At 38.6% G+C, this 144,179-nt stretch overlaps 4 protein-coding genes and 1 long non-coding RNA gene across 13 annotated transcripts; 1 reads left to right on the top strand and 4 right to left on the bottom strand.

The window, feature by feature from the left end:
* Positions 1–19,257: 19,257 nt before the first annotated feature.
* On the bottom strand, positions 19,258–56,412 carry LOC136687222 (uncharacterized). 7 transcript variants are annotated; one of them, XM_066661530.1, is made up of 18 exons: positions 56,020–56,412; positions 54,187–54,262; positions 53,742–53,996; positions 53,498–53,604; positions 53,169–53,355; positions 52,721–52,859; positions 44,157–44,323; positions 40,887–41,081; positions 34,372–34,468; positions 34,151–34,283; positions 32,711–32,869; positions 30,357–30,515; positions 29,659–29,866; positions 28,539–28,614; positions 28,115–28,369; positions 26,966–27,022; positions 25,436–25,629; positions 19,258–19,384 (listed from the first exon to the last, which is right to left on the bottom strand). In XM_066661530.1, the coding sequence occupies exons 8-12, from the start codon at positions 41,077–41,079 to the stop codon at positions 30,459–30,461; spliced, it is 639 nt and encodes a 212-aa protein (XP_066517627.1). In that variant the 5' UTR covers positions 41,080–41,081; positions 44,157–44,323; positions 52,721–52,859; positions 53,169–53,355; positions 53,498–53,604; positions 53,742–53,996; positions 54,187–54,262; positions 56,020–56,412; the 3' UTR covers positions 19,258–19,384; positions 25,436–25,629; positions 26,966–27,022; positions 28,115–28,369; positions 28,539–28,614; positions 29,659–29,866; positions 30,357–30,458. The 7 variants fall into 7 exon arrangements, with proteins under 7 accessions (XP_066517627.1, XP_066517628.1, XP_066517621.1 ...); XM_066661531.1 differs by lacking the exons at positions 53,742–53,996; positions 54,187–54,262; positions 56,020–56,412 and having other exon boundaries at positions 53,498–53,613; XM_066661524.1 differs by lacking the exons at positions 44,157–44,323; positions 52,721–52,859; positions 53,169–53,355; ... (2 more) ...; positions 54,187–54,262; positions 56,020–56,412 and adding an exon at positions 41,203–41,312.
* Positions 47,970–50,636, top strand: zgc:174680 (uncharacterized protein LOC100136843 homolog). Of its 2 annotated transcripts, none has more exons than XR_010800420.1 (4): positions 47,970–48,329; positions 48,509–48,600; positions 48,768–48,853; positions 50,278–50,636. XR_010800420.1 is itself a non-coding variant. In XM_066661532.1 (4 exons), exons 1-4 carry the CDS (start codon positions 48,242–48,244, stop codon positions 50,421–50,423), a joined length of 363 nt encoding a protein of 120 aa, XP_066517629.1. In that variant the 5' UTR covers positions 47,970–48,241; the 3' UTR covers positions 50,424–50,636. The 2 variants fall into 2 exon arrangements, 1 of the variants encoding a protein (XP_066517629.1); XM_066661532.1 differs by having other exon boundaries at positions 47,970–48,280.
* Positions 56,413–61,401: 4,989 nt separating the features above from the next.
* On the bottom strand, positions 61,402–72,624 carry LOC136687436 (uncharacterized). The gene is made up of 3 exons (XR_010800471.1): positions 72,355–72,624; positions 61,779–61,875; positions 61,402–61,690 (listed from the first exon to the last, which is right to left on the bottom strand). It is a non-coding gene; the product is annotated as an uncharacterized lncRNA (long non-coding RNA).
* Positions 72,625–76,226: 3,602 nt separating this feature from the next.
* On the bottom strand, positions 76,227–101,042 carry brat1 (BRCA1-associated ATM activator 1). Of its 2 annotated transcripts, XM_066662375.1 has the most exons (14): positions 100,828–101,042; positions 97,160–97,333; positions 94,910–95,064; positions 94,537–94,684; positions 90,443–90,827; positions 88,199–88,318; positions 88,011–88,099; positions 86,870–86,964; positions 86,375–86,555; positions 81,945–82,018; positions 81,757–81,841; positions 79,791–79,889; positions 78,189–78,346; positions 76,227–77,601 (listed from the first exon to the last, which is right to left on the bottom strand). In XM_066662375.1, the coding sequence occupies exons 2-14, from the start codon at positions 97,284–97,286 to the stop codon at positions 76,864–76,866; spliced, it is 2,454 nt and encodes an 817-aa protein (XP_066518472.1). In that variant the 5' UTR covers positions 97,287–97,333; positions 100,828–101,042; the 3' UTR covers positions 76,227–76,863. The 2 variants fall into 2 exon arrangements, with proteins under 2 accessions (XP_066518472.1, XP_066518473.1); XM_066662376.1 differs by lacking the exons at positions 97,160–97,333; positions 100,828–101,042 and adding an exon at positions 95,458–95,567.
* A 7,016-nt stretch (positions 101,043–108,058) lies between these two features.
* On the bottom strand, positions 108,059–142,878 carry kpnb3 (karyopherin (importin) beta 3). Its single transcript, XM_066661506.1, has 26 exons — positions 142,740–142,878; positions 133,874–133,954; positions 132,421–132,613; positions 132,076–132,178; positions 130,426–130,522; positions 129,549–129,653; positions 127,367–127,489; positions 125,944–126,064; positions 122,032–122,119; positions 121,396–121,502; positions 121,111–121,235; positions 120,327–120,416; positions 119,967–120,140; positions 118,785–119,003; positions 118,037–118,120; positions 115,780–115,912; positions 112,430–112,551; positions 112,045–112,141; positions 111,273–111,445; positions 110,982–111,093; positions 110,842–110,897; positions 110,593–110,715; positions 109,459–109,678; positions 109,025–109,253; positions 108,798–108,939; positions 108,059–108,718 (listed from the first exon to the last, which is right to left on the bottom strand). The coding sequence occupies exons 1-26, from the start codon at positions 142,815–142,817 to the stop codon at positions 108,632–108,634; spliced, it is 3,282 nt and encodes a 1,093-aa protein (XP_066517603.1). The 5' UTR covers positions 142,818–142,878; the 3' UTR covers positions 108,059–108,631.
* Between the last annotated feature and the right edge of the window lie 1,301 nt (positions 142,879–144,179).

The following is a 144,179-nucleotide window of genomic DNA, read 5'->3' as shown; positions in this document are numbered from 1 at the left end:
TGGCTGAATGCAGTGCACAGGTATGACATGTTTCCCTAATGGTGTCTGATTTTAGAAGTGCCATCTGACCATTTGAAACTGTGATATGTACTTCAGTCTCAGTCTTTACATAACTGTTGTTATACAACCATTAAAAATATGCTGTAAAATGAGCTCTCATCAAATGATTGTAACTACCGTCCTTGAGAAACCATCAATTCCTCCGAATATCACCATAGTGTACCTTAATTGAGACAGGAATAATCATTCATAGCTTTACATTTTTTTGGTATTGACCCACCACCACCCACTCTCTCTGGAGGGCTGTTATAACTTTAGCTTTAAATGTTCAGTGAAAACATCCTGAAAAATTGACAAACGATTCCGATATCACGTGAAGAATTCCACTCAGACGATCTACTGTCACGTTAAGACGTTTTAAACATTCCTCTGCTGTCACGCGAAGAATTCCTCTCATACACACTGCCGTCACGCGAAGATTCCCACTATTTTATTCAAAACATTTGCCCTTATTTTGAGACATTCCTTCTCGCTGCACCGGCAGTCCCCCCCCCCCCCCTCATCTGCTAAACACTGCTTTATAACTTAATAATGCAGCCACCTTCTTTTATAAACTTGGTTCGACTGATTGGCTGAGCACACATAAGCCCCGCCCTCTTCTACATCATTCTTAAAATTTCTAGAATTCTGGAATCAAAACAGAATCAAAATGCAGTACTGACTCAATCAAAACACAGGGATCAAAATACGTTTTAAACTTTTTATTTGAAATTGACCCACCACCAACCCCTCGCTCTGGAGGACTGTTATCCATCCACGCGAGGAACTCCGCTCAGACGTTCGGACACTTTTTAAGTCGCCAATCCACCTACCAACTTGTGTTTTTGGACTGTGGGAGGAAACCGGAGCACCCGGAGAAAACCCACGCAGACACGGGGAGAACACACCAAACTCCTCACAGACAATCACCCGGAGCGGGAATCGAACCCACGACCTCCAGGTTCCTGGAGCTGCGTGACTGCAACACTACCTGCTGCGCCACCGTGCCGCCCAAATCAGTAACCACTACTTACCAAAAGCCAACACCAACCTACAGGACCACTCAGACGCTCTGCCGTCACGTGAGGAACTCCGATCAGACGCTCCACCGTCACACGAGGAACTCTGGTCAGACGCCCCGCTGTAACGCGAGGATCTCCGCTCAGACGCTCCGCCGTCACGCGAAAAACTGCTCAGACGCTCCGCCGTAACGCAAGGAATTCCACTCACATGGTCCGAGGCCACGAGAGGAACTGGGCTCAGACGCTGCGCCTTCACGCCAGTATCTCCACTCAGGCACTCCGCCAAGTCGTTCCGTCGGTCGTTCCGTGAGGGACTCCTTACACGGTCCGAGGTCACGCGAGGAACAGTTTGGTATTGACCCACCACCACCCCCTCTCTCTGGAGGACTGTAATAACTTAAAAACTCAACAGCTAGAGAAAATTAGTAAACACTTACAAGAAGACAACGCCTATAGGACCACCAAACAAGCGAAGAATTCCACTCACACACTCCGCCATCACGCAAAGAATTTCACTCACACACTCCGCAGTCATGCGAAGAATTCCACTCACACACTCCGCCTTTTAAACATTAAGTTTGGTGCTGACCCACCACCACCCCCTCTCTCTGGAGGACTGTAATAACTTCAACACCAAACAGTTATAGAAAATTAGTAAACACTTACAAGAAGACAACACCTATAGGACCACCAACCACTCAGACGCTACGCTGTCACGTTAAGACGTTTTAAACATTCTGTTCGGTATTGACCCACCACCACCCCCTCTCTCTGGAGGACTGTAATTACTTCAACACCAAACAGTTACAGAAAATTAGTAAACACTTACAAGAAGACAACACCTATAGGACCACCAACCACTCAGACGCTACGCTGTCACGTTAAGACGTTTTAAACATTCTGTTCGGTATTGACCCACCACCACCCACTCTCTCTGGAGGACTGTTATATCTTTAGCTTTAAATGTTCAGTGAAAACATCCTGAAAAACTGACAAACGATTCCGCCGTCACGCGAAGAATTCCACTCAGACGATGTGCTGTCACGCGAGGAACTCCGATCAGACGCTCCGCCCTAACGTGAGGATCTCCGCTCAGACGCTCCGCCGTCACGCGAGCTATTCCGATCAGACGATCCGCAGTAACGCCAGGAGCTCCGTTCAGACGCTCCGCCGTCACGCGAGGAACACCGATCAGACGCTCTGCCGTCACGCAAGGGACTCCACTCACACGGTCCGAGGTCACGCGAGGAACTCCGCTCAGACGGTCCGCCGTCACGCGAAGAACTCCGCACAGACGCTCCGCCGTCACGCGAGAGGCTCCACTTACACGGTCCGAGGTCAAGGGAGGAACTCCGCTCAGACGCTCCACGCGAGGAACAGCACTCAGACGCTCCGCCGTCACGTGAAGAACTCCGCTCAGACGCTCCGCCGTCATGCAAGGAACTCCACTCACACGGTCCGAGGCAAGGCGAGGAACTCCGCTCAGACGGTCCGCCGTCACGCGAAGAACTCCTCTCATATGCTCCGCCGTAACGCGAGGGACTCCACTTACACGGTCCGAGGTCAAGCGAGGAACTACGCTCAGACGGTCCGCCGTCACGGGAGGAACTCCGCGCAGACGCCCCGCCGAAGAACTACAGCTAGAGAAAATTAGTAAACACTAATTACCAAACAACAAAACCTACTGGACCAATCAGTCGCTCGTCCGTCACTACTTCATAACTTACTACAGCCACTTTCTTTTATAACCTCGATTCGACTCTGATTGGCTGAGGACACAAACCCCTCCCACTTCTACTTCTACTACTACTACTACTACTACTCCTACTCACGCTCCGCCGTCACGCGAAGTATTCCACTTACACGGTCCGCCGTCACGCGAGGAATCCCACTCATACACACTGCCGCCGCGCGAGGAATCCCACTTTATCTTATGCTAAACGTTTGGCCCTATTTTGAAACATTCCCTCCCTTTGCACCGGCAGCTCTTATCTCTCATCTGCAAAACATTGCTTTATAACTTTATGATGCAGTCACATTCTTTTATAACCGTGGTTCGACTCTGATTGGCTGAGCACACATAAGCCCCGCCCACTTCTACATCATTCCAGAAGGTTTTAGAATTTTACAGACCAACAGAAGACGCTAGAAGATTCTAGTAAACTAATGCACACTAGTGACGGGCACTAGTGATGGGGATTTTTTTGGCTCGGCTCTTCATAAAGAGTCGGCTCTTTCGGCTCTTAAATGGCTCTTTGTTTTACCGCTTATTTCCACTGGTACAGAACAATATTACCTACATTTTACATGACTATATGGACAAAATATTATTGTTCAATATTAAAAATAATAAATAGTGTTGTAATGGCCAATTGTTTTTATGGTTGTCTTGTAATAACTCACTGATTGCACTCACACATTAAATTGTATAAATAACTGGATTTTTTATTTAAACACCTTAATACCTTAATAATAAATCGCTTGTAAACTCTGAAATATAGCCAATGGAACCCAAAAGGTAGGTATTACAAAATAGCTTATTAAATTAAACAATCATCCATTTCTGGGTAATAAAATAAACAAATACTCTGCAAAGTGCAAAACAGCAGCATTCAACGGTAGTGATTAAAACAACCACAACTGTCAACAAACATTGAACTGATTTAACATTTTCTTCAACTATTTTTTGGAAGGCAGATTGGCATTCAGGAAAACCAAGTGTCTCAGCTTGGAGGGGTTGATTCGGTATTTTTCTCTTTGTTAATATCTGCCCAGTTTTTGAAAAGATCTTTTCAGAGGTAACTGATGTCGCTACAATACACAGTCGCCCTGCCATCACCTTGACTAGCCGTGGGTGACTGAGGCCTTTGAACGTCCTTCTTTTGCTTGTTGTTCTCTGATTGGTTGAATGACAAGCCTTAGAAAAAAAATGGCTCGGTCTTAGACGGGAACCGGCTCTCACTTAAAAGAGCCGGCTATTTGAACCGGTTCGTTCGCGACCGACACATCACTATGCGGCACAGACCCAATCAGAACACAGGGATCAGTGTTTCCCTAATTTTAAGTTTTCTTATATACCTTTTATTTTTAAAAATAAGATGTAAAACCGTTTGCTTAATAAGATTTTCTTTTATTAATATAACCGGAAGAAATGTGTTTCAAATGTTGATGTGAGAGATGATCTTCCAGATTTCATAAAGTATTGAAAATGGAAGTGAGTGTGTGCGGGCCGCGGCTCCCCGCTCTACCACAGCTGAAGAGCCGCTGAGAGGGAGGAGCTGCGCTCGCGCTGCTGCTGCTCGGCTCTTCTGAGGGGAAGCTTTTTAACCGTCTGCGGGTAACAGCACAGAAACACGGTAAGAAAAACAGCGTTTAACTGGCTAATTAGCTCATTTATGTACAGCACACGGTTCTGTTTAGTGTCTTAGTGGGAAAGAATTATAATGAATGGGGATGATATTTGTGGGTTGTGTAACATTCAGTTTAAGGCTAAGCTAACGTTAGCTAGTTGCTAAAGTCCGTTAAAGTTTAAGGCAGGCTGGAGTATATGTAATGTTGGCTGTTCTCTGCGTTACTTACATGAACGTCACACATTAAGGTACATTTACAAACAGTTCAACACTTACTAAATGTATATTTTTGTCAAAGTGCTCATAGTTTTAAAATGCTCGCTAGGCACGTTAGCTAAGTAAGCTTTGAAGTTAGTTTGAACAGTTGATGTAGCAGCAGCACTGTCGTTGTAAGACTGTAGTAGCCAAAGGGCAAATTCATTTTAAAGGGGCATTTCACCGATTTTCAAAATGTCTGCATAGTTCCATGGCTTAGATATCTAATAAGTCTTTCAGAGTGGTTTAACGCGAATTGGCTCATTGTAGAGAGACTTAGCTAGCGATAACTAGTCAGACACTTTCTACAATGCAATGTATTTTACAGCCGTTTTTATTTACTTTCCAAAACCTCCAGTTTCCAAGGCAGTTCCACATGCCTTCTGATATTTTTTTGGAGTATCGATGATGGTAAAATGTTAGAACATCTTACGTTTTCTGGGCGAAGTTAATACATTATGTGTAAGGACGTCCCATGAGGGAGATTTCAAAGGCATTGTATGCTTCAGACATAGGGTTCCTGTCACCACAGATCCTGTTCAGTTTTGAACCGGACAACTTTGAATAACTTTGTTAAAACTGATTTTATTTACACATTTTCTTGGATAAAATATTTTTATGGTTATTTTAAAATTGGTCTTTTACTTAAAGACTTTTACAAAGTTTACAGTGTGATTTGGATGGCAATTAATGCATTTGGATAAAAGTGAAGGATAAATCTATGAGGATTTATACAGTAATTTTGTAGGATATACTTTTATTTTAAGATTATGTCAACATTCGTATGTAAATTCTCAATTTTTAAACCGAAAATGCACATGAGCAATTCTTAAGAGAACTGTTCTGATGAAAAATAAAATCAGAGCCTCTTGTGTAAATGTGACCTGATATGCATTCTAAGGCATTAAATTATGTGTTTTGTTTTTATTTTTTCAGTTGAACTTTAACTTGAATCAGCCTAAGGTAAATTTTAAAATGACTGTAGCTTATGTGTTATAGTCTATGAATGGAAATTTCAAAAGAACAAAAATATGCAGGAGAATTCACTGTGGAATAGCTCAAGACAAAAACTAGGATCGTCATCTTCAGAGACAGAGGAAGAGAATATAAGAACATATAGGACATGTTTGACACATGAGCTTGAATGTTCTTATCAAGCACAGGAGGGAAGAGAGACATCTTTACCTAAGGCACAAGAAGAGGATATTCTGGAGAATGAGGGGACAGCAGTTGAAATATACAGATAAAACTAATGAGGAACAGGAAAAAGAAAGTTATACAGAAAGCAGTGAAGAAGAAACTCATGAAGCTTTCTCAGGTGAAAGCACAGAAGAAGTAGATGATTTACAGGATCAGCTATTTGACTGATTTTACAGTTTTCACAAGTGCCAGCAAAAAGGGGCTGTACATCAAGGCAGACTGACATTTCCAGAGTGATGCACCTGTCAGATCTGGTAATGAAATGTTTCAAGGGTTTGGTGATCATCAGCGTTTCAATGGATTCAGCCCTTTTTCTCTTTCATCTGTTGGTATGGTGACACCCCCTGGTGTGCTTAGGAGTAATGTGCAGACTCCTGTATGTCTGGCTGAAGGAACCCTTGCACACTCGATTAGGCCCAGCTGTCAGAATATAATTATCTGCAGAACTGTTGAGAATTCAGACATATGTACCTTCTGAGTTTAACCGTAAACCCATCGCTCTCATTGATTTTGAGAAGTGGAAAGCTACAGAGCTCGGTTTATTTTTATTGTATACAGGGCCAGCAAGCCTAAAAACCAGAATACCAATGTCCATTGATGACAATTTCATGTTGTTGTCTGTAGCCATGACCATCATACTCAGTGTAGGTTTGGTTGAAGAACATGCTGACTACGCCCACAGTCTGCTTGCGTTGTTTGTGGACCACTGCAGTAAACTTTATGGAAAGGAATACATTGGTTATAACATGCATGGATTGCTTCGCCTTAGCAAAGAAACAAAAATGTATGGCGTTTTGGATAACACGTCCTGCTTTCATTTTGAGAATTTTCTGGGGCAGCTTCTTAAAAACATGGTCCACAAACCTGACAAGCCTTTGGAGCAAGTGATGCGCCCTCTCTGAGAGAGAGAGAGAGAGAGAGGCTAAAGCCAAGAGGGCACTCTGCTTTACCTCTAATCTGAAGACGGAGCACAGAAATGGCCCGGCACCACATAATATTAATGCACTCAAGCAGTTCAAAAAATTGCACATGGAAAAATTTAATTTACAGGTGTCAGCTGCTGACAGTTGTGTGGAACTTGTAAATAAACAGATGGTGATTATTCAAAACATTACAGTTGACACTTGTGGAGTGAGACACACAGTTTTCAAATCATTTAAGAAAAGGATCTGACTTCTTGAATGTGTGTGTGTGTGTGTGTTGCCCTGTGAAGGACTGGCGCCCTCTCCAGGGTGTATTCCCGCCTTGTGCTCAATGATTCCAGGTAGGCTCTGGACCCACCGCGACCCTGAACTGGATAAGCACTTACAGATAATGAATGAATGAATCTGACTTCTTCACTTATCCTCTGCCATCCTCTGAACTTGACATCTACCACCTGTCTGAATTGACTCCTCAACTGCACAGCACACCAGCAGCAAATATAAAAAGAAAGTATGTCCTCCTTCCACGCAAAGAGGGCTTTGCTGGAGTGCCACTATTACATCTATAGAATTACTGCAGGTAGAAGGTATTTTTAGCTTGATAACAAATCCAAACATGCACAGAGACGCAAACTTTAATGTTCTTATTTCTTCTGGTTTGCATTAACCATTTACCAGTGTTTTCTCCTCTTTTACTACAGGAATGTATCTTGTTGTTTCATTCCCAGAAGAAAATAATCTGTCAGCAATTGTGCCTGACACCTGGTACCATGAGGGCCAATGCTACTGGCCACCGTACAATACACTTGAGAGGGTCAAAAAAGCAGCAGTGAATAGTGAGTCCCCAGACCCTGAATCCTGGACTGTTCACCCAGCAAGTGTGCTAAAAGCTAAAGGTTAGTTTACAGCAGTTCAGTTTTTACATTTACACATTGATTTGAGTTTATTTTTAGATCAGTAATATTTATGTTAATATTTATGGTCTTTTTATATAGATAACATGATGTTATGCTATTATGGAAGCAAATCTGTCTCATCAGACTTGAAATATTACCACCTTTGAATTTTTTTTGCACTGAAATTATGCATCTGAATTTTGCTGCTTTTGAATTTAAGTCTTCAGATTTACACCTTTGAATATTTTGCACTGAAATTATTCATCTGAATATAATTGCTCTTGAATAGAACTCATGAATTTTCAAGAACACGTTTTTACTGTTATCATTCAAGGTTAATAAATTCAGATAAAAAAATTAAAGCTCAAAAAAAATTCAAACAATAAATTTTGAAGTTGCTCAAATTCAGAAGACGAAATTCAGATAAGAAAATACGAGTTACAAAAGATTCAGATACACATTCGGGATACAAAGGAAGAGCAATCAATTCATTAGGATTTTCCAACTACATATCTCTGCCCGCAAGTGGGAGGGGTGTATGTAGCAAATGGGCAGAAACCAGCAAGTGGGCAATCTATGTGTTGTGGGAAGGCGAATGTAGGAAAAGCAGCCTTTGTGATCTGAAAAAAGGGCCTAGTTTCTCTCCAACAGAACTAGATACCCTCTACTAGATATATAGTTCAAAATGAGGTTTCAGTGAAAACGAAATACATAGAACGTCTGATATTTTAATGATATATTTTTGGTAATCTGATTATGGGGTGAACTGCAAACTTGTGAAATCCGTTAGGTCTCTCATGACTACAATCATTATTTTAATTTGATTACAGAATTATACGACTGTATTATTTGTTTTGTACTCAGTGCAGTATTGGATTATAATCAGTTTAAATTTGTAAATCCTTAAGTAACACTGTAGAAAATGGCCCACTATTCAAATAAATATTTAAAGCAGCTCCTTTCCATTAGGAGAAATGGTGCTAATAATTTGCAAATAATCATAATATTCAGCAAACCTACCATGAGCACTCATAGTGGGTGTATATGACAGTATAGTCCATGCATGTACAAGGTGAACTTAATAAGACGGAAATTCACTGTAATGTAGTTATGGTTTAATGAATTCCAAGACAGTGGTGCAACCTTGGCTCAACTTAAAACTAAGAATATAAACAGACATTCAGAGAAGTTCACTGTACTTCATCTAGTTCCTTTACATGGTTTTAAATGATTCTTTATAGAAGTATGTCCTTGTTGTAGAGTATTATGTATTATTCTTTGCGTTCAGATGATCACATATGCTTTGATTTGGTATCAGAACCAGGTCCTGGAACACCCTCCCCACAAAATTAGCTGAATCAAGTTTGTTTGAACGGGTAGAATAGGATCAGAATTGGATAATACTGGCTTAGACTGTCAGAAAGCCTCCCATTCCTACATGGATTGTGCATGTGAATTTGTAGAAGGGCTATCATTCATTCATTGACTGAAACTCCTTATGCAATTCAGGGTAGCGGTGGGTCCAGTCCGGAGCCTAACCGGAATCACTGGGTGCAAGGCAGGAACACACCAGTCCCTCACAGGGACACACACACATTCACTCACACTGAGTCGCCAATCCACCTACCAACTCCTCACAGACATTCACATGGAGTGTGGCTCAAACGCACAACCTCCAGGTCCCTGGAGCTGTGTGACTACAACTCTACCTGCCACACCATCGTGCCACCCGAAGGGCTATCAATTTATTTTAATATAGTTCATTTATTCAGTTTAATTTATTTCAGAAATACACCACATGTACAAATATTTGAGGACTAGTTTGTAATGAATGTATTCTACATTAAGTTGCACCCATTACTAACACAGATGTGCAAACGTGCACACACTGCCTCTCTAATCCCTGTAGCGCAATACTGACAATAGAATTGGATTCTCTGGAATAGAGAAACATGAACCTAATGCTAGATAGCACCCCAGCACTGAGCTGTGCTGATGAACCCATATTTACTGTCATCTCTCTTGTTAGGAAGTGAGTAGTAGCCTATATGTGAGCAAACATTATTATTCTCAGTACATGTGGTCTCAGTTAAATGGTTATTCTCTTTTTATTTGCGAGAATTTCACATATTAAGCCAACCACACACAAGTCTGTAAATCACATGATGCTGAAAATGTACTCCACATAATGTACTCAGTGTTTACAAGGTACAGTATTAACACTGAAAACAAAACAGTTATTACACGGTCACCAGGCATACAGCTGTACTACAAAATACACAATAATTTAACACAACGTCCCAAAGAACTCACTGACATTCTCTTAAACTTCCAAACAATGCTCAAACAGAGCAATTTGGGCTGCATTAGTTATAGAAATCTGTTAGAAGAAAGAAAATAACTAGGATACCTATTTTGTGCACGGCATTTTACACAAAGCAGGACATCACAGTGAACCAGACAGCCTAGGTTTCTAAAAGTATCAAACTATACACACTGTCTAAACTGTGGTGTATAAGGTGCCCTGCAGTCTAGTATCTGTGCCTTAAGAATTGAGGTGAGGGGCCAGTTACAGTCCAGTTTCCATGTCTTAAAATTTCTGGGGTGAGGGTCATGGTGTAAGCACAAACATTGCATTGACCCTGAAACCCTGCTCATCAACACAAGCTCCATATCAGCCCTGTTTTCAAAAACAAATAAAAAGGGTTCTTTAGCCTCTGGGTCGTGCTTAAAATGTTGTTCCGCGCTCACTTGGAGCTGTACCGCCCACTTGGAGCTGCCTCCGGCCTGCAGAGATATACTTCTCGGATTTTCTGTTTCATCTTAAATGCTGCACTAGTTGCATTCTGTCACCGCTAGAGGGCGAAATTCTAACACAAGTTCCTTCCTATTTTACAGAGAGTGTAATATAAATATAATATGCCACAGTGCAGAGTTTAATTCATAAAGTTGTGTTTGTTTAAACACTGAATGTCAGTATGTGTACATTCACAATGTCTGGTTATTTCTTATATTATTATAAATATTTATATAGAAATTTGTGTTTGTAGATCATTTATTTGTTGTAACAATGCTTCTTGGCAGTGAATCTTATACCGTTGAGAAGCCTTTTCAATGGTCCCACATTTGTAAGGAACATGCATTTGTGGGAGGAGCAGTAGAGCTGAGTGTGTGGGTTACACCCATGAAATATTGGCCAAATCCTCTCTGCCAAAGACAATTGCACTGTACAACTAATGTTTATAAGCAATTTCTTCAGTTTTATTTGTATAAGCTCCATTTCTTAGTGCTGTTCAAATGAAAGTCAAATGCCCATACGTTTAAATATGTTTAAAAAGACAAAGACTGTCATGGGATGTTCTTATTTTCACAGACTGTATCCCCACAGTTCATGTTTCAACATTCTGTCATATCACATGCTCTGTTCACAGGGCCGTTACACAACATCTCCACAGTAAAATATCTTCATCTTCAGGATATCAATAGTCTGTTATATTGTGTCTTTAGTGAGACTTTTATATTTTTGAGACACTTTGAAAATAAAGAGATAATATCCACGGAAGGAAGGTAAACGTGTAGTTTTTCCACGGTATGGAAGTTGTGTTCGTATTTCACCATCTAGCGGCGACAGAATGCAACTAGTGCAGCATTTAAGGTGAAAGAGAAAATCCAAATGAATCGATTGCTCATCCTTCGTGTCCCGGATGTGTACTCTGACTTTTTTGTAACTCGTATTTTGGTTTCTGAATTTCGTCTACCGAGTATGATCAACTTCGAAATTTGTTTAAATTATTTTGAGCTCAAATTTTTTTTTTATCTGAATTTATTAACCTTGAATAATAACAGTGAAAACATGTTCTTGAAAATTCACGAGTTCAGTTCAAGAGCAATTATATTCAGATGAACAATTTCAAAGCAAAATATTCAGAGGTGTAAATCTGAAGACTTAAATTCAAAAGCAGCAAAATTCAGATGCATAATTTCAGTGCAAAAAAAATTCAGTGCTACAAATTCAAAGGTGGTAATATTTCAAAGTCTGATGAGACAGATTTGCTTCCATAGCTATGTTCTGCTAGAAGTGTTTTGTATTTTTTTAATTGTATGTGTTTTTTTCACCCTCAGATAACTATGAAAAAGCTCATGAATATTACTTACGAGTCAAAAGAGGTGAAAGTATTGATACAGAACCAGAGGATGTATTTACAAAACGAAAAAGAAAGTAAGCAGACATTTTAAGTAATTCTGTGTTATTATGGTAATGTTTTTCTCATATTTTAAATGCATACATTTATTTATTTAACACTTAGGTCCACACTAAAATGTACTGCAAGTACTTTGCTAAACGTGGATAGTGAAGATGAGGACAGTTATCTACCTCCTGCTCCAAAGGCCCCACGACCAAAACAATTCACCAAAAAGGAACTTATGAACTCATTCAAAGTTAGTAACATCAATGGCATGAAACACAACAGGCTAATATGATGAATTTGGTACTTTCTAATCTTTAATATTTTTTAAGGGCCCTCTAGTCGGGCTGTTGGACCCTCAATTTCTTTTGAAGGTAAAGGAGGAGCTTTTACACCTCAGACTAGGATTTCAGCAGAACATTTCTATATCAACAATAACAAGAACAGCAATATCACCTTTTGGATTATTATAACATAAGAGTGATTTTATTTTTTTTAGACCGTGCTTATCCAAACATTAAGCTATTACATGGGAGGTGATATATACAACAAAACAACAACTGCATTCATTAAAGCATTGTTAACCTTTGTTTGAACGTGTGATTGGGCACTGCATTTTTTACTAATCTGAAATTAAGCATTTGCTCCTTTACATCTATAATTATTTTACTTTATTTTATTTATTTACTTTTTTTTTTTTTTATTAACAGGACGCAGTATCCCTGAAGACCCAGGTCTCTCTCACCAACATCCATGTGTTCCCACCTCCTGGAGGTAAAACTGTCTATAGCTTACACTAATGTTTCCTTACCTTACACGGATGCTCTCCCTTATACTGATTCCCACTTATAGCTAACACCAGTGCCCACCCTTATCTAACACTGATGGCCTCCTTTAGGTAACACGGTATCCCTTATCTACACCGATGCTCTGTTACTTAGCTAACACAGAACTGCTCCCTTCTTTTCTCAAGCTTGAAACCTGAGAAACTTGGGGCCATGCTACTTTTTGTCCATGAACGTTTCAGCTCAGGCTACCTGGTCATATCTGTAGCAGTCATATTAACAGACTAAAAACCCAGCAGTACAAAGAAAACTTTACAAGCACATAGGGGTTAAACGATGCAACACTTTTACTTGACAGTGAAACAGTGGATTTTCAGGTCTGATGAAGAGAACTTTTTAATAAATAATTGTAGCTAGTATTTCCTTTGGCTTTAAGATTTCTACAGACTTTGGTGAAAAATTATGACAGAAATAAGAAGTCTCTGAGATGGCATCAAATGAGAGAACATTTTATTTGGAGAGAATGCTATGTGTAGCACCGTTTCCTCTCTCCCCGACCCGATTAACAAACTGCATCTTTATACCTGTGGCTCTCTACCTCTATTTACCATAGCTCTCATCTCTTTACCTTATATGGCTACGAGCCAAGTTGCCATCTGCTCGCTCTTTTTTACATCTCAGTATGAGTCCGAGCATAGTGCGTAGTCTCAGGGCCAGGACCAGCACACTGAGGGAAAGCTCCATCCATCAGGCTGTGAGAATGCTGAACTCTCTCCCTCCTCTGCCCCCCCTCTCACTTCTGCCCCCCACACACACTACTCAGCAACCTCATCAATTACCACCAATACCCAGCTGTGACTTTGAAAATCAGGCAGGCACTCAACCACTTTAACCAGCCTCCAGGCTTCATTTCCCTATATTAGCACTACTGTTAACACCGGTACTGTTTATATTGGTACTTGTCACTTAAGCTTCTCATCAGAACCTAACTGTCACTCTTCAATAGAACCGGTATGCACGTGTTCACTTTATTTAATTGTTATACGATTATTTGCGCTATTGTCTACTCTGCCTTGTACATCCATTATCCTACTATGGAGGTATATTTGGTGCAAAACCCCTGAGCACCTGTGACAGTGAGATTTGTAGTTGTAGAAAATAGTCACACGTGTATCAGTACATTTGAAGTCACAGAGAAAATCACTTCAGTAGTTACAAACCTGTAGATCTTTTACCTCTCCCACAAGTACAGCTTAACACTTACACCTTCACAAACTCTTCACTGCAGCTGCAGAAATCCAGTTCTACACACAAGTACAAAAATATCATACACTCACAGTTTTGCTCCATTTGTAGCTGTATATATGGTACATAACACATTCACACACTTGTATAACACTTGCACATTCGTAAATCAACATGTGAATCTGTGCAGTGGAAGTTACACACCTGTAGAAAGTCTCCTCAGGAATATATATATATTTTGTAGTTTTTTGGGGGGTGATATTTCTCTTGCACAGACACAAGTCAGTAACTGCACCTGCTCGAATCTGCAGCTACGAGTCTCCAATGCTGTCTTCTTCGCTCACACGTGAATACTTCCGCGCGCTCTCACATTTAAACCAAATATATCAGATGGAGCGTGGTGCAGAACTAATCTGTACCTGTAGAACTGGGAGGCGGACACTGTTCGGGGAATAACTCTTCTGACCAATCAGAGGAGATCGTTTGTGCGCATTTCCCTTGGCGCCAATTGAAGAGGGGAAAATATCATTCGGCACTGCTGCTGACACCTGATATTTGAGGTAGGTGTGATTACAAGGTACTGTAACTTGACAATACATTGACAATAAGTTGTACTGTTTTAATGAGAAATCAAGAGTGTTGGTTGTCTACTCAATTCTTTCTGGCTTTTTTTTTTAATTGAAAGAACAATATTTTAATATTATATTGACCATCTAGTGCACAAGTCATAATCTAGACAATCTATTGCATTTTGACCACTGATTGTCATATTAATGGTATACATGTAAAACGGCACCTGTATGGTTAAGATACTTACATTTGAAGATAAGACTTTGGCACCATTTCAGTATGCTGCCATGTATTATTTTGTATGCCTTAATGGTGGAGAACATAGGAGAAAATAATCATTACTTTTTTGTACAGTATAATAGCGTAGACGACGGAGTGTCGTTTAAGCACGTGTGACAAATAAATCTTGAAATTCTGTGTTTAGAACGTCATTTTTAAAGCTTTATGAAGATGGAAAATCAGACAGGAAGGAAGATGAATGCAATAACCTGTACAGTGCACTCACTGAGGGTCACAGGGCAGCTATAAATCAGTTAGCACTAGCATGGGACCTCCCTGTTTTAACAGAAACCAACAGAGCCTGGCTTCTTCACAACCTTCTTCAGCATGCTGTAAGTCCAAAGGTCCAGCACTCCATCCATAAAGGATTTGATCAGCTGGATGCTGAAAGTATTTTCTTGTTGCTTTTGTATAACTGAGAAAGTCTTAAATCTTTTTACACTCTCCAATGCAGTAATTTTGAGTAAACTTGAATACTCTCAAGCTCTATCATAAATACCACAATAATGGACCATTATTATGTGACAAATTATAAAAATGTACAGTTCAGAAAAATTGCACAGAGAATGACTGTTTCAAACAGGAGTAAACAAAACATGGTTTTACAGAAGACAACATGTTGTATTTTGGATGTTTTAAGGTGCTTCCTTAACGCCAACTAAAGCAGCTCAAGCAGGGGTTGAAGGGTGGAATCGATGATTTGTCCACTGTTGGAACTGTGACCTGACGCAGTGGCATCAGTTTTTCCCGGTCAGTCCATGGCTGAATGCAGTGCGCAGGTATGACATGTTTCCCTAATGGTGTCTGATTTTAGAAGTGCCATCTGACCATTTGAAACTGTGATATGTACTTCAGTCTCGGTGAAGTATGTTTTTTCATTCATGTTGCAGTTTGTGAAGTACAAATAATGTGTTCTTAATGATCTGCGGTTATACTCTGTCAGATCAAGAGTAAAACAGATGCGCAGTCAATCAGTCATAATTTACTAATTTCACGTCTCTCCACTGTTGGCCTTTCTGGGTCTATTATCCCGGTCTGGTTCTTATAAAGATAGGTCTCAGTTTGTTAGTATACAGAAGCACAAATCAGTTACTGCCCCGGTAACTCAGGGAGTACCCCCGGGTTCCTCTTAAGTTACTTTCTCTTCTTAATATTAATATTAATAACCTCACTGTTATTCTGTATTCAGGAGTTAACATACGGTTAAAAACTAACTTCCTCAAGATTAACCCTAAAAAAAAAAATGTAATTCTGTCTGTTGGTACCAATCAACCATTTCTGCCTATTCAGATTGCCCCCTCATTATTGATAATACCCGTCTGCCCATCATCCTCTGTACGAAATCTGTGTCCTGTTCCGATTCTTCTCTCAGCTGTGTCCCACATATCAGACCTCTATGTCGGCATTTTTCCATCTGCATGGTACAGCTAGACTCCGCCCTCTACTTTCCTGTAAAGGTGCTGAGGTACTGGCGCGTGCATTCATTTTCACCGTTAGATTACTGTCATTCTCAGTTCTATGGCTAGCCTTGTAATACAATCCGCCCTCTTCAGTACGTTCAAAACTCAGCCACCAAATCTTAACACACTATAAATTCTTTTTTCACAACACTTTCTCTCTCTCTCTGATTTATCTATTTTTCTCCCGTCGCAAAAAACCCTTCTCACTGTAAAGCGTCCTTGGGTTTGTGAAAGGCGCTATATAAGTGTAACTTATTATTATTAAATGATTCAAGACATGACAATGAAGCCTGCAAATGGAGATATAACTCGTGTATAGATATCATGAACATCCTTTATTCTTACTTAGGTTGTAAGCTGCAACATACACAACACTAATATTTGTCAGTGTCTCAAGAGCAGCTGAAACAGCTTGTTAAATTCTGGGTTGGATGGGAGATACCCATGCCTGACATGAAAGTGGAGGTGGTGCGAGCGGAACATCCCACATCGTCTACATGCTTCCGCCTCCTTCGCTTGCCTGGTAACTACAACATTCATTCATTCATTATCTGTAACCGCTTATTCAATTCAGGGTCGCGGTGGGTCCAGGAATACACCCTGGAGGGGCGCCAGTCCTTCACAGGGCAGCACAGACACACACATTCACTCACACCTACGGACACTTTTGAGTCGCCAATCCACCTACCAACGGGTGTTTTTCAGGTCATGAATGCTGTTATATTTACCTAAACTGAACGTGTATTTGTATGTGTGTGTGTTTGAAATTACCTCTGACTCCTCGAGATCGAGTAATCTATATCCTCGGAAAGAGAACATCAGGTGGACCACATCATCATTTTCCACCCCATGGTCACCTTGAACCCTTGAAAAGTGAATGTAACACAAATAAAGACTGCACGTTTTGGTATTTTACACTTAACAACTTAAAGCTAACTGAGCTAAGGTTCAAGCTCAGGTTATTAATATGAAGGACAGTCAGTGTGGTATATTTTAACCAGAGGCAATTGCTTTAAGACTGCAAGGGAAGCTCAGCTTCCCCTAAAATGTCAAAAAATAATTGATCAAATATATACTGTTGTGTGTACATGTCATTGAATAAATACGCACTACAACGCGCTCAACTTTTGTTCCGAATCAGCTTCTTATTCATATTCACAGTGAGTTAAACAGTGATAAAAGAGATAAAAAGAGAAAGAGAGCTGAATCAATTGAAATGCCATATTTTAAGCCTGAATTAAAGTAAATGCCTCCAGAGCCATGTTTTATTTTAAGATTTGTTTTTATTTTAAGAAATGTTCTGAATCCTTTGGTAATTCTGGGATTATTTGAGAAAGAATTATCAATAAATCTGACACCGCTGCCTGAGTAATTTGTCGTTTGACTGCCCAGTCAAATAGCTGATCCTGTAAATCTTCTACTTCTTCTGTGCTTTCACCTGAGAAAGCTTCATGAGTTTCTTCTTCACTGCTTTCTGTATAACTTTCTTTTTCCTGTTCCTCATTAGTTGTATCTGTATATTTCAACTGCTGTCCCCTCATTCTCCAGAATATCCTCTTCTTGTGCCTTAGGTAAAGATGTCTCTCTTCCCTCCTGTGCTTGATAAGAACATTCAAGCTCATGCATCAAACATGTCCTATATGTTCTTACATTCTCTTCCTCTGTCTCTGAAGATGACGATCCTAGTTTTTGTCTTGAGCTATTCCACAGTGAATTCTCCTGCATATTTTTGTTCTTTTGAAATTTCCATTCATAGACTATAACACATAAGCTACAGTCATTTTGAAATTTACCTTAGGCTGATTCAAGTTAAAGTTCAACTGAAAAAATAAAAAACAAAACACATAATTTAATGCCTTAGAATGCATATCAGGTCACATTTACACAAGAGGCTCTGATTTTATTTTTCATCAGAACAGTTCTCTTAAGAATTGCTCATGTGCATTTTCGGTTTAGAAATTGAGAATTTACATACGAATGTTGACATAATCTTAAAATAAAAGTATATCCTACAAAATTACTGTATGAATCCTCATAGATTTATCCTTCACTTTTATCCAAATGCATTAATTGCCATCCAAATCACACTGTAAACTTTGTAAAAGTCTTTAAGTAAAAGACCAATTTTAAAATAACCATAAAAATATTTTATCCAAGAAAATGTGTAAATAAAATCAGTTTTAACAAAGTTATTCAAAGTTGTCCGGTTCAAAACTGAACAGGATCTGTGGTGACAGGAACCCTATGTCTGAAGCATACAATGCCTTTGAAATCTCCCTCATGGGACGTCCTTACACATAATGTATTAACTTCGCCCAGAAAACGTAAGATGTTCTAACATTTTACCATCATCGATACTCCAAAAAAATATCAGAAGGCATGTGGAACTGCCTTGGAAACTGGAGGTTTTGGAAAGTAAATAAAAACGGCTGTAAAATACATTGCATTGTAGAAAGTGTCTGACTAGTTATCGCTAGCTAAGTCTCTCTACAATGAGCCAATTCGCGTTAAACCACTCTGAAAGACTTATTAGATATCTAAGCCATGGAACTATGCAGACATTTTGAAAATCGGTGAAATGCCCCTTTAAAATGAATTTGCCCTTTGGCTACTACAGTCTTACAACGACAGTGCTGCTGCTACATCAACTGTTCAAACTAACTTCAAAGCTTACTTAGCTAACGTGCCTAGCGAGCATTTTAAAACTATGAGCACTTTGACAAAAATATACATTTAGTAAGTGTTGAACTGTTTGTAAATGTACCTTAATGTGTGACGTTCATGTAAGTAACGCAGAGAACAGCCAACATTACATATACTCCAGCCTGCCTTAAACTTTAACGGACTTTAGCAACTAGCTAACGTTAGCTTAGCCTTAAACTGAATGTTACACAACCCACAAATATCATCCCCATTCATTATAATTCTTTCCCACTAAGACACTAAACAGAACCGTGTGCTGTACATAAATGAGCTAATTAGCCAGTTAAACGCTGTTTTTCTTACCGTGTTTCTGTGCTGTTACCCGCAGACGGTTAAAAAGCTTCCCCTCAGAAGAGCCGAGCAGCAGCAGCGCGAGCGCAGCTCCTCCCTCTCAGCGGCTCTTCAGCTGTGGTAGAGCGGGGAGCCGCGGCCCGCACACACTCACTTCCATTTTCAATACTTTATGAAATCTGGAAGATCATCTCTCACATCAACATTTGAAACACATTTCTTCCGGTTATATTAATAAAAGAAAATCTTATTAAGCAAACGGTTTTACATCTTATTTTTAAAAATAAAAGGTATATAAGAAACACCTTGATCCCTGTGTTCTGATTGGGTCGGTGCCGCATTAGTTTACTAGAATCTTCTAGCGTCTTCTGTTCTGTAAAATTCTAAAACCTTCAGGAATTATGTAGAAGTGGGCGGGGCTTATGTGCTCAGCCAATCAGAGTCGAACCACGGTTATAAAAGAAAGTGACTGCATCATAAAGTTACAAAGCAGTGACAGCGGAGCGTCTGAGTGGAGTTCCTCGCATTACGGCGGAGCGTCTGAGTGGTAATGTATGTGTTGTCTTTTATTATTAAGTGTTAACTAATTTTCTCTAGTTGTAGTTCTGCGGCGGACCGTCTGAGCGGATTTCCTCGCATGACCTCGGACCGTGTGAGTGGAGTTCCTTGCCTGACGGCGGAGCGTCTGAGCGGAGTTTCTCTCGTGACGGCGGAGCGTCTGATTGGTGTTTTTTGTTTTGTTTACTAATTTGGGCGGCACGGTGGCGCAGCAGGTAGTGTTGCAGTCACGCAGCTCCAGGGACCTGGAGGTCGTGGGTTCGATTCACGCTCCAGGTGACTGTCTGTGAGGAGTTTGATGTGTTCTCCCCGTGTCTGCGTGGGTTTTCTCCGGGTGCTCCGGTTTCCTCCCACAATCCAAAAACACACCTTGTGACCTCGGACCGTGTAAGGAGTCCCCCACTTAAAAAAAAAAAAAAGAAGATTGGCGGAGAGCCTGAGTGGAGATCCTGGCGTGGAGATCCTCTCGTGGCCTCGGACCATGTGAGTGGAGTTCCTTGCGTTACGGCGGAGTGTCTGAGTGGAGTTCCTCGCGTGGATGGATAACAGTCCATCCAGAGCGAGGGGTTGGTGGCGGGTCAATGTCAAATAAAAAGTAAAAGTTTTAATAAAAAAGCAAAAGTAAATAAAAAGTTTAAAACGTATTTTGATCCCTGTGTTTTGATTGAGTCAGTACTGCATTTTGATTCTAGAATTCTAGAAATGTTAATGATGTAGAAGTGGGCGGGGCTTGTGTGCTCAGCCAATCAGAGTCGAACCAAGGTTATAAAAGGTGGCTGCATTATTAAGTTATAAAGCAGTGTTTTGCAGATGAGAGAGAGGAACTGCCGGTGCAACTAGAAGGAATGTCTCAAAATAACACTAGAACTACCAGGATTTTCATATAACCCCTTTTTCTACCAGAGGCTTCCAAATGGCAGTGCTGGGGTAATTTGCAACCCATTAGGCCATCTTTTGTTATGTACATCATCACCCATCCCCACGTTTAGCACCTACTAGTGGCTTAGTGTGAGCTATGTTGACTGATAAAGCTCTGAGAGTCACAGAACTCAGGAGTTTAGTTCAGGGCAACAATCTCAACAAATAAAAAATATTCTGGTACTTTGGCAGTTTTCTCAGCTGCTGATAATAATAACAATAATTGTTATCTTTTAAAAATATGATGAAATAATACTTATATAGAATACACACAAAGAATTATTTAAGCTTTTTAGTTTATATTTGATGATCTAATGCAGTGTTATTTGAGGTGAAACCTACAAAAAACCTTGAGAAATATAAATAAAAAAAAATCAGTTAAGTAATAATTGCTCAAAAATAGTATTTTATCTTAATTTGAGTCATATTTACTTGTCAAGAAAAAAAAAAATTGCCAATGGGGTGAGATATTTTGACTTAAACTTTTTAAAACCCAAAGTAAAAGAATCTTATCAGGACATTTTCTCTTGTTTTAAGTAAAAATGTCTTATTTACAAGTAGCTGAGGATTGTTTTTTGTATAAACGTATGTAAAATATCTTTACCTATTGGCAGTTTTTCAAAAGACAAAAACTACTTAAAATAAGGTTACAACATATCAGAGCTATTTTGACTAATCAATATGCCACTTTTTGCACTGTGAACACAATCCTACATTAGTACAAAGGAGGCAGTTTTTCAAAAGACAAAACTACTTAAAATAATGGTTAAAAAATCAGAACTTTAGCTATTTTGACCAATCATCAGTGAGAAAACAATCCAAAATTAGTACAAAGGAGGCAGACTTGAGGTGTTTTGGAATTATAGTTCAAATAATGTCTTTGTGACAGGTTTAGAATAAAGAGAAAGATGACTGCAGACACAGGAAAACTTGTTAATAAAGTGCGTAAACTTTATATAATAAACTGCACCAAAGTAAATAGCCTATCTGGCTACATTCTGAGTGAAATAAAATAGAATAAACATTTCTCACTATAGTTCAATATTACAAATATACATGATGGAGGTAACTGAGGTGGGTTCTATATTTATTTAAAAAAATGTTGTTGCTCATGGAATGCTTATGGAACCATTTATGGACAAAGGAAGAACCGTTACCACAGACAATTTTTTCACCTTATTGCCACTAGCAAGAAGATTGCTCGGCCGGAAGACCATGCTCCTTGGCACAGTAAACAAGATTCGCTGTGAGCTTCCAGACTCCAGACTTTGAACCGTGAGGAATTCAGTACACAGGTGTTTTCAACCTCTGGTGCCACACTGACCGTTTACGCGCCCAAAAGGAGAAAGACTGTCTGCATGCACAGTATGGTGGAGACTGGGGATACCCGAAAAAAAAAAAAGCCTAACACAGTCACTGACTACAACAGCCTAAAATGTGGTGTGGATGTCATGGACCAGATGGTGCGAAAGTACATTGTACGTTCAGGAACACGGCGTTGGCCAGTCGCTGTGTTTTATAACATGATTGACATTTCAGCACCGAATGCACATGTGCTTTTTCAGGCATGCACTGGGGTCACAGAGAGACGGTCGGACTTCTCATATGGCAGCCAAGGAAAACTTTCAGCAGCAACCACCCACACCTGACACAGGGAAAAGGGCATTGTGCCCTTAAGTGTGGCTGCAAGAATAACCATGCCACTAAGCATTGTGTTTCATGTAATAGGTTCACATGTGGCAAATGCAGAAAGGAGATGTTGTGGCAGTGCCAGGTGTGTTCAGACATTTTACAAGTCTGACAACAAGCAATGTAGCGCACTACAGCACAATGACTGTATGTAAATAGGATTATTAGCATATAGTTTACATTTCTATTTATGAATACTTTTGTTATCATATTGTTGCATGCTTATTTTATCTTTTATTACTTCCTTTATTACTATTTCATTGTACAGGGAAACCAAGCAAAACATTTCTTTCCTGTGCATATACCAATAAAACTACCTTGAATCTAAATTTCTGGTAATGTTGACTTTTTTTGGGGGGTGGGGGTTCACCAACTTGTTTCTAGTGATAAGGGCAAACGTTTTGAATAAAATAGAGTGGGATTCTTTGCTTGAAGGCAGAGTGTGTGAGTGGGATTCTTTGCTTGAAGGTGGAGTGTGTGAGTGGAGTTCCTTGCATGGATGAATAACAGTTCTCCAGAGTGAGGGGGTGGTGGTGGGTCAATACCAAATTAAAAGTTTAAAACGTATTTTGATACCTGTTTTGATTGGGTCAGTACCTGATTAGTTTACTAGAATCTTCTGTTGGTCTGTAAAATTCTAGAACTTGTAGGAATGATGTAGAAGTGGGCAGGGCTTATGTGTTCTCAGCCAATCAGAGTCGAGCCATGGCTATGAAAGAAAGTGACTGCATCAAAGTTATAAAGCAGTATTTTGCAGTTGAGAGAGAGGAGCTGCCGGTGCATCACGTGAAGAATTCCACTCAAACGCTCCGCCGTCACGCGAAGTATTCCACTTATATGATCGGCTGTCACACGGAGAATTCCACTCGCGCTCCGCCGTCATGTTAAGACGTTTTAAACATTCAGTATGGTTTTGACCCACCACCATCCCCTCTCTCTGGAGTACTTATAATTTAAGCTTTAAATGTTCAGTGAAAACATCCAAACGACGGCGCCGTCACGCGTATTTCACTTAGACGCTCCACCGTCACGCGAAGAATTCCACTGAGACGCTCTGCCGTCACGCAGAACATTCCACTTACATGCTCCGCCATTATGAAGAAGTCCACTCACGCTCCGTCATCACGTTAAGACGTTTTAAAAATTCTGTTTGGTATTGACCCACCACCACCCATTCTCTCTGGAGGACTGTAATAACTTTAGCTTTAAATGTTCAGTGAAAATATCCTGAAAACTGACAAACGATTCCGCCGTCACGCAAAGTATTCCACTCACGCTCTGCCATCACGTTAAGATGTTTTAAACATTCTGTTTGGTATTGACACACCACCCCCTCCTCTCTCTTGAGGACTGTTAAAATTTCAGTTTTAAATGTTCAGTGAAAAAATCCCCCCCAGAGAGAGGGGGTGGTGGTGGGTCAATAACAAACTGTTCCTCGCGTGACCTCGAACTTTGTAAGGAGTCCCTCACGTAATGACCGATTGGCGGAGCGCCTGAGTGGAGATCCTGTCGTGAAGGCACGGCGTCTGAACGCAGTTCCTCTCGTGGCCTCGGATCATGCGAGTCAAGATCCTTGCGTGACGGCGGAGCGTCTGAGCGGAGTTCCTCGCGTGGATGAGTAACAGTCCTGCAGAGCAAGGGGGTGGTGGTGGGTCAATACCAAACCAAATTTTAAAACGTCTTTTGATCCCTGTGTTTTGACTGAGTCAGTACTGCATTGGTTTACTAGAATCTTCTGTTGGTCTGTAGAATTCTTATGTGGCTTATGTGCGCTCAGCCAATCAGAGTTTTGCAGATGAAAGTGAGGAACTGCCGGTGTAACGAGGAGGAATGTCTCAAAATAAGGGCAAATGTTTTGAATAAAATAGAGTGGGATTCTTCGCGTGACGGCGGAATCATTTTTCAGGATGTTTTCACTGAAAATTCAAAGCTAAAGTTAAAACGTGACGGCGGAGCGTCTGAGTGTAACTCTTCGCGTGACGGCGGAATCATTTATCAGTTGTTCAGGATGTTTTCACTGAACGTTTAAAGCTAAAGTTATAACAGTCCTCCAGAGAGAGTGGGTGGTGGTGGGTCAATACCGAACAGAATGTTTAAAACGTCTTAACGTTACGGCGGAGCGTCTGAGTGGAATTCTTCGCGTGACGGCGGAATCGTTAGACAGTTATTCAGGATGTTTTCACTGAACATTTAAAGCTAAAGTTATAGCAGTCCTCCAGAGAGAGTGGGTGGTGGTGGGTCAATACCAAACATTCATTCATATCATTCATTTATTATCTGTAACCACTTATCCTGTTCAGGGTTGCGGTGGGTCCAGAGCCTACCTGGAATCATTGGGCGCAAGGCGGGAGTACACCCTGAAGGACTTTCACAGGGACACACAGACACACATTCACTCACACCTAGGGACACTTTTGAGTCGCCAATCCACCTACCAACGTGTTTTTGGAATTTGGGAGGAAACCGGAGCACCCGGAGGAAACCCACACAGACACAGGGAGAACACACCACACTCCTCACAGACAGTCACCCGGAGGAAACCCACGCAGACACAGGGACAACACACCACACTCCTCACAGACCGTCACCCGGAGCGGGAATCAAACACACAACCTCCAGGTCCCTGGACCTGTGTGATTGCGACACTACCTGCTGCACCACCGTGCCGCCTTTCAAAACCAAACAATGTTTAAAACGTCTTAACATGACGGCGGAGCGTCTAGGTGGAATATTTCGCGTAACGGCGGAATTGTTTTGTCAGTTTTTCAGGATGTTTCATGTTTTAAGTCATACTGAAATGGTGCCAAAGTCTTATCTTCAAATGTAAGTATCTTAACCATACAGGTGCCGTTTTACATGTATACCATTAATATGACAATCAGTGGTCAAAATGCAATAGATTGTCTAGATTATGACTTGTGCACTAGATGGTCAATATAATATTAAAATATTGTTCTTTCAATTAAAAAAAACAAATCCAGAAAGAATTGAGTAGACAACCAACACTCTTGATTTCTCATTAAAACAGTACAACTTATTGTCAATGTATTATCAAGTTACAGTACCTTGTAGCTTGGCTTGGAATGGTCTGGCCCAATCAATGTTGTGAGCCTTATAAAAGTTGAGAATTCTGCCCTCTTGTTCCTCTATATCTTCTCCAATGTCTATTTTAATTTCCAGGGTTGGCTCATCTTCTTTGTGCAACAGCATTTGTCTTCTGTATTCATCTGCTGACAGTTGAGGATCAACTATGCTTAGGCTGGAACAAGATGTGTACATATCAACATGGTCCACAACCCATTCAAATGTAGACCTCATATTAAATAACATACCGCCTATGAGTCTCCGTGGTCCACACTTGCCCATGTAGACCATGTGCACTCAACTACTGTAAGGCTGACTATTCTGCGATGTCTGCACTTAATGTAAAAAGTTATGACTTAAGATTCATTCATTAATTCTTTCATTCTCTTTAACCCTTATACAGTTCAGGGTTGCGGTGGGTTTGGAGCCTACCTGAAATCACGGGGTACACAGCAGGAACACACCCTGGAGGGGGTGCCAGTCCTTCACAGGGCGACACACACTCACACATTCACTCACACTTATGGACACATTTGAGTCTCCAATCCACCTACCAACGTGTGTTTTTGGACCGTGGGAGGAAACCCACACGTACACAGGGTGAACACATGCATTTTGTTTGTATGCATTTATTTATTATGAGGATGCCTGAGATTATCTCTACTTCAAAACCTTCTGTACATATCAAACTCCTCACAGTCAGTCAGAGTAGGACTCAAACCCCCAACCCCTGGAGCTGTGTGACTATGACACTACCTGCTTCGCCACCATGCCTTATTCTAAATAAATAAACTTATATCACCTATTTGTATAGGTCTGAATTCCAGCGGAATATCCTCCAGTGGCAGGGCAGATGATGTGCTAGGTGTTGCCTCAGATGTTGAGTTGACAAAGTCCAATGAAGCACCATTGCTGCTTCCAGTGACCACACACACACACACACACACACACACACACACACACACACACACACACACACACACACACACACACACACACACACACACACACACACACACACACACACACACACACACACACACACACACACACACACACACACACACACACACACACACACACACACACACACACACACACACACACTCCTTGACTCAGAGGGTGTGGAAATAGAGATAATCTCAGGCATCCTTTTAATAAATAAATGCATACAAACAAAATGCATGTACATTCTTCATTTATATACTCTATAACACTTAAACCCTAACACAAAGACCTCTGCAGGACTCACATTTTGCATGACATTGAGCACATGACTGCAGTCTGGATTGAACAGACCCATCAGCTGTTCCACAAGCATTTATTACATAGTATTTCAAAGATTAGCTTTCCTTTATTTCCTTTCTGTGTAGATGAGTGACATGAGGGGATTGGGCCAAGTTTTAGCAGCTGTATATTCCTGCATTATAACATCTGAATTAATTTCTCAATTCTACGTGATTCTATGATTCTGTGCACTACTGTTACTTCTGAAATCATGTATGCAATACCTTTCCCCACATGAGCTTGCGTGGTAGGCAACAATCTTTGCAGCAAACTGCTTCTCCCTATGGGTCAAATGGTTATAAAGAGTTATATAAATAAACAAACCTGACAAACCTACAAAAGTGGACCACAGAATATGAATCAAAAAATAAAATAAACTGATGTCTGTGACATCAATGTGTGTAATTTGTCTGGAATGTAGCAATAACATGAAACTGAAGCAGATGGTGTACCACACAAATGACATTTGAAATCTTGTTTTGCGGTTTTGTCTGCATCCTCTTCAGAATCATCTTTCTTTTAAAGGCAGTATAAATCAGAATATAAAAATGAACAAAATGTTTAAAATACACTTGTTATTTCAACATCAATGCTGTGATCGAATGATGATGGACTAGGGCTGGACAATAATTCAATATCAATATATATCACAATATATCGCATGTAAAAGGTTTCAATAACAAAGATATGATTTTTATACACATTTTCAATAAACATTATTTACAACATTTGTCACCGACTGACGTTCATTACAGGGCACTGTCATCAGTTCAGCTCTCAATTTAAAATTTTGTTTAAAAAATATTAACATTGACAAAGCCAGTGGGATTATGTTTGATTGTGATGTCATGTTCCTAGTTTTTAGTTGATGTCGTACTGTTCATATCGGAATTATATTGTACCGATTAAAATCAAGAAATATATCGTGATAAACATTTTGGCCACATCGCCAAGCCCAATGATGGACTAGTAAACATGACTAAACTATTCCAAAATGTTCACATCACAGTGAAAAAAGGCGTGGAGATCTGGAGAATACAATACAATCCTGCACAGATACAGGTACAGAAGTACCTCAGATACTGTATATACTTTTCCACATTGACTACTTTAGTGTTTATCAGTCAGTAAGATGTTAAAGTATGTGTTTATACATCAAATCTGGTAAACTAATGTATCGTTCATAATTGCAAGTTTACCATTTGTAAATACTACTTACACACAAATTCCAAGTGGGAAAATTGATATTTACCAGTTTCCAACACCACTCAAACTCAGTGTAAGCTACACTACAAAGACTGTACATCTAATCATAGCTGAGAAAATAAGAGGTGTACTTTTTATAGTTATTAAACATTTATAAGATAACTTACATTATCTCCGCAGGCCTGAATGTGGAACTGGATGAGGGGCAGAGGACTCAATTGGCCACAGGTCATAAAAAAGTTTTTTGGCAATGTTTCAAGCTCTGCTGCATCATATGGAAGTGGGGTGGTATCTATTGTTTTCTGAAGGGGGACAATGTATGATACATTTTTCCCCACTGTTAGATGAAGACCTAAGAATTTTTGCAGTGTACCTTTGGGACCCCTGGGGCAAAGGAGTGGTTTTTCTTTGTCCACTGCCCCCTTTAGAAAGCATAAAAACATTTTATTAGCTCATACTAAGGGCTCATCAAATCATAAAAAGCTTAAATATAAATGTTTAGAACCTATGGTGTGATAAACCTTTTGTGCTCATCCGATACATAGAAAACAGATGTAGATATGCTACATAACAAATAAGATAAAATCTTACCTGAAGCGTTTTTAAGCAGCCAACCACCACGCAACTCCCACATCTTGGGAAATTCTTCCAGCAGTATTCTGCTTATCTGGAATAAATGAGCACTGCTGTCATTGAGGACATACTTTTTAAACAATGTCCTCAGGTGCAGAAAACATCTTGCTGGTCAACTGTGCCACTAAGTAGAGCAGTCAGTATTTAATATCTTTATGACTGGTGGTTGTGTTAGATGGCAGAGATGATGATAAAGGGTGTGTCTGTTCTAGGTAACATAACTTCATAGCAGAAGTCCTGCAGTCGCTTTCTTCTATTTTTACCATGGGTTTAGTCATTCCCAAAGGGTGATAAAGTTATTAGTGGAATCTATTAGTTATGAATTCATATTTAAGCTGCTAGCCTCTCAGCAAAATCATCTGAGGATTGTGAAATAAGTCAACTAGAACTTCCTAGGTGGACAAAGTCTGGAGGTTCTAGATCACGTGTCAAACTCAAGGCCAAATATGGCCTGCAAGAGCTTAAACGATCTGAGTGACTGCAATCTAGTGGCTTAATGCCGTTGCTTCACGGGTAACATAATCGGCATGAACTGTGGGAAATGGAGTTTATGGTCAATGCACTCTTTTAGACTTAATTATTAATTATTCCATCACTAATTGTAAAGCGTGCGCTGACCTTAAACTACATTTTCCACAATGCATGTCGATTATGCTGCCCGCCAAGTGATGGCATTCCACCACTAGATTACAGTGCATCCTCTTTGTAGCTATTTCTTAATTCCACTTGTTGAAAAAAATCACATCAAATATTGATCCCAAAATGTCCTGGAAAAGAAACATTGATGCCAATGGAAGGCGAATACATGTTTGTGCTTCAAGGAAAAAAATCTGTATGTCCTTGGTGTTATGAGGCGGTGGATGTTGTCGAGTACAATTTACGTCGGCACGTTGATACCAAACACGGAGCTAAGTATGGCAAAGTTAGCCAGTAGGGCAGTGACAAGCAGAGCTGCAAGCAAACCTTACAGAGCAAAAGGCAACTGCTATGGATCACACTGATAATGATCCATTTTACAAAGCTGCAAAACCTAAATAACATCTTCTGAGTTGACTGTTTGCTTATCTTTAAGACTCACCTCTGTTTGATCTGCATCATTAGCCACATTTACAGTCCTTCTTCCAAGACCTGCCTGCAGAAGTACTGCCTCCTCGTTGGGTGTTCGATCTGTATTTTCAGGTTGCAGGCAGAACTGTACTTCCATAAACCTTACCACTGACATGCGTGGTGGATCTGCAGAGTTCCTTTTGCGTTTTTGGCCTCCAGAATACAATGATGGGAAACATCTTAAATGAAACATGGACAGTTATTTATCAATAAAAATCTAAATATCGAATGACAAATTTTTGTAAGTTGTCTTCTTTAACAAATTTAAATATATAGACATTGGAATAGTAAAGAGAGTTGGAGCTAATATAACTGAACAAATTGAACTGAAGAAATCATTTTACACTTAAGCTGGGAGCTGATATTTCCCCATTTGTCTGAAATAACTTCAATTAGACATTTCCTTTAACCATCTACCAGTCTTTGACTTTGACTTGGAGAAAGATTTTACCACCCCTCCATGCAGAAATCTTTAAGCTGAGTTAGTCACCAAGCTAGGTTTTTAAATGTAGCTCACAGTGAACAGTGTCCTGTAAAATGATTTAAGTCATGTTTAGTAATTATGATAATTAAAAGGTCTTGAGCTGCTGGAGAATAAACAGTGCACTGTAACTGATACGATTTTAATATAACATTACCTATTGTAGTGTTACTGTAACAATCACTTACCTCTGCATCTCCTGGGCTACTGTCGCTGGTTTTGCAGTTCTGCAAGTGGTAGGCCCAGCAGCAGTAGAATGAGCAGCAGTTTGTTGAGGTGTTCTGTCCCTTTCACTTGTTTATGTAGTTCAGTAGCATACAGACTGCTGACTCTATGTTTGATGCCTTCTAATAATTTTGAGAGATTTGTACATTATAAGTAATTCAAAGTGTCTGGAAACTGGAAGTACAGTATGTGAAATTTGAGAGAATATGTTTACAAATAACACACCATGCTGGCATTTGAATGACGAATAAATACTGAATTGTGTGCTGACTTTCAAAGGTGAATCAACATTGATATTTCAATATTGTTTGAATGTCTGCTTCGCAACCTTAAATTTTTAAAGGGAGGGGGGCAACTTTTTTCCAAACTTTGTCACACTCTGAAATCCTTGGCCTAAACAAGCATGTCAATTTTACTTCAGTATGTTTTTTTTCATACAAACTAGCTAGTAAAATCAGAAAAAAAAAACACAACAAAAAAAAAACCCAACTGTGAAGACCCACTCTGGTCTGTCATTCCTCTACAATGCAAAACAAGACTGAATATGAGCAATACATGCACATAATAGACCTTTCTATTCAAGCACTGATTGATTATGATTAAATGCATCTACACTGCGGTTTACCAACTCCATCTACTAAATTTAATTCTTATAAATCAAACTACATAACGTTTAAACGGTTTGTTTACATGTTCGTGCAATCCGCCATCACCTCAGGGTTGCCAGATTCACTTTTCACCCCACCAGTCACAAGTTTTAAAACAAAATGTTTGTCCCGCATTATATTTACTTTCTAATTATATTACAGTAGGACCCATATTTACTTTTTATCCTTTAGTTTCTTTCTTTGCATTTTTGTTAACAACCATTCCAGATGAAACACCAGTACAATTATTATTACTGGGTTGATGGTTCATTGTACGAACTCGTAAACAAACTAATTAATAGTTGTGTTTAATTTTGTTTATAAGAATGAAATTCAGTAAACAGATGTAGATGGTAAACTGCAGTGTGGATACACTTAATCATAACAAATTTTTTATGTGGAGGAGAGAGGTTGAGAGGCTAGCTAGCTGAGTTTGCAAGCTTACCCTTCGGGAAGCAAGTAGAGCTAATTTCACTAAATTTGAACTATAATCAAAAAGGTGAAGATCTCAGAAATCATACCTCCCTTAAATATCAAGTGTCAGCAGCAGTGCCGAATGATATTTCCCCTCTCTATTTGGCGCCAAGGGACATGCGCACAAACAATCTCCTCTGATTGGTCAGAGGGGTTATTCCCCGAAAAGTGTCCGCCTCCCAGTTCTACAGGTACAGATTAGTTCTGCACCACGCTCCATCTGATATATTTGGTGTAAATGTGAGAGCGCGCTGAAATATTCACGTGTGAGCGAAGAAGACAACATTAGAGACTCGTAGCCGCAGATTCGAGCAGGTGCAGTTACTGACTTGTGTCTGTGCAAGAGAAATATCACCCCCCAAAAAACTAAAAAAATATATATATTCCTGAGGAGATTTTCTACAGGTGTGTAACTCCCACTGCACAGATTCACATGTTGGTTTACAAATGTGCAAGTGTTATACAAGTGTGCGAATGTGTTATGCACCATATATACAGCTACAAATGGAGCAAAACTGAGCGGATGATATTTTTGTACTTGTGTGTGTAGAACTGGATTTGTGCAGCTGCAGTGAAGAGTTTGTGAAGGTATAAGTGTTAAGCTGTACTTGTGGGAGAGGTAAAAGATCTACAGGAACTGCTGTAACTATTGAATTGATTTTCTCTGTGACTTCAAATGTACTGATACACACGTGTGACTATTTTCTACAACTACAAATCTCACTGTCACAGGTGCTCAGGGGTTTTGCACCAAATATACCTCCCATAGTAGGATAATGGATGTACAAGGCAGAGTAGACAATAGTGCAAGATAATCGTATAACAATTAAATAAAGTCAACAAGTGCATACCGGTTCTATTGAAGAGTCACAGTAAGGTTCTGATGAGGAGCTTAAGTGACAAGTACCAATATAAACAGTACCGGTGTTAACAGTAGTGCTAATATAGGGAAACAAAGCCTGGAGGCTGGTTAAAGTGGTTGAGTGCCTGCCTGATTTTCAAAGTCACAGTTGGGTATTGGTGGTAATTGATGCGGTTGCTGAGTAGTGTGTGTGTGTGTGTGGGTGTGTGTGTGTGTGTGTGTGTGGGTGTGTGTGTGTGTGGGTGTGTGTGTGTGTGTGTGTGTGTGTGTGTGTGTGGGTGGGTGGGCAGAAGTGAGAGGGGGGCAGAGGAGGTAGAGAGTTCAGCATTCTCACAGCCTGATGGATGGAGCTTTCCCTCAGTGTGCTGGTCCTAGCCCTGAGACTACGCAGTCTCCACCCTGATTGCAGCAGGCCGAAGAAGCTGTGTAGCGTGTGGGTGGGATCACCTGCCAAGCAGAGGGCTTTTCGTAGGAGGCGGGAGCTGTATAAGTCCTGAAGACAGGGGAGAGAGGTACCAATGATACAGAATACAACAATGATAACAGAATACATGGGAGTGTGATTGATAAAGAAATGGTAAAGTGGCTCAGAGTCATACTGAGATGTAAAAAAGAGCGAGCAGATGGCAACTTGGCTCGTAGCCATATAAGGTAAAGAGATGAGAGCTATGGTAAATAGAGGTAGAGTGCCACAGGTATAAAGATGCAGTTTGTTAATCGGGTCGGGGAGAGAGGAAAAGGTGCTATACGTAGCATTCTCTCCAAATAAAATGTTCTCTCATTTGATGCCATCTCAGAGACTTCTTATTTCTGTCATAATTTTTCACCAAAGTCTGTAGAAATCTTAAAGCCAAAGAACATACTAGCTACAATTATTGATTAAAAAGTTCTCTTCATCAGACCTGAAAATCCACTGTTTCACTGTCAAGTAAAAGTGTTGCATCATTTAACCTCTATGTGCTTGTAAAGTTTTCTTTGTACTGCTGGGTTTTTAGTCTGTTAATATGACTGCTACAGATATGACCAGGTAGCCTGAGCTGAAACGTTCATGGACATAAAGTAGCATGGCTCCAAGTTTCTCAGGTTTCAGGGAGCAGTTCTGTGTTAGCTAATTAACAGGGCATCGGTGTTATATATAGATAAGGGATACTATGTTACCTAAAGGAGGGCATTGGTGTTAGCTATAAGTGGGAATCAGTATAAGGGAGAGCATCCGTGTAAGGTAAGGTGGGGAGGAAACATTAGTGTAAGCTATAGACAGTTTTACGTCCAGGAGGTGGGAACACATGGATGCTGGTGAGAGAGACCTGGGTCTTCAGGGATACTGCGTCCTGTTAATAAAAAAAAAAAGTAAATAAATAAAATAAGTAAAATAAATATAGATGTAAAGGAACAAATGCTTAATTTCAGATTAGTAAAAAATGCAGTGCCCAATCACACGTTCAAACAAAGGTTAACAATGCTTTAATGAATGCAGTTGTTGTATATATCACCTCCCATGTAATAGCTTAATGTTTGGATAAGCACTGTGTAAAAAATAAAATCACTCTTATGTTATAATAATCCAAAAGGTGATATTGCTGTTCTTGTTATTGTTGATATAGAAATGTTCTGCTGAAATCCTAGTCTGAGGTGTAAAAGCTCCTCCTTTACCTTCAAAAGAAATTGAGGGTCCAACAGCCCGACTAGAGGGCCCTTAAAAAATATTAAAGATTAGAAAGTACCAAATTCATCATATTAGCCTGTTGTGTTTCATGCCATTGATGTTACTAACTTTGAATGAGTTTATAAGTTCCTTTTTGGTGAATTGTTTTGGTCGTGGGGCCTTTGGAGCAGGAGGAAGATAACTGTCCTCATCTTCACTATCCACGTTTAGCAAAGTACTTGCAGTACATTTTAGTGTGGACCTAAGTGTTAAATAAATAAATGTATGCATTTAAAATATGAGTAAAACATTACCATAATAACACAGAATTACTTAAAATGTCTGCTTACTTTCTTTTTCGTTTTGTAAATACATCCTCTGGTTCTGTATCAATACTTTCACCTTTTTTGACTCGTAAGTAATATTCATGAGCTTTTTCATAGTTATCTGAGGGAAAAAAAAACACTTCCAGCAGAACATAGCTATGGAAGCAAATCTGTCTCATCAGACTTTGAAATATTACCACCTTTGAATTTGTAGCACTGAATTTTTTTTGCACTGAAATTATGCATCTGAATTTTGCTGCTTTTGAATTTAAGTCTTCAGATTTACACCTCTGAATATTTTGCTTTGAAATTGTTCATCTGAATATAATTGCTCTTGAATTGAACTCGTGAATTTTCAAGAACATGTTTTCACTGTTATTATTCAAGGTTAATAAATTCAGATAAAAAAATTCAAGCTCAAAAAAAATTTCAAACAATAAATTTCAAAGTTGATCATACTCGGTAGACGAAATTCAGAAACCAAAATATGAGTTACAAAAAAGTCAGAGTACACATCCGGGACACGAAGGATGAGCAATCGATTCATTTGGATTTTCTCTTTCGCCTTAAATGCTGCACTAGTTAATTTGGCTTGTCAAAGCCAAATTACTGTTCTTCGAAATCTTATTATTATTAATTTGGCTTGTCAAAGCCAAATTACTGTTCTTCGAAATCTTATTATTATTATTATTATTCTTATTATTATTATTCTATTCGCAAAATGTAAAATACTACTCCTCCTAGGGTTTTCATGCTACAACCGTGAAACTTCACACGGTCATAGATCCTATGCCAACTCGGGTTGCTTGTGCTTTTTGGAGCGATCTGACTTATGGATTCCGGAATACGAGCTTCCAAAGTGGGAATTTTTCCCATAGGAATGCATTGGCCAAAATTTCAACCTGCTCTAACTCGGTCAATTTTGAAGCTACGGACACGGGATTTCACACGGTCGGACCCAGGCCCACCGAGACCCACCACGTCGAACATCACACCTCTCGCACTCATCCGTTTCATTTAATCACTCCTTCAATATCCCTCCATTCACTTGAATGGGAGATGGTTAGAGTGCGTGACATCATCGTCACTCTGACTCTGGCCAGGAAAGCCTTTTTTTTCAGTTTTCAGCCGAACATTTCCCCATAACTTCCTTATACTTTCACCTAGAGACTTCATTTAAATTTTAAATGGTAGGGAAATTTCCACTTTCTAGACCCTGTTAATATGACAACATTTGAAAATACGGTTTTTGAGTTATGAATTTTTGTTCGGCACTAGGGAGGGTTTTGGCTCCCATAGAGTTCAATGTATTTTTAGAGCGGCTCAGAGTGCCGTTTCTAAATTTTTCTCCTGTTTTTAACTCGTCATAACATGCTCAATTCTTACTTAATCTGCATATTTTTTATACCATATTGATCCCCAGACTCTCCTTGTCGCAACGGTATATACGGTTAAGTGATGTGGGGAAATATTTCCGAGCTATAAGCATTTGTTCGGAGGGTGGGTACGCTCCCATAGGAACCCATTCAAATTATTTTTTTTCTTTTTCAATTTTCTGCCGAACATTTCACCATAACTTCCTTATACCTTCACCTACAGACTTCATTTAAATTTTAAATGCTAGAGAAATTTCCCCTTTCTCAAACTTGTAAGTATCAGACCATTTGAGAATACCGTTTTTGAGTTATTAATTTTTGTTTGACACTTGGGAGGGTTTTCCTCCCATAGAGCTCAATGTATTTTAAGAGCGGGTCGGCACGCAGATTTTCAAAACTTTGACCGTTTTTAACTCGTAATTACACCATCAATTCTCGCTCAAAGTGCAAAAATTTTTACACCATCTCGAGCACCAGACTCTCCTTGTCGCTACGGTATGCTTCGTTCATTTTTGGACCTGGAAAAGTTTTTGAGATATTTGAGGTTTTTTGGAGGGTGCCCCACCGGTCGAAATTCATTGAATCCCGAGTCTGTCAGTTGTGTTCTGTGAGCGTGCGTGTGAGAGACAGACAGAGGGGGGAGGGGCAGAGGCAGAGACTGAGGTGGAGAGCTGTGAAGGACACAGCCAGTCTCTAACACTTTAAAGGTCATTTTTAAGGGAGACGTCTTAATTATCCAGGGTTTCTTAAGGTGGAATTTTTTAAGGTGGTAATCAAAATGTATTGGTGGTCTTTTTAAGGTTTTAAGAGTTATTTGAAGTGGTCATTTATTTAATGTGGAGGTCTAATTTAAATAGGAATTTTTTTAAGGTGGATTTTTTTAAATTTCACCTTTCTAACACCTATAAATATGAAATCATTTCACGGTACAGATTTTGAGTTCTGAGTGTTTGTTCCGCAGTAGAGTGTGTCCCAGGCCCCCATAGACATCAGTATATTTCTTGACTGGGTACCCACACTTTTCTTTAAAATGTTTGTGTGTTTTTACACTGCCATAACACCAACAATTCTTGCTCAATCTACACAGTTCCTGCACCAAATCAATTTCTACATGGTTATTTTTCATACAGGAATAACAGCATATCTCACTGACTTAAGGAAGTCACAGATAAATGTGGATTGATTCTTAAGGTGGAATTTAAAATTCCAGCAGCAGTTTATTGAACAAAGTAGTCTAATGAAAGTCTCTTTAAGATGGTAGGGTCTTTTTAAGGTGACCATTTATTTGCCAAAGTCATCTACTTAATGTGGAAGTCTAAATATAAAGGCTGTTTTTTTAAGGTGGAATTTTTCAAGGTGTTCTGCAAAATGTAATGGGAATCTTTTTTAATGTGGTATTTATTCTTATGTGACAGTTTCTATAAATTTTAACGTCATAGCCATTAACCAGCATATAAGATAATGTGGCAACGATATTAGTAATACGTGACAAGCCAAATTCAAAGTTCGTTCACGAACTTTCCCCCTCTAGTTGCATTCTAGTCCCCTCGCCGCTAGATGGCGAAATACGAACAACTTCCATACCGTGGAAAAACTACACGTTTACCTTCCTTCCGCGGATATTATCTCTTTATTTTCAAAGTGTCTCAAAAATATAAAAGTCTCACTAAAGACACAATATAACAGACTATTGATATCCTGAAGATGAAGATATTTTACTGTGGAGATGTTGTGTAACGGCCCTGTGAACAGAGCATGTGATATGACAGAATGTTGAAACATGAACTGTGGGGATACAGTCTGTGAAAATAAGAACATCCCATGACAGCCTTTGTCTTTTTAAACATATTTAAACGTATGGGCATTTGACTTTCATTTGAACAGCACTAAGAAATGGAGCTTATACAAATAAAACTGAAGAAATTGCTTATAAACATTAGTTGTACAGTGCAATTGTCTTTGGCAGAGAGGATTTGGCCAATATTTCATGGGTGTAACCCACACACTCAGCTCTACTGCTCCTCCCACAAATGCATGTTCCTTACAAATGTGGGACCATTGAAAAGGCTTCTCAACGGTATAAGATTCACTGCCAAGAAGCATTGTTACAACAAATAAATGATCTACAAACACAAATTTCTATATAAATATTTATAATAATATAAGAAATAACCAGACATTGTGAATGTACACATACTGACATTCAGTGTTTAAACAAACACAACTTTATGAATTAAACTCTGCACTGTGGCATATTATATTTATATTACACTCTCTGTAAAATAGGAAGGAACTTGTGTTCGAATTTCGCCCTCTAGCGGTGACAGAATGCAACTAGTGCAGCATTTAAGATGAAACAGAAAATCCGAGAAGTATATCTCTGCAGGCCGGAGGCAGCTCCAAGTGGGCGGTACAGCTCCAAGTGAGCGCGGAACAACATTTTAAGCACGACCCAGAGGCTAAAGAACCCTTTTTATTTGTTTTTGAAAACAGGGCTGATATGGAGCTTGTGTTGATGAGCAGGGTTTCAGGGTCAATGCAATGTTTGTGCTTACACCATGACCCTCACCCCAGAAATTTTAAGACATGGAAACTGGACTGTAACTGGCCCCTCACCTCAATTCTTAAGGCACAGATACTAGACTGCAGGGCACCTTATACACCACAGTTTAGACAGTGTGTATAGTTTGATACTTTTAGAAACCTAGGCTGTCTGGTTCACTGTGATGTCCTGCTTTGTGTAAAATTCCCTGCACAAAATAGGTATCCTAGTTATTTTCTTTCTTCTAACAGATTTCTATAACTAATGCAGCCCAAATTGCTCTGTTTGAGCATTGTTTGGAAGTTTAAGAGAATGTCAGTGAGTTCTTTGGGACGTTGTGTTAAATTATTGTGTATTTTGTAGTACAGCTGTATGCCTGGTGACCGTGTAATAACTGTTTTGTTTTCAGTGTTAATACTGTACCTTGTAAACACTGAGTACATTATGTGGAGTACATTTTCAGCATCATGTGATTTACAGACTTGTGTGTGGTTGGCTTAATATGTGAAATTCTCGCAAATAAAAAGAGAATAACCATTTAACTGAGACCACATGTACTGAGAATAATAATGTTTGCTCACATATAGGCTACTACTCACTTCCTAACAAGAGAGATGACAGTAAATATGGGTTCATCAGCACAGCTCAGTGCTGGGGTGCTATCTAGCATTAGGTTCATGTTTCTCTATTCCAGAGAATCCAATTCTATTGTCAGTATTGCGCTACAGGGATTAGAGAGGCAGTGTGTGCACGTTTGCACATCTGTGTTAGTAATGGGTGCAACTTAATGTAGAATACATTCATTACAAACTAGTCCTCAAATATTTGTACATGTGGTGTATTTCTGAAATAAATTAAACTGAATAAATGAACTATATTAAAATAAATTGATAGCCTTTCGGGTGGCACGATGGTGTGGCAGGTAGAGTTGTAGTCACACAGCTCCAGGGACCTGGAGGTTGTGCGTTTGAGCCACACTCCATGTGAATGTCTGTGAGGAGTTGGTAGGTGGATTGGCGACTCAGTGTGAGTGAATGTGTGTGTGTGTCCCTGTGAGGGACTGGTGTGTTCCTGCCTTGCACCCAGTGATTCCGGTTAGGCTCCGGACTGGACCCACCGCTACCCTGAATTGCATAAGGAGTTTCAGTCAATGAATGAATGATAGCCCTTCTACAAATTCACATGCACAATCCATGTAGGAATGGGAGGCTTTCTGACAGTCTAAGCCAGTATTATCCAATTCTGATCCTATTCTACCCGTTCAAACAAACTTGATTCAGCTAATTTTGTGGGGAGGGTGTTCCAGGACCTGGTTCTGATACCAAATCAAAGCATATGTGATCATCTGAACGCAAAGAGCAATACATAATACTCTACAACAAGGACATACTTCTATAAAGAATCATTTAAAACCATGTAAAGGAACTAGATGAAGTACAGTGAACTTCTCTGAATGTCTGTTTATATTCTTAGTTTTAAGTTGAGCCAAGGTTGCACCACTGTCTTGGAATTCATTAAACCATAACTACATTACAGTGAATTTCCGTCTTATTAAGTTCACCTTGTACATGCATGGACTATACTGTCATATACACCCACTATGAGTGCTCATGGTAGGTTTGCTGAATATTATGATTATTTGCAAATTATTAGCACCATTTCTCCTAATGGAAAGGAGCTGCTTTAAATATTTATTTGAATAGTGGGCCATTTTCTACAGTGTTACTTAAGGATTTACAAATTTAAACTGATTATAATCCAATACTGCACTGAGTACAAAACAAATAATACAGTCGTATAATTCTGTAATCAAATTAAAATAATGATTGTAGTCATGAGAGACCTAACGGATTTCACAAGTTTGCAGTTCACCCCATAATCAGATTACCAAAAATATATCATTAAAATATCAGACGTTCTATGTATTTCGTTTTCACTGAAACCTCATTTTGAACTATATATCTAGTAGAGGGTATCTAGTTCTGTTGGAGAGAAACTAGGCCCTTTTTTCAGATCACAAAGGCTGCTTTTCCTACATTCGCCTTCCCACAACACATAGATTGCCCACTTGCTGGTTTCTGCCCATTTGCTACATACACCCCTCCCACTTGCGGGCAGAGATATGTAGTTGGAAAATCCTAATGAATTGATTGCTCTTCCTTTGTATCCCGAATGTGTATCTGAATCTTTTGTAACTCGTATTTTCTTATCTGAATTTCGTCTTCTGAATTTGAGCAACTTCAAAATTTATTGTTTGAATTTTTTTTGAGCTTTAATTTTTTTATCTGAATTTATTAACCTTGAATGATAACAGTAAAAACGTGTTCTTGAAAATTCATGAGTTCTATTCAAGAGCAATTATATTCAGATGAATAATTTCAGTGCAAAATATTCAAAGGTGTAAATCTGAAGACTTAAATTCAAAAGCAGCAAAATTCAGATGCATAATTTCAGTGCAAAAAAAATTCAAAGGTGGTAATATTTCAAGTCTGATGAGACAGATTTGCTTCCATAATAGCATAACATCATGTTATCTATATAAAAAGACCATAAATATTACTGATCTAACCATAAACTCAAATCAATGTGTAAATGTAAAAACTGAACTGCTGTAAACTAACCTTTAGCTTTTAGCACACTTGCTGGGTGAACAGTCCAGGATTCAGGGTCTGGGGACTCACTATTCACTGCTGCTTTTTTGACCCTCTCAAGTGTATTGTACGGTGGCCAGTAGCATTGGCCCTCATGGTACCAGGTGTCAGGCACAATTGCTGACAGATTATTTTCTTCTGGGAATGAAACAACAAGATACATTCCTGTAGTAAAAGAGGAGAAAACACTGGTAAATGGTTAATGCAAACCAGAAGAAATAAGAACATTAAAGTTTGCGTCTCTGTGCATGTTTGGATTTGTTATCAAGCTAAAAATACCTTCTACCTGCAGTAATTCTATAGATGTAATAGTGGCACTCCAGCAAAGCCCTCTTTGCGTGGAAGGAGGACATACTTTCTTTTTATATTTGCTGCTGGTGTGCTGTGCAGTTGAGGAATCAATTCAGACAGGTGGTAGATGTCAAGTTCAGAGGATGGCAGAGGATAAGTGAAGAAGTCAGATTCATTCATTCATTATCTGTAAGTGCTTATCCAGTTCAGGGTCGCGGTGGGTCCAGAGCCTACCTGGAATCATTGAGCGCAAGGCGGGAATACACCCTGGAGAGGGCGCCAGTCCTTCACAGGGCAACACACACACACACACACACATTCAAGAAGTCAGATCCTTTTCTTAAATGATTTGAAAACTGTGTGTCTCACTCCACAAGTGTCAACTGTAATGTTTTGAATAATCACCATCTGTTTATTTACAAGTTCCACACAACTGTCAGCAGCTGACACCTGTAAATTAAATTTTTCCATGTGCAATTTTTTGAACTGCTTGAGTGCATTAATATTATGTGGTGCCGGGCCATTTCTGTGCTCCGTCTTCAGATTAGAGGTAAAGCAGAGTGCCCTCTTGGCTTTAGCCTCTCTCTCTCTCTCTCTCTCAGAGAGGGCGCATCACTTGCTCCAAAGGCTTGTCAGGTTTGTGGACCATGTTTTTAAGAAGCTGCCCCAGAAAATTCTCAAAATGAAAGCAGGACGTGTTATCCAAAACGCCATACATTTTTGTTTCTTTGCTAAGGCGAAGCAATCCATGCATGTTATAACCAATGTATTCCTTTCCATAAAGTTTACTGCAGTGGTCCACAAACAACGCAAGCAGACTGTGGGCGTAGTCAGCATGTTCTTCAACCAAACCTACACTGAGTATGATGGTCATGGCTACAGACAACAACATGAAATTGTCATCAATGGACATTGGTATTCTGGTTTTTAGGCTTGCTGGCCCTGTATACAATAAAAATAAACCGAGCTCTGTAGCTTTCCACTTCTCAAAATCAATGAGAGCGATGGGTTTACGGTTAAACTCAGAAGGTACATATGTCTGAATTCTCAACAGTTCTGCAGATAATTATATTCTGACAGCTGGGCCTAATCGAGTGTGCAAGGGTTCCTTCAGCCAGACATACAGGAGTCTGCACATTACTCCTAAGCACACCAGGGGGTGTCACCATACCAACAGATGAAAGAGAAAAAGGGCTGAATCCATTGAAACGCTGATGATCACCAAACCCTTGAAACATTTCATTACCAGATCTGACAGGTGCATCACTCTGGAAATGTCAGTCTGCCTTGATGTACAGCCCCTTTTTGCTGGCACTTGTGAAAACTGTAAAATCAGTCAAATAGCTGATCCTGTAAATCTTCTACTTCTTCTGTGCTTTCACCTGAGAAAGCTTCATGAGTTTCTTCTTCACTGCTTTCTGTATAACTTTCTTTTTCCTGTTCCTCATTAGTTTTATCTGTATATTTCAACTGCTGTCCCCTCATTCTCCAGAATATCCTCTTCTTGTGCCTTAGGTAAAGATGTCTCTCTTCCCTCCTGTGCTTGATAAGAACATTCAAGCTCATGTGTCAAACATGTCCTATATGTTCTTATATTCTCTTCCTCTGTCTCTGAAGATGACGATCCTAGTTTTTGTCTTGAGCTATTCCACAGTGAATTCTCCTGCATATTTTTGTTCTTTTGAAATTTCCATTCATAGACTATAACACATAAGCTACAGTCATTTTAAAATTTACCTTAGGCTGATTCAAGTTAAAGTTCAACTGAAAAAATAAAAACAAAACACATAATTTAATGCCTTAGAATGCATATCAGGTCACATTTACACAAGAGGCTCTGATTTTATTTTTCATCAGAACAGTTCTCTTAAGAATTGCTCATGTGCATTTTCGGTTTAAAAATTGAGAATTTACATACGAATGTTGACATAATCTTAAAATAAAAGTATATCCTACAAAATTACTGTATGAATCCTCATAGATTTATCCTTCACTTTTATCCAAATGCATTAATTGCCATCCAAATCACACTGTAAACTTTGTAAAAGTCTTTAAGTAAAAGACCAATTTTAAAATAACCATAAAAATATTTTATCCAAGAAAATGTGTAAATAAAATCAGTTTTAACAAAGTTATTCAAAGTTGTCCGGTTCAAAACTGAACAGGATCTGTGGTGACAGGAACCCTATGTCTGAAGCATACAATGCCTTTGAAATCTCCCTCATGGGACGTCCTTACACATAATGTATTAACTTCGCCCAGAAAACGTAAGATGTTCTAACATTTTACCATCATCGATACTCCAAAAAAATATCAGAAGGCATGTGGAACTGCCTTGGAAACTGGAGGTTTTGGAAAGTAAATAAAAACGGCTGTAAAATACATTGCATTGTAGAAAGTGTCTGACTAGTTATCGCTAGCTAAGTCTCTCTACAATGAGCCAATTCGCGTTAAACCACTCTGAAAGACTTATTAGATATCTAAGCCATGGAACTATGCAGACATTTTGAAAATCGGTGAAATGCCCCTTTAAAATGAATTTGCCCTTTGGCTACTACAGTCTTACAACGACAGTGCTGCTGCTACATCAACTGTTCAAACTAACTTCAAAGCTTACTTAGCTAACGTGCCTAGCGAGCATTTTAAAACTATGAGCACTTTGACAAAAATATACATTTAGTAAGTGTTGAACTGTTTGTAAATGTACCTTAATGTGTGACGTTCATGTAAGTAACGCAGAGAACAGCCAACATTACATATACTCCAGCCTGCCTTAAACTTTAACGGACTTTAGCAACTAGCTAACGTTAGCTTAGCCTTAAACTGAATGTTACACAACCCACAAATATCATCCCCATTCATTATAATTCTTTCCCACTAAGACACTAAACAGAACCGTGTGCTGTACATAAATGAGCTAATTAGCCAGTTAAACGCTGTTTTTCTTACCGTGTTTCTGTGCTGTTACCCGCAGACGGTTAAAAAGCTTCCCCTCAGAAGAGCCGAGCAGCAGCAGCGCGAGCGCAGCTCCTCCCTCTCAGCGGCTCTTCAGCTGTGGTAGAGCGGGGAGCCGCGGCCCGCACACACTCACTTCCATTTTCAATACTTTATGAAATCTGGAAGATCATCTCTCACATCAACATTTGAAACACATTTCTTCCGTTTATATTAATAAAAGAAAATCTTATTAAGCAAACGGTTTTACATCTTATTTTTAAAAATAAAAGGTATATAAGAAAACTTAAAATTAGGGAAACACTGATCCCTGTGTTCTGATTGGGTCTGTGCCGCATAGTGATGTGTCGGTCGCGAACGAACCGGTTCAAATAGCCGGCTCTTTTAAGTGAGAGCCGGTTCCCGTCTAAGACCGAGCCATTTTTTTTCTAAGGCTTGTCATTCAACCAATCAGAGAACAACAAGCAAAAGAAGGACGTTCAAAGGCCTCAGTCACCCACGGCTAGTCAAGGTGATGGCAGGGCGACTGTGTATTGTAGCGACATCAGTTACCTCTGAAAAGATCTTTTCAAAAACTGGGCAGATATTAACAAAGAGAAAAATACCGAATCAACCCCTCCAAGCTGAGACACTTGGTTTTCCTGAATGCCAATCTGCCTTCCAAAAAATAGTTGAAGAAAATGTTAAATCAGTTCAATGTTTGTTGACAGTTGTGGTTGTTTTAATCACTACCGTTGGATGCTGCTGTTTTGCACTTTGCAGAGTATTTGTTTATTTTATTACCCAGAAATGGATGATTGTTTAATTTAATAAGCTATTTTGTAATACCTACCTTTTGGGTTCCATTGGCTATATTTCAGAGTTTACAAGCGATTTATTATTAAGGTATTAAGGTGTTTAAATAAAAAATCCAGTTATTTATACAATTTAATGTGTGAGTGCAATCAGTGAGTTATTACAAGACAACCATAAAAACAATTGGCCATTACAACACTATTTATTATTTTTAATATTGAACAATAATATTTTGTCCATATAGTCATGTAAAATGTAGGTAATATTGTTCTGTACCAGTGGAAATAAGCGGTAAAACAAAGAGCCATTTAAGAGCCGAAAGAGCCGACTCTTTATGAAGAGCCGAGCCAAATAAATCCCCATCACTAGTGCCCGTCACTAGTGTGCATTAGTTTACTAGAATCTTCTAGCGTCTTCTGTTGGTCTGTAAAATTCTAAAACCTTCTGGAATGATGTAGAAGTGGGCGGGGCTTATGTGTGCTCAGCCAATCAGAGTCGAACCACGGTTATAAAAGAATGTGACTGCATCATAAAGTTATAAAGTAGTGTTTTGCAGATGAGAGATAAGAGCTGCCGGTGCAAAGGGAGGGAATGTTTCAAAATAGGGCCAAACGTTTAGCATAAGATGAAGTGGGATTCCTCGCGCGGCGGCAGTGTGTGTGAGTGTGATTCTTCGCGTGACGGCGGACCGTGTGAGGGGAATTCTTGTCGTGGCGGCGGAGCGTGAGTGTAATTCTTAGCGACGGCCGGGCGTGTAAGTGGAATACTTCGCGTGACGGCGGAGCGTGAGTAGGAGTAGTAGTAGTAGTAGAAGTAGAAGTGGGAGGGGTTTATGTGTCCTCAGCCAATCAGAGTCGAATCGAGGTTATAAAAGAAAGTGGCTGTATTAAGTTATGAAGCAGTGACGGACGAGCGACTGAGTGGTCCAGTAGGTTTTGTTGTTTGGTAATTAGTATTTACTAATTTTCTCTAGCTGTAGTTCTTCGGCGGGGCGTCTGCGCGGAGTTCCTCCCGTGACGGCGGACCGTCTGAGCGTAGTTCCTCGCTTGACCTCGGACCGTGTAAGTGGAGTCCCTCGCGTTACGGCGGAGCATATGAGAGGAGTTCTTCGCGTGACGGCGGAGCGTCTGAGTGCTGTTCCTCGCGTGGAGCGTCTGAGCGGAGTTCCTCCCTTGACCTCGGACCGTGTAAGTGGAGCCTCTCGCGTGACGGCGGAGCGTCTGTGCGGAGTTCTTCGCGTGACGGCGGACCGTCTGAGCGGAGTTCCTCGCGTGACCTCGGACCGTGTGAGTGGAGTCCCTTGCGTGACGGCAGAGCGTCTGATCGGTGTTCCTCGCGTGACGGCGGAGCGTCTGAACGGAGCTCCTGGCGTTACTGCGGATCGTCTGATCGGAATAGCTCGCGTGACGGCGGAGCGTCTGAGCGGAGATCCTCACGTTAGGGCGGAGCGTCTGATCGGAGTTCCTCGCGTGACAGCACATCGTCTGAGTGGAATTCTTCGCGTGACGGCGGAATCGTTTGTCAGTTTTTCAGGATGTTTTCACTGAACATTTAAAGCTAAAGTTATAACAGTCCTCCAGAGAGAGTGGGTGGTGGTGGGTCAATACCGAACAGAATGTTTAAAACGTCTTAACGTGACAGCGTAGCGTCTGAGTGGTTGGTGGTCCTATAGGTGTTGTCTTCTTGTAAGTGTTTACTAATTTTCTGTAACTGTTTGGTGTTAAAGTTATTACAGTCCTCCAGAGAGAGGGGGTGGTGGTGGGTCAGCACCAAACTTAATGTTTAAAAGGCGGAGTGTGTGAGTGGAATTCTTCGCATGACTGCGGAGTGTGTGAGTGGAATTCTTCGCGTGATGGCGGAGTGTGTGAGTGGAATTCTTCGCTTGTTTGGTGGTCCTATAGGTGTTGTCTTCTTGTAAGTGTTTACTAATTTTCTCTAGCTGTTGAGTTTTTAAGTTATTACAGTCCTCCAGAGAGAGGGGGTGGTGGTGGGTCAATACCAAACTGTTCCTCGCGTGACCTCGGACCGTGTAAGGAGTCCCTCACGGAACGACCGACGGAACGACTTGGCGGAGTGCCTGAGTGGAGATACTGGCGTGAAGGCGCAGCGTCTGAGCGCAGTTCCTCTCGTGGCCTCGGACCATGTGAGTGGAATTCCTTGCGTTACGGCGGAGCGTCTGAGCAGAGTTTTTCGCGTGACGGTGGAGATCCTCGCGTTACTGCGGGGCGTCTGATCGGAGTTCGTGTGACGGCGGAGCGTCTGACCGGAGTTCCTCGCGTTACAGCGGGGCGTCTGACCAGAGTTCCTCGCGTGACGGTGGAGCGTCTGATCGGAGTTCCTCGCGTGACGGTGGAGCGTCTGATCGGAGTTCCTCACGTGACGGCAGAGCGTCTGAGTGGTCCTGTAGGTTGGTGTTTTCTTTTGGTAAGTAGTGTTTACTGATTTGGGCGGCACGGTGGCGCAGCAGGTAGTGTTGCAGTCACGCAGCTCCAGGGACCTGGAGGTCGTGGGTTCGATTCCCGCTCCGGGTGACTGTCTGTGAGGAGTTTGGTGTGTTCTCCCCGTGTCTGCGTGGGTTTTCTCCGGGTGCTCCGGTTTCCTCCCACAGTCCAAAAACACAAGTTGGTAGGTGGATTGGAGAATCAAAAAGTGTCCGAACGTCTGAGCGGAGTTCCTCGCGTGGATGGATAACAGTCCTCCAGAGCGAGGGGTTGGTGGTGGGTCAATTTCAAATAAAAAGTTTAAAACGTATTTTGATCCCTGTGTTTTGATTGAGTCAGTACTGCATTTTGATTCTGTTTTGATTCTAGAATTCTAGAAATTTTAAGAATGATGTAGAAGAGGGCGGGGCTTATGTGTGCTCAGCCAATCAGTCGAACCAAGGTTATAAAAGAAGGTGGCTGCATTATTAAGTTATAAAGCAGTGTTTAGCAGATGAGGGGGGAGGGGGGGGGGACTGCCGGTGCAGCGAGAAGGAATGTCTCAAAATAAGGGCAAATGTTTTGAATAAAATAGTGGGAATCTTCGCGTGAAGGCAGTGTGTATGAGAGGAATTCTTCGCGTGACAGCAGAGGAATGTTTAAAACGTCTTAACGTGACAGTAGATCGTCTGAGTGGAATTCTTCACGTGATATCGGAATCGTTTGTCAATTTTTCAGGATGTTTTCACTGAACATTTAAAGCTAAATTTATAACAGCCCTCCAGAGAGAGTGGGTGGTGGTGGGTCAATACCAAAAAAAATTAAAGCTATGAATGATTATTCCTGTCTCAATTAAGGTACACTATGGTGATATTCGGAGGAATTGATGGTTTCTCAAGGACGGTAGTTACAATCATTTGATGAGAGCTCATTTTACAGCATATTTTTAATGGTAGTATAACAACAGTTATGTAAAGACTTATTTGTTAATGCTGAACATGAGTATTTTCATGTAGAAAAACAAGCAATGTTGTTAAAACTTAATGTCATATTATCATACTTAAATAAATCAAACTCAGAAATGAGAAATATATGTGGTTTAGGGTATGATGAGGTACATTATTTCCATAGATGATGTATCTCGGTGTTGCCAATAATAACAAGGCCTCCACTACTCTTGCCTTCTTCAGTGAAGCTGTTGAGAAACATGGCTTACCACAAAGGTAGATCTTGTACATTTACATTCATATACCCTATGGTAAAATATACCACACTGACTGTCCTTCATATTAATAACCTGAGCTTGAACCTTAGCTCAGTTAGCTTTAAGTTGTTAAGTGTAAAATACCAAAACGTGCAGTCTTTATTTGTGTTACATTCACTTTTCAAGGGTTCAAGGTGACCATGGGGTGGAAAATGATGATGTGGTCCACCTGATGTTCTCTTTTCTCTTTACTCGATCTCGAGGAGTCAGAGGTAATTTCAAACACACACACATACAAATACACGTTCAGTTTAGGTAAATATAACAGCATTCATGACCTGAACTTTAAAATGCATTTCTTGGGTGTCTATGAAAATATTGAATTACAGCATTAACAAATAATTGTTATACTCTTTTATTAAATGACAAGACATTGTGATTATCACTACCTTCCTGGAGAAGCAATCAGTTGCTCCAAATATTACCACGTTGTGACACCAGCATATTATCCTGTTGTTCAAATTAACACCTACAGTTCTGTAATTGTGCAGTCTATAATGTGGTGTTAAAACACATGATGCTCTGCTGTCCCTAATGAATTTTTAACCTCTTTTATGTTCACCCATATATAAAAGACTTGATGAATATTATCACTACTCTTAATCATATATTACAATACATGGGGTGCATAAAAACCTGACACATGCCTATCAAGCTGTTAGCATTTCTGACACGGAAACATTTCAGATATTTGAGTTAGGTCTCCTCATATACTTCATATATCAGCCATAACTTTAAAACCAGCTCATTGTATCTACACCTGTCCGTATTATCGGCTCCACTTACTATACAGGAGCCCTTTATATTTCTACAGTTACAGACTGCAGGCTCTCTGTTTCTTTGTGTACTTTATCCCCTTTCCCCCCTGTTCTTCAGTGGTCAGGACCACCACAGAGCAGGTATTATTTGGGTGGTATATCATTCTCAGCACTGCACCACTGACGTGGTGGTGTGTGTTCGTTTATTGTTGCAGTGGTATTAGTGGATCAGTGCTGCTGGGGTGTTTAAACACTGTTTCAACTCAATGTCCACTATTAGATATTTCTTTCTTGTCAGTTCACTTTAACAGCGCAGCACACACCACCAGGTCAGTGTAACTGCAGGGCTGAGAATGATCCACCACCCAAATAATCCCTGCTCTGTGTTGTTCCTGTGGGAGTACTGAAAATTGAAGAATGGGGTTTAAGTGGATAAAGTATGCAGAGAAACATGTACTACAGTGTGTAATTGCAGAACTACAAATTACTCCTGTATGGTAAGTGGAACCGATAAAATAGAGAAAGTATAGATGGGTTTAATGTTATGGCTGATCAGAGTAGGTACTCTATAGGTTTGCAGTAATACAACACCACTGTCACCACTGAGTGTAAGTGGATTTGTCTCTTCTGTTCATAGTTTTCCTGATAAAAATTGTGCACTAACTATACCTTACATGTGAAGGCCAAACCATTCAAATCAAGGCCAATATCCCCCCTTTATTTACTCTTACTGATAATATAGTCCTATTGCATTGCTTGTAGAAGTCTTGGATTTTCTTACTGTACTGATTTTTTTATTGTCATGCTGCAATTATTATTCAGTTGGCTACTTGAATTGTTTGTGAACATGAGTATTCCAAATGATGTGCTTTGAACAGAATTGAACGGCTCTGGCGAGATGTCTTCACAGCAGTCACAGGCCTCTTCTACAGTGTGCTGCACCAGCTGGAGGAGGATGGTCTCCTTGACCTGTCCAGTAGTTTGCACCTCTTCTGCTGTCATTGTGTGTTTATTCTCCGCTTGATACATTAAGTGATGAAAAATAAAATTGATGAGTATAGAATGAAAGAGTTGTGTTACTTGCAGAAATACTGTGCTTTCATACGTTTAGTTAAGTATGCATTGTGTGTATATAACATAGGAATAGATTGTCACAACATAAACCACTGTATCTTACCAAATTCTGATAATGTGTAGCCACTGTGGCATAAACCTCTCTCCTTTCTGCAAGTAATAAAATAACTGATTAATCAAATCCACATTGTTGACATTTAATCTTCTATGGTAATTAAATTTCCTTGTTACTTCACCAAGTCCTTCTCAACAAAGCATATAAATGGCAGTGACTCCATTTAAAATATTTTGAGATATTTAGCTTAGAATGAGTGTGGTAAAAGAAGAGCAGAGACGACATGGTAGAGAGCAGCTGTAAGCTCTCCTTGTCAGCAGTATTATAAAAATGACATGTGCTACCACTAAGGTCTACTACTCTGTAGTGTTTCTACAGTAATCCAAACCCACTGTAGTAAGGGCGGCACGGTGGTGCAGCATGTAGCTCCACAGCTCCAGGGGCCTGGAGGTTGTGGGTTCGATTCCCGCTCCGGGTGACTGTCTGTGAGGAGTTGGTGTGTCCTCCCTTTGTCTGTGTTGTCTGTTGGTGTGTCCTCCGGTGCTCCAGTTTCCTCCCACACAAAAACACCCGTTGGTAGGTGGATTGGCGACTCGAAAGTGTCCGTAGGTGTGAGTGAATGTGTGTGTCTGTGTTGCCCTGTGAAGGACTGGCGCCCCCTCCAGGGTGTATTCCAGGTAGGCTCTGGACCCACCGCGACCCTTAATTGGATAAGCGGTTACAGATAATGAATGAATGAATGTTGTAGTTACCAGGCAAGCGAAGGAGGCGGAAGCATGTGGACGATGTGGGATGTTCCACTCGCACCACCTCCACTTTCGTGTCAGGCATGGGTATCTCCCATCCAACCCAGAATTTAACAAGCTGTTTCAGCTGCTCTTGAGACACTGAAAGTAAAAAGAACACAACACTAATATTTGTCAGAGGCTTGGAAACTAAGATAACTAACTACATGCTACAGTAGGCAAATGTTGTGCTAGTTCGCAACTATGTTAATGCTAAAGTCCATCTGTAATGTGTACCTTTTTCTACGGCGTCTGACAAGTTTGAATTAATGGATGCATATGTTGCAGCTTACAACCTAAGTAAGAATAAAGGATGTTCATGATATCTATACACGAGTTATATCTCCATTTGCAGGCTTCATTGTCATGTCTTGAATCATTTAATAATAATAAGTTACACTTGTATAGCGCCTTTCACAAACCCAAGAACGCTTTACAGTGAGAAGGGTTTTTTGCGACGGGAGAAAAATAGATAAATCAGAGAGAGAGAGAAAGTGTTGTGAAAAAAAGATTTATAGTGTGTTAAGATTTGGTGGCTGAGTTTTGAATGTACTGAAGAGGGCGGATTGTATTACAAGGCTAGCCATAGAACTGAGAATGACAGTAATCTAACGGTAAACATGAATGCACGCGCCAGTACCTCAGCACCTTTACAGGAAAGTAGAGGGCGGAGTCTAGCTGTACCATGCAGATGGAAAAATGCCGACATAGAGGTCTGATATGTGGGACACAGCTGAGAGAAGAATCGGAACAGGACACAGATTTCGTACAGAGGATGATGGGCAGACGGGTATTATCAATAATGAGGGGGCAATCTGAATAGGCAGAAATGGTTGATTGGTACCAACAGACAGAATTACATTTTTTTTTTAGAGTTAATCTTGAGGAAGTTAGTTTTTAACCGTATGTTAACTCCTGAATACAGAATAACAGTGAGGATGGGGGGAATGATCTAATGTGTTTGAGGCAAAGATATATTTGAATGTCATAAGCATAACAATGAAAATTAAGGCTATGGGAGTGGATAATATTAAGAAGAGAAAGTAAATTAAAGAAGAGGAACCCGGGGGTACTCCCTGAGTTACCGGGGCAGTAACTGATTTGTGCTTCTGTATACTAACAAACTGAGACCTATCTTTATAAGAACCAGACCGGGATAATAGACCCAGAAAGGCCAACAGTGGAGAGACGTGAAATTATGAAAATTATGACTGATTGTCAGATCAAGAGTAAAACAGATGCGCAGTCAGAGTATAACAGCAGATCATTAAGAACACATTATTTGTACTTCACAAACTGCAACATGAATGAAAAAACATACTTCACTGAGACTGAAGTACATATCACAGTTTCAAATGGTCAGATGGCACTTCTAAAATCAGACACCATTGGGGAAACATGTCATACCTGTGCACTGCATTCAGCCATGGACTGACCGGGAAAAACTGATGCCACTGCGTCAGGTCACAGTTCCAACAGTGGCCAAATCATCGATTCAACCCTTCAACCCCTGCTTGAGCTGCTTTAGTTGGCGTTAAGGAAGCACCTTAAAACATCCAAAATACAACATGTTGTCTTCTGTAAAACCATGTTTTGTTTACTCCTGTTTGAAACAGTCATTCTCTGTGCAATTTTTCTGAACTGTACATTTTTATAATTTGTCACATAATAATGGTCCATTATTGTGGTATTTATGATAGAGCTTGAGAGTATTCAAGTTTACTCAAAATTACTGCATTGGAGAGTGTAAAAAGATTTAAGACTTTCTCAGTTATACAAAAGAAACAAGAGAAATACTTTCAGCATCCAGCTGATCAAATCCTTTATGGATGGAGTGCTGGACCTTTGGACTTACAACATGCTGAAGAAGGTTGTGAAGAAGCCAGGCTCTGTTGGTTTCTGTTAAAACAGGGAGGTCGCATGCTAGTGCTAACTGATTTATAGCTGCCCTGTGACCCTCAGTGAGTGCACTGTACAGGTTATTGCATTCATCTTCCTTCCTGTCTGATTTTCCATCTTCATAAAGCTTTAAAAATGACGTTCTAAACACAGAATTTCAAGATTTATTTGTCACATGTGCTTAAACGACACTCCGTTCTCAAGAATTAGAAATCTGCAAAATTACAAATATACAAATAATGTACACAAATAAACAATGAAAGAGTATCACTACTCTGTACTTACTGGTTTTAAGGTCTCCCTGATGTCTATGTCTGCTACATCTTCAAGGGTGATGGTAGCGGTTTGGGGTTTACCACCTAACAGCACATGAAGGACTGCCTGGCTAAGACCTGTCAGACGAGGGCCACCATGACAACACCACTCAAACTCAGTGTAAGCTACACTACAAAGACTGTACATCTAATCATAGCTGAGAAAATAAGAGGTGTACTTTTTATAGTTATTAAACATTTATAAGACAACTTACATTATCTCCGCAGGCCTGAATGTGGAACTGGATGAGGGGCAGAGGACTCAATTGGCCACAGGTCATAAAACAGTTTTTTGGCAATGTTTCAAGCTCTGCTGCATCATATGGAAGTGGGGTGGTATCTATTGTTTTCTGAAGGGGGACAATGTATAATACAATTTTCCCCACTGTTAGATGAAGACCTAAGAATTTTTGCAGTGTACCCTTGGGACCCCTGGGGCAAAGGAGTGGTTTTTCTTTGTCCACTGCCCCCTTTAGAAAGCATAAAAACATTTTATTAGCTCATACTAAGGGCTCATCAAATCATAAAAACCTTAAATATAAATGTTTAGAACCTATGGTGTGATAAACCTTTTGTGCTCATCCGATACATAGAAAATGTAGATATGCTACATAAAAACAGATGTAGATATGCTACATAACAAATAACATAAAATCTTACCTGAAGCTATTTTAAGCAGCCAACCACCACGCAACCCCCGCATCTTGGGAAATACTTCCAGCAGTATTCTGCTTATCTGGAATAAATGAGCACTGCTGTCATTGAGGACATATGTTTTAAACAATGTCCTCAGGTGCAGAAAACATCTTGCTGGTCAACTGTGCCACTAAGTAGAGCAGTCAGTATTTAATATCTTTATGACTGGTTGTGTTAGATGGCAGAGATGATGATAAAGGGTGTGTCTGTTCTAGGTAACATAACTTCATAGCAGAAGTCCTGCAGTCGCTTTCTTCTATTTTTACCATGGGTTTAGTCATTCCCAAAGGGTGATAAAGTCATTAGTGGAATCTATTAGTTATGTATTCATATTTAAGCTGCTAGCCTCTCAGCAAAATCATCTGAGGATTGTGAAATAAGTCAACTAGAACTTCCTAGGTGGACAAAGTCTGGAGGTTCTAGATCACGTGTCAAACTCAAAGCCAAATATGGCCCGCAAGAGCTTAAAAGATCTGAGTGACTGCAATCTAGTGGCTTAATGCCGTCGCTTCATGGGTAACATAATCTCTGCCCTCTTTTAGACTTAATTATTAATTATTCCATCACTAATTGTAAAGCGTGCGTTGACCTTAAACTACATTTTCCACAATGCATGTCGATTATGCTGCCTGCCAAGTGACGGCATTCCACCACTAGATTTTAGTGTATCCTCTTGGATGTGATTTTTTTCAACAAGTGGAATTAAGAAATAGCTTGATCCCAAAATGTCCTGGAAAAGAAACATTGATGCCAATGGCAAATACATGTTTGTGCTTCAAGGAGAAATATCTGCATGTCTTTTGTGTTTTTTGAGGCGGTGGCTGTTGTCAAGGAGTACAATTTACGTCTGCACTTTGCCATACTTAGCTCCGTGTTTGGTATCAAAGTTGGCCTTCAAGAAAAGCAACAAACTGTACAAGAATTCAAAGGCAAACTGCGATCGCAGCAGAATATGTTCACAAGAGAGAGTTACGGCCCAAAATGACGCAGCTGTGAAAGCTAGATCTATTGTAGCTGAAGAAATCGCTCGCGCGTCTTTTGCAGAGGGTGCATTTTTGAAGCAGTGTATACTGAAGGTCATAACTTGTGTTTGAGGATATTTTTCTTTATTCACTTGGATAGTTTGATTGTTGATTGATGGAGTAATTTGAGTTTCTGAATCTGACAAATTAACAGGAATTATCTTGTGTTAACAGAGCAACAAGCAAACATTTTTATATCTATGCAAATATTTATAAGTTGAATAAGTAATACATTCAGAGTTATTTAACATTAAAGATTACTTACATTTATTCTACATTACATTTGGATACATTTAGTTACATTTATACAGTTACATCTGGCTCTTTGAGGGCAACTATTACACTGATGTGGCCCTCTGTGAAAATGAGTTTGACACCCCTAGTCTAGATACCAAAACTGGACAATAAAATAACTAGATTGTTACTTTGAGGTTGCAGGGCTTGGAGTTATGTTACCCTATGCAGACCAATTGCAGACACACAAACATCTGTTGTACACATCTTTTCCATCAAAATGAAGTTATCTTTGTTGAATGTTTATCATAACAATACTTCACTTAATCATTCCTGGTGTATGGATTTGTAGAATCAGTTCGGCTGTTGCAGATATCTCTATATAAAATGTCAGTAGGGCAGTGACAAGCAGAGCTGCAAGCGAACCTTACAGAGCAAAAGGCAACTGCTATGGATCACACTGATAATGATCCATTTTACAAAGCTGTAAAACCTAAATAACATCTTCTGAGTTGACTGTTTGCTTATCTTTAAGACTCACCTCTGTTTGATCTGCATCATTAGCCACATTTACAGTCCTTCTTCCAAGACCTGCCTGCAGAAGTTCTGCCTCCTCGTTGGGTGTTCGATCTGTATTTTCAGGTTGCAGGCAGAACTGTACTTCCATAAACCTTACCACTGACATGCGTGGTGGATCTGCAGAGTTCCTTTTGCGTTTTTGGCCTCCAGAATACAATGATGGGAAACATCTTAAATGAAACATGGACAGTTATTTATCAATAAAAATCTAAATATCGAATGACAAATTTTTGTAAGTTGTCTTCTTTAACAAATTTAAACATATAGACATTGGAATAGTAAAGAGAGTTGGAGCTAATATAACTGAACAAATTGAACTGAAGAAATCATTTTACACTTAAGCTAGTAGCTGATATTTCCCCATTTGGCTGAAATAACTTCAATTAGACATTTCCTTTAACCATCTACCAGTCTTTGACTTTGACTTGGAGAAAGATTTTACCACCCCTCCATGCAGAAATCTTTCAGCTGAGTTAGTCACCAAGCTAGGTTTTTAAATGTAGCTCACAGTGAACAGTGTCCTGTGAAATGATTTAAGTCATGTTTTGTAATTATGATAATTAAAAGGCCTTGAGCTGCTGCAGACTAAACAGTGCACTGTAACTGATATGATTTTAATATTGTGGTGGAAAATTCTGACAGAAATAAGAAAGCTGAGTCGGCATCAAATAAAAGAGCAATTTATTAACTTGAGAGAGGACGCTGCGCGCAACACTGTTTCCTCTCTGCTGATTGTTTCTCGACTAGCGTCTCTTATACATGGAAATCCCTTTGAAGTTCACCTTCTGTTCGCTATTTTATATTTCAATCACCTTTCAATGTATCCTGCCCCCCATGACTCCAAGTCTCCCACCATTTGTTTTCCACTCTTTCCTGTATCTCTAACACCTTTCCAGACATGCCCTGTGCATCCCCCTCTACCCCTTTGGTCTCAGTTAGTTCCCCTCCGTGGTCTGGAGACAAAGGGAGTTGATTGAACGGAAGGTGTCGATATAGTGTTATATGAAACACACGCACACACACACAAACACACACAAGTCTGCTGTATCACACAGAGAATTAGGAATAAAACAATTTCAGTTTACACAAGCATGCGTGGTCTTTGCTGATTAAAAATATCTCTATTGATTATGAATAATTTCTATAAACAAATTTCCATCACATATACATTACCTATTGTAGTGTTACTGTAACAGTCACTTACCTCTGCATCTCCTGCGGTACTGTTGCTGGTTTTGCAGTTCTGCAAGTGGTAGGCCCAGCAGCAGTAGAATGAGCAGCAGTTTGTTGAGGTGTTCTGTCCCTTTCACTTGTTTATGTAGCTCAGTAGCATACAGACTGCTGACTCTATGTTTGATGCCTTCTAATAATTTTGAGAGATTTGTACATTATAAGTAATTCAAAGTGTTTGGAAACTGGAAGTACAGTATGTGAAATTTGAGCGACAACATGTTTACAAATAACACACCATGCTGGCATTTGAATGACGAATAAATACTGAATTGTGTGCTGACTTTCAAAGGTGAATCAACATTGATATTTCAATATTGTTTGAATGTCTGCTTCGCAACCTTAAAATTTTAAAGGGAGGGGGGCAACTTTTTTCCAAACTTTGTCACACTCTGAAATCCTTGGCCTAAACAAGCATGTCGATTTTACTTCAGTATGTTTTTTTCATATAAATCAGAAAAAAAAACCACACAACAAAAAAAACCAACTGTGAAGACCCACTCTGGTCTGTCATTCTTCTACAATGCAAAACAAGACAGAATATGAGCAATAAATGCACATAATAGACCTTTCTATTCAAGTGTAGTGTAGTAAGGTACACCACAAATACATACATATAATTTTATAATTTGTTTTATAGCCTTGACTTTATTCAAACTCCTCCAACCTCTGATATTTGACTTAATGAAATTAATTAAGATTTATAATTGGTTTAAGCAATTAAAACATTAATAATTAGTTTGAGAATGAATAATAATCATGCTAAATGAGTTCTTCAGGATTTTCAGAAATTCTAATGAACAAACTGCACACACTGTGATTCCAAATAATGAGAGTTTTATTAATAAAGAGAAGTATTTAATTAACATAGCACAACCTTGTAATCTCACTGTGTCCGGCAGGGGGAACTGATTCAAGCTTAAAGGTGAGCTAGGCGTTTTTAATTTGTGACTGAAGTTACTAGCTAAGGTTTAATTAATACAAAATTTATCAAGAACTTAATTCGGTTTCAGCTCTGGAAATGCATAAGTTTAGCTTACTTTTTCGTCGATTTTCACCACTCATTTGGATGCAGAGGCTCTTTGAAGTCCTGGGAATGGAGGCGTCTCACTTAGTCTCGCGGTTCTTACCGCCGAAGTATCCAGGCTGGTTTAGCGTGGAGGTCTTTCTTCGTTGATTGAGTTGTCTCGGGCGTACCCGGAGTGTGATGACGCAGGCGGCAGGATCCTCTCTTCGGCCTTCGGTCCGGAGTGGGAGGGTCCAAAATATGGACGTTTTGGACGAGCGGTTCGCTAGTTATGGCAGCTCCAGAACTGAAACCGCTTCAATAAACTCACTTATTCTAAGACTTCCTGGTGTATCGGCAGTGTTTCCTTACTCTGGCCACGAATAAGTTCACCTGCTTCGATCAGTCGTGAGATTAAACTTAGATTGGGTTATAAGACATAAACACGATTAAAAGAAAAGAAAGATATTCAAATTACTCGACGTATTAGTAAAACTTCATACTCTTAGCTAATTTCGAGACGTCTCTCGTAAGCTTTAAATGAAGTCTCTGAGTTTTTCCTTTGTTTCGTCGTCGTCGTGGAGGAGAGAGTGTTTGTTGTTCAAAGTTTTCTCGTCGGCGTCCTCTCTTTTTCAGTGGTCCGTTACTTCTGTAGAGTCCTCGCAACTCTTCAAAACTTCGAACTGGATGTGAGCAGTCGAGCTGCTATTTTCAAGGCTGGCGCGGTCACGCCCTAATGGGAGGCGTCCTCTTTCTGATTGGACGCGAGTTCAGTCTCACGTGACTCTCGCTAGGGGGAGAGTCGAAGGGAGTTTGAATCATTGAGTCTCACATAAAGAATATGAATTTCTCATATCAAAATTCTTATACCCGCTATCAACATATAACAATGAGTACATTGGACTATTAACATCAGACAGTTACATAAGGTTTCATCTTTACGTCCCATTTATGATGCTATGCTGGGAAAGTATATTAGTTCGTTTAATCCTATTCAGAGGTAGGATTTCTCTTCATGATAGAAAACAGTCCACAATATACACATTTCATTAGGAGGTAGGCATTCATCTGAGGGTACAGAAAGTGACATCAATACATAGGTTTAATACACAAATAATCAGAGTTTGATTATTTTCCGCTATTGTTTTCCAGCGATTCCGAGCGAGGCGTAGTTTCGCCAGTGTCCATTTGGTGTCGCTGTTGATCCGTGCTTCGGCTGTTGATTCACGGGAGTTCACTCGAGGTCACTTTGGTTTGAACATCTGTTGATCCCCGTGAAAGATAAGGGACATTGAGGTGCCACTTTGTCATAGACGGCCGTAAAAGCTCTCTTCTTTGTTTGAGGTTCCTGTCTCTTTAAGAGCATTATAAAAGTTAGTTATCTCGACAGTTCCTGTTAGTTAAAAGAGAAAAGGGGGGTGTTGTTGGGGCCATGTGTTGAGAGTGTCCTTTGATGTTTTCAGCTTATGTGTGTGCGTGTGTGTGGGGCTTTGACCCCCGCGGGCACAGACAGTCCTCTGGAATGTGACTTGGTCGCAGAGGAAAGGTCCTATTCAGACTGGAAAAGTTTTAATCCAAAACTTTTCATTTCTTCATTTCGATCTGGTATTCATATTTGGTCCATACTCCACTACACAAGCACTGATTATGATTAAATGCATCTACACTGCAGTTTACCAACTCCATCTACTAAATTTAATTCTTATAAATCAAACTACACAATGTTTAAGCGGTTTGTTTACATGTTCGTGCAATCCGCCATCACCTCAGGGTTGCCAGATTCACTTTTCACCCCACCAGTCACAAGTTTTAAAATGAAATGTTTGTCCCGCATTATATTTACTTTCTAATTATATTACAGTAGGACCCATATTTACTTTTTATCCTTTCGTTTCTTTCTTTGAATTTTTGTTAACAACCATTCCAGATGAAACACCAGTACAATTATTATTACTGGGTTGATGGTTCATTGTACGAACTCGTAAACAAACTAATTAATAGTTGTGTTTAATTTTGTTTATAAGAATGAAATTCAGTAAACAGATGTAGATGGTAAACTGCAGTGTGGATACACTTAATCATAACAAATTTTTTATGTGGAGGAGAGAGGTTGAGAGGCTAGCTAGCTGAGTTTGTAAGCTTACCCTTCGGGAAGCAAGTAGAGCTAATTTCACTAAATTGAACTATAATCAAAAAGGTGAGGATCTCAGAAATCATACGTCAATTAAATATCAGGTGTCAGCAGCAGTGCCGAATGATATTTTCCCCTCTCTATAATGCGCCAAGGGACATGCGCAGAAACGATCTCCTCTGATTGGTCAGAAGAGTTATTCCCCGAACAGTGTCCGCCTCCCAGTTCTACAGGTACAGATTAGTTCTGCACCACACTCCATCTGATATATTTGGTGTAAATGTGAGAGCGCGCGGAAGTATTCACGTGTGAGCGAAGAAGACAGCATTAGAGACTCGTAGCCGCAGATTCGAGCAGGTGCAGTCACTGACTTGTGTCTGTGCAAGAGAAATATCACCCCCCAAAAAACTACAAAATATATATATTCCTGAGGAGACTTTCTACAGGTGTGTAACTCCCACTGCACAGATTCACATGTTGGTTTACAAATGTGCAAGTGTTATACAAGTGTGTGAATTTGTTATGTACCGTATATACAGCTACAAATGGAGCAAAACTGAGCATATGATATTTTTGTACGTGTGTGTGTAGAACTGGATTTGTGCAGCTGCAGTGAAGAGTTTGTGAAGGTGTAAGTGTTAAGCTGTACTTGTGGAAGAGGTAACAATATGTACAGGTTTGTAACTACTGAAGTGATTTTCTCTGTGACTTCAAATGTACTGATACACATGTGTGAATATTTTCTACAACTACAAACTACAAATTTCAGATTAGTAAAAAATGCAGTGCCCAATCACACGTTCAAACAAAGGTTAACAATGCTTTAATGAATGCAGTTGTTGTATATATCACCTCCCATGTAATAGCTTAATGTTTGGATAAGCACGGTCTAAAAAAATAAAATCATTCTTATGTTATAATAATCCAAAAGGTGATATTGCTCTTCTTGTTATTGTTGATATAGAAATGTTCTGCTGAAATCCTAGTCTGAGGTGCAAAAGCTCCTCCTTTACCTTCAGAAGAAATTGAGGGTCCAACAGCCCGACTAGAGGGCCCTTAAAAATATTAAAGATTAGAAAGTACCAAATTCATCATATTAGCCTGTTGTGTTTCATGCCATTGATGTTACTAACTTTGAATGAGTTTATAAGTTCCTTTTTGGTGAACTGTTTTGGTCGTGGGGCCTTTGAAGCAGGAGGAAGATAACTGTCCTCATCTTCACTATCCACGTTTAGCAAAGTACTTGCAGTACATTTTAGTGTGGACCTAAGTGTTAAATAAATAAATGTATGCATTTAAAATATGGGAAAAACATTACCATAATAACACAGAATTACTTAAAATGTCTGCTTACTTTCTTTTTCGTTTTGTAAATACATCCTCTGGTTCTGTATCAATACTTTCACCTCTTTTGACTCGTAAGTAATATTCATGAGCTTTTTCATAGTTATCTGAGGGTGAAAAAAACACATACAATTAAAAAAATACAAAACACTTCTAGCAGAACATAGCTATGGAAGCAAATCTGTCTCATCAGACTTTGAAATATTACCACCTTTGAATTTGTAGCACTGAATTTTTTTTGCACTGAAATTATGCATCTGAATTTTGCTGCTTTTGAATTTAAGTCTTCAGATTTACACCTCTTAATATTTTGCTTTGAAATTGTTCATCTGAATATAATTGCTCTTGAATTGAACTCGTGAATTTTCAAGAACATGTTTTCACTGTTATTATTCAAGGTTAATAAATTCAGATAAAAAAAAAATTTGAGCTCAAAATAATTTAAACAATAAATTTCGAAGTTGATCATACTCGGTAGACGAAATTCAGAAACCAAAATACGAGTTACAAAAAAGTCAGAGTACACATCCGGGACACGGAGGATGAGCAATCGATTCATTTGGATTTTCTCTTTCACCTTAAATGCTGCACTAGTTGCATTCTGTCGCCGCTAGATGGTGAAATACGAACACAACTTCCATACCGTGGAAAAACTACACGTTTACCTTCCTTCCGCGTATATTCTCTCTTTATTTTCAAAGTGTCTCAAAAATCTAAAAGTCTCACTAAAGACACAATATAACAGACTATTGATATCCTGAAGATGAAGATATTTTACTGTGGAGATGTTGTGTAACGGCCCTGTGAACAGAGCATGTGATATGACAGAATGTTGAAACATGAACTGTGGGGATACAGTCTGTGAAAATAAGAACACCCCATGACAGCCTTTGTCTTTTTAAACATATTTAAACGTATGGGCATTTGACTTTCATTTGAACAGCACTAAGAAATGGAGCTTATACAAATAAAACTGAAGAAATTGCTTATAAACATTAGTTGTACAGTGCAATTGTCTTTGGCAGAGAGGATTTGGCCAATATTTCATGGGTGCAACCCACACACTCAGCTCTACTGCTCCTCCCACAAATGCATGTTCCTTACAAATGTGGGACCATTGAAAAGGCTTCTCAACGGTATAAGATTTACTGCCAAGAAGCATTGTTACAACAAATAAATGATCTACAAACACAAATTTCTATATAAATATTTATAATAATATAAGAAATAACCAGACATTGTGAATGTACACATACTGACATTCAGTGTTTAAACAAACACAACTTTATGAATTAAACTCTGCACTGTGGCATATTATATTTATATTACACTCTCTGTAAAATAGGAAGGAACTTGTGTTCGAATTTCGCCCTCTAGCGGTGACAGAATGCAACTAGTGCAGCATTTAAGGTGAAACAGAAAATCCGAGAAGTGTATCTCTGCAGGCCTGTATCTCTCAGTGGCATGTGCCAGTGGCATCGATTTTTTATTTATTTATTTTTTTTTTTTTTTGACAGTGGCATATGCCTCCGTTTTGCGCAAATGCCGATGACATTGCCATCCGTTTCATGACACTGGCATATACTCCACTTCATTGTTGAACATCTGCCAGTAGACTAAGTGTAGCTAGCATATGGATGTTTAAACTAGCTATATATTTAACTGGCGCACGTACCTATTAGCATGTAAACGGACCAAACAAGTGGCATGCTACAAACATAGCATCCCTTATTCGCACACAGTCCACTGTCACTGTGTTCATGGACAATTGAACTACAAGTTCTTCCCAGTTAGGGGTATACGACGCTCCTCAAAACCACCACTTTCAAGACGTCGACATACCACAATGCTGCCGTGCTATAACAAAAGATATATATATTTGAGGGAAAATCTAATATGACAGTGTATTAAATGAAACATTACTTTTTTAAATTTTCAGATTTTAAATTGAGGTAGCAACTCTGCTAGGCCTAATCAAAAAATTAAACACGGGCATCATCTAGGGGCCTAAGGTCTTTCTCAAGAAGAATGAGAAAACAATATGGCGACATTGCACGGTAGGTGTGTTGTATTATTACGTATTAAATGGGTACAAATAGTGGTGTAGCTCCCATTATTATTTATATTATTTTATACAGGTAATGTTAAATGCCGTGTAGTATCATGTTCACTGGTTATCAGTAATATATGGGAAACACATTTTATACTGCTAATATGCAATAGAATGCTGTATAGGAATGCTATTAAAAGTGGCAGAGGGTTATACTATAAAGTTTAGTGTGCCTGCGTTCTGGTGCTGCAAGTCTCTGACATGTTAACATCAATACCTTAATGCTATCCTGTATTTATTTTTCTTTTTAGGACACACATTTAAAACAATTGATGGGCTGTTTCATGACATCCAGGCTCACAGAACTTATCCTTTCTGTAGAAAACATCTGTGTGTATTCTGTGTTTTTTAAAGATGCTAGCAATAGTAAGCAGTCTGTTTTTAATCTGAATTTCTGTGTTAATAATGGTATATTTATTTTGGTAAATGCTGAGGAAATACTAATGGTCTAAATGTTCCTTTGTGATCAGTGTGATTGTCTTATTATTGAGATTGAGTAAAGGGAAGCAGAGAAATAACATAAAAATGTTCTGTTTATGATCTGTTGTTTTTGTAGATTTTTGGTGACTTGTACAGCTAAACTAACTGTTCAGTAGTAATTACATAATGTTGAATTCTTTTTTCTGTCAGATCTTTTCACAGTGCCATGTTTTTGTGGACAAGTTAAAGACTTAAAAATAAGTCATTGGCACCGTTTTAAATGTGGACAAATTTTGCAAAGACTACTTTCTTTCAAAATCCATTTGCAAAAACATGGTAGGATCTACCTGTCAGTGGTATAAGTTTGTCATATGCTGTGGTGTACCTTTGTGTCCTTAGTCTATAAACTGCTTTCATAGGATGCATTCTGAATGAAGATTCTCAGGAACAGTTCACTGAAAGTATGTGTACAGTTTGTCTTACAGTTTTGTAATGGGTTTTTATTGTAGCTTTCTTTGTCATCTGGCATTCTTCTTCATCGATCCTACATTCATGCATGCATGGCTATATCCACAGCTCACCTTTATTTTCCATATTCAATAAGTTGTCAGAACTCTTCCTGCATTTTTTTCTGTAGTAAATTTAATTGCTCTGTGGCTGAATTGATTTTTTTTACTTTTACAGAAAAGCCAGAGAGAAGTGAAGAGAGAGAAAACTGTCCACAGAAGCAATCTGGTGAGGACAGTTTTAAATGTACCTTCTGTCAATCATCATTTGCAACAGCTGGAAGCCTCAGAAGGCATCAAAAAGAGAAACATGAAAAACAGACAGACCCACTATACTGTGTAGATGTAGAGAAGGGCATTTTCATAGCAGCCAAAAGTAGCAGAGGCCAGGGGATACCAATACATGTCCAAAAAAGTACCACATCGCAGGTTATTGGGTGTGAAGTGGAAGAGTGCAGGGAGTACATGACTCTGGCAAAAGCAAGTGGAATGCCAGGTCTCGAGTGTGAACATTTGAGAAGAGTTCCACATGCACATCCATATGTGGCCCCACAAACCCTGAAACATGGATCTATTGACTTAATGCATGAAAAAGGCTTAATTTCCAGTTCTAGGAAAGAGGAGTGTGTCCTCATCAACCAGACAGCACACACAGAGGGAAGCTGCACAGTTTTCCCCATTTTCTATGAAGAGCATGGTTACTCGTAATCGCAGGTACACATATTTCTCTGTATATACAGGCAAACATGGACGTTGGTGTGTTTATGGAAGGACTAGAGTGACTTTTGACAAACTATCTGGCTGCTGGTATTGCCTTTGTAAAGGCACCAAGAAACAGTACCAATGTATTCACATCTATTTGAGTATGTGGTGGCTTTATCAAGAGAGAGAGGATTTGTTGGTTGAATGTACCCAATCAGCCAGTGAGGGAGACAGTTTTGAAGAGGAGGAGGAGGATGCAGACATTTGTTTGGAGAGAAAAGATGGCCTCACAAAAAAAAACATATAGTAGACATGACCACATATCTCTGGCAGATGAAAAGAATACCTGAGAATTTGCTACAGGAATTAAAGATTCGGGTCAGTCCTCTGCCAGCGAGGTTTGAGCCTACAGAAACAACATGTCCATACTGCCCTGGGCCAACGCCACCTGGCCTCACAGAAATGGTGATTGTTACCAAAAAATGCAATCATCTATGACCTAGAGTCTATTCAGAAAGGTTTGTGCACAACAATCCAAAAGACTTGTAAATGTGTTTGTCTCTTTTTTTTTCCAAGATATAAACGTAAAGGCCACTCTCTAATTACTTTTTCATGTAAAGGTGTCACTGTGTGTGTGAAAAAGTGCCTGATCTGCAGGACTCCTGTAAGATTTCAGGATTTCACAACGGGATTTCATAATTTCAACAACAGAATTCTTTTGACTATCCGTTTCTGTTCAATGATGATACCAGCCCTCAAGGTAAAAAAAAATATTTTGTGTTATTTTGCATTTTCAACTTTTGCCAAATATCAGTTTTAATCAAAGTTTCCTATATAATAGTCACACACAGCTATCGGACGTTTTTTCTCTATGATGGAGGACCTCCTAAACGTGAAGATACATCACAACATGCTGAGAAAAGCCTTCTTCCATTTTTGGGCAATGACTAGTTATCACTATGACTTCTCTTGTGTACGCTGTGGCCATGAACCACCTGTTTTAATTGCTGATGCCAATTGGAAAGTGGCCTTTGACTTGCCTGGTAAGCCATTTTTACATTACTTTGTAAGGGAAAAGGGGACATATTTTTTCGTTATTTGAACAACATATGTTCAAACAACAAGATGAATAATATTTCTATTCAAGTAATTTGAACATCTCTGCTACAAATGATAATGTAAACTTTGTTTCCAGCATCTACAGTTTCTGAACAGTTTACCTGACATCTAAAGACCGTTTCTGCATCTGTAGATTTGTGTGACGTTTGTGTCTGGGGACTAAAACTTTGCTGTGGGAGTTGCACTGCCTCCCCTTGACAATCGGTGCCCATGTATCCCCCAGAAGATGGTGGTGATGATTTTGATCATTTTTGGGATGTCCAATATTATATTAATTATTTGCATTTTAGTTTGTTAGTTCATGCCCTGCTATATTATTTTTTACATGTATGTGTTGTCTTTCTTTTCAGTCATTTCACAATATTTTTTCTCTCCAAGTGAATCTCCTGAAGAGACCATGCACTGACAATATTCAACAAAGTGACCTTACAGTAAATGTTGATGAGAGATGGTCATAACTGGAAAAGGAACTCATTGCTACAGGTTTTTGTTTTGGTAAGTTTGTTACATAAAACTGTTTTTTTTTACTGTATCCCCTAGCTGGCTTATTCATTCACATTCACAGGAACACACACACACATTCACTCACACACTCATACCTACGGACACTTTTGAGTCACCAATCTACATACCAACATGTGTTTTTGGAGCGTGGGAGGAAACCAGAGCACCCGGAGGAAACCCACGCAGACACAGGGACAACACACCACACTCCACACAGACAGTCACTCGGAGGAAACTCACACAGACACAGGGAGAACACACCACACTCCTCACAGACAGTAACCCGGAGGAAACCCACACAGACACAGGGAGAACACTGTGATCCATCCCAGTGGCTACAGAGCTCCAGGGATACCAACAACTGTGGAGTTTTCGTTTGCACTGTAAGTTCTTAAGAAAATATTCTATGAGTATTTATAATTTTTACATTATTGTAAAATTGGGCCATAAGCAGTCAAACACCAATTTAAACTGCATATATCTGGTATTGCTTAGGACACGTGACATGGATAGAATGCATGATTTACAGATGGCAGAGATGGAGTTGAAGACTTGCAGCTTGGCCACAGAGGTCGTAGGGAGGTCTCAAATGGAGCATATGTGAAAATATCACGCAGCAGCACTAGCTGAAGGTGTCCAGATAGAGGTTAGTTGTCCAATGTGTACTTCACTTGTTTTATACTAGCAGTCATTCATATTACTGAAACAATTAATTTTTTCTTTGCAGGATTCCTTGGGATTTCCTAGTAAAACACAGTGCATGGCTGGTGCCTTGCAAGTATGTTGTTATCAGAGTGTTGGGGAAAAGGGGTATGCCTTTCTTTATTTTTCTAAACTGATATTTTTCTGTTATTGAAGGCATACCATACTAATTACACAGCTGTGTGTATTATTTCACTTAAATAGGACACTATACTCGAAGGTAGTACAGGTGCTTTGGGTTCAGTGTGACCTATGTTTGGGATGGCTGCACATGGACTGCGCTGGTGTGTCTGAGGCAGAGGTCAAAAAAGGGAAATTCAGATGTGGCTGTGACTTACCACAGCCCTATACATTTGACAGGTGGGGTTATAAGTGATGTAGCACTTTACAATATAAATGTTGTATGAAGATTCTATCACAACACAACCTTATTAGTAGTACATACATTACACCATTGGAAAGAGGCCAGTTCCAGCTTTCCTATGACACCTTAAGCTTGAAAAAACAGGTTTTTCTACTCTAAAGAATTCTTTTACTAAAAAAAAACAATTTCATCATTTATTCCAAGCAGTTAGAATGTACTAATCGTTCAAATTTGGCCATGAAAGTTCAGATGGAAATTCAAAGAAATACACAGACACATTGATGTGCCACATGTACCTGTTTTCTTTGCAGTAAAATCAAAGCACTGAAGCAGGGAGTTGATGGTCTGATCTCAGATACAGAATTAAAGGTGAATAAAGGTTTTCTTTTAAAGTCAAAAAGCATATTTTTGATTCCAATGTGAGTGTGTATTATATCTGTTATTGTTTCTTCATCCATAGGCTCTGCATGATGCTCTGCAGACAGAGGAAAAAAAGTCAAGTCGTTTCTACCTCTGGAAGCATCCAGAAGTGTCACTGAAGTTAAAGCAGTGTTTGAAACCTAAGCAATGCAGTTTTAGTGATGACAATGTGAGTATGAAGCCCATTGAACTTCATACGCCATTTTAGTATCATATCGAGGTAAAGAATGGATTATCTGCAGCTCATGTTATCTCTCATATATAGCTTGTCAAACTGGCAGACAAGATAAGAGCAGCAGTCAAACCTGAGAACAACCTTGAAAGTTTGGATTACATCTTTGATGTGATGCTCCCTGAAGTATGTTTTCTTATTCCATATACTACTACCTCCAGTTATATGTTGGCTTCTCATGCTCTTCCTCTTTTAGCTTAAACTGTCTGTCTCAAGCATAATTTTCCAATTATATTTTCACAAAATGTCCAAATAAGAGTCCTTCAGTATTCACAGACACCAAAGCTGTCTCCTGTTGTTCAGCTTTCACGTCCATATAGGACTACAGAAAAAGCCATAGCATGGACAATTCTAATCTTTGATTATACAGATGAATTATTACATTTAAAAGCATTTATTGACTGTTGGGTTTTTTGTTGTTATTATTAGTAACCTAATAACATTTAACAGTAACATCCTGTGTCTAAACGTCATTTTAATATGTAACATAACTATAACAGATCATTCAATCCAATCCTAGATAATAAAAAAGATGCAGACTCCAAATTAGTTGAAGAGAATAGCTGGTACCTTGTATATTGCAGGTTAGATGTAATATACAAGAAGGAAACCCTCTGGAGAATCTCTGAGGGGTATTACAGTTTTAATCTTTTACACACTTTTACAAAGTCATTTACACAATTATTATTTATTGCATTCCCGTCTTTGAAGTTGCCACCCTTACATCTAATTTAAGGACCTAACATCAGAATTACTATCATTATCTCCAAACTTAGAACTCTTTAACTGTTTATTTAAACTAAGGCGACATCATTCAATGCTGATAAAATCTTGACTTTGTGTCACCCATGCCTAATCTTACAGTGGCGTCCAAGGGGCACTACACATTACAAATTGCTTAATGAAATACAGAATAACATATTCAACTCAATATGTTAACCCATGCATGCCTGGACAGTATTTTATCACTTCTGGAAAAATGTTACATTGATTTAAAGCCTGGATTACTGTACCTTCTTGTTTTATCAGTAGATGGAAATTACTATGAGGTAACTCTTACTTTTCTTCTCTTTATCAAGGTGACTCTTGCCACCTTCATGAAACATTTGAACATTTGCCGATATGCTGGAGAAGTGTTGATGTCTTCTGGTCAAGTTCTGTTACTTTAAAATATTCATTCATGCATTATCTGTAACAGCTTATCCAGTTCAGGGTCGCAGCGGGTCTGGAGCCTACCTGGAATCATTGGGCACAAGGCGGGAATACACCCTGGAGGAGGCGCCTTTCCTTCACAGGGCGGAGCGCAAACACACACACACACACACACACTGACTCACACCTATGGACACTTTTGAGCCGCCAATCCACATATCAACGTGTGTTTTTGGACCGTGGGAGGAAACCAGAGCACCTGGAGGAAACCCATGTGGATGCAGGGAGAACACACCTCACAGACAGTCACCCGGAAGGGGACTCGAACCCACAACCTCCAAGCCTCCAGACTTTAAAGTTTTATAATGTTTTAAAGTTTTGATACCTCATTGTTACTATTTTCATTTTTATAGCTGCTGTTTTACCGTTGGGTTTTATTCAATTAAATAAAATGATTCGTAATATGAACACCATTGTTATTACCATTGTTATTTAAAAATAAATTTTAATTGATTTTTAACCAGGCAATGAATTCTTATTTAGAGTGGTGGCCTGACAAGCAGTAGGGGAAGCATGAGTTTTAGAAATGTTGAATTTTTACAGAACTGCAATGGTTCAATAAACACATGGACTTTATTGTAAAGGAGAAAAAGGGAACTGGACTAACACGTCTACTTTAATATATAATATTTATTACATACTGGTGTTGGTAAAATTGTACATGATGGTAGTCTGCAGCAAATTACTGACACATTGCTGCCCTCCTAAAATGAACACTCAAGATAAAGCCAACTTAATACCAAGTTGTATTGTTATACAGAAAATACCACATTTCATTTTGTAAGGATCATTTCTATATGGGGTTTTATGCCACTCATTCATAGATTCCAGTTCTTAATGGTACAATGTTATACAAATGTTTAAATAGCTTCAGACAAATTCCATGTATTGATAATTTAAAGGAACTATGAAAAGCACCACCACCACAACTATATATATATATATATATATATATATATATATATATATATATATATATATATATATATATATACAAATTTTGCATAAGACTGACAAAAATATTTAGGGGAAATCTGGATTATATGTCTGCGTGGGTTTCCTCTGGGTGCTCCGGTTTCCTCCCACAGTCCAAAAACACACGTTGGTAGGTGGATTGGTGACTCAAAAAGTGTCCGTAGGTGTGTGTGTGTGAGCGAATGTGTGTGTGTGTCTGTGTTGCCCTGTGAAGGACTGGCGCCCCCTCCAGGGTGTATTCCTGCCTTGCGCCCAATGATTCCTGGACCCACCGCGACCCTGAATTGGATACGAGGTTACAGATAATGAATGAATGAATGGATTATATGTCAGTGGAATGGGGTGTCAACACTTATTATGAGCCTTCATCAGAAAGGCAAACATTGTCTTGGTTGAAACGTCAGCTTTCAAGAATCTGACATGAAGTGTTGTACAATGGTATTAGAGCTTCACGTGCCTTAAAGACATTTTAATTAATCTAGTAGTCCAGTAGTAATGTTGCTTGGCAGCATTGTGGTATGTCGACGTCTTGAAAGTGGTGGTTTTGAGGAGCGTCGTATACCCCTAACTGGGAAGAACTTGTAGTTCAATTGTCCATGAACACAGTGACAGTGGACTGTGTGCGAATAAGGGATGCTATGTTTGTAGCATGTCACTTGTTTGGTCCGTTTACATGCTAATAGGTACGTGCGCTAGTTAAATATATAGCTAGTTTAAACATCCATGTGCTAGCTACACTACTGGCAGATGTTGAACAATGAAGTGGAGTATATGCCAGTGTCATAAAACAGATGGCAATGTCATCGGCATTTGCGCAAAACGGAGGCATATGCCACTGTCAAAAAAAAAAAAAATCGATGCCACTGTCACCCGTACGTAAGATGCCGATGCCTCTCCCCTTTAAAATGAATTTGCCCTTTGGCTACTACAGTCTTACAACGACAGTGCTGCTGCTACATCAACTGTTCAAACTAACTTCAAAGCTTACTTAGCTAACGTGCCTAGCGAGCATTTTAAAACTATGAGCACTTTGACAAAAATATACATTTAGTAAGTGTTGAACTGTTTGTAAATGTACCTTAATGTGTGACGTTCATGTAAGTAACGCAGAGAACAGCCAACATTACATATACTCCAGCCTGCCTTAAACTTTAACGGACTTTAGCAACTAGCTAACGTTAGCTTAGCCTTAAACTGAATGTTACACAACCCACAAATATCATCCCCATTCATTATAATTCTTTCCCACTAAGACACTAAACAGAACCGTGTGCTGTACATAAATGAGCTAATTAGCCAGTTAAACGCTGTTTTTCTTACCGTGTTTCTGTGCTGTTACCCGCAGACGGTTAAAAAGCTTCCCCTCAGAAGAGCCGAGCAGCAGCAGCGCGAGCGCAGCTCCTCCCTCTCAGCGGCTCTTCAGCTGTGGTAGAGCGGGGAGCCGCGGCCCGCACACACTCACTTCCATTTTCAATACTTTATGAAATCTGGAAGATCATCTCTCACATCAACATTTGAAACACATTTCTTCCGTTTATATTAATAAAAGAAAATCTTATTAAGCAAACGGTTTTACATCTTATTTTTAAAAATAAAAGGTATATAAGAAACACCTTGATCCCTGTGTTCTGATTGGGTCGGTGCCGCATTAGTTTACTAGAATCTTCTAGCGTCTTCTGTTCTGTAAAATTCTAAAACCTTCAGGAATGACGTGGAAGTGGGCGGGGCTTATGAGTGCTCAGCCAATCAGAGTCGAACCACGGTTATAAAAGAAGGTGACTGCAAGTGTAAGTGGAGTCCCTCGCGAGACGGCGGAGAGTATAAGCGAAGTTCTTCGCGTTACCTCGGACCGTGTGAGTGGAGTTCCTTGCGTGACGGCGGAGCGTGTAAGTGGAGTCCCTCGCCTTACGGCGGAGCATATGAGCGGAGTTCTTCGCGTGACGGCGGACCGTCTGAGCGGAGTTCCTCGCCTTACCTCGGACCGTGTGAGTGGAGTTCCTTGCATGACGGCGGATCATCTGAGCGGAGTTCCTCGCGTGACGGCGTTGCATCTGAATGGAGTTCTTCGGCGGAGCGTCTGACCAGAGTTCCTCGCGTGACGGCAGAGCGTCTGAGTGGTCCTGTAGGTTGGTGTTGGCTTTTGGTAAGTAGTGGTTACTGATTTGGGCGGCACGGTGGCGCAGCAGGTAGTGTTGCAGTCACACAGCTCCAGGGACCTGGAGGTCGTGGGTTCGATTCCCGCTCCGGGTGACTGTCTGTGAGGAGTTTGGTGTGTTCTCCCCGTGTCTGCGTGGGTTTTCTCCGGGTGCTCCGGTTTCCTCCCACAGTCCAAAAACACAAGTTGGTAGGTGGATTGGAGACTCAAAAAGTGTCCGAACGTCTGAGTGGAGTTCCTCGCGTGGATGGATAACAGTCCTCCAGAGCGAGGGGTTGGTGGTGGGTCAATTTCAAATAAAAAGTTTAAAACATATTTTGATCCCTGTGTTTTGATTGAGTCAGTACTGCATTTTGATTCTGTTTTGATTCTAGAATTCTTGAAATTTTAAACCAAGGTTATAAAAGAAGGTGGCTGCATTATTAAGTTATAAAGCAGTGTTTTGCAGATGAGGGGGAGGAACTGCCGGTGCAGCGAGAATTCTTCGCGTGACGGCGGAGGAATGTTTAAAATGTCTTAACGAGACGGTAGAGCGTCTGAGTGGAATTCTTCACGTGATATCGGATTCGTTTGTCAGTTTTTCAGGATGTTTTCACTGAACATTTAAAGCTAAAGTTATAACAGCCCTCCAGAGAGAGCGGGTGGTGGGTCAATACCGAACAGAATTTTTAAAACGTCTTAACGTGACGGCGGAACGTCTTAACGTGAGTGGAATACTTCGTGTGACGGCGCAGCGTCTATAATTATTTTACTTTATTTTATTTATTTACATTTTTTTTTAAATTAACAGGACGCAGTATCCCTGAAGACACAGGTCTCTCTCACCAACATCCACGTGTTCCCACCTCCTGGAGGTAAAACTGTCTATAGCTTACACTAATGTCTCCTCCCCACCTTACCACGGATGCTCTCCCTTATACTGATTCCCACTTATAGCTAACACCAATGCCCTCCTTTAGGTAACATAGTATCCCTTATCTACAACGATGCTCTGTTACTTAGCTAACACAGAACTGCTCCCTTCTTTTCTCAAGCTTGGAACCTGAGAAACTTGGGGCCATGCTACTTTGTCCTGAACATTTCAGCTCAGGCTACCTGGTCATATCTGTAGCAGTCATATTAACAGACTAAAAACCCAGCAGTACAAAGAAAACTTTACAAGCACATAGAGGTTAAATGATGCAACACTTTTACTTGAGAGTGAAACAGTGGATTTTCAGGTCTGATGAAGAGAACTTTTTAATCAATAAACTTTTTTTTTTTACGTTCTACGAGAAACTCGTCCCTTGTCCCTCACACGTAACTAGTAAAATACATCTAAGCTGTGAAACACGTTTATTGACATGATTATTGTTTGTGGAGCTTGTGGCTACCAAACAAACATTTGAGTCTCTCGCGGTGTCTGGGTCTGTTAGGAGCTGAAAACATATGCACTCTGCTGCGTGTCTGTCCCTCCTCCTTGGGTGACCAGTCTCTGCCCCTGATTGGTCTACAGACTTGACTGGCATGTCGTTGGAAAGCTGAGAGCATAAGCTACGCGGGTCCATGGGTCCACGACAGTGGCGATTGCTCTAAGACTGCAAGGGAAGCTCAGCTTCCCCTAAAATGTCAAAAAATAAGTGATCAAATATATACTGTTGTGTGTACATGTCATTGAATAAATATGCACTACAACTCGATTAACTTTTGTTCAGAATCAGCTTCTTATCACCGGTAAAGACGTGGCTTTCCTCTCAATCATTCCCATAGATTCACAGTGATTTCAACAGTGCCGACGCTGAGCGTCCACGGAGTTCAATAGCCAAGCAGCGAAACGAAATGAGTCATTGGATAAATGCTGTGCTTTGTCCTGCCCATCGGACTCTCAGCGTCTCTGGGGGTCTATGGGGCAGTGGGCTGGCCTCGGCTGGCCCAAACGCTCAGCTTCTGCATGATGATTGGATGATCTGTCTGAGGCTGAATCCCTTTTTGATTGACAGCGAAATGAGCGAATCAGCGATCCTTTGGTTTAAAGATCCGTGGGAGCATTACATTTTAATTCTGTTCTGAGTTGAACCAGAGACTTTCTTAAACCTCTTAGCGACTTTGTTAAAAACGACTAGTGACGAATCGAGCTTCTATTTCTGGTGGGTTTTTTGTAGCTGCTTGTGTTTGGAGACTGACTTCTATCACTCTTTCTGACTTCTATCGCAGTTTCTAGCGGGTGCTGCTGAGCCCCTCCACCGTCACTTCACATGGGCTAAGGCCGTTTAAGCAGCCTAGCTCTGCTGACCATTGAGAGGACACTAGTCAAGTCCCTGGAAAAGACGCCTTGTTGGTACTTTAACGCCTTTAAGCTTTAATTTGGTACATTGACTGTCGACTTTGGACCTGTAGTACTTGAGATATACTGAAGGATTTAACAATGAGTGATTTATTTTTTATAGGCGCCGCCAACCAATGAGTGAAATAATGGCCCTGATACATGCCATACCATCCAAACGGCTCATAGAAGCATATGATTCCTGACACAAAACTCTTTTAATCAACTCACAGAAAACAGATGTATTTTATTTTCTTGCGCTTGGAGTGTTTATAGGAGCAGTAGAGACCCAAGTGGAAATACAAAAGCACTCAAAGTTTCCATTGTGGGTCAATGAGGTGATGCTCATTTTTTTTGTGTACATATGGGTTAGATACATTTAGAATAATATGACAAATTATTTTCATCAAAACCTAATCTTAAAGTTTTGGATTTATGCAATTTAAAAATATTTAAAATTTTAACATAATTAAGTGTTTTTAGGCCATGGTCAGACAAGCTTAGGTTACATGTCAAATGGTGTAACCTCCTTAAAATATTCATTCATTCATTATCTGTAACTGCTTATCCAATTCACCGATTGAAAAGTTGGCTGGATATTTTTGCTTGGTGGACTACTCTCGGCACAACCACATCAGTGTCGCTGCAGGTCTGAGAATAATCCACCACCAAATCATACCTACCCTGTGGTGGTCCTGACCAGAGGAAGGGGCAAACAATGTATACAGAGCAACAGATGGACTTTATTTTGTAATTGTGGAACTACAAAATGCGCATGTGGACAGTGGAACTGAGAAGGGGCAGTGATTGTCATCTGTGTACATCTAACATTCAACAATTGATTCTTTCATTCTCATTCTGTAAGCTCTTTTTAATACAATTATATTTTAAGACATATAAACAGACAAATATTGCTAGATAATGGTACTTAAAACCAATGTGCCATTATATGAACATTAAAATCCCACCTATTCGGCTGCAAAACACATTAAAGCAGCTTTAATTACAAAAATTCAAAAATAGATTTCACAAAGGACTAAACTTTATGACCCTTTTCACACAGAATGATCTGTAGCACAGTCATGCATCAGACACATTTAAATTTCTAGTTTAGCAAAATGTTTCTGAACCAGTCAGTTATAGTAATATTTTAACCAGAACACAATTCCCAAAATTTGATCAAGTAACACTGCATTCACAACTGTTGTCCTCAAGCTTTCAAGTGCAGGCTGTTCTTTATAAATACATCATAATTATTTCCATTCTCAACACTGCAAATTTGAAATGGCTGCTACCCAATACATTTTACACAAGGCATCAAGCATTACATGTATATCATAAATGCGACATTAAGATGTGCATTTGCACATTTTCAATAACAGTCAACTGTATTTTCTTCATTCTGCTGTGCTGCAAATAGAATGTCCTCCATTATGGATCGTGGTGAATTTATCACATGGTCACTACTAAGTGATAAATTATACTGCATGTCCTCAAGGTCTAATACTTCTAAGACCTTAAACAGATCCAGCTTTTCTGTTCCACAGTCATTGGGACCACAGTCTTCACTGTTCATTTGCCTAGAAGATTCCGAATCTCCAAATCTTACACAGTTGGGGTCTCCAGTCTGTTGTCTTCTATTGCAACTTTTAAGAATTTCTTGACCCCAACTACACCTGGTTATTTCAACTGTAAAACCGTTGTGGCCAGTGCTGCAGGTCTGCTTTAGAAATTTTCTGAGCTTTAGCAAGAGTGTACAAGCTTTCTCAGAGACAGGTCTGTCACAGTCAAATATACATTTTAAAAGCACATCGAATACCCCTAAATCCCTTAGCTTTTTTAGTGCCTGATTAATGCATGTGGTTTCAGAAAATGTGAAGACACCACTGGAATACTCCATCAACAAGCCTGCTAGTTCCAGCGTGTGAACTTTCACCTCCCAGTCAAAGTCATTGCTACCAACAGACAATACAGAACTTATAGTGTGGTCTAAGGAACTAAAAGTGAGTGGACTTTTCAACCATGATATAAAGACCTTCACTGCAGCACGACGAGGGAAGTTCTCAGGATCTTGAGTGAGAATGTTCAGCAGATGCTTACAGAGTTCCTCCTACAACAGATAAGAGTTAACATACTGTTTAAAGGTGTTATACAATCAATGTGAATACTATCCATTTACAGTAATAAGGTGTTTGTATAAGCAAACAAAAATCAAATTAAAAACCCCTTATGCATAAAAATATGTATTCTGATTTATTTGCATACAGATCCACATACAAATGCTAGTCTTTCATTAATTCATTATTTTCTGTAAACACTTAATGCTTTTTAGGGGTGCAGTGGGTCCGGACTCTACCCAAAGTCATTGGGCACAAGATGGGTACACACCCTGTACTAGTACAACAGAGTGCCCCACACACTCACCCAGTCACTCACACATATGGACAACCTATGAATAACAAATCCACCTACCAACATGTGCTTAACATGTTGGTAGGTGGATTTGCTATTCATAGGTTCAAGATTGTGAGGAAACAGGAGCACATGGATGAAACGAACAAGCACACAACCCTAGGGATATTACAGGCTGTGCCACTGTGCTACCCAAATTCCACTGAATACCTAAATGTACACTGCATTACATTCAGATAACTGTTTAAATACCTAAATATTTTAACAATGAAATATTTACTTTACCTGTAGGCTAGTACAAAGTGATAGGTTTGTGGCAGTAAATGCCTGTCCAAGTGCAGTCACTGCACTTGCTCGGACATAGCCCTCTCCATCTTCTAATGAGGTGAACAGCACTGAGATCATGTCACTGTCTTGAAAAGCTTCAGCATATTTAATACTGCCTGAAGAAAAGCAAATAAATGGAGTATGTTCTTTCATATACTTAATTTTGTAGATTATCATACAATACAGGGGGTCCTCGACTTACAACATTGATCCGTTCCTACGTCGTGCTGTAAACCGATTTTGGGTGTAAGTCAGAACATACGTACATACTGTACGTAAACAACATCCTGTAAGCACTTATCCTATCCTAACACCTATCCTCCTCGGTCCCAAGTCCCCACACGTAACCATGTATTCTTCCTCCGCGCACACCAAACACGACGTTCGCGTTACAACGTTTACGACGCAAAAGTAAATGCAACGTTTTCTGGCATTAAAAAACAAACTAAATATATTTGTCTTCAAGTCTCAATGATTTTTTTTAATCAAGTAGAGAAAAAATATATGGAATCACTCAATTCTGAAAAATATGGAATCACTGTAATTTGCAGTTCCAAAACATGCACCTGCATCAGATTAAATCTATTAATTAGTCTTCAGTTAAAAACATATGAGCAATCGCCTAAAAGGAACGGGATTTACATACATAAAGCCAAAAGAAAGCCATCATTAACACCTAAACAGACAAGAACAAGCAGAAAGAAAAGCAATCATGGCCTGTTATTGACTGGATGAAAGTGATGTTCAGTGATGAATCATGAATCTACATTGGGCAAGGTGATGACGCTGGAACTTTTGTTTGATGCCAGTCCAGTGAAATTTATTAAGATAGCTGCCTAAAGAAAACATGTAAATTTCCACAGTCTTTGATGATATGGGCCTGCATTTCAGGGGGAGATAGAAGTCATTACATACATTTTTCTTATTCCAGCTGTTGAAAGAGGTTTGGTAATAATGACTTAATTTTTCAAGATGATAATGCATCTTGTCATAGGACAAAGGATGTGAAAACTTTCCTTCAAGACAGGCATATAATTTCAATGGCATGGCTGCAAATCTCTGGTGGAAACTGAAGAAAATGGTCAATGACAAGGCTCCAACCTGCAAAGCTGGTATGGCAACAGAAATAAGAGAAAGTTGGAGCTGGACTGATTAAGAATACTGTTTGTCATTAGTAAAATTTGTATGTTATAAAAGCCAGAGGTGGTGCAACAAAGTACTAATGGTGCAAGTATTTTTCTCTATGATTCCATAACATTTTGCTCAGAATTGAGGGAGTCCAAAATTATATTTGTCTCTTTTTATTATTATTATTATTATTGTTTCCAGAAATGCCAGAAGTTTGAAATTTTGAAAAAGAAAGATGTCTGTCATTTAACATCTTTATAGAAATATAATAACTGAAAAACATCCAAGAGTAGTGATTCCATAATTTTTGCCAGGGGTTGTACATATCCACAATCAAGATACACTTTCTAGTAGGAATCCTCAACTTTTTTTGTTCAATCACATAGGTAGGGATAAAAGTTGGGGGAATGGTAATGATCATAATTGCAGTACCTTTAAGTGTAGCAGTGAGCTGCATAATAAATTCTAGGGTGGAATCTCTCACTTCCCATCGTCCATCACATACATGCTTTTTCAATAAAGGGAAGATGTCTGTAAAACACACATGTACAACTGTTCCAAACCAGGGTCATTGGAAGGCAAGCAACTGTAAACCCTACAAAAACATCTTTTCATACAATATTACTTGCACAGGATTTTGGAAAAAAACATTTATTTTTCATTAGTATTTTTGACAACAAAGAACTACAGATAACATTTTAAGAACTACAGAATTAAGGATAGACCACACCCCTGTTCTAGAAGGAATTCTCCTCACTCTTTAAGGCAAAGAATATAGCCTGAAAACTTGCCAGACAGGAGTAATCTCATTTTCTTACATTTGGAACTCTTAGGATTTTACCAAGAGTTAAATGCCAGATTCATATAGTAGACTATAATGACCACAATAGCTTTAATCAGGTTTTGAAAGGCTGTTAATCCAATGCATAACAAATTCATTATTGTACAATACCAGACCAAGAAGAGATATGTTAAGACATTTAAAAAATACGTTGCTGCTGCTGGTCATTTATTTGATAGAAGAAAACTGGAACAGTTTGGACATATGGATCAGTGGACAATTGATGTGGAGCAGTTTTTCTGCAGCAGGATCTGCATCATGGATTCCCAGAAATAACAGGCCTTTTTAAAGAGGAATCATGATGCCTTCTGTTGACAAATTAAGACTTGGTGATCATTGGACTTTCCAGCAAGATCATGATCCCATGCACACCTTCAAGTCAACCAAAGCTTGGTTGAGAAAAGATCCTGAAACATCCTGGAGTGGCCTTCTCAGTCAGCAGATTTAAAGAAGGCAGTTGCAATATGGAAGCCATCAAACATCACTGAGCTAGAGGCTTTTGCGCATGAAGAAAGGGCAAAGATTCCAATTGAGAGGTGTAAGAAGCTTGTCAGAAGTTAAAAAAATGCTAAGGTATGCTCCACAGTGTACTGAATAATAGTGCACAGGCACATGTGTTAAAGTGTTACATTTTTCATTTAGACTTCAACTTATAAGTCAACTTTTGTTTTCAAAATACCTCAAATATGTTTTTGTCATTTATTGAGGTCTTTTTGAGGTGAGAGGATTGAATATTTGTGATTGCAACTGTATCTGTTTAAACAGCTATAAACCTATCTCACAGTTATCATGCACCAGTTACAGTCACTTCTCTGAGTAAATTCCATTTCAAGCACACAGTGGTCTGTTTTCAAAAGAAAACAAAAAAACCCTTACATCTACTAGACTAATTTTTAATAAATTTATTTGTACTCTTGACAGAAACATGTAATGTACTGCACTCTTTATTGATTTATCAAAAACATGTGATATAGCTGATTATCCACTACTGCTAAAACAAAAATGACATAATGGCTTTGAACACAATGGCCTTAAATAGTTTGAGCAATACCCAACAGTGTGTTGACCTGGGAAGCAGATTATCCCACACCCTTATTTGGTTGTTGTTTTTTTTAACCAGTACTTTTAGTGGTCCCCTCAGGGTCCAGTTTTAGGCCTAATTCTATTTTGAATTTATATCAATGATACTGTATTAATGGTGACTGAATGTAATATGAATGCAGACAATTTTATGCAGACATTTTATACTGTACTGCAAACTCAGCAAAAGCAGCCACTGAAAATTGCAATACTCTTTGACTCTCTGCAATTCAACTTTCAATACCAAAAATGTGTCTTAATTATAATCATAAACAGGATAAGATGTACCTGCAGCCACACAAAACTAATTTTATGCTGTTTTCCAGACCTCCTGACAACACTGAATTATCAATGTGAAGTGTATTTTAAACACATTGTAACTGAAGGCCCCACATCAAAGTAAATCCGAGTTTAAATAAAGAATGTTACTGATGATGATGAAAAGTTATTATGGCAAGAAGCCCCTTTGAAACTCACCATGACTGATAGTGTTGCATGATTCAGGTGAAAGAGCACAAATGCTGAACCATTTTAGAGTGGCTTCATGTGCTTTCTTCAAGACCTTGGGAACACAAAAACAACAAAAAGTTGTAAAATAAATTAAAAGTTGTAAAACCCATAAAAATCAAAACAAGCCATTCTGTGCCAATTGAGGGGAGACTTACTGTGGCATGTAAATCAGGGCACTGTAGATACAGCAGAAGAACAGAAAGGGCCTCATGAAGTAAGTCCACATTTTCTATAAGACGATAAATATAATAACATCGTCTGACATTCTCTAACACAATATTGTCACAAAACTTCTGCTTCTTCTGTTATTAGGGAGGTATTTCTGAAGATTGTTTGATGTCTTTGAAATTCTGATATTTGTTTTAAAATATAATTTATCTCCTTCTTAATCAGATCTTCAAAAGAAGTTTCAGTGTTGAATCTAGTTTCCAAAATTCCTCATTAAGCTTTCGCAGACTCAAAGGTCTTACCCTATGTAAATTCCTTAAATTCTGCAATGAATTGCATACTATATTTGTTCTAATATGGAGGTCTTGTACAACCATCTAGCTGCATGCCTGGCAGGGGTGTGCTTAAGACCTGCATTTCTGCAAGTCAGATTCAGAGTTGGAGCGTGACGGGACATTAGAGTTGCCAACCGCCTTGTATTTGGAAAATAAAAACCGTGTATTGTTAGGAACCGATATGGAAGGTTTTTTATTATTTCTGAGGTGAAACTGTTAAGACGAAGCTCCAAAGCTCTTCCTCAGCCAGAGGAAGAGGCAAATACTCCACAGCACGAGAGAACGTGCTTCTCATTGGTCGTTACTTATTTAGCCAATCAACAGCCAGAGTTAGCTGTCCATCATTTAGTGCTGCAGCCAATGGAGTCAAAGTCCCTCCTAAGATAAACTGCACCAAAATACAGTTTTAATATCTTACTTTAATAACTGATGTTCTATGAGAGATATTCTGTTTATTAAATATTTAACCATATTTGTTCAAATGAATTGCATGTTAATCTGGTTTGTATGTTGAAATTGTGAATTTAGCAACGACGCTGAAGTTGGTTACTTATTCGCCAGTTTCTTATTCGGATACTCTTTTCCACCTTAAATGGTGCAATAGTTGTATTCTGTCGCCGCTAGATGGCAAAGTACGAACACACCTTCCATAATATGGAAAAATTACATGTTTAGCTTAATTCCGTGGATATTATCTCTTTATTTTCAAAGAGTTTCAAAAATCTGAAAGGCTCACTAAAGACACAATATAACAGACTATTGATATCCTGAAGAAATTTTACTGTAAAATTGTTTTTTGTAATTTCCCTGTGAGCATAGCATTGGATGCAAATGTGTGGGGAAATTGCGTATTTGGCTTAATTCATTGGACAAATCCGAAAAGCTTATTGAAGACACAGTATAAAAGAACTATCAGAATCCTAAAGATGAAGAAATGTCACTGTGGAATTGCTCTGTCATAATCCTGTGACTACAGCACATGACATGATAGAATATGAAACATGAACTTTGGGTATATGTACTATGGCATTTTTATTTTTTAATTGTTAGATTATCAAGAATCTGAAATTGATTTTACAGAAGGTGTAGTACAAATATAATATCCCAAAGTGCAGAGTTATTCATAAAGGTGTGTTTGTTTAAACACTTAATGTCAATGTGTATATTCATGATGCCTGGTTATTTCCAATATTATTATATTTTTATTATTATGCCATTTTATAACATAATGTTATGCCATTTAATTAGTCAGGTTGCCTGGCAACATTTTAACATAAAAGAGAGCCTTAAATATGAATAGCATTGTGTAAAAAAGCCTAACTGGGCAGCTCGGCCCAGTGAGGCTAAACAAGGCAAAGTTTGCAAGTACAAGGCCTAAAGGCCAAGCCTATGTGTGGATAGAAATTACATCTCAAACAGTCAAAGTACCAGGAGAAAAAAGTATACATGTAACATTATTTAATAGGGGGTGGGTGTAAGTGCACACTAAGTCTTAGATAATTTGGGCCAGTGAGGTTAAACAAGGACTAACTGACTTTGTGTCTATTTACAGAGTAAGAAAAATGAAAGGAATTTTATTTAAAAGACATTTTTGACCATAACTATTGAGAGCTGGTCTTAATCATGATAAAAAACTGATAAATGTTCATATGTTCTCATGTCTTGAGCTATGAAGATTATGATGAAGATTTTGAACATGGTATGTAAGAAACTTCAAAAGTTGGTTCATAAAATTGAACACTTTGATACTCATGACAATTATGCCCAGTGATGATGACATCATTTGACGTGATGACGTCATTTGAGTGTTTGGCACTGTTGGTCTCTGCCGTTTTAAACCTGTATTGGTTCTGCTTATTCCACAACTATTTTCTCAGTTCAGCAGCAGCTATTTTTCTACCTTCAGTACTGTAAACCAACAGTATGTTTCACAGATTATTAATCTCTCAAGGGCATCTTCATGTCAATTAGACCCTTTGCCAACACAGCAGGTGAAAGCCTGTTCTCCATTTTTCTGTCCTCTTATTACCAAGGTTATCAATGCTTCACTTAGTTCAGGAATGGTCCCATCTTCTTTGAAACTGGCAGATATTACTCCAGTTCTCAAGAAGCCTGGCTTAGATCCTGAGAATCTCGCAAATTATAGGTCCATCTCTAATCTCCCATTCCTTGCTAAACTGTTGGAGCGAACAGTAGCTGCTCAGTTAACAGAACATATTCAATCATGTGATCTGTTTGAAGTCTTCCAATCAGGATTTAGGAGGAATCACAGCACTGAAACTGCTCTTGTTAAGGTTGTCAATGATTTGCTGATGTCAGCTGACCAAGGACTGCCGAGTCTGCTTGTCCTATTGGACCTTACTGCAGCATTTGGTACAGTGTGTCATAGTCTTTTACTTACTCGGCTCAAAAACATGTTTGGCATAACTGGTACTGCATTAGCTTGTTTCAATCGTATCTTTCTGGTAGGCAGCAGTTTGTTTCAATGGGAAGTTTTTAATCTGACACATGCTCCTTGTCACATGGTGTCCCCCAGGGCTCTGTTCTTGGGCCCCTGCTTTTTATTTTGTACATCCTTTGTCTTGGCGACATCATTAGACATCATGGGCTGCGGTTTCACCATTTTGCTGATGATGTCCAGATATATATATGTATATGTACAAAGCCTTCTCACAGCTTGCCACCTAGTGACTTGATGAATTGCTTAACCGATGTGAGAGCTTGGACGATGGAGAACTTCCTTAGCCTAAATAATAAAAAATCTGAAGCCATCATAATTGCTTCTTCTGTTACAGTCAGGAGGCTTTAGTGACACTACTGCTTGTATCCCTGGTTTTGCTATCTCCACCTCAACACTAGTGAGAAATCTTGGAGTAATTTTTGATTCTACATTATCATTTGAATCACATATTAACAACACATGTAGCACAGCCTTCTACCATCTTAAAAATATTTCTAGGATTCACCCTTTTCTCTCTTTCACTGCTGCTGAGACCATAGTCCATGCATTTTGTAACTACTGTAATGCTCTGTTGTGTGGCCTTTGAGCAGGCTGCAGTATGCGCAGAATTCTGCTGCTAGGGTGCTGACCCATACAAGATCATGGGAGCATATTACTCCAGTCCTAAGTCATCCTCATTGGCTTCCAGTGAAGTACCGAATACAGTACAAATTGCTTGTGTTGGTGTTTAAATCCTTGCATGACCTTGCCCCAGTATCTCAGTACTGTTCAAATGAAGCTCATGTGTCCGTATGATTAAATATGTTTAAAAAGACAAAGGCTTTTATGGGGTGTCCTAACGTTTCACATGAATGTATAACCAAAAGTTTCCACATGCTATGTTCATATCACATGCCATGTTCACAGGGCCATTACAAAAAAAAATCCACAATGACATCTTTAGGATTCTGATAGTCTTTAATATTGTGTCTTCAATAAGCCTTTCAGATTTTTGAGACACTTTGACAATTTGGAGATAATGTCCAATGACTTTAGTCAAATGCGCAATTTCTCCATATTCTATCATGTCAAAGGCTATATTCACAGGGCAATTACAAATATATTCCACAGTAAAATTTCTTCATCTTCAGGATATTAATAGTCTGTAATATTGTGTCTTCAGTGAGCCTTTCAGATTTTTGAGACACTTTGGAAATTTTGAGATATTCTGTAGGTATGAACCAAATATCATTGTTTATTCAAAAAACAATTCCCATCATTCTTTTGTGCATCTGCTCTTTAGCAATAGTATAACCTCATCCAAGCGTAAAACTCTATTTGCATCTGTTTTTGCAAATTTTGGGCCTTTTACAATCAGGATTTTTAATGTACACTTTCATAATTCACAAAAACCCAGTGGTTGGAAAACCAGCTACTGTCCCTTCTGGACTAAGAATAGTTCATCAAACAAAAATATCCAGACAACAGCCTCCTGTATCCACTAACCAGAGGACGAAACACAAAACTGCAGAAACAGATAGTTAATTAGTTACTCTCTCTGACTTGATGTTAATAAAGCGGACCGACCAGGTAGTCTAACAGAGTGGACAGTGGGTTGAAAGTGTTTAAAAACTCCATTTACCTTTATAGACTGTAAGGCTCCCTAACAAGTCCAGACTTGACCTCTGAACCTTGCAGCAGCCAAAAAGGTGAGAGGAGGTTTGAAGATTTGGTGAAGTGGAGAGGTGATTGCCAATGCATATCCTTAAAAGTGATATCACAGAAGTAGTGATCTGTTGAACAGGAATATCAGCCAAGGATTCCTTGTCAAAAAAAATGAAAAAATATTAGATTCATACAGAGATGACTCTAAATTTACTAGCTAAAGTTCCCTAATCCCTTTTTTCTATTCTTTAAATTGTATGAATGAGCAGCTGGCTTAAGGGAAAATGATATAATATCAGGAGCTGAACAGGACACTGAAATTTGAAAAAGAGCCTGCATGGCATTGGACATAAAGAAAAGAACAGTTTAACACAAAAATATTATCATTTTAAGTTGCCATGATCTAATTGTTATTCCGAAACAGTTTCCTTGCTTTGATATTTGCTAAAACAGCCACCTCTGGACAACCTACCTTGCATATAAGATCTGCTATGCTGGAAAGACTTTGAGTGAGCAGGGAGACACATGAAATTCGCTGGGATAGCTGGTTCTCCATGTATGAATTTTCTGTATCAAAAATATGACGTTTTTTAAACAACAATAATAACAAATAATATTACATTCAACATGTGTACAAACACAGATTTCTCCCAAAACCTAGTGAACTTTCTACATAGAGAAAGTTAGTTAAAGAGAAATCATGCATTTTATCAAATATCAGACAGTACAATAAACTTTGGAATTTGGACATTTAACCTGTTTACTGAGGGACAATCTGGGGGTTAAGTGACTTGCTCCTGCTTGAGGAAAGAATTAACAGGAAAGAGTAGAATGGCTTTAACATGTTTACAAGATGATTCAAATGTAGCAGACCCCCCCCCCTTCATTTATAAGTAGAAAGATTACAAATGTATGTGATCTCAAAATCCTGATATTGCTTCTGTAAATGGTACCAAATATTTTTCAGAAAGTTCTTCCGAGAACTCTTGCAGAAGAACCCACATATCTGTGGTATCATTGCAGGCTTCTTTAGTAATTGTCTGTAACCGCTTCTCCAGTTCAGGGTCATGGCGGGTCCGGAGCCTACCTGGATTCACTAGGAGTGGGGCTCAAACCCACAACCACAGGACCCTGGAGTCGTGTGACAGCTACACTACCTGCGCCACAGTGCTGCCCTATTAGAATAATAATCCTAAATCTTTGGTAATGTTATTTTGTATGTATGCCTTGAGGACAAATAAGTGAAAACTTAAATACTGAAACCTGAAAACGAATCTTCCATGTGGAATCAGCTTTGCTGATGAGATAACTGTATACCTGAGATGCTAGCACCCAGTCGATGCACTACACATGAAGGTTAATGTCTCTTCAATGCAATAGCTTTATTCCTGTGTGTATTACTTAACGAAAATGACAAATATTTTTAGATGTTATCTAAATACACACAAAATTTCTTTCCCATTAATTCACTCATTCACTCTGCATTCACAAAGACAATGTCAGGGTGTAGGTTCTTTTTTCAATTCACCCATGAACATTTTAGCTCAGCTGTAATGATAACAAAATGTTACATTTTCAGAGATGTATATTTAAAAGAAATGGTTTGTCAGCACCTTGTCCATGAGGCTGAAGAGAAGATGAAGTGACATGCAACAGAGGAAGGAAAAGGACATCTTTTGCTTTCCTTTTTAAGGTCTGAGAGCTGAATAATTAAAAAGACAGAAAAAATTAAACAGATGAACAATACGTCAATAGGACTAACTCAACATTTCAAACAGTAATGTGGTTTTGCGTTAATTACCTGTTCTCCAGTTGTAGTACTAATGCTGCACACTGCACAGAATCATTTGTATTTCTTGAATATAACATGGCTTCCATCAGTGCCTCTACTCTACACTCTGGGTTGATAAAAAGGGTACTCCTGTTTTACAGAGAAGGTATGTTAGAACTGCAAGTACATTTGGAGTTTTTAAGGAGCATTTATGATGTGTTTTGTGGTGCCACCCTACCTTGAGGAAAAGAAAGAAGTCATCATAATTAAAGTTATGACTATTATTCTGCTATATATGTAGGTTTTCATTGCATAGAATACATGTCCTGTGACACTAGCTAGATTATCAAAAATTAATTAATTTTCAACTTTTATATGTACTGTGTTGGGAGGGTTACTTTTAAAATGTATCCCATTACAGAATATAAAATACATGCATTAAAATGTATTTTGTAAAGAATTCTGTCACAGTACTCAATGAGTAATGTATTCTGAATACTTTGGAATACTTCAAAATTTTCTTATATTTTAAAGAATTGTGAATGTGACAGTCACACACTGTTACATAAGAAGAATATTCTGTTGTGTTCTACTGTAACAACTAGCAGAATATATAAGGGCTTTCTTTACAACATTTGCTGTAAAGGAGTAAAGGCTATAAGACAATGTAAATGCACAAGATCTTCAGTGATTTAACTGGTAAAAAAGAAAGAAAATACCCAATATTCCCAGTAATGGCTAATTCCGCAGCTTTATTTTTATGCTCAAGTACCAATAGTGTATTAAGAGAAGAATATGCGTTGGAACAGCTTTTCTATTGTTTGCTTTAATGTGATTTCAAAGCTATTTTAATCTATGAAATAAATGACTTGTCAAACAACAGTGTAAATAAATATTCAGTTCATGTGTTTTTCATCTTAATACAAAACCAGACAAGAAAGCAATGCCTCAAAACACTGCTAATAATAGCAGTATTAAACAATTCTTCAATTTAATTTGTGTTATTATTGCAAGTGCTTCATTCACTTTTTGATTTTTGGCAATAAAACCATCAGCCTGAATCTTTGCTGAACATGATAACTGTTTCAGGGGTGTTTCTACAGCTGAAGGGGCTATGACTCCAAAAGAAGAGGATGAGGAGAAAGTGGGTGGAGCAAGAGGCTGGCTCAATAGAAGTGCTGTACCTGGTCTACATGGAAGCACAAAGCTTTTGTTGTTTGTTTGTTTAGAAAGGAAAATGACCAAATGACCTCGAAAAATGTAATTAAGGAATGTATTCATAACTAAAATCTAGTTTTCATGTGTAAATTACATAAATGTTTCACAGTTGTTTATGCCCCAATGAAATTTGTATGTGTTTAAAAAAAATACAATGTGCTACGCATACACTATAGTTGATTATGTCTGTAATGATTTTATTTTATTTTTTTCAGTTTTTCAGAAATCTGTGTAAAAAAAAAAGCCCAGTTTCATTTGCTTACTGGATGTAGGAAAATGCTATGAGCAATTTGCAATTTATTTTAAAAAGAGGAAAGGAGAAATGAGAAAAACAAGCAGAGACCAAGCCAAAGAAATACTCTGAAGCCTAGAAGGCCTAAATCTAGAGGCAGCTGAAAGAAAACAATGTGGCAGTTCTTTGCATCTTTACAGTCATAACACAGCGCCACACCTCCTTTACCTCCTGATACAAGTGCCAAGAGCTGCTTAAAGCACCACACTGTTTTCACCTACAGCCCATTTAATCACATAACTGGTATAAAACACTGGCCAATCATCATGCAACTTGAATGACATGTAGAAGCACTTAATAAGTACCTACAAAACTTTTGCCACTAGTGGACACAATTAATGTTTTCAAAATGATAATATGGAATATCTTAGTGAAAAAACTTACAAACAAGAAATTAGTTTGTGATAAAGTGTGTCAACTTCTGTTCGCAACTACTATAGTCTAACAGTGCAGAGTATTGTATCATTAGTAATTAACATGAAAACTGAGCTTTTTGAACTAGTCTGTGTTTTGAGCCAGTCAACAAGAAATTTGTCTTAATGCAATATGTAGAGCATGTGAGTTATAAATTAGGTAGTAAAATGACCTAAAAATGTATGACATTTGGACACAATTTTGCTACAAAATATAAATCAGTCCAAGTGCGCAGAGCTCTATGCACTCTGTGAACTGTAACTCAAACAAATTAAGCCCCACTGAGAACAAACTTGGTAGATATATATACATTACTATTCTGAAGATGAATGCATACTAAAATCACTTACTTTGCAACAGCTTGAAGAACTGCCAAGATAGGCCGAGTTAATGAACCATACTGCACTAGTACATCCAGAGGTTCCAGAACATGTTTCCACAGCTTTCCTTTCAGAGGTTCACTGCACTGAGCAAGAGCTACAACCACTAGCCTTATGCCTGAGAGTATAGTACTCTGTTCTTCTGAGGCTAATGACACAGCCACATGGTTCATTACCTCTGCTGTTGCTGAGTCCCAGTCTAAACTGTCAGGAGAGTCATTTTGGGCCTTTGTCTCACAATTATTTAATACAGTCACCATTGTGGAATTCATAAAGTGCACTAAAACTTGGTTGGTCAAAGAGGCAATGAAGAGGCTTTCATCACTTTGCAGACAGAGAACCTGATTAATGAGCCCTGTAGACAAAGAACAGAAAATAAGGGCCACATTAGTTGTTCCTGTGAAAAGTGTAAAACAAGAAGAAGAAAAAAAAAATCAGACAAAATTGTAACACATGAATTCTGTAAACAAAATACATGTAAGTTGTAATTAGTAAACAAACATTTCATATCAAAAGCGATATATCACCTAAAAGTCAGATACATTACCTTTAACCATTTAGGAATCACAGCTTTTTTGCAACATTAGAAAAGGTTTCATCTGACTACTTTCAATGGGGTCTTTACAATAATTTACAATTATTTATTAAAACAAAATATTTTTACATTCTGTCTGAAAAAATTACATTTGATGCAAACAGCTAGCTTAAATTTTATTATTGATATTGAATTGACTCTGAGTCTTGCTCCATGGTATTTCATTTTAAATGTTGAAATTTAGCATGCAAGAGCTGAAATTAAGCCTGCCTTCTGCACTGCAGACTGTTAATGAGGTTCCCGTTATTGCACTCTGTTTCGGTGTCTGTGTCTTCAATCTTGCAGCCGGTGTAGACAGGAATTAAAAAGAATATTCCCCCCAAAAAATTTTCCCTTGCTTATAATATTCTGCAAACTTAAATCACAGTTATGCCTTGACTTATGAGTTTAATTTGTTCTGTGACTGAGCTTGTAAGTCAACTTGCTCATATATCATATTAAATTTCCCATTAAAAGAACTGAAATGCTAGTAATCCATTCCAGCCCCACAAAAACCACACCAATTTTCTTTGTAACGTGCTTTTTAAACAAGACAAATGTACTTTATAAATAACAAATAATATATAATAATAATAATAATAGTAATAGTAATACATTGCTGTGGGCGATGGAGGCAAGTCATATTAAGTTTTTGCTGAGAGCAACTTATGACGTCCTTCCAACACCGCAAAATCTTGGACAGTGTGTAGGTGAAGAGCCGAGTTGTGGATTATGTACAGGGGGTGTCATGCTGAAGCATATTCTTTTAGCTTATAAAGTTAGTTTGTCACAGGGTCGGTGGCATAATCAGGTGCTAAGGGTTTTAGCATGTTTGTTGGACAGCAAACGGCTAGAGGTCAATGAATTGGCAAGTGGCTGTAGTAATAAAATAGTTAGCTTTGTGCGTGAGGGGGAATGTTTTCGAGAAAGTGTGCAGGCTACAAATATTGGTAGATAGGTTGAAGCATGAAATTGGAAATTGCTGGTGAATGTAAGAAAAATCTGCAGGTCCCAGAGTGCATTGTGTTAACTACAATGAGGCTAGACATGGTACTGAACACTGAAAGTAAACAGATAGTTTATCTCTTAGAGTTAACGATTCCATTTGAGAATGCAGAGGATGAAGCATTCAAAAGGAAGAAGCTGAAGTATGCAGACTTGGCAGCTGAGGTGAGGGAATGCGGGTGGCAGGCACATGTAAGACCGGTGGAGGTGTAGCCAAATCGGCCACATCCCTGCTTGTGCAGTTCAGCATCATGGGCCAGAAACTAAGGGCAGCTATGAAGGAGTTATCAGAAACAGCTGAAAGGTCTAGTCAGTTGTTGTGGATAAGGAGAGCATAGATTATTTGGGGAAATGCACTGTAGAGGTGCTATTGGGATTACTGGTGTTGTAGCATGTAAAGTTCACATGGAAGTGGTGGCACGAATTAACGGTGCCAGTGGGGCTAGGTACAGCCTTAGTCACAAGGGAGGCCAGTGTGAATTTATGGTTGTTGATTGTAAAGGGTGAGGCAGGACTGTAAAGCTGGCTTGGGGGGGCTCTGGGTTGCCAGATTTCACTCTAGAGTTTTCTGGAGGTGTTGTGGGCTTAATTCAGCAAAACACCAACGAGAGGAGGTGCCTGCCTGATGACCCTTGTGAAGAGCTAGTGATACAGTGGGTGGTTTTGGTACTCATGGGCTGGGCTCAATGAGTCAGTGTAGTTGTTAAGGATTGGCGGTTGCTGATCAGATCATAAACGGCCACAGCAAATAGTGTTGAGGTGTAGGATTCAACAGGAATTTTGGTGGCTGCAGGAAGGAAGAGAGTGTGGTGGAACCTATGTGAAGCTCTAATTGATTGGCATAGTATATGTTACATCTTATCTTGAGTATGATAATAATTACATAAAGGGAATGTTAACAAACTGGTTCTATTAAGTATATTTATCTTGAAGAGGTAAACAAAGATGCTGGTGGAGGTGGAGGAAATTGGGGGAGTTTTTCTTTTCGTGCTCTATCGCTTAACATACTCACTACACACTTGCTACAATGCTACAAAAATCAACAATACGACAGATGCTTGGACAGCCGATAACTGAACGCTCACTAGGCTACCTAGTGGCAGGTGGCGTAAGCTCGCTTGCTCGCTCGTCACTCAAATCTAGGCACACATCATAGAGCAAAAAGAAATTTAATAAAAAAGAAAATTCAACAAAGCTACAGCTAAGATCTCTAAAAAATCATACGTTGCTTCACTCGTAAGTCAAGGTTTCACTGAATTCATGTGTGCTCCGTAATAATTGTTAATGTTTGTTTGTTGCAAGCATCCTTGAGTTCTTGAAAAGCACTATATTAATATAATTTCAGTTGATGTCATGAAGATTTGCAAGTCAAGAATTCTTCCAGCCACCTACTACAAAGACACTCTTAATTTATCCAGAACTGCAGGCTGTTAGCTCCAAAGGTTGCAATTCACACCTCAGCTAACCCAAAGCCACACCAGAACTAAAGAGCACAAAGCTGTAGGCTAACCAAATTTCATCTGAATCAAGTTAAGAGTATATTCAAGACCAACCTACATTACAAGCAAAGAATGAACCCAAATAAAAAATGAAAGCACACAGAGTTCCGTGTTGATACACATTTTACCAACATCTGCAGGTTGTCAGCCCTGCCCTGCAATTCACCCATACCACTATAGGTATCAGTCCATACCTGCTACAATGGCACATTATGAGTTTTATTGTTTTGACCCAAGCATGATTTCAGTGCTCTGGATTATTTAATCATTATTTTTGTTCTGCAAGTCATTACTCTGTGAAAACTGCAGTGGGAACTCAGCTAGGAAAAGACAAAAGAACAAAATAACTATTCTTTACCAGAAATTCCCACAGTAGAAGATCTGGTTATCATTCTAAATTCTAAAGCTCAAGCATAAAACATACATATCTTAAGAATCAAAATTAAGGCTTTGGAGTGGCCTAGGCTTGTGATGCTATGGCAGGACCTTCAAAGGCAATTCATGCCAATATTCCTCCATAACACTTTAAAAGGCTGAGTGCCAGTTATATGGAGAGGGGAAGCATAATTGTCTATTCAGTCCATCTAGTGATACAACATGTTACAACAAAACCATTTCCATCATCGTATATTAGATAAGATTATATTCATTACTTTGTGTAATGTAGGTACAAAACCAGACTGCCCCACATTAAACAATATTTTATCTTGCAGAACAGTTATGGCCTATATTGAGACATTTTAAAAATGTTATCTTTAAAACATTTTTATTCTGCTAAATATTTTACAGTTTCTTTATTGTGCCATTGTATATGGTGCTTGAATGCTGTTGATTTTCGTAAAGATAAGATTTATCTCTGTACTGGTGATTTATCTTCCATTTAATTACTATTTTCTAAACATCTCCATATAAGTATCTTCTAATAAATAGACTAAAATTCTGGCCTTTGCCAATAACCTAGTATTTAGCAAGGTATGTGCATTTACCTTTCCTACAGAAAAAGTCCAGGGCTTGTTGGTGTTGTAGCATGCTCCAAAGTCCATGTAGCCACGCACAACGCACTGAAGCATTTTTCCAAAGTTCAGGTATATGCCATCCTTCTGGATCAAACATATAGTGCAAAATTCCGCTCTCCTGATGAGTGGGAAAAATCATCAGGAAAAAAATGGTCACAGACAAAAAGCAATTGCAGATAATAAATGTAAAAAAGACACAAGACTTTATGGAACTAATAATTTGTATTAGCTTTCATCTTGTTTTGCAGACTTTCGTCTGTACTTCACACACCCGATTCAGATCAGAAAGAAAAGCTAGATGGGACTGATGAGAAACCAAAAAATGTGTTTAGTGTGGCGTTACCTTCAGCAGGCTGAAATTGTCCACTTTAGCTGCTAGAAGCCCAGTGAGTTTTAAAGTGAATGAAAAGACAGTTGAATCTGTTGTTTTAGATTTAGTCATAGTGTGTAGGAATTCCAATAGACATGGTTGATTCTGAATAATACAGTGGCCATCACCTGAAAACAACAAAATCAACAACATAATTACACACACAATATTGTACTAAGTTTCATTCAGGGAACCAAGCATACTTGTGTTCCAATCTCTTTGTAATTTACCTAAATTGTGTGTGTGTGTGTGTGTGTGTGTGTATGTATATGTGCACACACACACACACACACGGTTTAGGTGAGTTACGAAGAGATTGGAACATAATCACAGGAAATTTTAAGAAGTAAGAAAAAAGTCAGTGTGGTGGTAGCCTCAAGGATACATATTTGTACCTTTAACTCTGAAACCTTCTATAATAATTGTAGATATTAAAATTGTGTTGATTTCATAAATTCCATTTAATCTAAAGGACTTATTATATATTTTTTACTTGACACAGTTCTATAATGAAAACTTACAAATATCCCCCCTTCTTCTAGAGAAGAGAATGTGATGTACCTTTAGGTAACACAACTGGACTTTTAAACACTGTTGTACCTTTAAATTTGGCACAGCAGGTCATACAGCTCCAGAGACCTGGATTTCCTCTGGGTGCTCCGGTTTCCTCCCATGATCCCAAAACACACTCTGATAGGTGGATTGGTGACTCAAAATTGTCCACAGGTGTGCGTGTGTCGCCCTGTGAAGGACTGGTGCTCCCTCCAGGGTTTCCGTCTTGCACCCAGTGATTCCGGGTAGGCTTACCGAAAATGAATGTAAGCACGTATCCAGTCCAGTTCACATTTTTGAATGGGTTTTGTTTTACATTCCTCTCCAGGGTGCGGTTATCCCTATTGCCTTTACACTTTTTTCTACCACATCTTATCCTTCCTTTCAACTCTCTATTAATGTGCTTGGACACAGAGCTCAGTGAACAGCAGCCTCTTTAGCAATGACCTTTTGTGTCTTGCTCTGCTAGTGTAAGGCGTCAATGGTCATCTTTTGGACAACTGTCAAGTCAGCAGTCTTCCCCATGATTGTTTAGCCTACAGATCTAGACTGTGAGACCATTTAAAGGCCTTTGCAGGTGTTTTGAGTTAATTAGCTGATTAGAGTGTGGCACCAGGTGTCTTCAATATTGAATCTTTTTACAATATTGTAATTTTCTGAGATACTGAATTTGGGGTTCTCATTAGTTGTCAGTTATAATCATCAAATTAAAAGAAATAAACACTTGAAATATATCAGTCTGTGTGTAATGAATGAGTATAATATAAATTTCACTTTTTTAATAGAATTACTGAAATAAAACAACTTTTTTTATGACCAGCACCTGTATATACAGAAAATGTATCTGTTTCTGTTCGTTTGTCACATTTTCCCAGTCATATGTGTGGGGAGTTGGAGTGTTTGGATTATGATGGAGTGTTTATCATACTCGTAAGGACATTACCACAAAATTGAAATTGTAAAAAAAAATAAAACTAAATGGAGTTTAATAATTGGTTATCTCCAGTTTTGAAAATTACCAAATTGAAAAATATATAGAAATATTAATTAATTCATTCATTGTCTGTAACCACTTATCCAGTTCAAGGTCATGGTGGGTCCGGGGCCTACCTGGAATCACTGAGTGCAAGGCAGGTACACACCCTGGCCCATCCACCTACCAATGTGTGTTTTGGGAACACCTGGAGGAAACACATGTGGACCAAACTCCTAACATCTCACCTGGAGCAGGGCCCGAACCCACAACCCCAGGACCCTGGAGCTGTGTGACAGCATCACTACCTGCCCTGCAGAAAATTTTAATATAGGAAAAACTGACTCCTAACTACAATGTTACCTAGTAATGGTCACAAGTTATCAATTCTAAAATCTTTCAACTTTGAACTTTGAATAATGAAAAGTGATTACATAAAAAGTTTTATCGGCTCTTGCTTTACCCTCCATCTATAGGACAATAATTCACCATTCATACTTTGTTTGCATAGGTGGTATTTTAAAACTACAGATCAGAGAAAGAACTATTCTCATTTTATTCCATTATATTACATTATAGATTTTAATTTGTCTAGACTATGACAGAAACAAAGATAAATGCCTGAGGAATTTTAGAAAGTGAGGTAATGTGCTAATGAACCTCCCAGATTCATAAGTCAGAGACAGTGGGCTACTCACTTTGTTTTATCAGTTCCTTGAACCAGTCCAGAAGCTTCTCCAAAGGAGTGTCATCAGGTATCAGAGGTTTGGAACAGGCTAAGATTTCACACACAGAAGGTAGCAGGGATAAGCATTCACCCTCCATTGTGGAAAAAAGTGGTGAAATATTCAGTGATGCTGATGTTCAAACAACTGTAAAATAAGGACAAAACACATTCAAAATTTGGTTCATTCAAAAAGTGCACCAAAATAATACACTGATATAGAATTCACTTCAATCATGTTACTTGTAAATAATTTAGTTTACTAATCTTGCCAAATGTATACAAACGTGCACAAAAGAAGATCAAAACAGTACATTCCTCTCATAAATTAAATACAGAAACTCTATGATATATCATTTTAATATTCTTCTCTAAGTGACAAAATAAAGCATTCTTGACAACACAAATACTTTTGTGTAAAAAGGAAAGTAAGAAAGGAAGACTTAAGAAACATAAATGTAATAAGGACCAACATTAAGAGTTATATATAATGTTTAATGTCCCAAAGCTTGGGGAAGCTGATCATGTCTTCAGTTACTATTTCGATCAGTGTAGATAAACCAGGGTTTCCCACAGTGCTTTACAGTTATTCGTATCATACAATATGTTCAGTTTGTTATCAAGGCTTCCGATGCGTTTGCACATGACTTTCCGCTATGTCCAGTGATCAATGATTAACAAATATGTTGTAGAAAACTCTCAATAATAAGAGATCCTTCAAAGCTCCAAAGTACTTTCTATGACTCATTTAACGCATTATTCCTCAGTTTTCAGTCACAAACACAGGTTCTAAAGTATAATTCAGTTTAAAGGTGAGCTGTGTGTTAATCGAGTTTCCCAGCGGCTGTGTGTACACAAGGTCAGAGCATGTGCAGCCCATGCTTGTAAACAATGTTTTGAATCATTGATTTGAATTTGCACTCGATTTCGTGAACTGATTCACTCAATCCATCATGTAAGTTCCTCAAATCGTCCAAACACCACACAGAACACATAATTCATGAAATATCATTGGATTTTTTTTATAACACCAAATTTGAATTTGAATTTAATTTCTTGACCTTGGATTCCCAATGGAAGCACGCGTGGGGGCAGATACAAGGTTGTTGTCCCCCGGTCAAAAACAAGAACCAGTGAATCACAACCACCACGCCCGTAAATGTGCTGAGTTATCCCACTGGCATGAGTGCCGACTTCAGAGGGTTAATATAATGGTGCCGGAAGCTGATATTTAGAGGCAAGTGGTTTTTAATTTTAATAAACGTGTTTTAAGTGAGTTTTACTTATTCTGATAAAGTAAAATTATTGAAGAGCACTAGACAGTTAGCTATTATAACACCTAGGTTTGCTACATTAACTTTACAGGGCAGAAGGAATTGTCTGAACAGTTATTTCAGCAATAAACCTGGTTTACAGTTAAAGGAATGCAATGTTAGAATTGTTCTTTTTTGTCTCCTGAGCTCCCCCTACCTGCTGCTGAATGTAATTCACTTTTACAGTACTGTCGTGAAATCAAGGCTCACACCCATCTATCTCTCACCTCACACATACTCTACCAACTCTCAGGGCTCCTATTAAGACACATTCTCCCTGTATCTCTTCCACTGACAAACACTTCCCTTTCACTCTCTCTCTCTCTCTCTCTAAGTGATGTTTACATAGGTCATGAATGGCTCACAAGGGTTCAGCTGATGTTGAGCGGGGGGAATTTGTGTAATCAAAATGTGTGTAATTAAAATGATGTAGACCGGCTCTGTGTGCAGGTGGCTCCTCTTCTTTTTGCTTTGGGTCAGACTCAGGGTCAAACAAATAGGGTGGGAAATCGCCTCTGTTTTTTTGCTATTTTCACATGTGGTAAACGCTCAGTGTAAACATGTGCTGGGTGGGGCGTGGCCAGCAACTGCTTATTTGCATAAAAGTGACAGAGCCCTTAAATGGCTCATTCTGAAAGGGACTGAAATTGGCAAGTATAGAGGTGTTGAGATCTCTTTATGTGAGAATGACTTTGTGCAAGGAACTTCATGAGCATGTTTTGTATAGCCCTATAGACCTATTGTAACTTGTTAAAAAAAAAAAAAAAAAAAAAGTATAATTATGTCCCCTTTAAGTTACAGCAGCTTTCACATTTGTTACATTTACCTCAAGGTATTTTGAAGAGGTTTATATGCTGCTTGGGTTAATGGCCGATGAAATAATTTCCAGTGAAAATCGAATGTGCAGCAAGTAAAACTGATCTGGGAGAATTGGGGCACGGAGCCGTGCTTAGTCCAAATAACTAAAACAACACGTTAATACACAATGAGTAAACAGTGCCTAACTTCAGAGCCAGCGATTCCTGTAAGAGACGGGGTTTGTGATGTCACCGACTCCATTTCATGGGGGAGCCCTTCCAGAGGAAAAGCGAAAAGCTTTAAGTGAGCCGAGCCATGTCAAGTCGAGTCATCTAGAGCCGGACTCGTGTGGTAGAAAATCACCATAATTATACATGAAATTATGCAGAAATATTTCTGTAGCGTATGCATCAATTTACTTAGAAAAAATTTTTTTTTTTTTCTTAGTCTGACAGAAATTTGAAACACAATACAATGTGATTTTGTGTGTAACTTACAAAATTAACTATAGTATTTATTTATTTTTTTGAACGCACATACCCAGCTAATACAGAGTATGTTCAAGCTGCCAAGGTCTTATCTGTAAAGTATAATTTCTGAAACTTTCTCTGCTAAACTCTGGATCTGAAGAACCCATGAAACTGTTGTGGATGTGACTCAGTAGCTGTAATTTTGTTAAAGGATTTGTACAATGGGCATGCTGTACATGGATGCTTCATATGTTTACATATTTATCATCATGAACAACAAAATGAAGAATTAGCATGGTGGCTTCCAGGATTTGCACATGGAATGACTACTGAAAACATCTCAATTAATTTACCCTTTAAAATAATATCCTCTGGCTTAAGTGGAACAGCGTAGCTATCAAATGTCCCAGCATTGCTGGTGACAATTGATGGACCAACAATAGTTAAAAAAATATATAAATAAATAAAATGTTGTTGGGGGGGGGGGGGGGGCATCAACCGAGGAACTTGCAGGTTGCAAAATTGACCTAAATAATAATTTAATTATTACTGCATCAATGTAGCTTTTCCACTTTTGAATGTAAATTGATTGAGTTAACAGATGTGGGATTGTTATTATAGTATTTTTCTTCATGATGCATAGGTAGTAAATTCAGGGACAAACTGTTTTGCTCAACATCCCACTGTGGCAATCATTTTTTTTAAGTGAAATTAAAGTGTTTAAGTGTTGATTTAAGGCTGTTACATTAGTGTATGGATGCCTAATTTGAAAGAGCTCATACACATGATTGCCCTATTTGGGAAATTGATTTTAATGCTAAATTGTTAATGTTACTTCATTACCTCATTTTACATTTTCAAAGGGAAATAATTCCTTGAAGATTAGTATTAAACATTGGTTTTACTTACATAATAATTTGTATCAAAGCCTGCTAAACTGAGTTATATCAGATTAAACACAGCGTGTTTTTACTAAACAACTCTGCCCGCTTGTGGACTCGTGTGAACCCGGATGTGAGTGGTACAGACACATGGACCTCATGAGCTAGGAAAACTCTTACTTGTGGTTTGTAGATACTTTCAGCGGGCAGCGTTGGAAATGAATCCTAAATCTTGTTGTAGGTCTCAGACTGATGACTTCTTCCGAAGCAGTAAGTGTGGAAAAACAGACTGAGACACCACTATAATTTCGAAACCCACGATTGTTGTGATTATGTTTGATTCGCTGCAAAAAGATCAGTTCTATCCTTGACCAATTCCTCTTCTTCGGAGTGTGTGATGCCATATAATAAGTTGCATTGGCGCCCTCTTGTGGGCTGTGGTAATCTAATCAGTGAGAGGCGGTGAAGGAAAGGGACTGTTCGATGAGCACATAATGCTGCGCACATTGCTTTTAACGGTTCATGGACAAACGAATAGCACTAAATACAGAACGTAGCCAACTGTTTACCCTCACAACACACAAAACAAGCCAAAAACATGTACGAAATCTTTTCTTTCTTCCTTTACTTTATCGCTGCTTATTTTGTTTATTTGATCTTAAAGGTCTCTACAGTTTAAAATACTTTAAATCATTTTAATACATTTATATATTGAACGGTATATCAACATTTAAAATTGATTATGTATATAATTGACCAGTAAAAATTAAACAGAAAATGACAGTTAGGTTAAACAGATATTTAAATATTAAACTGAGGGACTGTATTGAATATGGCCGGGACACTGCAATTTTCATCCTAAATACAGGCCTAGGCTGATGATGTTTACTTTATCTGGAAACAAGTCATTCATATATATATATATGTATTTTTTTTTTTTACAAAAAATAAGGTGAGAAAGTGGTTCTCAAAGTCAGAGTTCTATCCTATACTGTAATTTTAACTGCAAATATGCACAAACTAATGAATAGGAGACTGAGGTACTGGAAGGTAATTGAAGTACTTAATCACCTTTTGGCCAGCGCAAATACATAGATCTAGTTTCCCCCTGTAAGGAAAACATGGATTTTGCCTGGCCCAAACTGATTTAATAATTTAATTCAAACTGGAAACATGGGATATTGAGCAATTGTGCACATAAATAAATAAATAATTCATTATCTGTAACCCTTATCCAGTTCAGGGTCGCAGTGGGTCCAGAGCCTACCTGGAATCATTGGGCGCAAGGTGGGAATACACCCTGGAGGGGGCGCTAGTCCTTCACAGGGCAACACAGACACACATTCACTCACACCTACGGTCACTTTTTGAGTCGCCAATCCACCAACCAACATGTGTTTTTGGACTGTGGGAGTAAACCGGAGCACCTGGAGGAAACCCACGCAGACACGAGGAGAACACACCACACTCCTCACAGACAGTCACCCGGAGGAAACCCACACAGACACGGGGAGAACACACCACACTCCTCACAGACAGTCACCCAGAGGAAACCCACACAGACACAGGGAGAACACACCACACTCCTCACAGTCACCTGGAGGAAACCCACACTGACACAGGGAGAACACACCACACTCCTCACAGACAGTCACCCGGAGCGGGAATCAAACTCACAACCTCCAGGTCCCTGGAGCTGTGTGACTGCGACACTACCTGATGCCCCACCGTGCCACCCATTAAATAAATAAATAAATAAATAAATGTCTGACAGATTCTGGAGGGTATTTGAGGTCATTAATCACTTTGGCCCTGCACAAATACACATTCTAAAAATAGATCTCCCCCTGTAAGGAAAAGATAGATTTGTCCTGGCCCGAACTGATTTTATAATTTAATTTTAACTGCAACTGTGCACAAAAAATGAATGATTCGATCCCTGTTCAATTCAATGTTATGAAATTATAATCAGACAATCAGGTATGGAATTATAATCATGTGTTTAAAATTACCTTTTATATAAACTTTATTCAGGAACCACCAAGATCTACACATACTATATGTGTGTTATTTGGTTTAGAATTATGTAAAACATGGTTTTGTCTGAATGATATTACTTTGTGCTAACATACAATCTATTCTATTACACGAGTATGATTCAGAAATCTTGGACAATCTTTCAAAAGGAATCTTCCTTAAGTCTTTGTCTGCTTCAGGATCATGATGAAGAAGGCCACATGCACCCTCAGAATGATCACCTTCTGACATGGCGCCTCTGAGCAAAGGCCCAGGAGCATGCATAGGCGTGGCTCTCACAAGGAAGCAAATCCTGCGAAGGAGAATCCCCACATGCACCCTCTTCTTTTATGTCTCAGGAAATTGGTGCTGAAAGCTTTGCTGGGAAAAACAACAGCCTTTTTTTTTTAGAATTTTTTAAGGTAATTATCATAGAGAAATTCACACACACCAGGCTTATGTGTGTATGTGTGTCAGATAACAGTGTGCTGGCACGTCTTGACCTTCAGTTCCCTTCCTCTCCGCACTGAGTAACTGAACCAAGTAGAAACGGTCTGGAAGGGCACTCTCGGAGCAGAATGTGTCAGAACATCACAGATAGTTAGAAACAGAGTGAACACCTGCGTAATGTAACTTTTTTCATGGTCATATGAGAGGATAGAATGATAGTTGTTGTATAATTAGGAAGGGGCTAGGGGTATAAACGTTTTTTGAGAAACTGTTCCAGAGGAGAAGGATATAGAAGGGTCTATGCATTGCATTTCCTTACTCCAATAAATTTGTTACTCACTTTTTCATTTCTGTCACACTTTTTCACCACTATATCCCACCTCCCTCATGCATTGCTGTAGTCCATTTCATTATACGAATGTATAATCAATATTCTTTATTTGATGAATGGGAATTGGAGCTGTATTTAGGATGAGAAATGTGGTGTCCCACCCTGACAGTATTAGTTATAATTTTAAAGATCAGTAATGACACCTCGTTCCGAACTTTTCCTGAATAAATACAATGCAATTGTTTCCAATTAAGTGTGACAGAAAGTACATTTATATAAAAGTTTCTGAAGATAATCATTACTTATCTAAATTCTGTGTTTTGAGGTGGATTTCTTTTTCCTTGTTATTTATAAAGTATTTGTTAATAGCTTGCCATTGATCAACAGGTTACAAGGACAATTCCATTTCCATTTAAAAATTACCTGCTCTCACAAGATATTTCAATTTACTTTTATTTTTAAGTGCTTGTTGAGAAGTATGTCATGCATACAACACTGCTGCTATGACAAACGTGAGGGCTTTGTGAGGACAAATCAAAGGTTTGTTCAGGAATGTGTGTGTAGCACAGTTATTCAAAACCTGTTCTCTAGCTGCAGCAAGTTAGCTGGGTAACTTAATACCTGTCAAGTTATGCTACCTTGTCAGATCATGCTACCTAGTGTGTATTTACTGGTTATGAAAGTAATTAAAGTTATGATATTGTAACACAGGATAAAAATGGATAATACAAAATGTTTTCAGTATTTAGCTACATATTATATAGTATTTATCTTAAATCAATTTATAAAAAAGCCACCACAAATAAAACAAAATATGTTTTTTTTTTATCTTAATATGATTTCAGCATCTGTTATTGCAAATTTGAGACACAGCTTCACTCGCCCAGAGTAGGGTTACCGGGGCCCCACCCTGGAGCCAGGCCTAGGGGAGGGGCTCCTTGGCGAGCGCCTGGTGGTCGGACTTTCACTCATGGGGTCCGGCCGGGCTCAGCCCGAAGGAGCAACATGGGTCCACTCTCCCATGGGCCCACCACCTGTGTGAGAGGTAGTAATCCGGGTCTGGTGCGTTGTGGACCAGGTGGCTGAAACAAGCGGCTGAAATGAGTTTTCTCTGCAGGGTGTCTGAACTTTCCCTTAGAGACAGGGTTAGGAACTTGGACATCCGGAAGGGACTCGGAGTGAAGTCGCCACTCTGAGTGGCGGAAACAGCCCCCTACACTACACGGTAGGAGTCGCAAAAGGCAACAAGCTGCTCGGCTTTGCAGAACCAGAAATCCATAGGGTGGAGCTGGATATGATCCAACTCCTCCCTTGTTATGTTTCATTGGATTGAACCATAACCATCTCCTCCCACTATAGTTCTCGCTCGTCTTCAGGCCATCTTTCATCTTTGCATCGTGACAAGTAAACAAGCAAGCTTCAAAGTAATAATAAAAACATGTGATTTTACGTCTTGTGGTTAGGGAAAATGTATGGTATGTATTTATTTATTTTATTTCTTTTATTTGGGGGCTGACTATAGGAAGGCTGTGCGCTTAGCTGTTATATCCCTTTTTAGCCACAAGATGTCAGATAGTATTAGCTAACTATATGCAAATATTCCATACTGATGCATGTCAATTCACTCAGGTATTCAGATCATTAATCTGGCAACTTGTTGAATGGAGTAATGGATTTACAAAGACTTAGCAGTTTTAATATATTTTCTTCTCGTGCGCTGCTTAAGAGTGTATATGGCATTTCAAAGCAAATCGAGCAGATGGTCGGTTTACCCTGTCTCTCTGCTGTCCGGCCTGTTTGTGAGCAGCAGTTTATTCTACAGATGAAGTCATCTATAATCATATTCTCTCCTGTCAGGTGAATGAAATAATCCTCTGTGTTATCTAGTTTTGCAAGTTATATATATTTGGTAATAATCTGTCATGAAATTAGCGATGGTTTTATTATTGTATTAGTGGTACTATTGAAGAGGAGAAATCTAGGGCTGAGTCAGTTGTATTCAGGCTCAATCCAGGGATTCAGTTTTTGGTTGGGGTTAATTAAACATTGAGTTTTTTGTCTGAGCAGGCCAAGATTTCAAGGTGCCTCAGTGGCGCACTGGTAAACTGCTGGGTTGGTGGTTTAAGTCCAGTGTAGATCACATTCTACACATTTCAGTAACACAATGAACCCATTTTTCACTTCCCTTATCCCTACTCAAAGTGGAACTCAGAGTAAACAACATAATAGTTAGTAAATAATAATAAATTAAACTACAAAATATAAACTCTGTACTTGAGCCCACCTCCCACACTACTCCGTAACAGAAAAGTATGACTGCACACAATGGACTCAGCAGAGTTAGAGTCGCTAAGAGGCCTTGCAGCATCAGATTGCAGTCAATGGTCACCACGAGCAACTGCTGCTTGAGATTTCGCAGCAATTAACTCGTTTACTTCAGACCCAGGATGAGGCTGCACAGGTCAGTAGTGAGATGGACACTCAGGCTACCCAACCTCCTCCTCATCTTCCCCCACAGGCAGCCATGGCTGGGCATGATGCTCATGTAGCCACTCCAGAGCGTTACGCTGTGTAGAGGGTTCCTGCTACATTGCAGTCCAGTGTTAGAGCAGCAGCCCTCCCGGTTTCCAACTGAGCATTCCAAAGTGGCATTCACATGGTGTCCTTGCTTACAGACCTTGCTCTGGCATGGGCTACGACCTTATTGAAGCAAGACTCCCCTGACTGCCTTACTGCTCAGGCACTCACTAGAGCTCTGTGGCAGGCCTTCTACCAGCCTTTGGAGGGACAGGAAGCAGGGACAAGGCTATTGGAGCTTACCCAGTGTGTGTGCTTGGTGGCTGATTACACCACTGAGTTCCGCAACCTGGCGGCTGAGTGCATAGTGTGAGGAAGCCTTAAGGGCTATCTTTGTGGGACTTAAATGGTAGGATCAAGGACGAGCTGGCCACTTGTGATCTCCCATCCATGCATATGAGATCTATGAAGTGTGTAGAAAGAGTAGAAATCTAGGGCTGAGTTGGTTGTAGTCAAGCTCAGTTCACTTTAAGACCTTGCTTGCAACTAAAAAGAGACTCCCTGTCTCTGAGTTTAGTATGCGTTGAAGATATAACACTGTGTTTCCCTGAACTTCAATTTTTCAAGAGCCAGGTCTGCTTAAGAGGTCCATTCAATCATTCATTCCTTTTTTTGTGCCTCATGGTCTTAATTTGAAATAGGTTGAGCAATCACAGCATAAAATCCCTGGCAAAAATTATGGAATCACCCGTCTGAGGATGTTCCTTCAGTTGTTAATTTTGTAGAAAAAAAGCAAATCACAGACATGGCAAAAAACTAAAGGCATTTCAAATGACAACTTTCTGGTTTTTATGAAACACTAAAAGAAATCAAGAAAAATAATTGTGGTAGCCAGTAACAGTTAGACTTTTAGAACAAGCACAGGGAATAATTTATGGAAGCCAGGGGTTGTATTCCGGTATCGAACTTTTCAAGTTGTTCATAACACCCAAAAACAGACATAACATTTTTTAGTATTAGGTCTAGAGATATTCATTATGGCTCTTATTCTATTTTTGTGTATATGTAACCCAATAACTACAGGGATTAGGCTACTAGAAAATAAATCCACTGGGGCTAGGACCACTATCCATTAGTTAGAAAATTGTCCCAGGTTCTGTCTAACAGATAAGTAAAAGAAACAGACTAAAATTTTATTGATCACTTATACTTCTCTCTGCTGGCCTTGGAGTATTCCTTATTTGTACTTGACCAACCATACACACACAGACAACAGTAAATTATATGATTATCGTTGATAGTATTATAATTTTAAATTAATTTGATATTTGAATGGCTGTTTGAGAAAATAATTAAATCGAACATTAAAATGAGAAGAAAAGAAGACCCAAAAAAAATTAGGGTTGAAACAACGGGTGAGTCCAGTTCATAGTCTAGCCTGTGATGATGCCTTGGGAATCGGTCCGTATCTCTCGCTTCACCCACTAAATGAGAAACAATATATTCTGATATTCTCTGTGTTTTAGACATATGGTAGTGAACACGCATGCACACTGTTGTCAACCGCTGAGGGAGCAGTTTAGAGGTTAGATGCCTTGAAGGGCAATTCAGACATGGATTAACTTTTTCTCGCCAGTCTTGGGAATTGAAATGACGACCCTCCTGTCCCAGTCTTGCTGCCACAATACCACATAATTGACCAGAAGACCACTTGTGCAACTTTTGTATACACAAGTGTTCATTATTTTTTTTGGAAGAAAAAACAATTCTTAAAGGTTAAATTATTTGATACTTATGGTCCATGTTTACTAGGTCAAAGTGGTTTGGTTAGCATATTACAGGTGAACTCTTTTTGACCATCAACCTCACTGACTTACTGGTTTCTTCTAAAACGGATCCTTGTTGAAATGCCTCATGACATTCATCCAGTGTAAAATCTCAAAATCTCTCTCTCATATATATATATATATATATATATATATATATATATATATATATATAATGTGTGTGTGAGAACAGCTTTTTTTACTTAATAACCTGCAAATTACATAACCTTGCTGAAGCGTAAATCACCAGAGAGCCATAATTAATCTGTCATTTTGTTGTATTTATTATGGAGTGAGTAATGACAAGATACTGGAAGGAAACATCTGTTTAGATGTGATGGGAAATAATAATTAAAAAAACAAACAAAAAAAAAAAACCCAGATGTAACCTACACATTGTGACTCATTAAAAGGAGGGGGGATGTAATCACTGACCCGAGTCACTCAGGCACAACAAGCAAGTTTGTCTTGGAGAGAGAAATCATCTCAGATTGTGTTATATTTGACCAGACATTCAATAAACGAACTGATCTAAATCAAAATGGAGAAGTATAGTTCCTAAAATGGAAATACTTTACACATCTAATGAAAATGACTGCTGACTTCATATTCCCACTTACACTCAGATGAGCCCAAGGATCCTTGTTTGAAAGTTCGTTTGAGAAGATGAAACAGGCTCATGGGAGTTGGGGCGGGTTAAAAATTGAAGTTAGTCCTACAATCAAGTCATGCTACAGTTCTTCACGCAGAATGGGATGGGGAAGGGTTCTAAAGAGGACTTCCAAATGTAGGTGATTTCTCATAAAATGACTAAGTGAACAGGTTTCAAAAGAAAAAGCTTCACTCATGCTGCATTGAGGAGATCCTGAATGGCCTTTTGATGAACTTCACTAAGTGTTGATACACACTGTGTCCATAGTCCTCCAGATACCTGTGGATTACACAAAGTTTTCTGTAAAACCCTGAGATCCTTATGAAGACATTAGAATGAATAAAAGACTAACACTCACTTGTACTTGACGAATGACATTTGCCAGTCTCTTGCTGCAATTATCATCACTTTTGATAGATTCATTAGCCACACCCTCAGCAATGATGAGGAAAATCTTAGGAAGGTTTGTATTTTCAGGCCCAAGAACAACAGGATTGTTGCTTTTGAGAAAAGACAACACAATAATGTTAGGTTTGGGCAAATCATGCCTAATCATCCTTACACACAAAACACAATATAACTCACCTTTCAATAAGGTCACACAGATAATTAAATGTGTGTACAGCCTCCTCTTTGTCTTCATTGAGAGGCAACCACGAAACCCAATGAGGAAGGACTTCACTGACATTGATGCATTCCGGACGATATCTCATGACCTTGCCAACAGCAGAGATGCAGTTCTCTGTTGCGTTAACATTTTCTTTTGCTCTGGAATCTGTAGCTTGGATCACGTTAATTAGGAGAGGAATTGATTCTGAAAAAGAAAAAACAGAAACACTAACCATCATCAAAACTTAACAATCATTAAAGTCTAGTCAAATGTCAGTTTGAGTACAAAATTTACAATGACAAGTTTTACTTTCTTCCCATTACACAGAAGAACACAATTTCACAGTGGCATGTTTGTCTAATATATATTTTTAAAAGCATTTTTGTCATGTTTGAGAAAAGGAAAATACCTGTACAGAAAGGCCTGTAGTTCTCGCCTCCAAACTGGGCCATGACACCAATGCCATAAGCAGCTGCTTGACGAACCTCAGGGCTGGTATCACAGAGAGACTGGATCATGGGTCTCAGGAAGTACTCAGCATACTTGAAAGAAGAGGGACTGCAGTGCTCAATCACATCATCAAAAATGCACAGACCCCACTGTCTGTCTGCCCAGGGCCTGTGAGGACACTACACATGGAGGGAGTATGTTAAACGATTGGCAGGAAACAAAATATAAACAAAAATCACACACACATTTCCATTCAGTCCAATGTAGACATTCATTCATTGGGAGTTGTTTATACAACAGAGGGCACTCCAAATGTTGAAAAGCACAAGCTGAGATGAGGATATTGTGATATTATTGATCCATAGGTGGGTAATATTGACTTATTTTTGCAAATTTAGATTACATAAAAATAACTCCAAATTTGGGAAACTTCAAACTGCATGAAAGTAAACAGACCAAAAGTACTACAAAACTTGAGTTACAAATGAGTTTTTGTTTTAGTTCAAACAAAGTTAAGCTTCAGACACGTACAAACAAGAATCATTTTTATAAAAAAATTTTTTTTTTTAGAATTGCCAAAGTTTGACTTTCATTACACAGTGGCTTCCAGCCCCACCCCCACCCCTTCTAACAACTATAAATATGAAATTATTTTGCACTAGAGTTTTTGAGTTATGAGTTTGTTACGCACAAGTGAGTGTCCCAGGCCCCGTAAACTTCAATGTATTTTTTTTTTTTTTTTTTTAAACTGCCATAACACCAACAATTCTTGCTCAATCTGCACAGTTCTTGCACCAAAGGGTTCTTTCTAGTACAATGTGATTAGTTTTATGATGTGGGGTACGGTTTCCGTACAGCACCAGTTCAAACAGGACATGGCCCTCACAGGAAACGCATGGCAGAATTTTCTAGAACACTGACATTTAACTGAGCAATATGAAAAAACAGATATTTTGTCCCCAATTCTTTCTTTTGGGTTATTCATTTGACCTTCTGTTGACAGTGTTTTTGACATATGTAAATGTAGGTATATGACAAAACGTAAATGTACATGGTGAAGTAAAACAAAAACGTGAGAAAAGACTATACTTACTAGAAGATTTACTACAAGTTGAATAATTTGCTCAAACCAGGGAAGAACTTTCTCCTTGTAACTGCTGAATACTGCATGCAAAATGTCTGAGACCTTGGTCAGAATGTACACATCATTCTCATCCTGTTAAAAAACAATGATATTTCTATCAGCTCAGTCCGCACTTTGGATGCAAATGGAAATGGCATTCAACACACAAAAAATATATATAAAAATAAATAAACATGTCTATAAAGTTACTAAACTTGCCTCATCTTGTAACGTTTCTTCAACTTGTTCATCATAATCTTCATCCTGTCTTTTGGCTGCACACATCAGTCAAAAGAGCTGATTATTTACACTTAGCACAGAACACAACTTGTTAAAGGAATATTTCTAAGAAGCCTCACCTTGTCTGAGTTCCTGATTTTTAAAGTGCTCCTCCATTTTTCCTTTTAGAATGGCTCCTAACTCCTCAAAGTGTTCACTGTTCAGACAGCCATCTCCCATTAATTCAACACACTGAATGAGGAAAATTTTTTGAACATGGGTCAGCATAAAAATCCTCAAAAGGCGGTTCTGCAAACCCTGGTCTTGCTTACAATAAATAAGATTAAAGCACATTTTGATTTTTGGATGTCACAAGTAAAATTGGAGTAAAATAAAAAAAAGCAAAGAATTCTAATAATAGCAAAAGTTACCTTAGCAAAAGAGTGCATGATTTCTGACAGCACATCTGAATCAGGTTCAGTGCCAATAGCCTTGATGAGAGCATCACACATGAAATGCCACATCTGAGTGAGGTACTCGGGGCCTCTAACACGTGCACATTCCAACAACAGGGGCATGGACTCAGCAGCAGCTACTCGCACACATGAGGAATGAGTAAAGGAACAAACATATGAAACAGCTGCAAAAGCTTGAGAGTTCTTTGGATGCATTTGGTTCTCTGGATATACAGTCCTTAAAAGTGTTACCTTATCCTCATGAATGTCGTAACTAATCAAGTTTAGTTAATCATCTATACCAGATTAATGTGATTATCACCATTTTATGGCAAATCCTGCACATAAATATGATTAATTCATGAAATGACTGATCAAAATATTTTACCAACTCATCATGGGAATATAGTCATATTGGTTTTGTAATGATTTTATTTAAAAATCATTGTTATAAAGGTGTATTCCAATTATCAAACTTGTGGCATAATTGTCACTTGATTATAAACATTTCTAAGCAAATGCATGTTTAGAATTTGCATGTTGGCCATGACAGTACCTTTTAACACTTACATTTTTACTTTTGTGGGTTTACTTTATATCTAAAAAATACCCAACTGTTTCAACAACGACTTTTTACTAAAACAATTTCTCACAGCATTTGAAGGAATTAAAATTCTCAGCCCTTCTTAAAAAACAAAACAAAAAAAAACTACCATCCAACATAAAGGTCAACACAGGTAAAGGATATCATCGTGGAAGTAAAACTTTAGCAATGGCACCATAAGCTTGACGACCTGCTCTGTATATTCGACAAAACCTTCCTTCAGCTCTTTAGCATAGCATACCTACAAAATGAAATGTAAATTACATGAGACAAGAAAGGTTGGACATGGGGTGAGGGAGAGAATTTCGCTTGTCAAACCTTTTCATTTTTTTTAACATGCAGGTTAGAAAAGCATAACAGTAGAGGAAATAAATCTAAGAATATCAAAATAATGATAAGCATATTAAATCCCATTGTGATACTGTGCAATCCAACTTGAATCTTTGAAATTTTACTAACAAATGAAAGATGGGTCATACCAGAAAGCCTCAAATATAAAAAGAAATATCTGGTTAAACAATTCACACACCAGCATTTGACAAGCTGTAGCTTTTTCTTCTAATCCAGCAGTCTTTATTCCAAAGCTCTGTTGGTCTCCCAGGTTAACAAATTCCCAACCATCATCTTCAGACATGTTTTCCATGTCTTGGGCTAAGAAGAAACATTCAAAAGATTAATTTAAATTATATGCACACACCCTGATCATATAAAACAAGCTCTGCAAGTGGCAATTTGTATTTCTACAATTTCCAGCATTCTTTGTTAGCCCCACTTTCATCTTGTTGTTCAATGGTCAGGACACTAGCAGGACCACCACAGAACAGGAATTATATCGATGGCGGATCCTTCTCAGCACTGCATAGACACTGATGTAGTGGGTGGTTTGTTAGTATGTGTGGAGATTATATGAAGGGATCAGAACAGCAGTGCTTACTGGCCCACCTTATAGATGCAAAGTAAAAGAAAGTAGCTCATCTGTTGTTATCCATCAGTGATCACAAGAACTAATTGATGTACTCTAGGTTCAGTGGTGACAATGAGGTTATTAAAAACAGCTGTGACTGATTCATTGTTATCAGTCATGCATACTAACATGTCAACATCACGTTAGTGTCACTGCAGTGCTAATAACGAGACAACCATTGAAAAATTCCTGTTCTGTTGGGATCCTGACTAACACACCTGGAAAAATAGGGTGGAATTGGGATAAAATTAAAGAGCGACAGATGCAATACTGTCTGTTACTGCAGAACTACAAATTGCACATATATTGTGAACGAAACAGAAAAAATGCACAAATGTAAAAACAAGCAAGTCAGTTTGTTTTAGGCGATCATTGTGTGTATTTATATGTATGCATCCAGTGTCATTTTTTTGTGAACACCTATGAAAATAAAAATAAAAATGAAACAATGTGCATATATATATATATATATATATATATATATATATATATATATATATATATATATATATAAAATGTGTGTGTATATGATTAATTTCAATGTAATGTATAATCTTCTGAGACACTGAATTTGGGGTTTTCAGTTGTCTGTTATTATAAAAATTAAAAGAAATAAACACTTGACATATATCAGTCTGTGTGCGCGAGTGTATATGTTTGACCGATATAGCGGCCCATTTTTGGCATTTTTTATATAATCGGCACCTGTAGCGGCATGTCGTCTCGAGTAAAAGGTATGAATTATTTTCTCTTCTTCAGCACTCACTATTTGTTACTGACTGCTCTTTGTAACATACACTCAATAATCTGCATCATAAACGACTGAGGTGATATTTGTAGCCTAGAAACCCAGCGTTATTTAGCCTCTTATTTCGCTCATTGGTCGCCGACGCCTAAAAAAAAAAATCACTCATTGTTATATCCATCATATCTCAAGTACTACAGATCCAAAGTCGACAGTTAATGTACCAAATTAAAGCTAAAAGTCACTGCTTTTCATTGATGTAATCATTTTATATATAGTCTCACTTGATAAATAAGTATTTTTGGTTGGAATATACCTTGCCAGGAAATTGTTATGAAAAAATATTAGTGACAGTACAAATTTTTAGATTTTTCACTGCGCCATATTTGAGTCAATGTGTACATATCATACACTGATCAAACGGGCAGACTCAAGATCACGAGGATATACACTAAAATGTAGGACTAAGAAATTAAATCCAAACGAACAAGATACTCCAAACTTCAGATTTCTTTCTCATCGATGACAAAACCACTACTTCTCGAAGCCTGAAGAGCCCACAAGCAGCTCACACACGCTTACCTTAGATAGTCCCCTTCAAAACGAGACTAAATTTGAGGCGCTCTGTCAAACCATTCATGAGTAATCCTCATGCATGAGTCAAAAGTACTGGCAGGGGAGGGGAAAAAAAATAAAAAAGGACACACTTTCAAAAAAAATAATTAAAATATGATCTCCGTGGAGCTACGCCATGTCACACCTACTCAGGCCTTCGGCTTTCCAACGACATGTCAATCAAGTCTGTAGACCAATCAGGGGCAGAGTTATGGCAATGCGCACCCAAGTACAAGGGACAAACACGCAGCAGAACGCATATGTTTTCAGCGCCTAACAGACCCAGACACTGCGAGACACACAAACAGTCCTATTTGGCAGCCACAGGCTCCACAAACAATAATCAAGTCAATAAACATGTTTTGAAAGCTTAGATGTCTTTTACTAGTTCCATTTCCCCCACTGAGGACATTTAAATGCGGCAGGGGTGTGGGAGGTTGCCCCGCTCTACAGCCAATCAGAGTGTAGCTCTCACCTTTTAACACATCAGACATTTAAAGGAACACTGTACTCGGTGAGAAACAAGTGTAAAAATAAATCATGATGATGCCTCTAGTTTATTCACTTCCTGAGGAAGGGGAATATAATATATCAATAATTTTCTGAGATACTGAATTTAAGGGTTTTCATTTGTTGTCTGTTTTCATCAAATTAAAAAAAATAAACACTTGAAATGAACTTTCATGAAATGAAATTTGAATGAACTTTCAAAATTTTATTTAACCCTCTGGAGTCGGAGCTCCCGCTGGCAGGATAAATCAGAATTTTTTTTGTCCTAGAAACATCAAACATACCTACAGAAAATCTTCAAATTGTATATTTTTCAAATATCTATATCTATATTTAGTCATATAAACAAATGCACCTGACTGTGTTTTCGCACTGAGAGTGGAGAGTCATGCATTTTGGCTGCCAGACGAGGAATGGCTTCATTATGTGATGAGTAAATGTTTTCTGAAGCATGCTTGGCGCCGATATCAGCAATGGATTTCGTGAAGCTGACGGTAAATGGTTTGTACATGCGCAGAGACAGTCCAGCTGATAGAGTAGAGAATGGCTTGTAGTAAAGTTTGGGTGTCCTCAGTTGCTTTCAAATAGTAATCTGAAGCTCATATGTATGGCCGTGTCATTGCAATATAAAAGAAAAACTAATTAAATAAACACCAGATAGTTGTAAACACCAGTGTGTAGCTAACACCCATGTCTATAAAGTTCAGAGCACTATATTTCAACACCTATGAAAATGGGGTTTTGGGAAGTCCATGTTTAGAGTTAACAAAAAACAAATACATGACATACAGACTTCTCTCACATTACTGTTGCTGGGTTTGTACTGAATATTAGCATGTGTAGCTTTTGGGAACAAATTGTAGGTGAAATTTGTTAAAATATCAAGGCATGTCAGATCACCTCAGGCATGGCTGAAAGGCCTCAGACTCCTGGGGGTTAACCTTACTGCAGCAGAACAGCGTTAAGTTGTTAAACAATAAATGCACACACACAAGAAAACCCAAAACAAAAATCAAATATGGGTAATGTGAAAACCATGTCTTACTATCCAAAAGGGCTACTTCAGGCTTGATGGACGCCGTTTTCATAAGTGGGCCCATAACCACAGGTAAATACTGCTGGAACTCTTTTCCCAATATCTTGCACATCCTGGCCCATGCAGAGATCATGTAGGAGATCTACAGTAGATTACCACATAAGAAACATAAGGAACTCTAAAGCATACATAACCACCAAATATTGGTCTCACTGCAACATTCAGAAAACATATAATGCTCAATATTCTTTTTATTTAACCCAGAAAAATATTTTTTGACTGAGCAACAAAATATGCATAGATATAGAATACTGACTGCTGTCCTGCACAAACCAACCTACATAACATAAAATAAGGGCTTGTTAATAAACTGATGCATTGAATCAAAAGCTCAGAAAACACCAAAACAAAAGGGACAACTAGGCAGGTCTAGCTTTGCGGGGCTCTCACTGGTTTCATGACATTTGTCATACAGATGTTTCAAAAATGAGAAAGTATGGAACATTGTTAAGCTGGCTGTTAACTTTTTAATAAACACCAAACAAGATTAAAAATATAGTACCTTTATTTTAGTAGGTTGTGTTTTGCTGCAGACAGCATAGTAAAAAGTAAACAGCAGTCAGCTAAATTAACCAGATAATTACAAATTAATATGTAACTTAAAGGAGTCAATTTAATTAAAAAAATGTAATTAAATTCAATTAAAAAAAAAAAAAAAAATTATATATATATATATATGCGCACACACACACACACACACACAAGGTGGGCCATTTATATGAATAAACCTTAATAAAATGGGAATGGTTGGTGATATGAACAGGCTTCCTGTATCCGTAGTTTCAGGTGCTGCACATCTTGATGGTATGGTGTGGTATATGGGGTACAAAGATAGTGGGGCCATTTTTCATCAATAGAAACCTCAAGGCCACTGGATATGCGAAATTGCTACATGATGATGTGTTTTCCTCTTTATGCACTGAAGCTGGCACATTCCCTAAGTTTTTCCAGCAAGGTGGTGCACCACCACATTATGGATGTCAGGTCCGAACATTCCTAGATGAACAGTTTCGTGGAAAGTGGATTGGTCATCGTGGGCCAGTTGAATGGCCCCCAAGGTCTCCCGATCTGACCCCCTTAGACTTTTATCTTTGGGGTCATCTGAAGGCAATTGTCTATGCTGTGAAGGTACGAGATGTGCAGCACCTGAAACTACGGATACTGGAAGCCCATGCTAGCATTTCTCCTGCGGTGTTCAGTGTGTGAAGAGTGGGAGAAGAGGGTTACATTGACAATCCAACACAATGGGCAGCACTTTGAACACATTTTATAAGTTGTCAGAAACTTGTAAATAACTCATGTAAGAATAAAGGTACATTAAAACCAAACACACCACTGTTTTTCTTGTGAAAATCCCAATAAGTTTGATGTGTCACATGAAGCTTTTCACATTGAAAAAACAAAAGTTGTATCCAAAATGGCCGACTTCAAAATGGCCACCATGGTCACCACCCATCTTGAAAAGTTCCCCCCCCTCCCATATACTAATGTGCCACAAACAGGAAGTTAATATCACCAACCATTCCCATTTTATTAAGGTGTATCCATATAAATGGCCCACGCTGTTTGTGTGTGTGTGTGTATATATATATATATATATATATATATATATATATATATATATAATAAAAAATTAGTATTTATTTTAACCACATTTAATGACAAAAGCCACAGTTCCACTGGGTGAACTTGGCACTACCATGGCTAGTGCCGTTATCTGTTTCTGCGTGTAACAAGGAAGGAGCAGAACGCAGCTAAACAAACGCGAAAGAAAATAATTATAACCACAGTAAACAAAGATTGTCCTGAGTCATTTGAAGTTGAGTCTGAAGCCACTGTTTGAGCAACTTAAGTGCGACTCAAGTCCCCATCTCTGCCAGAATGTACTCTGGCAATTATTAAAAAATATACAAGGTGTAAAAAAAATTAATAAATAATAAACTCTGATTGAACAAGCAGAGAAACAAAATGTGTATATTCTTCCAGACATAAATTAATGAAAATGTTCAGCCGACTTGGATTAAGAGAGAAAAATTCTAAACCTTAGAACTGTCAGCTCCTCCAGTGAATCCATACAATTATGTTGTTTTTCTGTAAATATGACACTGCTATGCATACATTTAAAAAAAGCTATTTATTATGATTTCGATCAGAAGAGCAAGTGAGAGTTACTAGGTATGTGAAATTGGTGCAAACCATCACTAACCTGTGGGTCATCATCTTCCAGGTCATTAAAGTCAGTCTGTGTTTTCAAAAGCAACTGCATTACTGCTGAGGCATCAGGCATGAACTACAGCAAAAGAAGAGTGAACACAGTTTAAGTAATACGTTTCCACCCACTCAAAAATTCAATTTCTACAAGAATTCATTCAGTAAAAATGATTTAACCATAACATGTTCAGTAACCTTATCCACCACTTTTTTTTTTTTAAACTTTGGAAGACCATATCAAAACAGACATACAAGTAAACCCCAATTCAAATCAAGTCTGAACCAATATGAAAATTCAGTAGCACTTTGCAATATTATTATTTTTTATTATTGTTTTAATCATGATACTAAGCATTAACTAAATGAACAACTGTAGTAGATTCTGATGCTATTAATGAAGCTATATTAAACACAATCTGGAAATCATTTTGGTTTGACATCTTTCAAACATACTACTTAGTAGTGATGTCACTGAAACAACTAAACAAAACTATATTACATACATGCTACTGTTACAATGACTGATTTTGTAACAACCAAGGAACCGATATTTATCAGTATTCTACTTCTTAATATGACCATTTTTTTCATATCTTCTTTATTCAATTACTGATAAGTGCTAGCCCAAAATCAATACTAATGACAGCAAGCAGTAGAATTAAGGCAACCTCCCACCAAATAAACAAACACAAAAACAAAACAAACAAACAACAAAAAAAAACAGGTATGTATGGCTCACGTACCTTTTCTTTGCCCACAGCAAGACCAATCAAACTGATGCACTCGATGGTCTTGCCTCTGAGCAGGCGGAGCTCTTTCTGAATAGCATTCTCCACAATATGTTTAAGGGAAGGCATGAACAGGTCATAGTAAGGAACAAATTTCTCTTCTGCTGTGTCAGCCACAGATGCAATAGAGGTCACGACCTGCTCTAGCACCAGCTTAGTCCCCTTCTGAATGAGCTAAGGGAATAAAGTAGACATTTGCATTGAAGTAATATTGTTGGAAACAAATAAAAAATAGTCCAAGGTTATACACTCAGAACTACCAATTACTAAATAATTTGTGATTTCAAATAAGTATGTTTTACATTCATTAATATATACAGAGGGTGAAATATATTCATATATTCATAATCATTATAAACAGAGTGATCTATTTCAAACATTTATTTGTTTTGATTAAGACTAACAGCCAATGAAAACCCAAAAGTCATTATCTCAGAAAATTAGAATATTATATTAAACCAATTTAAAAATTGATTAATACAGAAATGTTGGCCTACTGAAAAATATGTACATTATTTGGTATACTGAATCAATGCAGCGTGGCATGGATCGGCCTGTGGCACTGCTCAGTTGTTATAGAAGCCCAGGTTGCTTTGATAGTGGTCTTTAGGTCAGGTGGGTTTGCTGGCCAATCCAGAACAGTGATACTGTGGGTATTAAACCAGGTATTGGTACTTTTGGCAGTGTGGACAGTTGCCATGTCACACTGGAAATTAGAATCTGTATCTCCATAAAGCTTGTCAGCAGAGGGACACATGAAGCGCTCTAAAATGTCTTGGTAGAGGGCTGCGCTGACTTTGAACTTGATTTCACACAGTGGGCCAACAGCAGATATACTTTAACATAATTTATGGACATCGATGGTTTGATTTCTTTGCATGTGTGGATTGGAAGGGTTGTTACTAACTTCTGGTGAGAACTGCATGTCAATAACACCTAGAAATACATTTACTAAAAAAAATTGATGTCGCGTTCAATACTCATTTCACCCACTGTATATTGACTGAAATTTTGAGTTTAGGTGTGGAGTGTACTGGGTGACAAAAAGACAAAGTTTGGTTAAAGTGACAATTTAACACATTTGTATCAACTTGCTGTAGAGAAAACCCTTATTTTAAGATGATAATACAAGTGTACCTCTTGAAGCTTGGCAACCATAATAACATGGAGGTGCTGAACCAAATTATCCAGATAAGGGATAAGGAGAACTTTGGGGCAGTCCTCTGTAAAGTTAATTAGAGCCGCAGCAGCATGGGCTTGAACACGAGGGTTAGACTGGTCTTCCATTGTCTGCAGAAGCGCAGATATTACCTATAGGAATAGAGTTGAAAATGAAATAAGAGAAATAATTTGAATACACTTATTGTAACGCATTTCACAATAATCAGAAACAAAGCATGAACACTGAGTAAACTTACAATAATCTGCCTGGTTGCTAGTCAAAATAAGACTACAATAATTTAAATACTTAAATGTAAATAAGTATAATCCGAATACCTTGTCATGAAACTTCTTTTGAAAAGTAGGGGCAAAATCAGTGGCCATTTGGCCAATGGCATTGCAGGCAGCATATCGAACTCTAGGGTGCTTTTAAAAAAAGTGAGGGGAGAAAAAAATAAAAATAAACAAAAAACAGCATTTTGAAATGAGACAATTTTACTTCCAAAAATCACTGAATAGTTTTTGCCAAAAAGTATTTCTACATATTACTTAAAGGTTAAGCACCAGCTATATGAAAGTGTCAAACAAATAAATACAGTGGAATTTGAGTTCCTAACTTGTGTTTATTGATAGTCAGAAAACATGTTATTTCTTACAAATTCAAGGAATAAGGTTTAAAAGACCGTATAGTGTCGGATGAATTCAAGTTCGACTTCGATCACATTTACAAGAATAACGGTACCTCTAAATTTGAGTTTAGCTTATTGCTAGGCTATTGTCATGAATAATGTTGGTTACTTAGCTAGCTAGATACTGTCATAACAGTCAGTCATAACGGTGTTTTACCGCGGCGTTGTTCAGCTGTTGTCCACCAGTGACGTCACGGTTGCGTTCAAGAATTTCCGTAGCGAGCTCGGGTTTTTCCGTCAATTTAATAAAATTGTCAGTTTTAAAGCAAATTAAGCATGCTATTTTCATTTTAATTCATACTTATATATGTCAGTAACTAAAGTAATGTGAAATATTCATGGAGGTCCATTAAGTGGTGCTTAGCCTCTAAGTAAATTTGCATTCTGTACCATACATTTGTTCAATGTGATAGCAAATGAATGACACTTACTGGATCCTGACAGAAAAGCAGAACAAAGCTGACAATTTCATTCAAAATAGTTTCCATCTGCTGGTGGCAGCCCTCACCAATGGCAGACAATGCCATTAGCCCAGCATGTCTGTACCTCCAGTCAGCTGTGGGATTGAAAGTGTAATTAAACTGAAAATATTTATATAGTGAAAAATATTATGGCTTTACAAAAACTTCACCAGTGGGTAATTTTTATTTTATTTTATGGAGTCTGCTGTAGATTTCTAGCACGTATATGCTTAAATTATATATGCACACACTCACAATTTTGAAGCATCTGCATAATATGCTGTTTAATCATGGGAAGCACAATTTTTCCTCCAAGTCCACAGGCAATTCTGTCCAGAGCACTCTCACCCGCCACTGCATTACTGTAAAGAAATGTATAATCAGTTATGCTTGTAAAACAATTGGAAATACCAAAATAAGTATTTTATTTAAACCTATATTGAACAGACAAAAGTGCAAAAATAAGATTTCAATTTTTTGCTGAAACGCAAACAAAATGTGAATATGCGTGATCTCTGAGGCTGAAGAAAATACTCCATGAGAAACTGTAAATCTACTGTGTTAAGTATAGCCCACTCAGGCTTGGGAGCATTTCAGAGAACTGTTCTCATTTACAGCCTACCACTGCACTAAGAAATGCAACTTGAAGCACTCTGCAAGAAGAAATACATGTGGACATTTCTGTGTGAAAGTACTCTATTTAACAAATATAATTAAACCTGGTCAATTTCTTTTTGGAAAGTGTTTATCTGTACATTATACATTTAAGCTAAATAAAGGGTAAGGAGAAACAACAAATGGATTCCCCCCCTTTGTAACTGCATTTTATTAAATTCCAAACCCAGAAATGGGGTTTGCAATTTTAAACTGATATATAAAATTTACACATACCTGTCAAAATCATCATCCTCCAGTTCATCTGCCATTGCCCACTCCTCATCTTCTTCCAAGTCTACCATCATGGACAACATCTGAGGAACTGGAAAAGAAGAAGCTACTTGTCAAATGTGCAGGGCGAGAGAAGAGTTTATTAACACATTCCACAAATTACATAGTGCATATTCCAGTAGTTGCATTCTGGTGACTGAAGCACATATGAGAAAAACAGCTACATATTAAACAATGTTTAAAAAAAAATAATTAAATAATATTAGCTGAAAGAACTCAATAAAGCATCACACCCAAACTACTGCATAAACATCCCTCTGTACTCAAATTCTTCCAAGCCCAACCAGATTTAGACACTAGATAGAAACCTGATCAGAGCACTTTTACCATGTTTGGCATAACGTAAAATTATGTTCTCTCACTTCTTTCATGAAAGGATACACTGTCTAGGGTGTGTACTTGTTTCAAGGACGTGAGGGAATATAATTTTATTTCATTGACAAAGGTACAAAAACAAGATTTCAATTTTTTGCTGGAAGGCATACATCAGAAATCAATATTAAATGTGTGTGACATCTTAGCCCTAAGAATGTACTTCATGAAATACTGTGAAGCTACTGTGATAAGTATAGCCCACTGAGGATTGGGAGTACTTCAGAAAACTGTGCACATCATACACCTTTTCTACAAGTTAAGACAGTTCCTTAGGTTCTTAATAAGGTAATACTGGAAGATTGCTGGAAGTTTAGGATGTAGGATGTAAGCATCTCCCTAATGCTCCTTAGTCAGTGACTGAATTTATGCATTCACATTCTGGTAGGTCAACCAATATCTATCACTACTAATCTTATATTTATAAAAAAAAAAAAAAAAGGGGGGTGGGGGGGAATGGTAGGCTATTCTACATAGAGTGGATGGACAAGAGACTTTGTTGGCCAATTATGGACCACTCCAAACTACAGGATAAAGTGCATTATATTTAAAAGCACTTACAAAAATGGAAAGGAAAAATTGTTTTTAAAATGAATTTATGTAAAACTATGTTAATCTGTTATTCTCCAGTTTTGCACAATGACATTACAGCTTTCAGAATGAAAAATTTCCTTCAGCTGCAAAGCTGTTCAAGACATTACACAAGGCAATCTTTGGGCCACTCCCAACAAATGGCTCTACTCACTCTACTTACAGCTTTTAGCCAGACCCCCCAAGTAGCCTGGGCCAAACCATTCTCACCCCTTGGTGGTATATTGCATAAATAATTAGCCGTAAACCCTTAAATACATCAAATCTAGACAAAAACCGAGGGACCTTCAGATTCGATAAACAGGAAAGTCAGATGGAACCATTTCTTCTTTAGAAACCCAACTGATACACAGGAAGCAACAGGTAAGTATATTAAATACCGTAACATTTAATTTAAAAAACTGCTAAGAAGCGCATTCCCAGGCCTGTTTTCTGGGGTTGCTCCTGGTGATGGCAGGGGGGAACACGTCCTCAATGTCTGCCGGCTGTAATTGGCGTCCTGCTGGTCCACTCAGCTACCAGCCACTAAAACTGCTACAGCTTACAATGACTGTCAATCTTGGGACCCAATTTAACCCTATGGCTCAGTGCTGCTGCTCACTGGCCTCCATGTACCCTTAACTATTGTTAAGTTTTTGTGTGTAAGCTGTTTTGTATCTTTTTGTACTGCTCTGTGTCTGTTTGTCCTTTGATGTTTTTCGTTCGGTGGCTTAATACTTTTAGACTTGTATTGCACTTTGTGACCTTGAAAAGCGCTTTATAAATGTATTATTATTATTATTAAAATGTCAACAGTACTGTCCAAATATACATGTGCTACACATGTGCTTTGGAGCGTTATCAGAGCTACAGTGTACTGCTAAAGATCAAAGCACTTGCATTAGAGATTCTGAAATCAGAATGCAGATGTATAACGTTCATCCTCTGGGTGTACCAGAGAGGCTTGAGGGCCCACAGCCGAAAGGCCAGGAGCTGCTCGTCCAGGATAAGAAACCATTGCTGGAATGGGCCCATCACACCCAGTGGAGCTGGCTGCAGGATAGGGAACCTCCATAACATACTGTTATCAGGGTGCATTTCTTCCATGTCTGCAATAATATTCTAAAGAGATTTGGAGAGGCAGCCGCTCTCCTTTACAAGGGTAGAAGAGTCTCAATATTCGTGGATTATATAACAAATATAGCCAAGAAGTGGGCCCGTCTTGAAGATGCTGAACGCCAGCTATGCTCTTGTCTCAGCTTGAAGTTTGGCCTCGTCTATACTATAGTTTTGAGATTGACATTGCTAGATGGCGTCTTCTTAACCATCTTATAAAGTGTCTTCCAATGCCTTTACCAAGATGGTGCCCCAGGAAGTAGGCAGAGCGTTTTGGTATTGCATGTGTTCATTTTATTGTTAAACTTTAACTCTTGAATAAGTTCAATATATATTCAAACGGAATAAGCTACATGTCAAAAGATTACTACCACAACATACCTTAACTGACTTTGCACATATACCTGTACATCAGCAGAGAGAAGGATGGGTATTGGAAGACGAGGCAGCATCACCATGTGATTCCATGATGCATTTGCCTGGCACCTTACGGCACATATTTAGAATTAAAATAGGACCCCTCTACTCCAGTGCTTGTGTGCAAAGTAGGATAAGCACATACGTTTTTTTTAAATGATTATTTAATTATTAAATAAAATTGTTTATTTAAAAATTACATTGTGACAACTGCATTCAGCTTTGTTCTGAATGTGGCAGAGCTGAAGCAATAATTTTGTATTGCACTAGGCAGGGTTTTTTTTTTTGTTGTTGTTAACAGTCATTTAATTTAATCTGCAGCAGAAAATGAAGACACAGTCTTAACACGAATATAACAAAGAATTAGTTTACCATGCATAGTAGAGGTCACCAAGATCTAAAGCAGTTCAAGAGATCCACAAACACCAATACAAAGGATAAAAACCAACACGCAATATAGAAGTTCATGGAAAGTAATTACTGTGATTTGAGGACTTACTGTGTAGATGCAGAGTTTAGTCATTTCCTGTCTGTGTGAAACCATTGTAGTGATGCCATGAGTGAGCACAGTTCACTGGCACGTATGATAAAAACAGGGTAGAAAACCAAGCTCCTACAGGTCCGGGTGCAGGAAAAACACAACTGAATTACAGGAGCTTTTAAGGTGGAACGATCCTAACGAAGGGAGTTAGAGAAGAGGAAGCTGTATTTCCCTGTGCACCATCAACCCACATCAGCAGGGAGAGGAGTAACTGACCTGGGTCAGGAGAGCATTTCAAGGACAATAATTCTTTGTTCCGGGTCCTGGTGGAGCCCTTCAGCAGAACTTAATGTTCTCCATATTGGAGAAGTCAGTCCAGCATTGATTCTTGTCTTGTCTCACTCTGTTAGTAGCTATTATTTCCCGAAGAACAAATTTTTTTCCCCTCAGCAGAGGAACTTGTGAATTGTTTTGTACTGAATGTTTGGTAGTGGAATCGACCATATTGTTTAGAGAAAGCCTTGTGGGCAGTGCCTGTCTCATTGGGGAGGGCAAAACAAATGTGGGAAGCCCAAATTTCCAGACTACGGGACTATATGCTGTTCTCAGGTTGAAAACAAAACCTTGAGAACAGCAAAACAGAGCAGGGTGTAGATTCTCTCTCTGCTCATGATAACTCCACTACACTTTTACACTGAAATTAGTTGTTTAATGATAATATAAAATGTGTAAAATCTCAGACAGTGAACCTTTAAACACAAAACCAACAATAATGATGATATGAAAATAAAAAGAGCTCTTGCATAGACGTCTGTCTCAGTATCCGAAGTTGTGTTTCAGAATTGGTTAGGAAATAAATAAATGCGGATCGACATAGAAAGTTACTGCATGGAACTTACCACTCTGAGCAACAATGGCTGTGTGTTTCCTCAACATGGCAGCAGCAGTTTCTGAGAGAGTAACAATAACCTCCAAAGCCAGCTGCCTCTGCATATTTGTCAAATTGGTATCTGCACAGAGCTGAAAGCACACAAAATAAAATAAAACCAAAACCCCCAACAACACCCGTCCCCCACCTCCACAAACATAAAATATTGACAACATTGATGTCACACATTTTAAAATTCCCCCATCAACTTCTCCTTCCCTTGCTACCTTTTCCAAACGAACTGTCAAGTCCAAAGGAGAAGTAAAATAAACTCCCTAGACAAAACATAAAAAGTCACCATGCATGCTTAAAGTGATAGTAACTAAAGGCAAGGCAAGAATTGCTGCTTGGGTCCACACAAGCTGTTGTTAACGTCCGTATGAAGTGTACAGGGGCACAGTTGCGAGGCACTTTCATCCATGTTGTCTGGAACATGGATGTTTAAAAGCACAGCGGTAAATTTAATAATGCCACAGTGCACTATTCATTCTTCGGCAGAAAAATAACAATTTTAGAAATTTTTGAAATTTCTATACTGCCATCACATTCCTTTTTGAGTGTACATGTGTACAGTTCTGTACTGGTTCATCTGTGTATACCGATGATGTAATATAAGTAGCCTAACACCTGTACTTTGCTCAAATTGTATGCAATATTAAAGATTTTGTATCAAACCTGCAAATCTACAATGTATATCTTACTCTAATTACTGATCTTTTTTTAGCGTTCCCATGATCACATGGAAAGCAGATGAAATCCAAAACAAGAGGACAACCTGGGAATAAATTAAATTATGACACATTCACATAATACAGCTGTAGATTTATAGTGCAGGTGAAGAATATTCCACACATTAATTATGCACTCCTTATTCTATGAGCTGTCAATAATAATAGGAACTGTCAAGCTGAATCATATTATTTGTTGCACAGCCAACAAATTATACACAATATATAAACTGGAAATAGGCCTGGGGGATGTAACTGGGTATCTGATGAGAGATAAACGACTTGAGGCCAAAATTTAACATGCATTAATGGCACACTGCATGGAAAAAAAATTCATAGAAATTGTAAAGTTTCTAAATATTATATTTAATAATACTTCCTGAAGTCTTAAAACCAGAAGAATGAGGTGACAACAGAGCATTTTTTTAAATTTGCTCTAATCTTCACAGGAGTATAAATTGGGGAAAGGAGGAAAAAAAAAAAAAATAAAAAAAAAAACAACCCTGGAAGATTGGGCAATATAATTTCTGGATAATTTCTCGATAAAATATGTAACATCCACCTTTTATTTATTTATATGTCTACAATATAGTAGGCATGAAAAATGTAACTAATGATCAGATTAAAATTTACATTATAACCCAAAACTAATGGGAATGTAAATACCTTCAGGCAGAGTTGTAAAGTGGCTTCTAGGTTTGGTCGCAAATATTTAGGGGCGGTGTCCGCAATTTCTACAAGAGACTTCAACACAGCATCATCTCCTTGGTAACAGGATTCATTAACAGCCTAGATTCAAACAAGAAACAAGAACTGGATAAGCGGTTACAGGTAATGAAATTAAAAGATAAAGTTAATTGATCTGAGTAATTCCACTCTAAAATTATATAGATTAATTACAAATAGAGGGATCTATTTCAAGTGCTTATTTCTTTTAATGTTGATTATGGCTTACAGTCTATGAAAACCCAAAAGTCATTACCTCAGAAAATTTGAATATTATATTAATTTAAAAACATTTTCAATACAGAAATGTTTGCCTACTGAAAAATATGTACAGTATATGCACTCAATACTTGTTAGGGGTTCCTTTTGCATGAATTACTGAGTCAGTGCAACGTGTCACGGAAACAATCAGCCTCTGGCACTGCTGAGGTGTTATAGAAGACCAGGTTGCTTTGATAGCGCCTTCAAATTGTCTGCATTGTTGGGTCTGGTGTCTCATCTTCCTCTTGACAATATGTCAGGCGAGTTTGCTTCCCAATCAAGCACAGAGATACTGTGGTTATTAAATCAGGTATTGGTACTTTTGACAGTGTGAACAGGTGCCAAGTCCCGCTGGAAAATGAAAGCCAAATCTCCATAAAGCTTGTCAGCAGAGGGAAGCATGAAGTGCTCTAAAATTTCTTAATAGAGGGCTGCGCTGACTTTGGACTTGATATAACACAGTGGACCAAATCCAGCAGATTAAATAGCTCCCCAAACTATCACTGACTGTGGAAACTTCACACTAGACCTCAAGCAGCTTGGGTTGTGTGTCTGTACTCTTCCTCCAGACTCTGGTACCTTGATTTCCAATGAAATACAAAATTCAATTTAATCTGAAAGCAAGACTTTGGACACTGATCAACAGAATTAAAAGGGAATAAAATGTGAACATTCTAAGCTAGAGGTGAGAAAACTTATATATCTAGTTGGTAAAAAATATACTGAAGCATACTGAGGTTCATCTTTTTATTGACAGTAATAACATTGAAACATTTAAGCAACTATTAAATCAAGGTGTAATCTCAAAGTTATTTGCTATCTGGTAAATCAGAAAAGCTTAATGAGCAATTTCAGAGTCTAGTTTACCAAGACATTAACGTACCAAGACTAGCAACCTATATATATACATATTTATTATTATTATTATTTTTTTTTTCATCAACAGGTTTCTGTATAGGTTTTATATGTATTACGCATTCAAGTCTGCTGTTGACAAATAACAGTACATTGATTATAGTGTATGATATAGCTCCCTTAAGTTATTCAATATTTCCTATTAATGCCAATAAATTCCTATAAATTCCAATACATTTTGGAATATTTCCAAAGTTCTTGAGCTAAAGCTCCCATGGAAAGATACTGGTAATTTATCGCCAATTTTCCACCCCTTTGCAACCCTAATTGTGTGGTGTACTGAACCAGACTAAGAGAAAGGCTTAGAAGATTATGTGTTTTGTGTTGATTATTCTAATTTTCTGAGATAATGATTGTTTTCACTGTAAGCCATAAGCAGCAACATTAAAAGAAATAAATGATTGAAATAGATCACTCTGATTTTAATGCATCTATATATTCTAGTTGATTGAGATGCACCTGTATATACAAATTTACATGAGCAATAAAAGGACGTTAAGTTTTTCATGTCTGAAAAACTGTAAACCAATGAGAGCCATGCTAGGCTTATGGTTTCACTTCCTTGTTTGTTGGCATCTAATATGAGAGAAACTCCTGCCTGCTCTCGCAACTTGTCAATAGAGAAACTCCCACAAGGTTTAGAGGACAGGAGCTGTCTGTCAGGCATGAGCAATCTGAAAGTGTGATGTGTTTCATTCAGGGCAGATTTTGTAGTGTGTGGAACTTGAAGATTAACAGTAATCAAGCAAAGAATATCTTGAATTGCAGGGACCTCACTTTGTCAACATCAGTTTGCATTTTTAAAATCTTGTAGTGTGAATCAGGTATATGGATTGATGGTAATTATCAAAATTAGACTAATATAAAACCGATTGCCTCAATAAAATTAACAATTCTATTTAAAAAAAAAACTGTAGAAGTGTCAAATAAAAAAAGATTTTTTTACCTGTAGTATGCCCGGCAGAAGGTCAGAGAAATGTTTAAGTAGAACTGTATTGCTCTCGTTAGACAGAACAAAAGAAGCTGTGGCTCGTGCTGCAAGGTTTCGAATCTAAATAAAAACAGATTTACAGCATATGCAATGAGCAACGCACAAGTTAAATTCAATTGTGCAAAATCACTTGACTCAAAAGAAACACACAACAAATTTCCAGTGTGAGATCATTGGATTTTACACATGTAAAATATAAACATGATTAAAAGAGCAGTTTTAGCAATGAAGCCAGCCCTAGTCCATTCTGTACCCGTTAGAGGAATCCTGATTTAAAAAGATAAATGTGCCTACCTGGCCACTAGTGGTCAAGTTGACTAATATGTTAGGGTAGAGGTATACTTGCTGTTAACTACGCGTTTTGGGTACGCATCATAGCTGCCTTTGCGTGTCATGCGTCCATTTTGCACATAAGTATTGCACGCCCTGAGAAAAACGCATCGCATACACAAGGTGCAGCACACAAGTAAACGGTAGGGACAGTGCAGGCAATCAACAGCATCACAATTTTAGAAAGATTTGGAAATGCTGTGTCAGAGTCAAATCTGCAATTACCTGTGCCTTCTTCTGGTCTGCCCTCTAGTGGAAGCCTTCCATTAAAAGCATAACAGTTACATTCACAACGCAGGTGATTTTCTACACAAACACATGACCAAACAGCAAGTATATCTCTAACCTACATCCACAAGTTGAGATACAGAATGTGCAACCTCTGGCGACTAGGCAGGGGAACTAAAATAACAGACTGGCAAGCCACTGACAGTGACTAATGCACCTTTAAACCTGTTTTACATATTGTAGAAGGTACTTCTACTTGGAGCACTGAACTGACCTGTGGGTTCTCCTGATCTTGCATACACTGCACCAACATGCGCTTGATAACTTCCATATAATGTTGCTGCTGGTTGCCAAATATTCCTGGAAAATTCCTATGCATAGAATAAAAATGGGTGTTATTTGGTTAAATTCTGAATATGTCTTTATTTAAAAAACACCCTAGCCCTCCTTTATTAAACTTCACACATAAAAAAGAATTTAAGTATTCTAAAACAACAACAAAACATAGCATATGCACAAAATATAAAAATAAATATGCATTTTAAAATGTGCCTCTTCACTGAACGTGTCAATGGAAGGCGTAAATCATGACGTTTGAGTAAGAGATATTTAAGCAGCCTGTATATAAACGCAAATTAAAACTATATAAAACATTCTCATAATTGTAGGGTTTTTTGCAATTGCCCTTTTATTGAAAGCAATTCATACGCAAAAATTGTGGCCAGTTATGTGGTGTAATATGAGTTATAATTCCAAAATTGGACCAACAACAATTACTAAAAAATTTCACATATCGGCATATAACAGAACATATTGTGCATCACGACAGCCAAGTAAAGTTTTCTGTCCATGCAATCAACTCCAAGCTGTCCAGAATTGGTTTGAGGGGCATTCCAATCAAAGGTTTTGCTTGCACATTTGCACGACATGAGTTCAATCAAGCAGTTATGGGATGCGGTGGACATATCTATTCAGATCGGTGATCAAATATCTACAAAATACAACTGAATTTTGGGTGGCTATCGAAATGACAAGGCTCAACATCTCTCCATACTTTTTCTATCCATTTGTGAAATTGATGTCACATCAAGCTGTTGCATTTTGCCAGGTTTATGGGGATCCTATGGGATAGTACTTCCTGTCGCCTGACTTTTGGCATGTCATTGCTTAAGGTCAGGATACAGGGGTTCTATGAGGTTAGTCCATTTTGACCAAATCTGGTAAAAGTTTGGTAAAAGCTTAAATTTGTTTAGAAAAAGGTAGTTCTACCATAGTAAAAATTTTATATAAACTTTTGAGCTCTTTATGCACTCTGGGAGATTCACTGGGTAAACATTTAAGCTACTGTTTCCTTACTTGCTGCCAATAAGCCATTAAACCCTTCTTGTTATCCATTACCCTTTTTACACAGTCATTTACTGAAATTAGTGCACCACACCCAACTTTGGCCAGTTTTTCTTGATACACATTCTGTTATCTTATCTACTGTTAAGGAGTGCTTTATATGTTTTAGTATAATTTAAGCCCAATCTCTGAAGCTTGGAGGTTTATATCTCTCAAGATAATAATAATAATTTCCAATTTGTAGATTTCTAAAAATATCTTTTGCAGACAGTGGCTTTTCTTAAACTGAAACGTTTGAAATGTCCTTTTGTGCAGCAAAGAACTATGTTAATTACTCTTTTTTCGCCCATGATTTAAATATTGGTGGATAATTTACACACTGTTTAAATCAGGGTAAAATACCATGTTTTATTGTGGTTCAAATGCTCAAAAATTATTTTGTAACAAGAATCTCACTTAAAACATTGTAGGTGAAATAATTGTAGTGTCTCTATTAAAGGATTTGTGAACCAAGAAAATGTCATTACATTTTCTGACACTGTGGATTATTAAAATGTATCTATAGATAATTACACCTTACCAGAAAATATGAAGGGCCGCTTCCCGTAGAGCAACATTCTGAGAGTTTACGGAGTCAAACAAGAACTTGAGTATTTCTGGCCACTGGCTGTTTCCGTCATCATCTAGATTAAGACATGGCACTTTATTTAGTTTCATAATTCAAACAAGTAAGAAAGATTCACCTTTAAACACATTTGTGCATGCTGTATATTTATTTATGTATTTTTTTTATTATTACAGTTTGTTTTTATAACACAGCTGTTCATATGCTCTAGTTCGTGAACAGGTTTTGAATCTTGTATAGGCTGACATGTAGTGGGGTGGGAGAATAGCAACAGAGGAACAAGCTTTAAAATTAACTAACCAAACAGATTGCGGGCCAACTCAGCAGCTACATCGCAGACCTTCTTACGAATAGTAGGAGCAGCATCCATTTGGATGCTGGCAAGTAGCTCTCTCTTAACAGCCATTTGAACATCTACCGTCAGGTTTGGATAGACCTCCTCAAATGCTGAAGACAACAATCGCCGCAGCAGGACTGCTGCCATCTGTCTAACCTGTGGTGGAGGACAAGGAAGAGGTACAAACCATGAAATAGGTACAATATTTGTTGTTGTACACCCATGTTCATAATGTGAAACAATGAATACAGTAACAGTAGACATGTGATGACACCTGATTATGTGGCCAGTTGACTTGGAAAAACAGAGAGCTGGTCATTTGATCATTTGTGTATCATTCGGTCAAAGACGCACAACTCATCTAGTTTTAAAACACATGCGTTCACACTCACATAAACAGCTGTGAGAGACCCTCGGTAGTGTTTCTGAAATGTATGCTGTTTCTATGAAGCAGCATTTTTTTTAAATATCTGTTGCATTTTTCTACATTCACCTAGAAGTTCACTGCAGTTGAAAAACACAAAGTGGAACACAAATGATAGTAGCACCCTATAACAAATATCAGTAAAAATATGTGAATAATGCGTAGTTAAAAATTGGAATTTATATAGAAACATCACCATTATTGAAACATTTTTATTGTGATAAATACTGATATTAAATTCTTGACCAGACCTGCTTATTTTGTGAGCACCTCTATAGCCCAAATGTAATCAAGTCTTTTGATGAATTAAGAATTAAATGGCACACATTCCAATCCAGTCGGGTTCTTCCACACAAAACATGTTCATTCATGTCTTTACAGAGCTTCTTTGGTCACTGGTACGCAGTCACATTGGAACAGGAAAGGGCCATCCCAAACTGTTCCCATAAAACTGGGAGCATGAAGCTGTCCAAAATCTCAAGGTATGCTGAAGCTTGAAGAATTTCTTTAGCTAGAACTAATGGGCCAAGACCAACTCATGAATCCCACACTATTACCATTCTATGTACACTTGTATAAAAAAGTGATTAGAACACCTGATTCCATGATTTGGATTTGGTGGACGGTCACTAGGAATTGGTTACCAAGTTTTGAATCTGTGACGTATTTCCTGTTAAAACCGAGAAGCGAGCAAATGTATCCACTTCCTTTTATGATGAGTATCTCAAGCCAATCAACTGCCCACCATTACACAGACTGAAGTATCCACTATTCATAATTTAACATCAGATAAGTCTGAAGTTAATTCCTACTTAATATTAAGGGAATCTCCTAAACTGCCTAGGAGTTCAAAATAGTACACATGTTCGTTGAGTGCACAAAAGAAAACAATATTATCTTGTGTTGACTTAAGACATCCATTGCAAACTTGAAAAGGCTCGTCTTTTGCATAAAATCCTGATACTTTATTAAGAAGAAAAGCTTTGACATACCTCTTCAGCAACAGATGCATTGCGGATGGCCTGGAGCAATAGTGTGACCTTTGTTGATCCAGGGATGTTGTCATATGTTTCCTACAAAAAAAATAAATAAATAAAAAAATAAAAATAAAAAAAGTTTTAAAAATTTGAGTGACTTCTAATTTCTCTCTATTCACACAGGTTTCAATTGTTATTTTCCCCATAGGACCACCACAGAACGGGTATGATTTGGACACTGATATAGCGTTGATGTGTTAACGTGTGTTGCGTGGGTATGACTGTATCAGATATAGCAATGCTGCTTCAGGTTTTTTTTTTTAAACCCAGTGTCCCCATTTATAAAAAAAAAATCATCCCATCTCTTGCCAGCATACTGTGATTTAAGTGCTCCGATTTCCCAAGCCCTGAAAGGAAGATTCAGTTTTGGAAGCTAATGTTCAATTAAAATGCAACATTGTGACTTTGATTTTGGGTACATTTGTTTTGTATGTGCTCTTGACATCATGCGTGTTTTACTAGTGTTGTCACAATACCAAAATTATGACTTTCGATACCAGTACCTAAGTGATACCATGGCAAATACCTAAAACATCAGGAGAAGTAATGTACATTCTCTAAAGCTGAGGGCGGTCTGCAAAAACGCTGGTATCTGCTTGTTAAGTGTGACGCCACACGTGACATTTCATCGTGGCAAGCCGTTTTAAGATGCAACTGGATTTAAATTATAGATATCTGCAATTAATTTATGACCAGACAATTCTAAATTAAGATATCTCTAATTAGATTTTGACTAGACAAAATAATTTGAGATATTTTTAATTGCATTTTGACTAGTGTAAATGATGTCAAAATTACTATTGAGTTCAATGGAAGCTCCAATCCATTAGTTGTCAGTTATAATCATCAAATTAAAAGAAACAAACACTTGAAATATATCAGTCTGTGTATAACGAATGAGTATAATATGCATGCTTCACTTTTTTGAATGGAATTACTGAAATAAATCAACTTTTTCATGATATTTTAATTTTATGACCAGCACCTGTACTTCAAGCTTCCTGCTGCTGACAGACTTTATGGAGATGCAGATTTCATTTTCCAACAGGACTTGGCACATGCACACAGTGCCAAAACTACCAGTAGCTGGTTTTAGGACCATGGTATCCCTGTTCTTAATTGGCCAGCAAACTCACCTGACCTTTACCCCATAGAAAATCTCTAGGGTATTGTGAAGAGGAAGATGCAATATGCCAAACCCAACAATGCAGAAGAGCTGAAGGCCACTATCAGAGCAACCTGGGCCCCAACTAAGTATTGAGTGTTGTACATGCTCATACTTTTCAGTTGGCCAGTATTTCTAAAAACCTTTTTTATATTGGTCTTAAGTAATATTCTAATTTTCTGAGATATTGAATTTGAGGTTTTCATTACTTGTCAGTTATAATAATCAAATTAAAAGAAATAAACACTTGAAATATATCAGTCTGTGTGTAATGAATGAGTATAATACACAAGTCTCACTTTTTGAACGGAATTACTAAAATTGAAGCCAACTTTTTCGTGACATTCTAATTTTATGACCAGCGTCTGTTAAGTGGCATATCACACCCAGTAAAGAGAAGTAAGATTCTTTTAAAAATGAAAAAAGGCACATTTTCCTCTTGCAGGAAACACATCTTAGCCCTTCTGAAACTTAAAAAATGTGATTTTCAAAAATTTACTATTCATCTTATAAATTGGGTCACAGGAGAGCGGTTGCAAAATTTAGTCTTCAATAAAATACCATTTGAACAAATGTACGAAATAAAGGACAAGGAGGGAAGACACATTTTGGTTTCAGGGATGGTAGAGGGTATTTTAATAACTGTATTAAACATTTACACTCCACCTGGTAGTGACTGGTCACTCTATAGGAAAATGTTTGATTGGATGGCAAAAGTGGAAGGTATAATAATTTGTAGGGGAGATTGGAATATACGTCTTAGTTTTGCACCAATACTGGCACTTAAACACACTATCGGTATCAGCTACAGAGAGTACCGATACCATAGGTGTGTTTGAAGTGGCCCACTACTCACTATTCCCTACATGTAGTACACAGGGCACTTTTCGGGACACACCCCATGAAGCAGATACTGACGCACATGCCCGCCACTAGATGCAACTTTAATTTAAGTTGGAGCAGATTGTAAACAGACTGGGTATTTCACACTATGACTGTTTATGTTGATTTTAACACACTACACCACCCTGACCAAACTCCCCGACCACACACACACACACACACAAACAACTCGCGTTTCCTAGGAGAGACAGATAAATACAGACATACAAGTCACTGCGCTTATTGTTTGTGCTGCTGTTTGTACAGATTCATAAAGAAAAAGACATGTAAAAATGGCTTGAGGCTTGTGGACATGAAAACTCGATCAGCGCGGTCTCTATACTGCAGCAGTAGCTGGGGATTAGGAGAATAGCTATTTTCCATCTTAAATGGTTTTACATTTTTCCCCCTTTCATCACCCCCCCCCAAAAAAAAAAATCCATCTACATTAATTCAGAACCTCCACCTCAAACATCCAGATATGTTTATATATGTAAGCAACATTTCCAGCTAACTCAATTGTCCACTGTAATTTTGGGCATAATGTACTGTATCAAAAAATAGCTCTACTTAAACATTTAAAGCAAATTTTTACACTTTCATTTGAAATATAAAATAGTTGTAATAAACAACAAAACATATGTAATACATACACTATACTTATACTGTACTTAAAATTAAAATGGAGTCTCTCCATTCTGAGAAAGGAACAAATCTTCAGTAGAAACCAAAGTCAGCATAGCGGTTCCGAGGGAAAATGAATGCCAGCTCTCTGACTGGTAGTCACAACCTTGTGTTATTGTCCATTTACATGGTGTTGAGCGGAGTTGAAATTCATTGCATCACTGAATTCGCACACTTCATGTCACTTATGATTGTGTCACTCTTGCGCCACCCTGTGTCGCTGACTCCCATTGAAAATGAATGGCTTCCGGACGTTGTGTCACTTTCAGTGTGCAAGCATGGTCTGACTCAGGTCCCCATCTCTGAACTATAGTTTAAAGTACTGTAACTATGAATCAGTGGAGCTGAGAGAATGGACAGTGAGTATATAAACAAGAAAGTAGTCAATGTTATGGCTTACGTGTGTGTACAAACGTGCACACACACGCGTATATTAAGCAATCATTCAGTCATTAGTGCTGAACACCGCATTGTCTTATAGATCCAACATAGGTCATATTTAGATTGGGAGTTGGGTGGAATAACAGTAATACCTTTTACTGCTGTATTTAAAAACATGGATGGTATATTAAAATAAGAGCTGTATATATGATGTGTGTATCGTGTGTCTAATTTGTGTTCTGTGTCTTTAAGTAATAAGCCATAAAGTTTGTTTATATGCATTTTAGACTGTTACAGGGAGGGGGTACACTGGGAGCTCAGTGACTGTCAACACGTGTGTTGGTGTACGTGGCTGTGCTGAGCAAACCCTTCATTCACAGATATGCGGCTCATGCAGGCCAACAGTGCAGCCCCCACCCACATTGTTATAACATATACAGTAATAATATGTGTATAATAGTATGGCAGCACAAAAAATGTGGATAGACCCATCCCTAACTCCGATTAATGTATTTGAGCATTTTTAATTAGAGATGTGTCCCATCCGATCCTATAAAACTGGTATTGTGCCCAATATTATAATTCATTCATTGGTAAATTGGACAGATAGGGCCAATCCACTTACCAATCCAAATTCCAGTTCACAGCTTACGCTAGACTACATAGCCACTGTAAAAAAAAAAAAAAAAAAAAAAAAAAAAGACACCACTGGTCTAGATTCCAATCCACATATTACAATATACCCTTGGCAACTCCAGCCAGCAACTGAGGAAGCAAATAACATTAGCTGTTGCTTAGACTAAAATATTGTTCGTCTGGAGATGTTTTAGTGTGGAAACACCAAAAAGCAAGAGTTGTTTCTAAAGTTTATTAGAAAACATCATTCCGAGGGGTGGAAAGACCATTAGTTTAATAAAACACCTGCAGAGGTTTCACATGAAAAAACAGCAGCAGCTAACATATAGGGAGACATCAACAGGCAGCAGACTCTTACCGAAGCCTACAAGAAACACAACGAGCTTCTAGCACACAATCCAAAGGCTATAAGAACTACAGAGAAGTCTCCCAAAGTTATTATATTTGATGAACAACAACTAACTAGCGGAAAGGGTTCATTCCTGTGCACTTGAGAGCCAGAGGAAAAGGGTGCTCTGGGAACTCACTGAGCCCAGTGGCCCACCGCAGTTGAGTTTAGGTTACAACAGAGGAAGGAAATACTCGGAAGACAGTTCAATCGACTTTTTAAACAGCGTAGGGCCCTTTTTTTTTTTTTTTTTTTACACTTCTGTTCCTCCAGCTCCCGTCGCTAAAATTTGCTTTCTCAGAAATGGGTTTTTATTGTCATGCATGTGTGTGTTGAGCTGAGCTGAAGCTGCACAGCACAGAAAACCCTTCTCTCATGAGGCACTGGCAGCTCGACAGTGCACCCCTATCCCCACTAATATGGTAAGCTTTATTATTATTTTGAGGCAGTATGACAAATATACTATTAGACAGTGTAAAAACTGGATTCCAATCATCCCTAAAAAGGTGTTTGTCTAGCCATAAATTGACTTACATTTTATCTTTAAAAACATCTCATGTTGACCTTACAGCAGATACTATTTACCAGAGTTTACCACTTTTCTCTATCACTATGACCTGAATCAATTGTAAAAGCACCCAAATTCTGAACAGGGCCAGTTCAAGAGTTTGGTTCAAAGGGCTAGAAAGACTGTGTGAAGGAATGTAACTATTTTACCTTTTTCATACCCATTTATCTTACAACTTAATAATAAATAGCAACATCAGAACACTAGTATAATCACAAAAACACACTCAAGGCTTGTGTATAAAAATCGTGAAATATAACGGTACCTAACAATATACCTCTCGTGTTATATTAGCCAGCAAACTGGTCTATGTTTGCAGCAGTACGGTTGGAAATCAAGTCAGCAAAGCTACACTGAGGCATCTGTCTGTTTAATCAAGCAGAGACAGAGCCATAAATAAACTGATTCAGAAGAGAGTCATGATTAATCCATTGGGTTCAGGCCATAGTAATGTATGATACACCCGTAGACATGCCAAGTTCTGTCTGGTTAAGGCAAAAATTTGGATTTCTGTTAGAGTAATTCTGATGTAGGTTTCCAGAGCCATCCTGCTGAGCTGTGAAAGAGAGCAGCAGGGAAATGTGAAAGTACACACCAAGTCATGCTGAACACAACACCAGAAAACACAAAGGGTGAGATTCTTCTGGTTTGTTTGTTTGTTTTAAATCCTTGTTTTGTAATTTCCTATGACTGACTGGGTAACTTGTGGTTTGTTATTATGAAATAAAGTTTAAGTTGACAAACATGATTCCTAAATACTCAATAGGTCACCTATACATATAAACCCATCTAGATAAAAAAAATACTTACACATAGTTACAAAAGAGTAAAGCTTGGACACTACAGGATTTTAAAAACCATAATCTATCCTGGAAACATGAGACAGAGAAACAGACAACAAACTCCCACCTGCTCTCGGGATGTAGCATTGAAACTCCCGTGAGGTTCTGAGGAGTGGAGCTGTCTGTCGGTGTGAGTGTGTGTGTGTGTGTGTGTGATTGTAAAGTGTGTAGTGTTTCATTCAGGGTGGTGTGTGTAATGTAGGGACTTTAAGTACTAACAACAATCAAACACTGAAAAATGCCTTTATGTGTGGGGTGTCTCACATTTCCAACATTGGTTAGGATTTTTTTTTAATCCTGTAGTGTAGTTTTTAATTGTTTGTTATTTTAGCTTTTAAATGTGGTAGAATGACCAAATCCATTGCCAAACAAGTGTGGACCTGTCCTAACACACCTAAGAAAGGACAATATTTTTAAAAAGCCTGGGTAAAATGTTGGATCATGTGTTATGCCCTAGCTGAGCTAGAGCTGGGCTCTTGAGGAACTGGGGTATGAAAGCACATTTAGAGCACTATGTCTGACATGATGTTTGAATTTGCTCTATAACGATAAGCCTTTGGTAACAGAGCTCAATAAACCTTCATTTCAATTCCCAGTTAGCACAGTCAGCTGCACCCAATCAGGCGGATATGCACATGCTATTACAATAAATGAACAGGCAACCCCATGAGCGTGAGAATAATAGGTTTTCAAGTGTGTGTGAACGTATTAAATGTATATTAAATGTGTTACAGCATTCTGTTTTGGGGTGTATTTTGTCTGGTCAAAACACAAGCGCAGAAACTTTGAACCTGCTATGCTTTTCTTCACTCAAACTGTATTTTCCTCCTGGGAAACGTTTGCCTGTTTGCGAGAGAACTGTATGTTGTCAGACATGGTTTTCCTCACACTAAATTATTTTCTCCACTCGCAAATTACCAACACCAGCAGGCTGCTTCTCTTAAATAAACACCCCAAAGAGTCGAACATTTTCCACCTTGCACGTGATTCTGGGTAGGCTCTGGACCCACCGTGACCCTGAACTGGATAAGTGGTTAAAGGTAACGAATGAATGAACGTGCGAAACCGAAAACCTTCTAGATTTTCCACTGTTAAACATTGTTCTAAGCCTTCTAATGAGTTAATTGCAATATGTTTACAGTTCAGTTATTTATTATTTTTAAATCTGGCGGCACGGTGGCGCAGCAGGTAGGTGTCGCAGTCACACGGCTCAAGGGAACAGGAGGTTGTGGGTTCGATTCCCACTCCAGGTGACTGTCTGTGAGGAGTTTGGTGTGTTCTCCCTGTGTCTGTGCGGGTTTCCTCCAGGTGACTGTTTGTGAGGAGTTTGGTGTGTTCTCCCTGTGTCTGTGCGGGTTTCCTCTGGGTGACTGTCTGTGTGGAGTGTGGTGTGTTCTCCCTGCGTCTGCGTGGGATTCCTCTGGGTGGTGCGGTTTCCCTCCCCCACAGTCGAAAAACACCTGTTGGTAGGTGGATTGGCGAATCAAAAGTGTCCATAGGTGTGAGTGTGTGAGTGAATGTGTGTGTGTGTCTGTGTTGCCCTGTGAAGGACTGGCGCCCCCATCCAGGGTGTATTCCTGCCTTGCGCCCAATGATTCCAGGTGGCCTCTGGACCCACCGTGACGCTGAACTGGATAAGGGTTACAGATAACGGATGGATGGATGATTTTAAAATATCTTTCTTAATTCATCTGTTTACTCTTCCTGCTTCTTTAAACTTTTGAGGTAGTTATGCCCTAAGAATATTTTCATGACACAAGACATAGACATCATTACTTTTTTGTGGTAAGAAAATGTTATATGTTCCAGTTCCTTGTGAATTTCAGTAATGTGCATACTATGTGCATTATATAGTATAGTAATTAACAGTGTATTCAGTCTGCATATGTAGAAGGATGTCCTTTGTCACAGCGTGACACTTTTAATATTGTGATAAATATATGTATTTATGATATCAATATAAAAAATGTAGCATGATAACATCTTTGGCCATATCGCCCAGCTCTACATTAAATAATTCTTTTTCTTAAAAAACCTGAAGCAAAAAAAATGGAATGAGCGAACGTCCCATCGACATCACCTAAATCTGCAGTGACAAAAAGAGTTAGCATTCTTTTGTCAGCCAGACTTGGAACCCCATTGAGTAGACCAGCGGAGCATTGATCAGGGATTGTCTGCAAATAAAGGAAATTGCTGACTCCCTAAAGAAACCGGGTCCTATAAAGGACGTGCTCACACCAGTAAAGAATGTACCCGGGGTCATACAGGCTTAATCACACAGGGAACAAAAGACTTAATTCAACAGACTTCCAAAATGTAACTCAGTCATTATTTTAAAGTGCAATTTAACGTGAAAAATAAAAAGGACCATAACGTAGCAAACGTGCATCATCCACGTTTAAAGACAAGTGGCCAACTGTAATGTGGAACATTTCCGCGAAGTTATCAGACTATCTCAACAGGTTTAATTATACGAATGACCCGAACACAATTCTTTAAAACCAGTTATCACTGAATCACCCATTCGAGGTTTGCTACTCTGAGGACATTAGACATTTCCCGCTCGTCCTATTACTGTGGGTTGTTCGGAGTTAGGAGTCATAAGTTTGGTGACCGTACAGTGGAACGTTAACGTAAACGTAATTTAACGGTTGGTCATCCAGCTAAAACCTGACCAAAAACTACCCAGCCTCACTGTCAGTGGCTAAACGTTAGCCCTGACAAATGAAATATAAGGCTGTTAATAACGCGGCGTACAGGGCTAACTAGCTAGTTGTGTTCAGCAGCAAATTTATCAGAAAGGCTGAAAAGACCCGGAATGTTTGTTTCATGGCGTAAAGTGGCCGGGCGTCGACGTCTCAAAAACACGTTAGCTTGTTTTTTCCCAGCATAAAATGACAAAGTTAACAAACGTTATCCTAAATAAGCATACTGGCCTATCAACTTAGCGAGCTAACCCTAACGGTTTTATTTCAACATTAGGACTTGCCAAACTACGGATACATATTGTATGGCAAGGCTAGCTAATTTCGCGATGCGCTGTAGAGGAGACAACGTTCATGTCCTTTATCCAACTTGTTTGTTTAGATATTGGGCTAGCCAACGCACAAGAAGAGCCAGGTCGGTTTAGTTTAGCAGACTACCCGAAAACTTGCGCATTCACACGTGGGCCGGGCCACACTGTGAAGTGCGGCTCATATTCCCGTCAAACGGGCGCCTAAAGCGTAAACGATACCTTGAGAGGAACGTGTGGTATTAACAATCACAACTCTTACCTCTGATTGCTTCCTGATATTATTATCAGGGCTCATGAGGTTCCCCAGTAAGAGATAAAACTGCTGCTGCTCCGCCATTGCAGTAGAATCCAGAAAGAATCAGCCGAATGGGGAGGAGCAATACTAAACCGGGCGAAAGGGGGACCAGACAGGGACCACTTCCACTGGTGGAGGGAGGAGTAAGCGCCAAAGCCACGCCCCGGAATAAAGATATCGCGCCAGTACGGCGACAAATCAGGTCCATATAAGATTTGCGAGAAAAATGTCCGTGAATTGTCCGCGTAGAACCTACATCGAATAATAATTATTCGATGGTTCGCAATTATTCGCCAGGTTGCTTTTCTAAAAAATAATCTATTTCAGAAAGTTTATAACAATTTCTAATTCTATTTTATGAAATAGACAATTAGTAAATAATCCAGTACACCACAGCGTGTTGGTAAAATGTCTGTGTGCAATAAAACACAGGTGTGTGTGAGTGATGCCCTGTATAGACTGTTACAGAACTCGTTACAGAATAAATGACCAATTATAAAATATCATTTTTAAGTTATCTGTTTGCCAGTGCCTACTTTTCACTAACTGCAATCACAGGAAGCTAAATTATGCAGATTTTATTTTATTTTTTATTCAAAGCAGTTTTATGGAGAAAATTCCCATTCTATATAAATATAATGGAAATGCAGCACAATTTAAGGAGGAACAGAAAATACAAAGTAAAAGATGGAGAACACACAAAACTCATGACTAACAATGACTCAAGTCAGGTTAAGATCCCTTAATCCTCTAGCTGTGTGTCAGCAGGTGTACGTGTTGTGACATGTTGCTATCCATTACTTCAATACGTATTTTAAATATTTTTTGGGAAGAATCCTCAGAGGAGTGTGAAGACTTTTATTGTTCAAAAAACACTTTTATCTTTGAAAAGCAAAAATTAACTTAATTTCAACTTGAAGAAGTTGAATGAAAAAATCCTCTTTCATTCTCACATTTAGAAATTTTCTCTGGATTAAAACTGCATGTGATTACATCTTTTAATTTGCTACACACCCTAAATATAACTGTGACTACAGAGTGATTATACTAGGGTACGAATTTGCAGTGTTCTTTCTCTGAAATGTTTAAAGCAGGGCGGCACGGCGCAGCAGGTAGTGTCGCAGTCGCACAGCTCCAGGGGCCTGGAGGTTGTGGGTTCGATTGATAGGTCACCGCTCCAGGTGACTGTCTGTGAGTAGTTTGGTGTGTTCTCCCTGTGTGGGTTTCCTCCGGGTGGGTTTCCTCCGCGTGGGTTTCCTCTGGGTGCTCTGGTTTCCTCCCACAGTCCAAAAACACACGCTGGTGGGTTAATTGGTGACTTAAAAGTCTTCGTAGGTGTGAGTGTGTGAGTGAATGTTTGTGTGTGTTGCCCTGTGAAGGACTGGTGCCCCCTCCAGGGTGTAT

The sequence above is a fragment of the Hoplias malabaricus genome, chromosome 2 (genome assembly GCF_029633855.1).
Source record: "Hoplias malabaricus isolate fHopMal1 chromosome 2, fHopMal1.hap1, whole genome shotgun sequence".
NCBI classification, from domain to species: Eukaryota; Metazoa; Chordata; class Actinopteri; order Characiformes; family Erythrinidae; genus Hoplias; species Hoplias malabaricus.
The sequence above is the reverse complement of the archived record's forward strand: the minus strand, read 5'-3'. Positions and strand labels throughout refer to the sequence as shown.

Coding starts and splice junctions, on each gene's coding strand:
- LOC136687222 (XM_066661524.1), bottom strand. CDS start 41,269: ATGTCCTCCTTCCACGCAAAGAGGGCTTTGCTGGAGTGCCACTATTAC. Junction 41,082..41,202: donor CATCTATAGAATTACTGCAG/GTAGAAGGTATT, acceptor CTTTTACTACAG/GAATGTATCTTGTTGTTTCA. Junction 34,469..40,886: donor AAGTGTGCTAAAAGCTAAAG/GTTAGTTTACAG, acceptor TTTTTCCCTCAG/ATAACTATGAAAAAGCTCAT.
- zgc:174680 (XM_066661532.1), top strand. CDS start 48,242: ATGGTGATATTCGGAGGAATTGATGGTTTCTCAAGGACG. Junction 48,281..48,508: donor TTGATGGTTTCTCAAGGACG/GTAGTTACAATC, acceptor TTATTTCCATAG/ATGATGTATCTCGGTGTTGC. Junction 48,601..48,767: donor AAACATGGCTTACCACAAAG/GTAGATCTTGTA, acceptor TCACTTTTCAAG/GGTTCAAGGTGACCATGGGG.
- brat1 (XM_066662375.1), bottom strand. CDS start 97,286: ATGGAGGGTGAATGCTTATCCCTGCTACCTTCTGTGTGTGAAATCTTA. Junction 81,842..81,944: donor GCCCTGATTTACATGCCACA/GTAAGTCTCCCC, acceptor TGTGTTCCCAAG/GTCTTGAAGAAAGCACATGA. Junction 79,890..81,756: donor ATGCAACACTATCAGTCATG/GTGAGTTTCAAA, acceptor TGTGTTTTACAG/ACATCTTCCCTTTATTGAAA.
- kpnb3 (XM_066661506.1), bottom strand. CDS start 142,817: ATGGCGGAGCAGCAGCAGTTTTATCTCTTACTGGGGAACCTCATGAGC. Junction 132,179..132,420: donor GTTGGCCCGCAATCTGTTTG/GTTAGTTAATTT, acceptor GTCTTAATCTAG/ATGATGACGGAAACAGCCAG. Junction 126,065..127,366: donor CTTTACAACTCTGCCTGAAG/GTATTTACATTC, acceptor GTGTGCTTTCAG/CTCTGTGCAGATACCAATTT.